This window comes from Catharus ustulatus, chromosome 4, assembly GCF_009819885.2.
Source record: "Catharus ustulatus isolate bCatUst1 chromosome 4, bCatUst1.pri.v2, whole genome shotgun sequence".
NCBI classification, from domain to species: Eukaryota; Metazoa; Chordata; class Aves; order Passeriformes; family Turdidae; genus Catharus; species Catharus ustulatus.
The window spans coordinates 65,874,782-66,001,663 of NC_046224.1; the positions used below are offsets into that span (position 1 = coordinate 65,874,782).

Consider the following 126,882-nt stretch of genomic DNA (forward strand, 5'->3'; position numbering starts at 1 on the left):
AAGAAATCGATGCGTAAATCCTGCCTGAAAATTATACAAATTTTTTTTAATAGTATTGACTTTTTCTTTGGAACTACATCCAGGCACTTGATTTTTTTTTTTTTTTAGCCATTTTTTTAAGATCTATACATTGCTGGTACTGGTTAAGACAACCCTGGGTTTTTGCTCAGTTTTGGGTACATAATATAAGAGGAATACAAAGTGGATGGACTGACATCAAAATATTGTTAAAACTACAGTGATCTTTTTGAGAACTGGATCAAAATTTTTTAGACAAGGACAGGGGCTAAACCACATTACATTCTCACCCCTGCTCTATCCCTACAAAATAAAAGGAGTCTGTAGCAGAGTGGACCAGAGCAAATGATTCCACCTCCCAGTATCTTTCAAGATAATTAAATTAGTTCTTTTTGTGCTTTACAAAAGGAGCCCCTGCAGACCTTTTCATGGAAAGTAGAGCCCTAACATTTTTCCTTTAAAACATCCAGATATTCAAAGGAGTTGCATTTAAATCTCTCTTTAGTCAGAAGTCTGCTTAAGATATCTGAAGCCTTCTCACCAAACCCCAGGATATATATATGGGTACATATATATACACACATATATATGTATACAGAAATCAAATAGAGCTATTAAAGAAAATGCAAAAACAGTCTACTTTTAATTCTTAATTTCAGCTGCTTAGCCCACCAGACTTCTAGATCTTGAGGTTCTCAGGGAAGAGGCTAAAAGCTAGAGGAGTAAGGCTTAATTTGACAATCACCAAAAACAAAACTTGTAATTGGGATTCCATGGAATTCTAAGCCTTTCACCTCAAAAAGAAAGAAGTAGGACCAGAAAGGCTACAGGGAAGAGCAAAGAGCAACAGAGATAATAACCACAGCTGCTGGATGGCTTTCCTCAAAAGCAGTAAATAAAGAGGGAGTCCTGTCTGGAAAAGCCTCAAGGGCTTTGTATTGACAGATGGAGGAAAAGCCCTACTGCACGATGGGAAGTTCAATTACCCACCTGACTGGACATTAGAGGAGGATATTTTATGAAGTATCCAATCAGATATGCAGTACCTCGTGGTTGTGACACACTTAAAATACTCTCTAAGCACACGAAATGTCACGGTCAGCTGGGACTAGTGTTCAACTGGAGGAACTTCTGGGCAAGGCAGCTTGGTTCTTTTGAGTCTCCAATTCTCTTCACCAGAATTTTTGAAGTATGTTAAGAATATTTTACCTTAGTATCTGAGAGACAGCAAAGAATTGGTCCTTGCTGACAAACAGCAGCAACTTGACATAAAGTGGTTGATCAATTTGAGGGGGTAAGGAGGAAATCTGCAGCAGAAATCACAAATTAAGGCTTTTGTCCCAAGTCCCACCTTCTTCTTGAAGTTATTCCTCATGTTGCATATGTTTTCTGTGGTCATTAGGAAAACAGCATATGCTACCTAGAGGCTGAGATCTCACTGTTGTTGAACAGGTTCAAGCAAAATGTCCCAGCCAGCTAATAGATCCTGGTGTGCCTGATGCATCAACTCCACAAAACCTCTCAACAGAATTTGGCAAAATTGCACCAGATGGGAATATCTCCATTAATTCATCCTCACCAATACCACTGCAGTTCTCTCTGCCAGCTGACCTTTGCATTTAGGAGTGTATTGTCTGCCAGATACCCAGATCAAACCATAGAAGATGTGCAACACTTCTGCTAAAATGCCATGAAGGGATGAACTGGAAAAGCACATCAGTGTAACAGATATTTAGAAGCCAAAAAGTAACAGCCACACCAGGCTGTTCCAGCTGAGCATGCCATTGTGGGCTGGAAATCTGGGTAGAAGAGGATTTGAAGTGAGATACCAAGAGAATTTTCTGCATTGGATGTGCTTCTCTTGTCCTTCCCTGTGATATTCAAGCATCTCCTGTCAAAGCCATACAGAAGGAGTTCTAAGGCCCTGGTACTGACAATATTTTGCCTTTTCACGGTGTATTTTCATACAATGAAAGAATATCAGTGTAACAAGGTTAAAGGTTTAGGAAGAAGAGGCACACAGCTAAACAAAAATCCCTGGAATCGGTGGTGCAACTAAGGAAGTACTCCTTTCCTGAAGGAAAAACTGCAAGGCATCACTTTCAAGTTGCACTTCACCAGCTCAAAGTGTAACGTACCTTCAAGGACTTGGATGTTTGACCAGGTTTCCCACATTCCAAGGCAATTTTGCCTCCACAAGGAAGCACCCACAGATTGATCCTGCACAGAAGTTTCCACCCACGGAGCACTCTCCTGGCAGATGTCACAGACAGGGAGTTCTCATTTTCTGAGCCCTCACTGACATCTGACCCTCCTTGCCACAGGAAGTAATCTAGAGAGTGACCTTGATGAAGATGGTATATTTAAGAAAAAAAAAAGAAATATTAACATATTAACTGAGAAGAATGAGGAACTCTTATTTAATCACTATGTAGGAATATGCATTTAGAGAAATCAATGTGTGAGAGAGTCAAGGAAAGTTATGGCATAATCTGAGGATTTCTGGCGTAAACATAACCACTGGGATATTATCCTTGAATGGCTTCAGTAATTTATATCTGCCCACATCTGAGTAAACTGGAAGTTAAATGGTCTCTAACTCATCTTGAAACACAGAGTTTTGAAAACCAACCATCATGCTAAGGAAAGGGAACATTTGTCTTCCCCTCTTACCTCACCAGAGACCACCTTTGCCATGGATAATCCTTCCAATAAAATAAAAACAGAAATGTTTGCTTTTTTGTACCTACCAGGCTGAAGAACCCTGCTCCAACAGTCCCTGCAGTGGCCAGGACCATCTGGCCCTTTATCCTCATTGTTTTTAAAGGGGGCTGAAGTGGGGAGGTTTAAAATGTAAAGAGGAACAGGAAATTGCCTTGATTGTTTGGACATATTGGGTTAGAGAGTGAGAAACAGAGAAGAAAAAGAAGCCCCCAAAATACTCTTTTCATTTCTTAAAATGGCAATATTTATTTTTTAAGATAAATAATTTCAAATAATGACTAACATAATAGTTTACTTTGAAAAACTTCATTAAAATTAAAGGAAACAATGAGCCTGTCCCTTCTGATCATGCTCATTAAGACTCTGCAGCTATGAAAAAAGGCATGGGCTACTATAAAATCATTATTTGTTTCCATCCACTTGCACAAACATTATAAATATGACTTTCCTTATAAAAATCACATAAGATGCTTGTGGCACATTTTGTAAAATGCAACTAGAAAAAGACAAGATACTGTTAATAAATAATACATTCAATAACAAAGCAAATTTTGCTATTGAGAGACATCTAGACATTTTGGGGTACAGTCACCATGAAACAACCAGAAAAAGGGACATTCTTCAGAAAAGCACTGCACAGTACTTGAAAAATGAACAAATTCTACTGACATAATCATAGAAAATACATTATTGCAGGGCAAAGAAAGAGATTCCCTTTGTCCTTGTAATAGTGTTGGCTGACAGCAAACATTTGCTACATTGGAGAGTGAATTAGATCGAAGCCCTAATCACAAGACTCAGAACAATACCACACTTTGGGATGCTTAACACACTCCACATAAGTACCTTTGCCCCTGAGTGTGCCAAAAAAACAATTATTTGAGATGTTCACTCAAGTGCTCCTGTCATTTGGGCACAGTATCCAGCCTGTAAAACTTACACACATTAGAAATGAGACAATAAATATTACATGCTGGGCACTGGAGGTAAAACAAATTCATGGAATTATACAATCTCAGAGGCATAGTCATTTGCTTATCTACTTTTAAATCACCTCATGACATCGAACTACCACATTACCATCACATTTTTTTTCAGTAAACAGGGCAAGAGAAGAAGGAATGCAAATAAAAGTACTAGAATTTAACAACTAACACTGACATCCGGCATCACATGGCTCCTTTGGGAATATTGTGTGAGAGAGCAAAAACGGCAACTGTGTCCAGTCCCTAAAGAGCCTTCTGATAACACCAGGGAGTTGGGATAACCCCAGTTACATTCTCTGGTCCCCTGGCTGGGCAGATATTCACCATGGCTGCAACTCGAACAATTATTGGTGCCCTGGGAAATCACTGACTTCTTGTAAATACCCAGTGAGGTAAATGCAAAATTAACGATTTTGAAAAACCTTTGCCCAGCCCATTCCTGCTCTGTGCCTACAAGAAATGGGAGGGAATTCACAGTTTCAATTTGCACTTTAGCTTCTAGCCATAGCAGCAAAATGTAACAAACCACAGTCACTTGTCTCCTGGCACAGGCACAGATTATTGGACGCAGGATGTGGGCAGGAAACACATGGCATGGCATCACCAGTGAGCCTGACTGATCTCCCAGCCGGTGCAGCCCTGTGAGCCCATGCCTGGGAATAAATCAGATATGCTGGAAATACAAACAGATTGTCCCTTACAGCACTGGAAAGAAGCAGATTTGACTTTAGGAACACAGCAGTTTGTTTATTACTAGCCTAATCGTAAGGGCCATGTTACGAAATCCAAGTCTGAGAAGGAAAAATAGTCAAAAGGGGATGTGGTTCACTGCAAAACCTGCTAGAAGTATCTTTTTTCTATTTCTCTTCCCTTCTCTTTTCAGTATTTTTACACTACACAGCTCATACTAATAATCCCTCTCAGGGACACAACATTCAAATAAAAACACATGCATGTTTTTACATTCATCATCATCCACATGCTACATTTCACAGTTCATTAGCAGAATAATGCACTGCTCTCGAAAAACATCACAGCAAGGCACCTTTCATTTCCTTGGTGTCTTTGTTTGCTTGCTTTTCTCTGGAGCTTTCAGAAATGGCCAGATGAAAACAGCATTAACGCAGGTTAAAGCAAAGTGTCTGGTATGTGTAAGAAACAGAAAAGTTTAGAAGTCCTTGTAACTTCCATGAGCCATAAAAGTAAAATAAAAAATTATATTGATGATTTGGGGTTAGGGTTAGGGGTTAGGATTAGCTTTAAGTTCCATTTTGCAGAAGGTCCAGAGATTCATCATGTTAGTCAGACCAACAGGACTGGACACACCTGCCCATCTGTTCCAGTCTGGAGACTGGGTCTATGTCAGGTGGTGGGACAGTTACCCTTGCAAATAAAGTGGAGACAACCATTCAAAGCCTGACTACTCTCTCTCAGGCCAGGGTTGCTGGCAGGGAAACCTGAATTCACTGCTCCAAATTTAAGAGACCTCTCTCCTGAAACAACTGGAAACAGAGATTGATAGAAATCAGTATTATGGGATTTAAATGGTTCTTTCGTGCCTGTTATCTGCACAGTTGGTAACTGTGGTGCAGGTTTGGTCCCAAAATTTGCACGTGGTTTTAGTCCAAAATGTATCCAAAAGCTCTTCATAAGAACAACTTGTGAAAATAAGGTCTGGTAAGTTTTGCTAGATAAAGATTGGGCCTGTGCCGTGGGGCTGTAATTCCAAACTTAGCATTTGATCACAGTAAGGATTATTGAACATACTGAAAAGCAAATTTCTGATGCAATTTCGGCCTTACAAGAAGAAGTCCATAATTTGTCTGGTACAGTTTTACAAAACAGAATGACTCTCAATTTCCTACTAGCTGCAAAATCATTAACACTACTTGTTGTTCGTATGTAGATGAGAGTGAAAGAATTATTAAGGATTTGGTTGAAACTTGAAAGTAAACTCAAATTCTACATCAGGTAGCCTTCAAAAGACCCATTGAACTTTGAATATATCTTTGACACTCTCACCTCATGGTCACAGAACTGGATCTTGACAAAAGGAACTGTTAATATTACTCACATCTGTAGTTGTTCTTTAAATAATAGTTGGCTGTAGGATACAGTGGTGTGGTTAAATATGGAGTAGAGACTAGACAAGGTAGAGTCTTGTTAGTTTCTAAAAATGGGGCGAAATTATGCCAAATTGATTTTTGCCTTTTTCCTTTCATATACATTCTCTGTATTCTTCACACATATTTGTAGTTCTGTAGCCTATTATTGTACTCTAGCTAGTTTCTCCAGTACTTGTCCCTGCCCTGACAGGCAGAAAGACAAAACACATTCCTATCCTATCTCAGCTCTGTCTAGGAACCAAGGTTGAGATCAGTTCTTCGAGATGTGCTTTCATAAACAAAGTTTGGTTTCCATCTAAGGGGTGGGGGGTGGCAGGATTCAAAGAAGGTTGAACTAGGGGAAATTGCCTCACCACTTATGCCTCTAATTGGTGATTTTTGTCGATAATGCTAATTTGCTAAACTTATAAAACTGTATTCACCCCCTGTGGGGGCGAGCATTTTGTGGATTATTTTCCATGTCTGCCCCTGGAGGCCTCCAATAAAGATCAGCCTTTATATTACCTCCTATACTAACATTATCTCAAAAGGGTGTTGTCTTCTTTCTAGGTTCTTTAGTCCTCAGCATCACCACGGCAGTTACAGGCCCTTATTAAGGAGAAATTGTTTTTAACTGAATTAGTTGAGATTTCATCACTGAAAACATAAGTACTGATATGAAATGAAAATACTGTGCACAACACAGAAAAAAAGCGTAAGACCAACTTTTTAAAGAAAACCAGCATTTGAGATTGGAATAATACCTTAGATATAAATAGTCATTAAAAAAACAAGAGAGAAGAAAGAAGGATTTCTTCCTTGCAAACACTATCAGAAAAGAATTCCAGTTTAGAAGTGGAAGCTTTGAAGAAGTATGGACTTGAATACAAAGCTAGAAGTGCAGAATAAACTGGAAACCAGGGAAAATTCACATATCTTTTAACATGGAGTTTTTTTTAACATGCTTTTTTTAGTTATTAGTGCATTTTAGGAGAAAAAAAAAATAGGAGATATTTTTCACATGTGAAATGTTTGCAATTTTTTGCCTCTAAATGATTTGAAAGCAATTCTTCAAGATACTAACCAGCATCTGAGCTATAAACTTCAGGCTGTTTTGTTTATATTTATATAACTGTGTGCCTATTTATCACTTAGGGAGTGTCCAGAGACTTACTTACAGAGACTCTTACCCAGAAAAGGGTAAGAGCTCTGATTGACTTTTTGTTCAATTTTCAATGAAAAGTGACATGCATGAACAAGAAAAAAAATCTCCTGTTTCTGCCTTTAAATGGAACAATTATTGGAAGTGCTTATGGAGTGGGAGTTTCAAGAGCACTGAAAGCTGACCTAATCCAATATTACCTCAATGGGGATTTCATTATTGATAGAAATAAACCCAGAGTGGTTTTTGCACTCTGTAGCATCAGGGAGTCACCTTCCAGTGACCTCCTCCTGTATGCAAGTCTCATACTCAGATAAGATGGCTTTTGGATACTCAGATAAAATGATTTTTATGTGTATGTTCTGTAACAGGACAAACCACATAGTGACCAAATTATAATACACTAAAGGACATGATTTCCAGGCATTTCCATGCTCCTTTTAGTTTTCAGTAGAAAGTCCAGTCCTTTAAAACCAGTCAACACATGGCTGATCTGTACAATCAGTCCTTGAATGGTCCTTACAGAACGAAGACACATCACTCAGTGGGAGACGCCAAGCAGGCAGAGCTGTGGCTAAAATATATATTTTTTTTTTTTTTTTCTGTCAGTGCAGCACACTCTGTATTATCTGCCCAAACTCTAAATCCTGCCTGAAAATTATATAGATTTTTTTTTTAATGGTATTGACTTTTTCTTTCTACAGCTCAAGAGGCAGCAGTCAACTCACATGCTCAAAGGAGACCCGCCAGACACTCCAAACCAGCATTTTCCTGAAAACTGGGCATCTTCTGGCAGCTTTACTCTGCATATGATGGATACCCAAAAAGAAACTTGCATTCCTGAAAAAGGAGTGTTTATTTTCAGCCCATGGAGGGTTTATAAAAAAAATTTCAAGCATTTCCTATAAAAATACATGCATAGAAGAAAAAAAAATGTTGTGATTATGGCAATTTTGCAGAAGACAAAAATCTTTGTTGGAGATATCTGAGTAGAAACTCGAATTAGTGTCTCAGATTATGCATTTACTTTCAGTGAAGAACTTTCATTTACTATCAAGATAATCATGCAATAACAAAGCTTCCTGAAGAAGGAAGACTCCTTAAGCTGTTGACAAGAATTCAGCTTGAAATGTAATGCAATTCTGTAATTGTTTCCTTCCAATGAACAGAAAATTACACAACTCATCTCTGCTATGGGTCCCATCTGACTGAAACAATTAATTGAATATACAATTAGAAATCAGAAGGAACTATTCAAATGTACTCCAGTGTTTTGTTGAACACTATCTTATTCGTAAACGTAGAGAACAATTACTAATGGCACTGCTTTCTTAAACTCACTCTGGATTCCCCCACAGGAGTTAAATCCAGGATAAAGTGAGGGAAAAAGAAAGATTTTACTCGGAAGGTGAGGATATCAAATAACAGGAAATTCCACATGGTCGGAGTGCTAAAGGTTTTCTGGCCTTAGAGGGTCCCAGACAGGATAAATATTCAGCTCAGCAGAAAGCTGACCCCCTCCACAACAGAGGGAGTACACAGTCAATAATTTAAGATGCAGCTTTAATAGGCCTGTCAGAGACTTGCCAGGGATTTCAAGTGCTGCTAAAAGCAGGTTGGTCTCCAAAGGGATGAACTACTACCACTATTACCAGTAAGCCCAGCACTCCTGACTGTGAAGCAGGACAGGGCTTGCTATGCCATGGGTAATTATCTGGGATCACGAGCTGGTCATGAAGCTGCATCCCCTGGTCCTGAGCCCAGTCAGGGTGGCATTGGTGGGCACTGGGCAAAGCCACAGCAGTGGCCACAAGAAACAATCAGCCTTTTCCAACAGGGAAAAAGTTCCAGCTCCTGCTCTGTCCTGCACAGCTCGGTCTCACAGCCACAGCTGGAGTATTTTCCCAGTCCTGCAGAGAACTCAGAATGGCCAGAAGAAACCTGGATCCGGCAGTGCCTCTCTCCTGGATGCACCAAACCCAGCACTTTCAATTAGCATCACTTTTTTTTCCCCCAGCACAACACTCAAAAGCAGAGTGAAATTCATTCTAAAGCATATGCATTAAAATGAAGAGGTTGAATACACCAGGGTTCAGCTTGCTGCAATAAAAACTGATGAAAATTAATAATCAAGGAGGAATGAGTAGCTGTTTAAGTTCTCACTGCTGCCAAAAAAATATCAGCCAGGGAGGAGAGGTTATGGCTCCTGTTGGTTCTTTGCATTCCACTTATGGAAACAAGTTTGTTAATATTTAACAAAAATAAATCTAAGTCTTTTACTAATTGTTCTGTTCAGAAACTACAAAAACCTCAAACATATGATAGATTCCAAGAGATGAAAGATGGGAATTCAAATAAACAGATATTATTTTACAACAACCATCTTGAAAAAACACAATCTTCTTTTATCTTCTTTCTCTTCTCCAGTAAGGGAATTACCAACATCTGGCTGAAGCTGTATTTTTTATTTGGAGCTCTTTTCAACTCTTGGTGGATATGTCAACAGTTTAAAAGAAAAGCTTGTTCAAACAACAAAACATATTAGCTGCCTTACGGCTGGATTTTTTAAAATCCCACTTCTATTCACAAAGGGAATGATCATCTCTAAGAACACAGAAGAGAGATCCTTTAGGATGATGGTTTGGGGCAGAAATAGAAGTCCACATTAAGAGGAGGTCACTGCACACTAGGACAGCTACAGTGCCCAGAATACCCCTCAAACAATCACAGAGATGGGGAATAGGCATTTCTGGACAAAGCCTAATGAATTTTGCTTACTTGGAAGAATCAGCTAATGGAAACCCCACCATACGAGCTTTTGAAGGAGGCCATGATTCAAGATGGCAGCTCTTTAGTCCATTTTCTATCTGTGTTTTAATGGGAGTGGCAGGAAAGCACAGCTTGTCCTTCCTATAACCTGGACTTCTTCCAATACTTACTAATCTATTAAGCTGAAGAAGAGTCAGGGAGGCAGCAAATGGTGAGATTGCTGTCACCTCCTTCATTTTCCTCCCTTCTAGATCAAGAGTTCCCTTACATCTTAATTACAGGCAAGGGTGAGCCGAATATTAAGTTAGCATTCATGAAGCTGTTCCCAGAAATTTTCTGTAACTACCACATTTCAGGACACTGAGTTTCAAAAAGCAGATGCTTTGCTTAGTTTCAGCTCTCACAGAGGTGCTAACTCAGCTGCCCAGATAACAAAATGAATTTTGAGGAAAATAAGAAAAAGATGAAAGTAGTCAAGTAAAAAAAAACAGCCATTCTTTCCATATTCTGTAAAACTTCAGCTGTAACAGAGGCTTAGACCTTTGACTTTAGTAGCTGCCTCACACCAAACTTGCTATCTTCATTCCAGCAAAAACATAAAAATACAACATTCATGAGCAAGAGTTCTTAGCACTGTAACAAAGTCTGTGCCAAAATTAGAGATGTTCTTACTCTCATGAGCACGCCTCCCACTCCCTTCTCTAGGACTTTGCTTTGCTGGTTTCTCTTTTGCTTGTCTGATCTAGAAAAAGCTCCGAGAGGCTTCCTAATCAACAAGCAGAAAGAGTTTTACATAGTTTCATCACAAGTTCAAAAATGGGTCTTGATATCCTCAAGGACATATATAGCCCCAAAAAGATTGTATCAAGAGGGATTTCAGTGCATACCTTTCTTGTAAAGGTATTTATTTTATTCTCCTTACAAACATGGAACAATGATTCCTATCCAGGCAGAGCAACATTCCAGCACTTCTGTCTCTTGTCAGCTCTATGATAAAATTAATAACTATGAATATTAACAAATTATTTGGCCAGTATGAACCAGTTTTTATTGAAGATGAACTGCAGTCACTTTAAACCAGGAAGATTTGTGCAGCTTTAGCTACACTATCAGGGAAATTCAGGACTGGCAGAGGAAACAGAGGTGCTGCAGGAGGGAATTTCACTAACAAATATTAAGATTTCAGAAGACTTCACTAAAAATATAGCAACACAAGCAATGACCTCCCTCCTGAATATGGATAAATTCTTAGGCACTTCCACGTAATGGTGTATTTCATATCAGTGAACCTACACATGGACTGCCTTCCTCCGAAACATCCAAAAGGCAAGCTCCACACTCCACGTGCATGGAGAGCCTTCACTCCAAAATTTATGTCAGGTAACAGCCACTCTTGCAGCTGCTTGATTTTGTCTTTTTGGCTGCTCTTGCCACTAAGGACTTGCAGAGCTCTCCCACATCCCTTTTGACCTGCTGGGCAAAAGGCTGATTACTGGCCAGTGTTTCCAAGGACAACTCAGCTAAAACAGATTTTGCCTCTCAAAAGAGGCATTTATTTTTGTTTCTCTCCTTTTCTCAACTGCCAGTTTTCTGGAAGTTATAGAAAATTGTTTATCCTTGAAGCCATTACTTTCTCATCAAATGTGGTTGGCTTTGTACTGTGTGTGCCAGTTATACTCACTAAATGTAAATGTGAACAGAGCCAGAATTATCAATTTCTCCAATATCAGCCACACATCACACACAGCCTGGGTCTCTCCTGCCCCCCTAATTCCTTGGAAGCTATCTCCTAGCAAACATCAGGACTGCAGACACCAGAAGGGACTCGCAAAGGTCTCAGGTTCAGTCCTACAGATGTCGGGAATACAACACCTCCAGATATCCGGGCACTGGTTCAACATAAACAAGCCAGACCTCATGAAACTCTGGACAGAGTTTTTCTACAAAAAACACTTGTACTTTTAATCCAATTATTTTCCCAATATGTGGCACAAATAATTACCAAGGGGTTGGAGAGCTGTAAGAGTGGTTCAGAAGTGAATTCCTAAGTACTGCTAAAAATACCAAAAGATGACCAACAAAGAGGCAGCTTCCCCCTACTTTCCTTGTTCCCTCCTGCTCTCAAGGAAATGCTGGCATCCTGCTGAAGTGCCATTTATAGCACATCATATTCCAACTGTTGTTTTCACAGATCTATAAAGCACTAAAAAACGCAAACTCGATGCCCCCAATAAAAAGCATACAGGCACCTCTTTGTCTCTAAGAAAGGCAGTTCAGTCAAATTCTGCCATAACAAGTAACAAGGAAAATATTTTACTTTCAAATCGTCCTCACCGAGTCCCCACATTACACATAATGCACTAATGAAACTGAATGAATTATCAAGTGATGTTCCACCAGCGTGCTCTCTGTACTTTTAATGAAAACATGGAAAAGATAACATGGGCTATGAGGTACATTCAGATTCTATCACAACAGTAACTAGAAGACTCCAAAATCTCCACATTACCCTTTAGCATTGCCCTGTAATCCTATGAAACAGTACCCACTTTATGTTTGGAATATCCATAATCCAAAATAAAATTTTTATTATGAAACATAGGTTTAAAAAGAAAAACATGACTATTTTCCCCCAGTTTCCTACACAGAGAGTTGAACAGTAGCTCAACATATTTAAAGAAGAGCCATGGATTTAGCTTTTTTTAAAAATTATTTTTATCTATAGAATTTGCAGCTGGTAGTCTACAAGGAGAGGCCTTATCAACACTTGAGAAGACACATCCCCCAAAATACTAGAACTTTGGAGCTAGAACAGCACAGGAAGTTGTTGTGAAAAGTTGATGACAGTTTTGTTGTTCCAACACCTTGACTAGATATTCAGTAATAAGGTAATAAGAAAGAGAACACTGATCTGGATTTTTCAAGTTAATGGTTGGTAACATCTTGCAGCTTAAATTGCACCGCAGACTGAGGTGGGATTCTTCTCTTGTCCTCCAGTGCTAAACCAAAGCAAACAAACAAAACAATTTCTCATTTCCATGGTGAGAAGACCATCTGTTCCCCAAGTAATAACCCAAAATAAAACAGTCCTTCAGGCACTGTGCACACTCACAGAATTTACCACTGCCAGCAGGGCAGCCTTACATCAGGCATGCCTTCCTCTTTTTTCCTTTTTCTTGCTGCCTGTGCAGATTTTTGGTGCTCCCAAAGGCTGTTTTATTTCCCAGACTCTCTTTAAGCAGAGACAATCTCGTGTAAGAAGTACAAGTCTTTAAGGCTAATGTTACAATCCAAGCAGAAGAGCGAGTCACACACAGAGAAACGATTTTTGAAGCTTTGACTAATTTTAAATGACACTTACATTCATTTCTGCAATTTTCCTGCTATAAGCACATGAAGAACCTCATTCTGCATTCCACTGAACCCCTCAAATACCCTCAACAGTCCACGAACATCTGGAGTCCAAATGAATACAGAATTAATCCCTAAGGCTGGACAGTAAAACAGATCAGGAACCATCCCTGCTATGAAGGTCACTGTGGAAATCTTGCAGCGGGTCACTGAAATCAGGCTGCACTTCACTGCTGGTTTTGTAACATGTTTTCTTTTCAGACCAATTTGCCTTAACCAGCTCTTGCCCACAGTACAGCACTGGCATAGCTATAAGTACAGTGACCTGAACTACCCTGATAAAACCTGTCCATCCCTAGTAGCAAGGTATTCCTATGACATTCTAACCAGATTCTTAGCACCTTCACTATCCAAGAGTCTTCAGAGGAGCTGATGGTACTCAGCTCCTTGGGCTTTTAAGCCCTTCCTTTTCCTCCTGGGGAGGGAGGGCCGGGGAAGGGCGGGGGATCAAAATAAAAAGGAATAAAAGGAAAAGAAATAAAGAGTCAATGACACACATATGCTGTCCTACACACACCCACACACCCAAACAGAGGAAAAAAGCAAGGAAAAAGGAAAGTTCTACAGGGTGCTGATCTGGAATGAAATGGAATTTGGAACAGATAGTCATATTTGGCACTGTCATCAAAAGCTTATGAGTGGCCTGGTGACTCTCTGAGCCTTAATGCCCTTTTTACACTTGTCACTTAAAAACGTCCCTGGAAAGTTTAGCTGTGCTGCTTCTGACATTGTTTTCCCACTGCTGCTGAATGGACTTGATGGAGAGACACATTTCATCCCCTCCCAGTTCCATAAAGCACTAAATAATAAGGACATATTCCATTTGGCCTTCAAGCAGCATTCTTATGGTCCATGCAGATCGCTTTAAGAACAACCAACATAAAACAGAACTCTCTGTTGGAGAGCATGGAAATTAAAAACTATCGGATCGCCCAAACTGACTCCTATGATCCTCAGGCTGAAGGCTGGATAAGAGGGTCCTCACACGGTTCTAGCTGCATTCTCAGTACACCACTTTTATGAAGAAACCAAAGCTGTAGAAATTCCTCTGGCATGGCATGGAATCCGGAGTCAGGCAGGACATTGTCATAGTAGTGATGGCTGATAAACTTCCCGTGCAGGTCCACCGAGAACGGCCAGAAGCCGTAAATTGTCACTTCCTCACACAAACCAAGGGCAGCACTGACCAGGAAAAGCCCCGTGGAAAGGCGTTTGGCATGAATACCTTTGCTCTTCCAGAACTTGCCAATGTCCCGCAGGAAGTTTGGGTTGGCAAAAAGGACGGCCTGCTTGGCCCCAAAATCCTCCAGGGTGTAGTAGACGCGGAGGGAGGGTCCCGTCCCTGTTTTCATGGAGAAGGCTGGCATGTAGATGTAGCTGTGGTTATAGACCTTCACGCTGTCCACAAAGGCTTTTCGGGACCACAGCAAATTCTGGAACCTGGAAAATCACAAGGGAAAATGAGTTGGTCACACATAGGTTTTCCCAGATGTTCCATAATCCGCCTAAGGGCTGCTCTTCATATGCACATTTACAATTCCCTGTACACCTTTTCCAAGCCCAGAGAAAGTCCAGACAAACTTCTGGCTGTCTGACACTGCTTCTCTTTTGAAAACAGACACCTGAATAGACAATTGAAAACTATCTGGTACCCTGCTAACTCCAAAACCTTTCTGATTCCATCTTTTTAAGAAAACCCAAATGAATACTGACAACATTCGGTAAGACTCAATCCTTTTTAGCAATATTTTTCATCTGTCTGAAAACCCACTTAGATTTTTCAGGTATGGGAATCTATAAAATAAATTTTCAAATCTGTGTTGTTCTTGTTTCTTAAAGGCAGACTAAAATAAAAACCCAAGTTAGATTAGGAGGGCAAGGTATATGTACAGAATATTTCTTTGATATGAAAACAGCACATGACAATTTATTTAATTGCCAACAGCTATTTGCTGATGGCGGTTCTATTCCTGATGTTTGACTGACAAACTACACAACCAGTATCACAAACTACAAACTTTCCTTGCCTATGTTTCCTCCCCACCTTTATCACTTGACAATATCCAAAGCCTTCAGAATGTGAAGCTTACTAGACTAAAAACCACTTTTGTACAAGCCTCAACACAGTCATTTCATTGCAGTTACGCTGCTCCCGTGTGTGATCCCAATTTTTAACTCAGCTCCCAAATGCCTGTGTTGCTGCCTCCTCTCCCTGTTTCCTCAAGCCAAGGCAGATGTGTCATCACTAATTCCCTAACATCAGAAGAGTCAGAACAAGAAGTTAAGTCAGCAGCACTGGATTTTTTTCCTTTCTGTTGTGCAGGCAAAAATAGATATAATAATACTTTTTTAAATGGTTATAAAGAGATTAATTTTATGTATAAACCTCTTGGAAACTATAACAAGAATGACACAAACAGGTTTAAATAGAATGCCAGATGAGCTCAAGAAGAATTAGACTAAATTTCAGCTGAAATTCTTGGAAACAAAAAAACCCAAACAGCTTCAACAGCATTGAAATGTCTCATAATATATTCCAGATCTTTCTGTAGTCTTTGTTTTAGCAAAAACACCCCTTGAAATATTCTTGATAAATTGAAAGGTTTTTGTCGTTATTTTTAATATTAAATATTTTGTCTCTGGATTTGCTACAAGGCTCTTGCAAAACATCCTCCACGTGGTATTAGAATGAAGTTGGTTTGAAATCTGAAGTCTGTCTGGGTCTTCACTGCTTCTCTGCTCTGTAGTCTGTTCCTACTGCATGGTGCTATTTGCTAATGGAGACACAGTCACTGGCTTTCAAGCAAGACATCAATTCAACCCCATCCTACAAAACAAAACCCAGTAATTTCATAACTTATTGTATTTGGTACTCTTTTCTAGAACCAGCCAAGACACAGTTTAGTGTAGAAGGTCAGCCAAGACCAAGGTGCCTTGGAAGAAATTAATTGTCTGCCTCTTCACATGGCCTCTCCCTCCATCACTGCCACACCTATGACTATTCCTCAAAATAAGCATTACCAATCTCCCTTTCCAAGGAGTTGCAGGACAACCTACAGATTACTGGGTCCATGAGTTGGCTTCATCCTACCAAGCCTATTTTGTTTCCATCAGGACACTGTCACTGAGGGGAAAAAAACAAATTAAAAAAAGAAACTTCAAGGTTAAGACTTTCATTATTCACCTAAGTGCTCAGACCCCCAGAACCCAAATATTATTCCAATATCCCTAATCACTTCTGAAAGGTCCTAAGGCCACCAGCAGGGTTTCAGTCCCCATTCAGTCACTGGACATTGCAGACTTAAAATTCCTTCCACAGTAAAAGGGTGTTGAGCGAACAGCTTGATGTTGTGGAGTCTTTGCACCTTGGCTGAAGAGAGACCTGAGGCACATTCACTGTCATTCCTGAAGCACCATGTCCTTTCCCACTTAGAACTAGTCCGCAAAATTTACTTCAGGGGGCAAATAGTTGTGGTTATTCTAAACCTGCATTTTCCAGCAAATTTATCATTCTTAGAAAAGCCCCACGCAGCTCAGGGTGACCACATTAAAATTCCTCAGCCTCAAAGGGCCAGAGATTGTGTCTGAATATTAATTTGCTATCAATGCCACAACATTTGCAATTCTTCTGAATAAATCTCCCCAAGTGCCTTAAAGTAACAAGAAGTGAACTGCAGTGCCATGAGACCAGCGCATGGGAGGGACTCCATGCAGAAGGGACAGCTGCATTTGTCACCCTGCTGCAAACTGTCCTTAAGGAACACCATCACCTCCTGGAAACCCATACCTCATTCCAATGACCTGGATGGCAGTACTGGTAGGTGTCCTGCCCAGTTCAGCAGATAGACATTATACATGTGTCCAGGAGCCCATGGAGAAACATAAAATATGCTGAATTATGGCTGGGCTGGTGGTCTAACAGCCAAAAAGCTGCTACCCACCTTGAGCACCTCAAGAAGGGACATATTAGAAAAATAAATGAAAATTTTCTGTTCCCTATTTCTAAAAATGGGAGTGCTCTCCAGCATTGTGACACTTCACAGGCTGGATAGAAGCTGAGAAACCCAGAGACAAATGTTGTGCATAAGCAAGTTTCTGGAGATGGTGCTGGAAGCTCAAGTGTGTTTTCCTTTAACTCCCAATCCAGACAGGGAGCCCTGCAGGCTTTGAAGGTACCATACCACACCCATCTCAGTAGGCAGCAAGAAGGCTACCTCATGCTTGACAGAGAGACCAGGAAGGCTTTTCACTTGAGGCTTTGTAGTGCCCACAGGAGCACGACAGTGTTTGTCTCCTGCATGTCCTGGCATAGACACCACCAGCCGGGTGCAGCCCTTGCATCCACACAGGCACAAATGCCTTCCTTCGTGCCAATCCTCGCCCAGAATGAGGAGCTGCTGGCTCCTGATTAGTGCTGGCCTCTACTGAGCATTCTACTGCCCAGAAGCTGTGCAGCTCCACCACACCCACACAGCTTCCAAAGAGTTGCATCAAATGATCTAATGCTTTGCACACAAGTGCATCTCAGGCAATGTTATCTCCCCAGGGCAGCCTGGAGCAAGAAACAGTTGAATTGCTTTCAGGGTCCTCCCACGACCTTCTCTAGTCAAGCTCACACAAACCTGTGGTGAGTTGCTAGCGTTTGGATAAAACTGGAGCTGGAACCTTCCAAGTCCTGAGCAGCACCTGGAGACTCCACAATTTGCAATTAAGTGTTTCAGCAGCTCCACAGTCCAGAGAGGCACGAGTGACTATGAATCCTGGTGAAAACAGATCCACACAGCAAGTCCAGCCCAGACACTCCTATTTCCACTGCACTCATCAGTGGACAGTAAACAACTCCAATCATCAGCACCACATATTTCTGTCAGGTTCCTATGAAAGATCAACTTAAAACCAGCAACTTTTCAGCAGCATGTGGAGGCAGAGCTGCACAGATATCAGAGAAATCATTTCCTTGCTATCAGCTGGAGAATTCACTCAAATGCTCTGCTCTGCTTTTCCAGAGAGAAATATTAATCCAAGAGAAAACTGCCATGGCCCATTGTCTTAACAGAACAATCAAAGACTAAAGAGCATTAAGTGTTTTGAGTTCTGTTTTTAATCTGTTTTGAATGTTCTTATTGATGTTCTTTACCAGATATCCAGGGACAGGGCTGCTCTCTGGTACTGAGAGACAGTTTTCAGTAACCACAAGGAATTTGCTGCAGTGACATTGAGCTAACCCTCTTGTGGATAATTATGGAAGCATTCCCTTGCATCTTGGTTTCTTTTTGATCTCCCCAGAGAGTTGCTATCTCATGCCTGTGACGATATCCCAGGCACTGACTCTGTTGGCATCTGCAAAGTCACAAATTCAGCCTTCTGGATTAACTGGGAGTTGACTTATCAGAGGGGAAAAAAAAAATTATGTAATGAGGGGAAACAGCTCAGATGCCAAAGAAATAGTGTATTATTTTAAAATTGCGACATAGAGCTCAAGGGAATAGAGCAGAAGGCATAAAGACTTATGTTTGTCATATCCCTATGACAAACAATAACCTCACAAAAACTATTTAGATAATTTGATGGCAGCATTAACCAAGAATGATTTAACAATTTGTTGCAGCTGTTGGACTCTGCTTACGGCTGGGATCACAAGAAGTCAGCTTGCAAACACACATCTGAGCCTCCTCTGCTGTGACAGAGGGGTTGTACTGCACTCATTTCTCAGAGTGCTTTTCAAGCAACAATGCCCCCCTTAATGCCCTGTGCTCTCACTCATATCTAGCTCTTCTTGATGATGTGCCCATCTGGGGCTTGTGCAGAAAATCTTACTGACACACAGACTGTATCTCAATTAACAAATTGTTCCCATGTGCTCATTCCAAATGTGGGCACTTCTAGCATGCTTTAGGTGCAAGGTAGACTTTCTGCTTGTCCACACAGAGAGTGAGAATTGAGCAATTAAAGCACTATAAATGGACCCCCTTTCTTATTTTATCCCAGCTTTTGCAACTACACAAGCCAGTGCTGACTCACCTGAAGGACAGCAACCTGAGTTAAGAGTCAATTATAATCCCATTAAAGTCAATGGCAAAACCAGTTCTGATCCCCAGTGTTCTGTCATCACCCTCATTTCAAACACCTTCAGCAGGAGATATTCTTTCCTGTTCTCAATGTGGGTCCCTCCACAGGCACCATGGTCACCCAGCTGAGAATTTCCAGTATGAGTGGGGTAATGCTATTCCGATATTTTCCTTCCCCTTTGCCCTTCTTCCCTGCTGGTTCTTTGTGGATCAGATGCTCGCTCCTCTCAGGGGGTGACTGACTCCCAAACTCACCCCAGCTCATCCCTTCTGTGCATCCTGCAGCCTGCTGAGACCCCACACTGCTTCCTCTTTCTGATGAACAGGGGCTTCCAACCTCAAAGGGCCTGTTCTTCTCTGTCCTCTCTGATACCAATAATCAAAGACAAATTTGCCTCATTCTCCTTTTCATAAACCTTTTGAATGGTGTTTTCCAATGCAGGGATTCTGGGTACTTCCACCATCATCTTTAAATACCCAAAAGCAGGGAAAAAACACTCCTTGCAGTGACTTTCTGCAAGGAAAGTTTCTTACTGACGCACTGTCCTTCGTACATGACCTTCAGAATAATTTGATGCATTCAGAAAGTCCAGTGAGACATGGCAGAGGTATGTTTTAATCCCCATGAAGAAGTAGGCTCATTTTCTGCCCGAATTAAACATTAATTACAGCTTTTTTAAAACCTCCACCCATTACTGCTCTGTGGCCCTGGAAATACTATATATAGTGCCAAGGGAAAGCTGACTTTTTCAATGGAACACAGAGCTGTCCTCTACAGCAAAACAGTGAAACATAAAAATCAGTATTCACTGGTATTTTGGGACTGTGTGTGATCCTTATTCCACAAACTCAAAATAAAATGTGCTTTTAATAGCCACTCTTTCCAAAGCCAGCAGAGGTAAACATCAATCCTTTCTGTTACCTGAGAGCTTAGACCTTAGCTTCCACAAGATGAGCTGCTTAGTCTGACTCCTTGAAAATCGTGGCTGCTGTAGTCACACACAAGTTGGAAATAATAAAGAAGGACAGGCAGAACAACATGTTTGGAAATTACAGTAATTTCATGATTATAAGGCATACTTCTGGGTTGGGACCAAAATTTCAGTCAAAATGGTGTGGCTTATAATCGTGAAATTACTGTACTTGTATTGTTAAAATTGCTGCCTGGTATTTCTATGTCTTCTGAATACTTTGAAACTCTTACAGCTGGAAGTCAGGAAGACAGGCAAGTAGGTAAAGCAATGAAATCAGCTAGGAAAAACCACAAACAACACAGAACTAAGTCCAGTATCTTTGGCACAGAATTTCAGAAAGAGCTGAGAAGAAACATAACCAGATCACATACTTCCTTGGGTTTTAGTGGAAAAAGAATCACAACAAAGCCCAGACAGCTTTTAGGAGACTAATTTAGGATTAAGACAGTGTCCCTAAGACTGTCTGTTGTGTCTTTGGGACAGCAACAAAACAGGAACAGAACAGAGAATCATCTCCTGGATCTTTCCCTCAAATACATTCCAGACACAGGTCCCTGCGGATCACTGCCCACAAGAGCACTGCAGAAACATAAGGCTAATAACATTACACCCTCCAGATTGCCCTGGCTTCCTGTGCTTTGTAATCCAAACAAAATCTACCAAATAAAATAAAATCTACCAAACTATGGCAGTTATGAAAGACCTATTCATAACTGAGAACATTTTAGCTGTCTTTGAGTTCTCTCTTTAATGTCATGACATCCTTTACACATTAAAAATTTGCAAATATCAGTGAAGGTGACATTCAAATACATCCTCTCATCAGAGTCTTGGAGCTCTCTCCAAAAAAAAACTGGAAAGAGAGAGGAAAATAGCAATGTTTGAATGTGTATGCTTTCTAAAGGTGCTCTCTGCTACAGAAATTATAGACTGAAGGAAATTATTTAAAACAGTAAATGCTTCTTTTATGCATTATTATTAGGGATTATGGCAAGAACTGTAACTAGGATGGACTCCCTTTGAGTATATAAGCATCCCTTTTTAAACTTTAATACATGAATCACTGGTGCTCTCTCAGACCATGCCACAGTTGTAGGACAAATCCCTCTTAAACACTGTCAACTAGAAGCTTGGTAAGAAAATCAGAAATTCAGAGCCATAGGAATATGTGGTGAATCTAAAATTCTTTAAATGGGGTAAAATAAATTCACACAACTCTAAAATACATAAAAGAAGATCTCTGTATTTTTTCTGTTAGCTGCTCCCACTGACCAACCTCACCTGCACTCCCAAGGGGACAAGCATTGCAGCTGAGCAATGAACTAGTGGCCACCTGAGTATAAACAGAGGAGGTGACAAATTGCTCTGGAGCCAGACATGAGGCTGAAATTATAGAAAATAGAGAGAAACAAACAGCCATTCCACAGACAAGGAAGCCCCCTTCAGTCCTTGGCACACAAAAGATCAGGTCATTAGTAAAATTCCTGGAAATAAACCAGGAGGATTCAAACCAGTCCAGACTTTCTATCCATCTAATATCAATTTACAGCAATCTTGGTACTGTTCAGCCATGCCTGGAAGCATTAGATGCTCCTCAAGGCTTCCAGCAGGGTCCAAGATGTGTTGATTGCTGCACATTGGGTCTTTGAAAGAGCCTTCCTTCCCTTCTGCAACCCACACACAGAATAAAAGGAAGACTAAGGAAGACTAAAAACAAAACCAGCATATTTTCAACTGTACATCCCAGTATTTTCAGCTCAGATCTCTTTATAATCGTGTAGTTTGTCAATGCAGTAAACCCAGTGAATCTTACTTCCAAATATTTGCCTAATCTGTTATCCTCTGCATCCTCCTAACCAATTATTTTACCAGTACTTTCCCTCTTACTTCATGATTGTCTCGATCACTTCATCCAAAGCCTTTTAAAAATTCAAATATACTCTATCGACTGGGTATCCACATGCACCTATTCGAAGAACCCCCAAAGTTTTTACAAGAGCACATACATTTATCCAGGTGTTCACTAATATTATCTTCTACTACAGTCTCCAGCAAATCAGCTGGAAGAGATGTCAGCCTTACAGATACACTTGAGCTATTTTTAATTTGGACTGCTTTTAAACACTGATCCCATTTCTAACACCTTCCAGTCTTCAAGTACCAAGGCAGTTTTCAGTGAGGAAGTACATACACGACTCTTTTTTTATGGGTGAGCCCAGTTCTGCCTAAAAATGCACATCCATCCTGTATCTGTACCATAACTTCACTTAAAATTATCTCAGTCTCAGCCTATGAGCCTCCCCATGGGCACAGGGGATGATCTGAGTGTCTTCCACATTGCACAAAGATGCCAATCATTCATACAGCCTCCTTTTTATACCTGTTTTTTATAGCTGGCCATAAACTAACCATAAACACACAGCAGGTGGATGTGGGTGTTTGCTTCTTTTTGGCTTATGTGGTTCCTGGAAAGAGGTTGTAGCACAAGGCTTTAATCCCTCTGATTAGCTGGTCTTGAAAACTTTTTCTACTTGCCACATAGATAAAATATTTAATCAGCCAGAGTTTAATATAGATTCAATTTCCTTTGGAAACAGCTCTAGCTTTTGGTAGGGTGTTTCTCTGTTTCCCTTAATCTCCTTTTTCTCTGTCCTTTAGTGATGTCAACTTCCTGTTACCTTTTCCTAAGGTTTGACAGATGCTCCTGGAACTTTGTCCAGTATGATACCCTCAGGAGAGTCCATTATTTCGGGTAGATCATCCAGATGAATTTTCTAAGATGTTTCTTGAGAATGCCACCTAAATTTCTTTTGAACACAATCAAACTGCCAAGGTTTTTCCTTAACTCTTAGTACAGCCTGTACTCAACTTAAAATTCTATGGCTACGACAATCTTGACCAAAATAACGAAATAGAATGAGAGTACAGATAGCTGAAATATGTTGGAGCTTTTTTTAAAATATCTTCAACTATTTTGGTATCTGTGCAAGTTCTAATTCCTACACCTTTTTACCCTTCATTAACTTCATTTAAAGAAGACACAGTGTAAAAGAAGTAAAAATCAATTTTTTTTTCTAAGGTAGAAAAAAAGAAAGAATTTGCTAGGATAGAATGATACTTTTGAAAGTCATTGAGTACTTTAGAGTACTCTATGCATTGCCTGAAGAAAGTGGAGCAGAACGTTCAATTCCCAATTTCTCTTATTTTCCAAATGCCAGTGAAGGTTCAGTGGCATTCAGAGATATTTATGTTATTTAGGAGCAACTTGATAATTGTGGTTGTTTCCCTTATCACACATGTAAACATGCTATGGCTCTTTTTTTATATAATATGCCATAACTCAGATGTGGCCCCACCTTCTCACAATCTGAAATACGATGCAAAAATACCTTTTTCCCTTTTGCTCTCTACCTCAGGAAATGGTCAATCCCAATGAATTTTCAGAACTGGATGGAGCTTGACTCCAGAAGACAGCACTGGCACTTCTTTCAGATTCAGTAGGACAAAAACAAGCTCATTTTCTTTAATATTCAGGGCATTTAATCCTGAATTGCAGTAGAAATTCTATCAAAGGACTTCTGACAATCACATTAATACTAAATAAGTTCCACATGTTTAGGTGATTACAATAAACACCAAAGATACCATCACAGATTAAGCCACTATTTTAAAGTATTATTTACTAATCAAACATGAACAAAAGCTACAGTTAGTGCCTTGGCTCCCTGAAGCAGCAGTAACATATTACCCAAAAAAAAATCCAGGGACGAGGGAGCTCTGGTCTGAGGTCAGACAAGTCCGACACAGGAAAAGAGAACATCTTTAAGGATACCAGTCAGAGAAGGCCAAAGTATTTTTCAACAAGTGTTTTTCAAACAATTCCAAGCTGTAGGTTTGAAAGTAGCTATAAATGTCAGCAGCTCCAAAGAACCTGAGGCTGGCCTTAAATCACTGGAACAACCACAGCCATAAACTCCCCCTTGAGGAATCAGTCACACTCCCAGAAGACTTACAGATACTGGAATGATCATTCAGGGATGATGTCTGACCAACCTTTATATCCCCAGCAGCTCAGCACACATATTCCTAAAGCAGCAATTCAAACAGCACAAGTGGTGAAATCCAGCTCCATATTTTCATAAACTAGAGCCAGAATAATTTGTGATGTGCAACAATGGGAAGTTCTTGCTGGGATTTTTATCTAAAGGCTTTACCCAGATAAGAACTTGGAAAACAAATATAGTTTTTAACAAGCAACATATCTCTATCTGAATTTGTCTCAGGGACAAATTTCCCTTCCTTAATCTGCTACTCCAGCAAGTCACTGATTTACCAAAATATGAGTATTGGTCTAATACCGATACTCAACTGTGACGGACAAAAGACTCTCTAACAATTTAAAGTTAGAAAGGGTATGTTTATTCAGCGCTGGGCAGCAGCGTGGGGTAGCCCCCTAATACACACTGCGAAATTACAGGTGGTCACAGAGTCTATTTATTGACAAAAGGTTTAAATAAATACATATTCATAATACCAGCCCCTCCCATCCCTACTTCCTATGGTAATTAGCTTGAATGGCTATTAAGCAGCGTGGTTGGCTTCTTGAATTAAGTCTGGGGTCGTTTTTGTGGGGATGGGTCTTAGAAGGAGGAAGTAAGGCGAGTCTTCCTCGCCCTGACCTTTTCTATAAATGACAATACAAATGGTTTTTGGGGCAACTCCAGTTTTGCAAAGAATGAGTTCCTGGTTGCAATTGTTTGTGTTCTTTGGACCTAACTACTAGTTTCATCCTTTCCCATTGCAAGCACAGCTAAGCAAACATAAATTGACAGGCAATCAATTATTTAAGTTTCAGGTAACTATCTTAAGTTCAATTTCTTTTAACTAAAATCCTAATTTCTTTAAGATCAGTGCTTCATCACAGCACCCACTGCAGTTCTGCTTCACCAAACTAGGCAGTAACCTTACACACTCCAGTAAATCCAGTACTTTGCTTGGAATACCAAGTCCTCTTTAGACTGGTTGTACTTGTTCTAAAAACCAAATCATTTTTTTCTACTTTCTCCCCACATCTGCATTTTTATGTTGAAAATGGCCAACCTAAAAGTGCTAAGAAGTCCTGCCAAATATGAAAAATCTTCGAATATACTTTGACATGGAATAAAAATACAATCATAAAGATCCAGTCTGAAGTCTTTAAATTGACATAATTCCTCTGGTATCAGTGGATTTACACCAGCTTTCATCAACTTAGGATATAGCTCAGTCTTGATGATATCATAGGCCAGACATTTGAAGTTTCAGGGACCACCAGCACACTGTGAACATACAAGTAAAGACAATGACATCATCTGGAAGCACAAGGCTGTGGAGATGATTCATTCAGCATAATCATTTGCATTCCTGAACCAAGTTTAATGTAGCAGGAAAAATGAGGGATGGCAGGAACTATGCTGGAGTATGAAGTGAGAAAAATAAACAGAGCACTAGTGCTCTGGCATAAACAGTCCTGTGTGCTGTGTTCCAGAAGCCATTCCCAGTTCCATTTCCAGCTTAATAGACCTAGGAGTGTGTAGTGAAAAGCAAAACAATTTGCACCAGAGCATGCTAGTGTGCCTAGGGAATTTCCTCTCCTAAAGCCAGTCTGCAAAAGCACTTCAGCCAATACACACCATCTCCTTCCTGCCCTGTTTTTCCCAGTGCCAGCTCTGCATTCCTAAGAGCTGGAGCACCAGGTATGCGTGGGGCAGAGGATAACCTAGTTCAGCTGCATAAACCAGCCTCCCCTGGGCAAGCCCAGCAGTTGGATCTTTTACAGTACAATTTAACTCCAATTGTTTGGGAACAGCTCGTTTGCATGTAGCAACACTTCCAGATTTCCCCAACAGTCAGGGAACAAAGGATCACCTGGGTTTAGGGTTTCTGCTAGGGCTGGGTCAGGGACAGATATTCTGGCAGAGCTGAGATGCCACAGGGGAACACAAGGAGGAACAGAGAAGAGGCAAAAAGCTCTGGAAATCCTGCAGTGTCAGCACTGTAAGAGATGCTGACTTCAAAAAGCTCTTTATAAGCTTCCAGCAGCCCTGAAACATTTCGCAATGTCTTATAACTACCAAAAAGTCTGGGATAAAAAAATCAAATGCTAGACTGGCAGATGATGGAAAAACTAAAAATAAAATGAGCGGAAGAAATCAGGGATAACACCAGTGTCTTCTTGCCTCTAAACTCTGATGATACTTGCTATATAAAAAGCTCACAGATGATCTTAAGCAGTTGTCTGTGGCTATATTGCAAAATCTATGAGTAGATTCACAATTCACACTCTTGAAAAGGGAAAGACTTCTTGCTCAGCCCAGATGCAGAGAGCATTTTTTTTTTCAGTCAGATGCACAGACACACTGAGTGTATCCACACCATCTTCACTCCAAACTTTGTTCTAAAAATTCTTCCTGAGAGAGCAGCAAGAACTTGTGCAAGTTCCCATTTTCAGGACAATGGTTTTGTACAGCCTTCCTGTATAACAGGACACAGTGCTATGATACTGCTGAGAAACTGATTGTCCCCTTTCCATTCAAAAGGATCTCAAAGCCAGCAGAAGAGCTGGATTCCCAATTGCTCCAGATACTGCCTGCAGGAAAAAAGTCAGGGTGAGGCCATCCCAGGCTGGGGACAGGGCAGAACAGGGCTGTACCTAGCTGTCAGCTCAGGGAGAGAGGACCCAAGGAAGGACAGTAACTCAGTGCCTCCCTTTGAAGGACCACAGCAATATATTCCTCATGCTCACAGGAGGGCATGGAGTATTGCATAATACTCTTTACAGCACAGTCTGTGCACTGTCCACAGTTTTTTGCTTTATTTTTACATTTATGCTGACTACAGTGCTATAGGCTTTCACATGCTTTCAACTTCCATATGCGTACAAGTTCCACTGAAAATAGCCTGCTTGTCATCCTCCTGAATTCTATTTCCTTTGGGAAAACTCCTGCAAGATTCAAGTAGCCACCTTCTGAATTACTCTGCTGAATTGGGGAAAAAAGCCCTCAACTTTTTTCTGCAACATTCTGACACTTGAGAGCATGTTATATTTTTGGATATAATTAGTAGCCCATTCCCTCCACACAAAAATCTCATTAAAAAACTTCATTGCCATGTTTGAAAAACAATGATGATAAAGAAAAAAATTCTAGGATCACAATATTCAAATCCACATTTTAAAAAGTTATGTTACCAGTTCAGCATTTCTAAATATGCAGCAATATTTTAAATAAAGCTCCCAATTAGCTTAAAAATCTATTTGTAATAAAGAGCTCCCTGTTTACATTTCTTTGATATTATCCCTTAGCATTCACAGCTAAGCCATAACTTTGCAAGAAACCCAGTATGTAAGAATAGTTCATTACAACCATAATGAAAGAAGTTACTTCCTCATTTTCCTTTCTCAAATCCTCTTATTTCAGTGCCATAAAAATTTTAAGCATCTACACTGCTCTTTGCACGTTTGTTGAAAGATTAGTGGAGTGCACATTAGCTAAAAAATACATGAAAGCTGAAGAGAGAATTTGGCTAAGGGTTTTTCACCTAGGAGAATTCTCCATGTCACCTGCATATCAGGAATTGGCTATGGAAGTAAGTATCTCCAATCAATTTTTCCACTTTCATCTATTCTCAAAGTTCCTTGAAACTGTTATAATTCTTTAATTGCTACTAAAACAAGATGCAGAGATTCACGTCCTACTTTTTATTCATTCTGGGGCAGCTGAGCCATATTGTTCTCTGCCCTGTTGAATTGTACATCCTGACAGCTTGGCTTGCCCCATCCTGCTTTGTCTTTCAGCAGTACCATTTGGTTCTCTTTCAGCACAGCAGCTTTTGGCAGGTTTCTGTTTCCTCTTCCAGCAAACCAGCTATTGTGGAAAAAGGATGAAACCAAGATGAAGAATTCCAATGGGTAGGCTTTAACCTACCAAATTGCTCCTCATACCTTGAAAACCTTTTCAAGATATGTCCTTTCACCATTTACTCTTTCAAATCAGGAACTGGAAAAGCTTCATTGCCAGAAGCAAAGCCCCCCCACAGGGAAAAAAAAAAGGTGATAGAAAGTAGAAATTGAGTATTAAGGTGGCATATTTATCATTTAATTAACTAATTCTGTAGAAGTTCTTGCCTGTAGTATATTCCAGACCTGATGGCAGAAAACTGCCATGAAAAACTGATAAAACAAGCTTCCTCATAAAGAGAGTGGCTGAACTTAATAGGAAAGCAGTCTGTGCCACTTCCTATGATACCCAAATAAACCAGCCAGAACTAATTTCAGTTATTTAACTTTTCACCAAAAACTTCATCCCAGAGAGGGCTCTTATCATGTTCTCCAATAAAAAAAAAAACTTGTTGACCTGGGATCTGACTGACACACTTATTTTTGTGTTCATACTTGGACCTTTTTTTATTTACTTCTGGACTTTCATGGTTATCACCATGGTTATCCACTGTTCTCACCATTGCAGACCATTTAGAAAAAGTAATATTTGCAATTAAAAAAATACTAACCTGAGAAGAACCTCTAAACTGCTTTTGAAAATACAAAAACTGTAAATTTTATTTTTCAATTAATAAATTATTCTTCTGAGTAATGTACCTCAGAACTCAAAACACCTTTAAAAGTGAATTTTACTGTAGTAATACTGTGGCTGGGGCAAATAACACCCACATCTGTGATGATCAGTGTATAAACAGGGAATGTTAATGAGCAAACAGTCCTGATAACCCTTGAACTGCTGAAGCCAGATGGAAGCCCTGTGCTGACTCTGACAGAGCACACACAGCCAGATACATCCTCCCAAGTATGTTGTATCTTCAATGAGACCGAGTGAAAAAACAGTGCATAAACTCCAGATCTCATCAGCTCAACTGGAGATCCAAAAAAGTGCTAATGAGAGTAAGGGAAAACAGCCAGAAGCAGTCATTAAAATGCAAGTAGAAATAAACAGCTCGGAGATGGTGAAACATGCAAAATGCCAATGTAGTCTAGAAACAGATGCCATCAAAGAAAAGTGACTTCTTTCAAATAAGAAGGTCTGATCCCATTCTGACAGAACCCCAATAGAAAGTCCTGTTGACTTTAGCCTACAGAGGAACACATAGCACAAATCAAATAAGATAAGAATTTTATGGAAGGGAAGCTGTTATTTGATGACAGATGACCTACAATCCAGCTGCATCATTATCTTAGCAAGAAACTCACTGGAATTAAGTTATCTAAATCTAACAAAGATTAATTCAGTACTGCCCTGATGTAGATCCCGGATGCGTTTCTGAGATGATATATATCACCTCAGCCTGAGGGATTGCCTTTATCCTTGTAAATTCAAGGGATGACAGATGGGTCTATTAGGCACCAGCAGTGCACCCTGAACCTGTTTTGACAAGTAATCTGCCTGCAAGCAAGGAATAATCCCTTTTCTAATGCCAGGATCTTAGATTGAATGTGCTGCTTAGACAACAAAATCATTGATAACAAAGACGTCTGCTTTGTTTCTGCAAGTGCAAACACTGACCACATCCAAATCCCTGTGCTGTGTCTGAAGTGCTAAGACTGCACCCCCTGTAGAAAGATGGTGATCACTGGATATGGTTACACACCCGATTTGGGACTAGGGAAGAGTGTGTGGCACGGGAAAAATGGCTGGAATTTGCTGCTCGGGCAATGCTGCTGATGTCACGTCTGACTCCAGCGGAGTCACTCCAGGACTTTCCTCAGTTAGGTCTTAATTACCCCACCAGCAGCATTTTGAAACATGAAGTGTCAGGGGAAGGAGTAAAGGAAAGGAAGAGGGAGTTTTTTCAAGCCTTTTGGAGTCAACAACACTCCATCAGCCTCAGCTAAACCCTGTGCAAGAAACGAACCACAATCCCTCAAGAATGACCACTCAAAAAACTTCCTTGGCCTTTAAATGCTGAGGCCTGTAAATAAATAATGAAAGGACATGTGTGGAGATATCTTATCGTGCAGGAAGAAACTGGAATGATGAAAACAATTTCCCCACAGTTCAGGGAAAACACTGCAGCTGCAGTTGTGGATAAAAACAAAGCCTCATCAGCATAGCCTAAAAGTCTGCTTGTACAACACAAGTGCAGGTAGCCAAAGATCAGGTATAAGAGTGTCTGACCATTTTTTTATTCTCCAAGGCAATGTTTTGCCTAGAAATGGCCCAGCCTTTTGCCTTTTCATAGTTAACGCTTGTCTTGAGCTGTTTAACTTCCTTCACTCTGAAACAAAAAAGAAAATGGCACTGTGCAAAATCATCTTTACCTTGGAGTACTTTGAGAAGGTTAGGAAATGAGGTGGCTGCATGGACTTAAATCAGTCAGCAAATGCTAACTATTCACTCTGTTTATCATGCCTTCGTTGCAAAGCTGGGATTGCAAGATAATAAGACAAGTAAAAGGTAGAGACAAAAACAATGCAAAGGCTATATAGGTTGTCCAGGAACAGGCTAAGATTAAAGTCATGCTTTGAGAGGTGCAGCCTAAAAACAGAGGGAGAAAATTCCCAATAAAACATTTAAAGATAATTATGTGGAAAGAAATATTTAAAGCTAGTGATGTGCAAACCACAAGGGAGTCACAGATTGAGTTCATTTTATGAGAGGGTGAGAAAGACAAAGATGACCTAAAGTGGCACAGTCAGCCATTTTATGTAGAAGTATATAAATCTTTAATAATTCAAGAACCAATAGATATTATAATATGCATTACTATAAATATATTATTATAATAATATAAATATAATATAACAGCAAAATTATATTGTATTATATAATTTAATTACTATTATAATTATATAAATATAATATTACCATGATTATTATAAATAATATAATATTATTCATAAATATAACCTTTCAAAAATCTCTCCATTGCCTTCCCCAGGCTATGATGCCTGCCCAAAGGAACATTGTTTTCATGCTTTGCTAACATCTGTTAACAAAATCTTTTCTCTCTCTTCTTAGTGAACATTAATCTAGACCCCAGAGATCACCACTGTCCCTGCCAGCCACCTGCTGACCCAGCATGGCACAGTCAGCTCCATCATCCACCTGCCTCCTATTTCCAGGATCCCAGGGCCACTCAGCTGAGAGTTTCATTAAGAAAAAGATAAACCTTGCACCATGTCTGGCAGAGCCAATCCCTGATGGCTCTGAAGATGGACATGCTGCTGGCCAAGGCTGGGCCAATTAGAGATGATGGTAACGCCTCTGTGATAACAGATTTTAAATGAAAATCAAAACAAAGATAGTGGGGCAGTTTTAACTCCAGATAGAGCAGAGGAGGAGGTGAGAACATGTGAGGGAAACAACATGGGGACACCAAGGTCAGTGCAGAGGAGGGGCAGGAGGTGCTTCAGGGGCCAGAGCCAAGATTCCTCTGCAGAATCCACCCACAGCCCATGGGGATCCATGGGGATGCAGAGATCCACCCACAGCCCCTGGGATCCATGGGGATGTAGAGATCCACCCACAGCCCATGGGGATCCATGGGGATGCAGAGATCCATCCACAGCCCCTGGGGATGCAGAGATCCACCCACAGCCCATGGGGATCCATGGGGATGCAGAGATCCACCCACAGCCCATGGGGATCCATGGGGATGCAGAGATCCACCCACAGCCCATGGGGATCCATGGGAATGCAGAGATCCACCCACAGCCCATGGGGATCCATGGGGATGCAGAGATCCACCCACAGCCCATGGGGATCCATGGGGATGCAGAGATCCACCCACAGCCCATGGGATCCATGGGGATGCAGAGATCCACCCACAGCCTGTGGAGGAGGTGCCCACACTGGAGTGGGTGGATGCCTGGAGGAGGCTGTGATCCAGTGGGAGACCCAGCAGAGAGAGGGGCTCTGCTTCCAGGCTGGAGCAGCCTGTCCTTGGAGTTGTGCACCCCATGGGAAGAGACACCCACCCTGCAGCAGTTTTGGGAGGATGCTGCTGGAGAAGTTCACAGAGAACTGTCTCCTGTGGGAAGGGACTCCACAGTCTCACAGGGGAAGGACTCCTCTCCCTGAGCAGTGCAAGAAAATCTCGGTGATGAACTGACCAAAACCCCCACACCCTGTCCCCTGTGCTGTCACTGGGAAGGAGGGAGGGGCTGAGGGAAGAAAAGGCATTTTAAGGGCTTATTTTATTTCTCATTATCCTCCTCAGATTTCGTTAGTAATAAACTCACTTTGTATCTCTAAGCAAAGCCTGTTTTTCTCCCGGTCCTTATCTCAACTCATGAACCGTTCCTTAAATTTTTCTCTACTCTGCCCAGCTGTGGCAGGGCAGGGTGAGGGAATAGCTTTTGTGAGTGCCTGGTGTTTTGTAACCACGACACAAGTACCTATTCTGGACAGCATTTCTCCATATATCCTTCCCTCTTAATCTCTATTGCCTTTCCTCCTCACTTCGCAACAGTCACATGAATTCTCAGAAGTCACCACAAGACCATTTTCCAAGACTTCCTTTTTTATTTTTTGACATCCTCCACAGCAGAGTAATGCACAGGTGGCTTTTACCACAAAACTAATGCACAGAAACATGCACAGTGTTTGCATGGAGTGATTTTGCTGCCCGGCTGGAAGCAAGACCCCAGTGAACAACAAGGACCTACCTTATTCCATGTGAAGCCAAGAGCATTTCTTCCTTTGCTTCCAGGAAGCAATGCCTGACAGGAATAAAACCTACTGTTGTAACTGAGTCCAAACTCAGTGAGGAAATCTTTAATCATCTTTGGGACTTCAAACCACAGCTTACACTCTCAGATCTCTTGAGCACTCATTTATTGAGCTTCTTTCATTTAATTTGTACCGAGACAAAGAAATGAGTGCAGAACAGCATGTAAAGGCCAAGCAGTTCTAAGGCTTTTCACCTTCATCATTGAAATGTCACATAAAATATTTCTTTCCTGGAGGTAGATCTACACCAGAAGCAAGGCAGACACACCATCTCTTTCTTTGTGACTCTGCTAAATGTGCCAGACCTTTTTCTCTGACCTGGGACTGGGGGAAGAAAGGACTGCTTGTAACAGAGGAGAAAATAAACAAGGACCTTGAGCCCTGTTTCAGTCCTGGAGTACACTGAATCATGTGTTTCTCCCAGCTTATCAGGGCAATAAAATATTACATGTCCTTTTTTTTGTGAATGAGAGAACATTTTTGGTTATCTGGAGAGAAAGCTCTTGATATTGAAAACAGCTTTTTCTGACCCATTTTTAGCTGGCATGGTTGTTGTGTAATTCAGGGATCAATTTCCCCATTTTGCTGATTTTAAAAAAGCTTTACTGTAAGCTCTCCCCCTCATTCCATGCCAGGGAACTCTTAGAACAATCATACAAGCTTTTGCAGTGCTGAGGCAAACAGGCTGACCTTACTGAAAAACTTATCCTCTCTGTGAGGCATTCAAAATTATGGACTATAATGTTCTCTCCAGATATCACAGTTTGGCCTAATTCATCTTCACTCACCGAACAACTTCTATCATTCTCTGAAAAACCTGAAATTCCCTGCACCTGTGGGGTTTTTTCCCACAAATCATGGCTGATTTCTCACTTTTAAGTGTACTTCAGGGGTGATTCTTTTTAAAATCCAGCAGTTGTGACATTAAGAGACACTGATGCTGGCAGATGTGACAGACTCACAGCGCCACAAGAACAACCCTCCCAGGTTTGATGGGTGACTGCAAGGACATGAAGAAAGGATGTCTCTCTTAAAGGGGTTACAATTCACAGTGGGAAGCTAAACAGAAGCAGTTGGAAGGATTTTCAGAATTGCTAGAGGCTCTGACTCACATTCATTGTAAGATGATTTAAAATATAATGTAATGTGTTCTCCCAAGTGTTTGTTCTCACCTCCTGCGAGGGGTTACTAACTCCAAGGAAAATCAGGAAAATGAAACTTGTGAAGGCTGGCTCCAATCAAAGCTCTGCAACTTTGCTAAAGCCACACTTGGAGATTAATTGAGCTATGGAACATGCACCAAACTTCACAAACTCCATCTGAAATCAGTAGCAAGCAGCTAGGAATGACACACTTAAATCCATGTACAGCATTGGGTAAATAAATACACATATAAGTCATAAGGCCCTAGTGTGTCTATAAAAAGGGGCCAGAAATTCAAAGTTTACCTGAAGAATAATCATTCTAAGAGATTTCACCAACTGAAAAAATAGTGCTAGTGCAAACTAGTGCAAAAATACATTTTCTTAGAAAATGATTAATCGACCCTAAAATGATTATCTTTTAATCAGAATTTTTTTAAACATCCAAAGTTAAAGTTGTAAAACTTTACTCATTAGCTCAATTTTAAATTGTTAGAATGGTAAATAACCCGAAAAAGTATTTTCTTATTTCAGAGCAGAACTGAAATAACCAGCTGGTGGAGATTAGGGTCTCCTAATGTCCTGCAGGGAGGATATAAATTCCTGTTTCACTTCTGCTGGAACAGGGTGAAAGAGTAGGTAGGCACTGCTGCCGCACATGAGCCCTCTGTCTGTCCAGCTCAGCTACCAACCCTTGGGCTTCACATATTTGCTCTGTCTGAGCCTACAATTGCCAGGTGCTACTTTCAGTTCTCAGTGCTCCGCTAAAAGATTTGTACTTTTTCCCTCACATTGTGACCAGGTAAAACTGTTATCACTAGAAGTGAAGCTGTGAAGCTGCACCCATGCTGCACATTTACATCCAAGCAAAGGTAAAGGAGCTTTTCCTCATACTCAAACTACTCCAAGTGTCCCCTGTCAAAAGCAAAATGAAGCATTAGGAAATTAAAAATGGAATAATAAGAGTCCATTTTTTTATAGCATGCTGCTGCTGCTACACACATTACTGGCTGATTCCTAGAGAAAGGAATGCTGGTGTTTTGGTGGCCAAAAGCACATTGCTGGTTTACAGGTAGTCATCATAAAGTCAGGTTGCAAACTACAAGGCAGCCTACTCTGCTATCCACCATAAAAATAATCACACTCTAAAGAAATCATGTGAATTTAAAGGCATAGGCATTGGAAAATATATAGCAATTGAGAGTGAGAGGCTTTTGGAAACACTAAGGTTTCTTTCAGTGTTAATCACTGTCACAAGGGCTGTCTTAGTCATGAACTACAGAATGACTAAATTGAATTAAGACAAGAAATTACCGTTTTAGCTAATAACCGGTAGCTTCTGGTTCCTAATAAGCTGAGTTTTCCTACAAAACAAACCCAAATTCAGCTTTTAATTACATAATTGCAAATCCAGAGTAACTGATCTGGGAGACAGAACACTGCAATGAGAATAAAAGGCTATTAAGAGATTGATTCAGAGTTTTCTGCTTGCTGACCTTAAGTGATGGGAATTAGGCAATATTTTTCATGGGGCCTTCCATTCCAAATGTTGAGATGCATATATAGTTAGCAAAGATGCTTTCTGAAGTGCAATACAGTAGGTGCAAACATTGTTCACCAGGGAAAGTAGCTTCTCCTGTCTTTGAGAGACTGGAAAGGATTGGTTTTGGAGGAGGGCTAAGACAGTTCAAACTACTTCTTTTAATACATTTGGCCAAAAGCACAATTAATGCTGGAGTATAGGTTTTTTTGTAACAAAATTTTTCCCAAGATCTAGGAAAAGATACTTATTTCTCTGAAAAATACTCAGGAATTATTGACCTGTGTTTTTATGAAGTACAGGCTTGTTTATGTAATAGGTTTCTGTAATAATTTGTATTTGGCTGTGTTTGACTGTGGACAGCTGGAAAGTTGACACAAGTACAAATAATTTAAATGTTAAAGGAAATGGGGAATCTGTCTCTAATTAAGGGTTATGCTATGAAGTGGGCTTATGAATTGCTAATTTAAATAACCAGCCCTAGTTCTGCGCTACCTCTGTCACAAATGAAGGATATAGTAAAAAATACCAGCACCTCACATGTGACCTAAATCTGGTCCTCCAGAAGTGCTGCACACACCTCAGTCTTGTGGAAAGGCAAAGGCAGCTCCCAACACTAACACTCACTGGTTCAAACCAAAGCCTATCTTTTATAGGGCACTCTGCCCAATTCAGATGTCATTAAGTTCTGCTGCAGAAGCACAAAGGCACAAACATAAGCTTTGGCATTTGAGAGAAAGAGAGCAATTGCAGGAACTGTAGCTGTTCAGATGGTGAGAATTAGTGTTGCTCCCTTGGCCTCCCTAGAATTATATGGATATAATGCACCAGCTGAGGATGTTATCTATTATCTGTAACTCCAGCTGTGCATGCATGGCTAATCCAGACAGATCTCTAAGTCAAGGTTTATATGACATGAAGCATGCTGCTTGACATAATATAATTTATCAAGAAGAGACTCATAGATAATTTCTGCATCAACTCACAACTCAGCGCTAAGTGAATATGAGTGAGCAAATAAACCAGGATCAGAGTTATTAGGAGGGCTACTAAATGATCCAAAGCCCACTGAGTGGTCCATGAGCACATCAAATAGTCATTGAAATTATTTAAGTGTTGAAATGACCCGTGCTGTGCAATTTGAAAGCAGTTTCTTACGAGCACCGAACACTCCATATTCAAGCTGTTCTCATTCAAAGTCCACAGCTGCTACAAGATGAGATAGTTGATGAATTCCTACCTTATAAACAATTTACTCTTAAAATTCTTTATTCAGCCACCCTTTTTTTCCCCCCTCTCCTTAACTTGCCCTAGAATTCAGGGCAAATTTACAGCAAATATTTTAAAAAGAATTCTCATCTCTTGTGAGCAAGTGTACAGAGGGAGGGAAAAAATCTAGGTTTGAACCAATTTTTCTCACCAAATGAAACGACATGCACGGAAAACCAGTGACAACATATGCCTGGCTCTATTAGTGAGCCACCCTTCTGAAAGCTGTCCCTTTGTCATGTCCTAGGATGTTCTCTTTCTTGAGGCTGCTGCTGTCAGAGCTGCCTGAACAGTTTGCATTCACTGATCACATTCTATGCATGCAACCCCTGTGTCACTTTGCATGGCAAACTGCACTAAAAGAAATGGCGAAGTACCTTATGAGTAATTCACAGACAAGTCCTACAGCCAAGGGGCTGCAGAAGGATGTTCATGGCTGGTCTGTGTGCAGTAGAGGGAACATGTGCCTTCTTAAGGGCACACATTACCCCCATATCAGTCCCATGCATTATCCTAGCCAACTATCCAGCAGCACTGACATAGTTTGGCTTCCCTCCACGCATATCTGGTGTTACATCTTCAGTGAGAGAAGGGGAAAACACAGTACAAGAAAGAGGAGAAGCAGATCTAGGGTTTAAATCTTTGTTGTCTGCCAATACCCTCATTCCCCATCCCTAAGCTCTTCCTGCACCTTGTCTATGCCTGCCTGTCCACCCCATTCCTTCCTGGTTTCAGCAGCAGCAAATTTCACTCTGTTGGGTGGGGAAGGAGTCACTTGGCTACTCAGACTTTGCTGATGGACCAGCTATCCCCCATCTCCTCCACTGGAAGTGAGACTGGAAAGAAGGTTTCCAAAGCTGGATTCAGCCCCCATGCACACCCTCAGTTAGACAATGTTACTTTACACTGAAAGCCAGAATAAACGGTTGAATAAAGCATAAACCAGAAAATGGAAATTAGAATACCTAATATTAGGAACTTCATCGTGTTTACAAAAGCAAAACCAGTCTCACTTCAGTTCAAAGCAGATGTTATGTTATTTGAGTTCTGATAAAGGTCTTCAGATACTCCACACCTACTCTAAAAACCAATCCCCTTCTTTGCCAGTAACATTACAGCCAATTTCTCAAACAAATGTCTAAAGCAAAAGATCTTTCCTGACACCTGAGAGTTATCACACAACATAGACCTTGCTTCTCAGTTTCTACCCTGACCACTGGAATGTTGCTGCCACTATGAGCACTGAGTGTCCTCCAGGGAATGAGAAGCCCCTATGAATAGTGCAAGACAAGTAAAATTAATATGGAAAATTCTGATTCAGGACTTCAGCTCTCATACCTCTGTTAACTAAATATTTCCAGCAGAGCCTCAGTAGAGCCACCTGAAGAAAATAAAACACAATTTGGAAGCTTGTCAAGCATGAATTCCCTTCATGTGAAGAAGGTATCAGTCCCGTAAAAGGCAGTTCACTCTATAGGACAAAATTTTCCTTTGCAACTGCTCAGCACACACAGGGGATAAAAAATTCATTGATATCCAACACCCACTTTATTCCAAGTAAATAATTTAAAATAATTAATCACCACCACTATTAATTTATGATTTTTTTTCAATTGGGATTCCAGGACAGTTGCTAATGGTGGTTATTTAAGGATTCATGTCACAGAGACGTATTTTCATGCAAGGTTGCAAAGGGCAAAATGAGAAGAAGGGCAAACAGTACTGCGGAACTCAGCTGACCCAGCAACGTCTGGGAACACTGCCAAAAATAAAAGGAGGATGTTGAAGGTCCTTCTCTGAAGTGGCTCCTCAGTGATTGTGGAAAACTAACAGAAAGAGACACATCCCTGATGGACATCATTGGCTCCAAGCTAAGTAGGATGCCTTAAGGCCCTGCCAGTCCATGCCAGAGGAAAATTTCTTGGACAGTAAGTTTGTCACCTGACGTGCACTTCTGCATCTGAAGAAGAAGCATCAGAGATGAGAGCCGAACACTGCAATAACCTGACAGTGTGTGAACAGCAATTAGCAACTCTGTGGACAGAAACAGATTTTCTGGCAGGTCTCATTAATGTCTTTATGCAGATTTAATACTCATGAAATAAGCGGTGTGAGTGGCCAAGAACATTAAGTCTTCTTCACAGAAGATACATCAGCAAACACCTGTGATCAAAGTCTGGGCAAAGAACCAGGGATATGTTTGTCTGGGCTTCACTGACTCACTGCTGAACTGTGATGGCTCCCTTGTGTTTCTGTTATCCTGTCTGAAAATGAGGGACAGGGGTTTTTGTCCACCTTCCTAAATGCATATCTACACAAGTCTGTAAACAGCAGCTTGACTTAAAACTTACCAAAAAATGCACCTTCTAAAGTGGAAGGGAGATAAAATATTTTAAATCACTCTCCACAAACCGTTTTGTTCCTGCTCTCCGCTACAGAACCAGCAGTCAGGAGCTGTTCCCAAAGGCAAACTCAAATCTCACTGCTTGCTGTCAAACATGTCTTCATCCCAAAAGCCACACAGTTTTTCTGAAGATTCCTTCCTGCCTGACACAGAAGGATGAGATCAGTCGTCATTCCCTGGGAAGCTGACTGGGACAAGATTGAAATGGACTACAGCCAGGAGACAACCTGTGAAGGAACTGTATTTCTGAACTGCTTCTCATTTTCCTTAGTGGTATCCAGGCCCCTTCTTGCCAATACGAGCACCTGGATTTATTGCTGTTCTACCTCCACACACTTGTTGGCCCATGCCATGCGTTGGATCCCACAGGTTGATGACCTCATAACAGAACACAACTAGGACTCCTGGGATGTCCATATGTTTGGCACATCCAACTGGGCCACTCCAAAGTAAACCAACCTTACCTAATCCTTTTGGGGTTGATGGGAAGAGCCTGAGCAGATGAGAAGCTGCCCATCTCCTGGAATGAACCATTTAGAGAAAAATGAGCCTTGCTGGCTAACACAGCTGTGCTTTACATCCATGAAAGCACTTGGATTTATACATGCAGCATGATCATATTCTGGTCAGCACAGAAGCTCCACCTTTGACTCAGATTTACAAGACTTTCCCCTGGCTATTCATCCTTCCTATCTTCCACAAATAACAGGAAGGTACAACAAACCTGGCGCTGATGCCAGGACTTCGCCATATTTCACTGGCAACCTCTGATATATATCTGAATAATCTGAGTAATTCCACGATTTTAAGCCGCACCTGATTATAAGGCGCACTTTCGGTTCAACTCTTATTGTTTTCTTCCCATTGCTACTGCTCAACAAGCCCACTGTTAGGATACACGTCTGGCTACTTCTTGGATTACCTTATTCCCCAAACATTAGTTTGGCATAGCCATAATGGAAAGTAGGACAGATTGGACAGAAATATCTGCAAAGCAACTCTTTATCAGATCAACTGCAAGTTTAATTAATCTAATGAATCTAAGAATCACACCCTTTTACCTCGTAGGGTGTAAGTAGATCTTTTCAGTTTCTGAGCTGACTTTCATAAAACGAAAATATAACTAAGTATTATTTCATCATTTTATCTGATTACTCTATTTTGTCTTTTATTATTTTTGAAAGTCTTTACTATTGTCATTGGGAATGAGTAGTGCCATGAGTATGTCTACAGACCAGATTTCAAGTTTTTTCTAAAAATCTCTAAAGGAATACATAGGCCGTCAGGACTAGGTGGCCTTGCTTGAGCAGAGGCTGATCTCCAGGGGTCCCTCACAATTTATGCCGTTCCATGATTTTGTGAATTCTCCTCAAGCTTAGCTTTAAAAAATATTTCAACCCAAACCTGCCAAGGTGGCAGCTGCTTCCATTGTGCATTTGCAGCACTGCCAAGACTTGGGTAAGTCATCTCAGCATCACAAATCTCCAGAGAGCAAGAAGAATTTTACAAATTACATGCTTAGATGTGGGGATTTAAAAGTCTACCTACAGTGTTTAGCAGTCTCTGCCTGGAATGGGGTTGGAAAAGGTAACATTAAATTACTCCCTCCTAGCTGGATAGTAAATATAACCATCTGGTGTAAGTCTACACTTCTGATTTACAGTACTTCATTACTGGATAGTACAAGAGAGCAGAGACTAAAATTGGTAAGAGATCAGAGGAAGGAAATCTTGATTGAAGTTTTAAAAGAGCCACAATCTATTAAACCACAGGATGAACTTCTGCCATGGAAACAGTGACAGGCTCAGCTCTCTATTCTACACTGAACCTCATATCAGTGTTAATCAATGTCAACCTGCTGCGTGAAACAGGTAGAGCATTGAAAAATTCAGCTACGAGTTTCTGAGTACAAATTCACGACTGCAACTAATTAGAAATGCTGCTCTGGGCATAAACCCAGGCAGAAACACTCTTGTTTGCAAGTAAGGTCTGCCAATAGTAGCAGAAGCAATAATTATCACACAAGAATCAACACCCTCCCACAATATAACTGAATAAATTAATTAGAAATGTAATAATACATGTACTTTTAAAGAATCATAGAATGGTTTGGTTGGAAGGGACCTTAAAGATCACTTGTTTCCAACCCCACCGCAATGGCAGGGACACATTCCACTAGACCAGGTTGTCATTTTACACGTTTGCTATCCTTGTAGAAAAAGCAAAAAAGGTAGGAAAGTCACAGTGGAACATTCTAGTCTGAAAAATTAATTTCTTTTTCCTTCTAAATACAAAGAATCCATACCCACCCCAGACAAGCCAGTTATAGGGACTGGCACAAATGAAGTTAAAAACAATAATAAGATTTCCTGTACATAAATTTCACAAAGTAGCTAAAATTTCTTATTTTAAGACACTTGAGAAATTTCTTGTATATTGTTTCAAAACACATATGAAATAGACCCTTAATTTTACTGTGGAATTCGAATTAAAGAATCAGAACCTTAAGGGTCTGGTTTTAGCACCTGTCCTGCCTTAGTGAGAAGTGCACAAGTGATCCAAATGCATAGACAGCTGCCAAAACCAGCAGTGCCAAATCTAACAGCTGTATGGTCACATACTCAAGGGAGAGTGTTAAAATTACTCTGTTGGAGATCTTTTATAGTCCCACTTTACAGCTCCATCTTTTACTATCTGTTAATACGGTTCAACATTACAAGCTGTCTACACACTCTGATCTAGCTTTGTATTCTAATTTTTCTAAATTTTAATTTATGGAAACCTGAGCTTATTTTATGATTATTGCCCAGACAGTCAGGTTTTAATTAACACAAGTAAATGCACTGAAAACTTTCAGTCTCAAAAGGGATGACAAAAAACTGACAGGAGGTAAAATTCAAATCAACACAACATCCCTTGATACGTCCTGTGTACTGGTGTAATTCATGAGAAGTCTTTGTGGTTCCTCATAGTCAGAAAACAAAACCAGAAATTGAAATAACTGTCTTCCTTGTTTACAAATAATCACAACAGTCTCTCACATCCCATCCTAAAATGCAGGCATCTCTGCTGTGTGTTTTCTGCATTTATATTTGGGAGAATTGGAGCACATCAGGAGCATCACAGATAGTAGGACTTCTTTCTTCACTAAACTGTCTCCCCTGACATCACCATCCACCTCTTGAGGTCCTCTTGCCCTCTTGCAGAGGAATTCCTGCTATTAAACTCTCTGGTGGAAGATGCAGATGAACTGATGCCCCTTTAGGCCATACATTACAGGTTTATTTGAATCCCTGTACACCACAAAATCCCATCTGAAACCCAAGGAAACCATTAGAGGAACACCCTGCAATCACAACTCACTGTCTTGGCTGCTCACAGACCATCTTCAGAAATTCAACTAAGTCAGAAGAGAAAAACAACAATTTTGGGAAAAAACCTCCAAAATTTATATTTTTCTCCCTGTTGTATCATTTTGAGATGCTGGCTTTTATAAATATTCTACCCATTTTGCATTTACACAGCTACCTTATTGTTCATTCTGTCAGCCTGCATACAAGTGAAACAGATGCATCTATACAATAAAATCAGAACTCCAGAGACCTCTTAATGAACAGTAATGAGCCTGTAGGCAGAGCTGCTCAACACTTTCTTCTCCCACTTGCCCGCCTCCAAGTTTAAAAACACATTCTAGAATGGTCAGAACTAAGCTGTTCACAAGGATTCTTACAGAACATAAATCAGGATCAGCAACTCACAACTTTCTGAGACAGACTTGGAAATCTGTCTTTCATATCTTGCACACCTTGGCTTTGAAAATAGATTTTAATCCCTGACAATACTTCTCCCTCAATAATGATGCCATTTAACTTCTTTGTTACCTCCCAGGAAGCACCTTCTGAGTATGGAGATATTTCTTCAATGTTTAACCATTTCCACTCTCTTTCTGTAGACTGAACTAAGTCAGAATAATTGATTTCTTCTGCCCTTAATTTCTTCCACCCCCTACCCTGACAGAATCATGGAATCATTAAGGTTTGAAAAGACCTCTCAGATAATCAAGTCCAGCCATCAATGACCACCATTTTCACCATTAAACCATGTCCTCAAGTTTACCGTTTACCATTTTCACACTTTTTTGAACACTTTCAGGGATGGTAACTGCCCATGGCAATCTGCTCCAATGTTTTAAAACCCTTTCAGTGAAAAAAAAAAATCTTTCCTAGTATCTAACCTAAGCTTCTCCTAAGGCACTACTTTGCTTCTTTTGCCATCTCCTAAGAACATTTGGAAAAAAGTCCCAAAAATTCTTCCTTGGTGGTTCTGATACTGTATTGGCTGTTTATTTATCAACTCCTGAAAAAACATTTCTCAAGATCCATCCACCTTCTGGTTTACCTAAAAATCTTTTATGTTTGTGAAGCACTACAGTGTTCTACAGAGGAAGATTATTTCCCTAAAGGGATTATGCCCCTGAAGGATTCCACTCAAGCGTTTCTCTCTCCATTTATCCTTTCCTTCAGTATCTATTCCAAGTGCTACTGATTCAACCTTTTCAGGTGGTTATCTCATTCTCAGCAATCCCCAGCTGTTTAATGAGAAAACCCTAATTAATCCCCCTGCCTCTGACGTGTGCTTTAACCTAAAGCTTTTGGCCTGCTATCCATAAGGATCATTTCTGCACTCTGTGTCCATCTCCTGAATTTCAAAGTTTTATTTCAAGTTTATAGGATCACATGGCTGCAGATGCTACAAACTGTGAAAGTTACTTAGGGGCAGGAACAAAAGAAAAAGTGGAAATGTCACAATCTGGCAGGCTACAGAGAAGTAGCTGTTTTCTCTGTGGTCATTATCTGCCATCATTCAGATTGCAGAATGCCTTGAATCTTCATTTGAAAGAAAAAAAGCAAAAAAAAAAGAAAGAAAAAAGAGTATATACACATTTCTTTTCCAATCAGTATCTGAAACTATCCAAGAGATGCAATACTGGTAAAAAAACAATTAAAAATCGAGGTTAACATTAAAGACTGTAAAGAAAGACCGGCTACCTAAACACAGATTAATTAAACTTAATTAAATACACTTAATTAAATATACTTAATTAAATATAAGGCACTTAATTAACTATTCCACATATTGGTAGTAGGATTTAGAAGTTCTCCTATCAAGTCCTACTGGAGGAATATGAAGACGAAAAAACCTCACCTTAGTTAAAATCATTGTTTCCTCAAGGACATATACAGCTTTCCCATTTCACAGACCTAATAATGGAAAATCAGACAGCTGGCTGTCTCCCTGTTTGGTAGTACTGGCAGAGTCTTGGATACAGTGGTCTGAAGAAGACACCAGGAGGTGGGAGAGGGGGGAGGAATGAAAGGGAACAGTCTTCCTGCCATAGCTTGCCAAGGAAGTGAAAACGTGTGAGGCAATGTGCTAATGAATATCCCCACAGATGAACAAGCACTGGTGATTTCAGTAAGGCAAAGATTTTGCAATTAAAATGTCATTCACAATGGAGATAATGATGATTATCATCAAAATCCCAGACAAGAAACTTACAGATGGGTGTGTAAAGTAATGCATCCTATTCCTCTCCAATCCGACAATAAACACACAATAGAATTGAAATTCGAGGGTATTTCAATCAGAGATCCAAATGGATTATTTTAATCCTGGTATCTTCTATCTCTACTTTATGACAACTACGATTAAAACATTTATTTTTAATAAAAAGCATCAAACCACGATTTCATGAGATCTCATTTATAATTTTCCCATTTCATCCCCACATCAATTTGCCCTTTAAATTACTGTAAGATGGAGATTCCTGCAGGTTCTCTGGGAAGTTCTTCCTAACATCTAATAATTGCTTTGCTGATGAGGTATCATCCCTAAGCATATCCTCAGAAAACTCTTACTGTTCTCAGTCCTTCCTTCTCCCTTCTTTCCTCCTACCATATTAAATAACTTTTCCTCCAAGTTCACATTTCCCTAACCCAAAATTTTACCCTATTGTTTTTCACCTCAGCAACAGCACCTGACCATTCTTTTTGGAGCCAGTGGTGCATTTTGAGACACCTCTAAACCCAACAGTCCTGTCCTTGAGGCTGAGAGCTCCTAGATCTCCTCCTTCCTGCTCACTGCTGTATCTTGTGCTTAAGAGAACGTGGATAAGAGAGTAAAAGCCACTTATTTAAATGGGGTCAAAGCATGGCTATAATAACAACAAACTGTATCAATCACAGCAGGACTTCTTTTCCAACTCCATGTATTTCTGTTCATCGGGTAAGAAAACGCAAAAGCAAACCAGAAATTCTGGAATTTTTCTTTCCTGGCTCTGTCTTTGGCCTGGTGGTTGCACTGGGCCAGTCCCCCCCATCCCCACAGTTTTGCTTACTTCTCTGTTCAAACAAGGACAAAAGCAGATGTTCCACACAAAGAGAAAGTAAGGCATCATTTATAAATGTAAAACTTTTTAAAGAAACTTTGTATTAGAGGAAGGAAAAAAAATATTACCAATAAATGGGGCTTCAAGCAACCTCCATATACAGAAGAGTTTATCAGAGGCTTGCCTCTTAAGAAGTACTTCCCAGAAACTTTATCCCTTTGTTGTTGGCACAGATGTTCAGAGACTCTTGTAGAAGAACATAAGATGTGAATTAAAAGAATTATTCTTATCACTTTATACTTCTTATCAATGAAATAATCTGAGATATATTTAGATACTCAGAATGAAAATAGAACCTCTACATTAAGTATTTAAAATCTGGTGACTAGTTGACTTTGCAGGGAAAGATCTTCCCATCATTTGACTTGTACAGAAAGGACAAGAATTGTTTTCTTTCAAGAACGTATTTTATTGGTAGTTTCTACTTTTCTTTTTCTGATCTTTCACAATTACCAAATAATAATGCAACTACCTAAGAACAGAATATGTAGTTTTTACATGGAGACACACTGAAGATGAATTCTCAACATTTTCAGGCGTGTAAGCAACAGGCGTAATATTGTACATTTGTTTAATGAAAGATGAAGGAAGCTTTTATCAAATTAAATTATTGCTTCAATTCCATCTTTTTATTCCTAATAGTCCAAGTCAGCTGGATTCAGAAATGTCTTCAGGACTGAATCCGGGAAAGATTATTAGTTGCCTCTAAAATGTAGGGGACACTGGAAATAAAATCTAAGCCCACTCAAAATTCATGGGAACCTAATAAACAGCAGTGATATTTAACTGGCATTTCCAAGCTGAGAGGCAGAATCATTGCATTTGTTAATCTTTAGTCTCATTCCTTCATCATGATTTAGTGCAAGACACTGGATGCAGCAAAAACTTGTCAAATATCACAGAAATCAAAAAGGTGAATTAATTTACTGACAGGAAAATATTTCCATTCAGTGACAAAATTCATACTTCCACACAGGCCATAAACACACAGCTCATGGATAAAATACTCACCAAAAAACATCAGCTGGACTAAAACTCCCTCAATGTTGGGAAACATCTATTTGGAGTATTACATCTATGTTATTGATGATAAAAGTGTGCATAGGTTAGGCAGCTAAGCAGACATGGCACTAGAAAGGAATACAGCATCTGTTTGCAGATTTAATTAGAAGTTTAGACAAATTATTGCTGCCTAAACTATAAGTCTATATAAACTAATGTCTATATGGCATTTGCAGGAGTTATTGAGGATGATAAGAAATTCATAAAATTTGCTTCTCTGAAATAGCCCAAATGCAGCGACTTCAGAAAGAGATAATAATCCACATCCACAAACTCTCTGTATTTCTTAGTTAAAAATCTTCTACTCTTGGTCAAAAATCATCACTGCCTCTTAAGCATTTTTATGTTCACTGACTCATCCCTCTCCATAGCTGTAGACAAGAGTTCAGAATATGAATACAACCTCTGTAAGTGAGATAACCTTGTTGATTTTTCCCAGAGTCTTAAGAATGGCTCTTTCCTGTGAGGGACTTAGAGCAGCTACTCTTGGAAAGAAAATAAGACCCAGAACAAATATAAAATAATCTTCTGCCTACCAAGTGGTTCCCTGAAGATGAAGCCAAGCTGAGTAGAATGGAAGGGGAATGAACTGGAAACATCAAAGATGTGGGACTGCAGTCCCACAACAATACTCAGGGTGGGAAAGGTCACCTTGTCCCCAGGAGCAGCTTTACACAAAATTTCAATCCCAGCTTCAACCTTAACACAGGCTTTGACAGAAAAGTTAAGTTTTGAATGAAAAGTGGTAAAAGGAGTTTCACACAGATTCACAGACATCTGCGAAAAATTTTAGACATGAAAAGAAACTGGGACAGTCAACACACATCCTCTTAGACTGGAAAATTTCTGCCACAGAACATCTATTGTCAGTTGTCCTCTATTATAGTAACTGAAGTTAGGGTAGGACATTCCCAAAACCCAAATGAGTGGGACATTCAAAGGATAGGACATTCAAACCTAAATGAGAATGGAACAAAATATTTCTCAAGTGACAGCTGTACTACCTGCACAGTCACATCTCCTGCTGAAAACAGAGTAGGAACTTGATCTAAGTTTTGCAAAAAGCAATGTTTAGAAGTTATTTTTAAAGTCACAGTACTCCTAGATTAAAATTGTGACTCTTCCATGCTAAGGTGGCTAAGTCAATAGGGAAATGGTGGTATCTCTGCAATAGCTACTGCCAATGATTTGATTTTCTAAAGGCACTGATTCTGGTTTTACAACCACACAGAAAATTGCTTTCACATCCCTGAAAACATTGCCCTACTCAACATGTGTCACCACAAATTATCTGGTAAGGGCAAATCTTTTAGAAACCATGAATGGTGTTGCAGAACCATTTCACTAAACCTGCCATAAGACACTTGAGAGATAATTGAGATGTCAAGTCTCATCAATATCAACATACTTCAAATAAGGACAAGAGGAGAAGAATGACATTGAATAATTCCATTATGTGATGCTAGCTAACTCACAGCTTAGAAACAGATACATCAGTCACAAATCTGAATGTGTTTGAATTTCATGAAAGTCTGGATGTATAAGCAGCCTTAATTCCTGCAAAAGCTTCTTTCCATATGAGTGATTACAGAGTTGAAGTATTTTTTTTCTATTTTAGCTTCCAAGATATAACCTTTTTCCCCCCTATCTAACTTACCACACAGGAGATAAAATAATGATTTTGGGCAGCACACAGGAAACATCAGTCAATTATTTTAAAAAATTTAAAAATTAAAACATTTCTTCCTGACCAGGTAGAGGAAGCAAAGCCTCAAAGGAGGCTTCTTCCAATTTTCAGTGCTATGAATTTATTCCCTGTGTCATTCTCAGTTTCTGGTTGTGTATTTCCCCCTAATCAATACACATGCACATACATTGCACTATAGTCTCTCATCCAAGGTCTTGCATCACAGTTACTGTTCACTCACTTTGAAAGCTGACATTAATCACAATCCTGCATCCTTCCTCTCTTTTTTCCCATTTCCCACCCTTCCTCCACTCCTCCTTGTGATATCCACCCCTCACAAAGTAGCACATTGCTCTCTCCATCCGCTTCTTCAACCATCTCCTCACTCCATCCTTCCTCTCTTGCTGGAGAGCTCCATGCTCTCTCCAGTGTGGGTCCGGAGTCTCCTCAAAGCATCACTAAAACTTTTTTCCTTTTTTGTTCAAAAATAGTAAGTACAGTCAGCTTTCTACTCCAGACCTTGATGGAGGTGAGGGTGCAAAATAAATATACCTGAGTTAAATAACCCTGTGTCTTAAAAACTGTCAAACCCTCTGTAAGATTGTGTTTCACACTGCTCCTCTTCATTTCATCCCAAATGCCATGGCCAAACTGATCCTTCATGATGGGATGTTGTGGCCGTTTCATTCCACTTCCTAAATCAATTTGCCATCTACATACCACAGGAATTTCAGATTCCTCCCTTCAGATCTGCTGCCCTAACTCCCTGGTTTTGCCTGGCACCTGGTGCCATCCCGTGCCAATTCTGCTTGGTTTGCTTTGATCTCACCCCACAAGTATTTCTGTGCCTTCTCCTACTCAGCACTCTCTGCCAGCAATCAGCTCTTGTACCTCATTATTACTGCATTTCCCTCTTGCTCACCCTCTCTGTTCTACTCTCTCAAAGACTGTCATCTCTTCCGCACACAAAACTAGAGAACCCTTCAATTCCTGAAAGAGAGGAAAAATGTTACATTTAAATGCCATCAAACATCCATTTCCAAGCCAGTGCCTTTCTTTTTAAAACACCTGGCTTTAATTTCCCGGCTTTGCTTCCTTTCACAATCCTTCACCTCACAGTACCCACATTATATATTTCTTTAGGCCTAATAATTTCCTGCTCATCCCCTTGGTTCACATCTTCTCTCTTGTGCTTTTCAGTGAACAGGGCAGGTTACTACCAGATTTTGTTCTGCCTGTGAACAACCTACCTCAGTTCAGATGACAAAAAAAAACCCATGGCAATTAAAATTCAGGAAGACAAAATCAGAGATAGCACTGACATTTTTCCCCCACTCCCTCTTCCCCAGTATTATTAGTGACTGACATTTGGAAAATTTCAGCCAACCCTAATAAACAACCCAAATTTGTCCCAGTTTCCTAAGAAAGTACAGCTTGTATGATCACACCCTGCCAAGAAATTCCATCCTAACCCCTTTCATGCCCTCTAAATCAGTATCAAACAAATAATGCAAAGGCAGTGAGGATTCAGAGGTTATCTCTGCTGAAGCAAAGAGAAACCCAAATTTGCATCCTCATTAAGCAGGGCATGCAGCAGCCAGCTGGCCTGACCAGTTTGGGGCACCCATCAATATGCACTTCCCTTAGCTTCCCTGCTTATATTGAAAGGATCAGAGGTTTAGCCTTTAATTATTTCACCTAACACCAAACCATTGCCTATTTCAGCTTATCCAGGATGAGATTATTAAGAATACGACTCTGATGTACTGATTTCTGTAACACAGACGAAGAATTTTTCTTTTTGTCTACCCCCAGCAAGAAAAGGAAAAATCTGCTCCTACCTTTTCTGAATTATACTGGGATTTGCAGTCACCAGTTGGGTTTTGGATCCAACGTCCTTGCTGTATTCACTGGAGAGAGGAGGAAGGTTGCACCTGCACACAAAGACAGTCAAGATTTCAATGACATTCAGGACTGATAGGTTTCAGAAAATGTAAAAATCCTGTATTATTGGACCAGGCTACAATTGTTCCCTATTGTACCACACCTATAAGCATTTTTGTACCAGATTGTGGGGAAATAGAGAAATAAAACCTTTTGCAGAGATGAGATCTGTGTAGCTGCTAAGCAAAACCAAAGGCTGACTTGACATTTTTGACAGGCTGAAAGGCTGTGGAAGAGGCTGTTACTATCTATAGAAGAGCTTTTTGTTTTAAATTCAAACTCTAAAAGTCCTGGTTTTCACTCTGTTTTGTTTTGTTTACCAGTATCAGGCTCCATATTGATACCACTCTGTGGTATTACAGGCATTATAATTGGCATTTTAAATATGTGAGGTACCATCATCTTATAGAATTTACTGAGAAAACACAGAGAAAAATATTAGGTGGCTTTTAAAATATGTGTCTCTCAGTTCTGCTCACAATCTTGTTCTGGTGGGCAGGGTGATAATAAAATAAAGCCAAAGCAATTGAGCAATTGCCAAAGTAATTCCCAAATTTACTTTGAGAAGCAGAGAATCAAGACTCGAAAAAACCCCAGAATTAGAGGGAAACATCCACACAGTGAACAGTGCTAAAAGCTCCCTTGTAAACACCTAGGATAAGGAGGAAGGTGCAGAAGATAAAGACACTTTCAAACAGTATCCAAGCCTATGCACTGCCCCAAAGTTAGTCAGGAGAAATCTACTCAATACATAAAAATTACACTAAAAACTGTTTTCCAAGCATTTTTCATTCAAATTTCTCCTTTAAAACAAAAACACAAACAGTATTTGGGATGCTTAAAAGGCAAAAATGAACCCATGATTCTCAAAGACAGCAGAATTTGGAATTTTTTTCAGAGAAAGGCTTTTAAGTGTTCATGTTGTTGGGGTTTGGGGTTTTCTTTCTGCAGTTTTTGTTAACTCATCTGAAAAAACAACAAAGTAAACCAAAAGCGACCAAAAAACAACAACAACAAAACCACAAAAAAACCCCAACCCAACCAAAACTACAGTGGTGCTGTGTCAGCCTCTATCTGCATATAAATACCAGCTCTGAAAACCTTAAATTCTCGTCATCACGAAATGCCAAGGAAAAGGACAGCAATATCCTACCTACATGGAATATAGATGAATTAAATCACATTCACTGAGAAATACAAAATTTCCGGGAACATTTTCTCCTTTTCATGACTGTATTTGTTAAGATGTGTACAATGTATTGAGATTTCAGTCAGGAAACAGCTTCTAGTTCACTCTACCACTAATTAAGAGAAGTTAGACAATTTCAAAAGAAGACAGAAAAAATAATAAAAAAGAGGAGAGGAGAGGAGAGGAGAGGAGAGGAGAGGAGAGGAGAGGAGAGGAGAGGAGAGGAGAGGAGAGGAGAGGAGAGGAGAGGAGAGGAGAGGAGAGGAGAGGAGAGGAGAGGAGAGGAGAGGAGGAGAGGAGAGGAGAGGAGAGGAGAGGAGAGGAGAGGAGAGGAGAGGAGAGGAGAGGAGAGGAGAGGAGAGGAGAGGAGAGGAGAGGAGAGGAGAGGAGAGGAGAGGAGAGGAGAGGAGAGGAGAGGAGAGGAGAGGAGAGGAGAGGAGAGGAGAGGAGAGGAGAGGAGAGGAGAGGAGAGGAGAGGAGAGGAGAGGAGAGGAGAGGAGAGGAGAGGAGAGGAGAGGAGAGGAGAGGAGAGGAGAGGAGAGGAGAGGAGAGGAGAGGAGAGGAGAGGAGAGGAGAGGAGAGGAGAGGAGAGGAGAGGAGAGGAGAGGAGAGGAGAGGAGAGGAGAGGAGAGGAGAGGAGAGGAGAGGAGAGGAGAGGAGAGGAGAGGAGAGGAGAGGAGAGGAGAGGAGAGGAGAGGAGAGGAGAGGAGAGGAGAGGAGAGGAGAGGAGAGGAGAGGAGAGGAGAGGAGAGGAGAGGAGAGGAGAGGAGAGGAGAGGAGAGGAGAGGAGAGGCATAGGGAAATTTTAATTCTCAGACATAACAAATGATAAAATGATAAAACAAGAAAGAGCTCCTTAAAATAAAGTAAAATAAAATTAAAGTCAAACAAATATTTATGAAGGAAGATTTATAGTTGTTTTGCCTGAGGGTAGAGAGGTGGCATAAATTCCTCTGACAGATCACAATTTAATGCTCCCTGCTTTGAATAAACAAAAGCTCAGAAGGCACACTTTCAAGAAAACATTTCTGGTTAAAGCTGATTTAAAAGCATTATGAAGGACTAAGACCTCACCCTAGCTCTTATCATCTCAGCATCTAAATAATGATAATTCTTTCATAAGTCAGTCTCAGATGCACAATTTAAATACATCTAATTCCTTTCATAAGTAAGTCTGATTCCCACTTTATTGTGCAGGAAACATTAAGGAATGGCCAGAGTATCCACAGGAAACCGCAGGAAATCTGTTGCTTGACCTTCCCAATTATTTTCTTGGATAGGTCAGCAGAGTGCTGAGTGTTCTGCAGGTCAGAAACATGCCGAAGCACAAGACTCATGCTAAGAAACTTTATTGTTAATTCTCTTACTGTTATATCTGGTACTGATAAGTTAAGTACATGAAAAATAGAGATAAAAACAGACTACTACCCAACACTTCTCTCTTAAAATAAGCATTAGCAGGTAGAGGAGGGAAATATTATTTTTCCTTAGAAATAAGAATTACAAACTTTAAAATCAGAAGAAGAGCCCATTATAACCACAATACCTAAATATGTAGACCATTTACACCTTTCTCATTGCATATGCAGCTTGCTGTGCCTTAGGGGCTGAAAACTGCTGCTCCGTTCAGCTCTGTGTTGGAATAACTGGGTTTGTAGAAGATGCTCAGCCACCAGATCAGTTTAAATTCATTAAGTAACCTCAGAATTTAAAACAAATGACTGCAGCCATCTTCTCTCATATGACAAAGTTCATGGAAATATGCATAAGCAAAATTAAAACTCATGTGAAGGGAATTAACAAACCAGGGCAAAACCTTGCAGGACACTTCACACTGCAGGAATACTGTGAAGATATTACAAAAATTTCTTTTCAAAAAATGAAAAGTGTTATGGAATTCACCATTGTGCTCTTTCTCTCTCAGCTCTCAGATTAAAGAAATGAAATATATAAAACAACTAAATTTTCCATTTAAATTATTTCATATCACTAATACAACAGAGCCTGCAGACAAAGACTGGGATTTTTGCAGGATTCTCCCTATCACTTATTTCTAAATCAAAAGAAGCTCTGTACATATAAAGGTTGGTTTATTATGTTCAAGCTAAAATAGCTACTGTTTTATTGGGAGGCTTTTTGTTGTTTTTGTTTGTTTTTGCTGTTTTTGCTGGTTTTGTTTTTTTGGGTTTTTTTTTTTTAAACTTCTGTTGTTTCTGTAACAGGTTTGGTTCTACAGCATTCTAATTTTCTAGAAAATACAACCACAGCATACACCCTACAGTTTCTTGTATTTAGTCTGTGGAACACCTAAGAAGTTTTGCAATAATGGCAATCAGGGTGCCGCTCTCTCTCCCTGTGCTTTACATCTTCTCTTCTGTAAATGTTCTAAGTATATGTTTGCCTTTAATTTGTTCTATTTCTTTGTGTTAACAGGCATTTATTAATGAAGGCATTTTTGGTCATTGAGATGCAAAGCAGAAATTATAGTAATGGTTTAGTGCTAATTTGTATGGTTTTATGATAAGCCATCAGGATCTAATAAGGAGATTTGTTATAGTGGGTGCTCATTATGCATCCATCAGAAACCCAAAGAAACTCTATTTCTCATCTGTTTTGGAACATTCCTCCAGTTTCTCCCTGACAACGTTTCTCTTGTTCATGTTTATCAGGGATGAACTAATATCCGTCTTTCTTCCTTAAGGATCCCAGACCTAGAAAGTGCCAAATTTAATCACAAAAGTGCTAGCTGGTTCAACATCCTTCCTGACAGGTTCTTATAAATTAAGGAAGGCTGGAGGGAAAGGAAATGTGAAGAATCACAAAAACCTCTCATCAAGGGAATAGTTTGGCCTTTCCTCAGTCAGCCAGCCACAGTTCAGTCTTGAGGGAAGAAAGACAAAGGAAGATTTTTGCTTTTACCAACTCAAGCCTTGCCCCGTAAATCAGCCCCTGAGTTCCACAGGTTGCATTCATGGCAATTTAGTTTCAGAGGACAGAGCACAGAGCAGGATGAAGCACCTTGGCTGTCCCTGCACAAATGATGAGAAAAGCTGCTCCTCAGTACCTCCCTGAGACACTGCATAAGCTGTCACAACTTTGCTGACCAGCAGATTGTCCCCACACCCCATATCCCTTTGCTGAACCAAGCCAAAACTCCTTTTTTGCCTCTTCTCGCACTTTGACCCAAATTGCTTGTGTAAAGCATCCTGCAAAGGTAGGGCAACAAAGCAAATTATCATTGATTAATCCCAACTGAACAGCTTTGAAAAGTCTGAGGCTTAGCAGCTGGAATGGGGGACAATGTGTCATTAAGGTTTCTGTCTTACCGCATGACAAAATCTGCTTGATCTATTTGTTTGCCGCAGCCACTCTTTTTCAGGATCCCACCGTTTCCCACCACGGAACATTTCTTCAGTGGCAGCTGGAAGGGAGTAGCCTAGCAACACAAAACAAGACCAGTTTTACAGAGAACACAAATATCTTTGTAGTAGCCACTCCTGGAGAGCCCAGGGAGTTGTTAAGGCTCAAAGCGACAGAAAGAAAAAGGAGAATTAAGAGTGAAGGAAAACAAAAAGTACAGAAAATAGCTGGTAAGTACATGTAGAACCAGTCTGATCCCCACTCCCCAAACCAGGATGCAATAAACATGATACAGAAGATGGTTTTCTGCAAAACCAAAACTGCCTGAAGTCCTGACACAGACATTGACCAACGTCAGGTAGTTCACAGCCTTCCAGGCAAGCTGCAAGGACACAGGGGGAAAAAGATAACCAGGAAAACAGGAGGGGAAAAAAACCTATGAGAGTGATCCTCCTCAGCTGATATACAAAGACACTTCTGAGGAAGAAAGGAAGGAAGGAACAGAGATTGCTGTAAATGACAGAAGTATACTGGGAATCTGGAGTCACCCTGGCTCTCTCCATGGTTGTGTTGCTGGGACAGGTCAGACCAAAGCCTTAGGCAAAGATATTTGGAGCTTAACAGCAGCTCCTTAAACAGCCAGCTGCCCAGATACATTACAAATTAGTACTAGTATGAATTAAAATCAGAGTGGGACCATTTTAGCTGAGGAGCTCTTGTAGTTGCTTAACAGAGCATGAAAGTGCAAAGTCAAATGATCATGGGATCCAGTGCACCAAACCCAGTAATATATTAGATCTGTATAGTCCTCATTCCAGAGGAGATCTCAAAACTCTGGATGGGACACGTTCCTGCCAGCCCCAAGCCTTTTGTGATCTTAGGGCAGTCATATAAGCAGCACACAGCACTTCAGAGCAGCCTAGAATATGAAAAAAAAAAGGTGGTAAAGAGACATGTGAATTTAAAGTAGTGTGATTTAATTACAGAATGTGATTTGTCTACAATACAAGAGTTTATATTCTTCTCAAGAAAAAAAAGAAAAATAATAATTGCAGAGATTTTTATTTATCAAACTTGCCAAAGCCTGACTTTGCAGCAGAGACAGGAGTTACTGCACAGGTCTCAGAGAATACTGATGCCCAGGAGGGAGGATGCAGGGTCACAGAACAATTCTCTCTGGGTGGCCTCACTTGCACGTACAGAGCAACATCTGACATGGCATCATACATTCACCAGGCATTGCAATACAGGACATGGTCCAGAAAACAGACCCAATATTACAGCATAGACTCTGCATTTTTTAGAACTTATTCCTGCTGTCTTATTTTCTCTTCTTCCTAGATTTACTTGTTTTCCCTACCTTTCTCTGCAAACTAGACTCTGTTCAGCTTCTATAAAGTCACAACCTGTTTTTTAATGAAAGAACCAACTCTGGATTAAGATATACATAAGCAGAAAAGTAAATTTTAGTTTCCTGAGACCCAGCAATGGTTAGAAATGTACTGATAGCACAGAAGAGCAGTACTGAATATGCAGCTGAATTCTTGTCTTGCATCTGCCTTCTAAAGAGTATTTTTAAATTAAAGTTTTTGAACCAGGAGAATATCTTGAGATTCAAAGGACATCTCATCTCTGAGGTGACCCTGATCAGATGAGAACTCACATTCTCTGCAAAGGGGTGGGAAGCAGAGGAAATGGAGACTAGATATGTCCCATACATAACAGTACCCTTCTTGAAGGTGCATCAGAGTTCCTTCCAAGACAGCTGGTTATACAAAGGCAGCAGACATTAACTCTTGCTTTTAAGAGTAGTGGGCACTGTTACATAAATTCTGTGCCTTTAGACCCTCCAAATAGACATTTAGCAGTTACTAAATGCTTCCAAATTCCGTGAGTTGCAAACAGCCTTTAATATTGCTAGAAATTGCTTCAAGGGAGGCTTATTTCCTGTTCTGCTCAGAGGTGATAATACCAGTTCTCGTTTGCATGCATACTGTGGTTTCCAAAAGATAATGAAGTTTTGAGACTCTTGTCCTTCTGTTATCCCAAACACAGGCTTGCTACCTGATCTGTACAGAAAATTCCCACACCAAGATGAGGTAGTTCTATGTTTTTAGTTTGTGCAAAGTAGGCAGCATGGTGGGAACCCACAATTTGTATAACTATACACAATTTCTACATTTTAACAATGGCATCAACATATATTGGTTCAATTACAAAATTACAATCATTTTTCATTACTTGAACCCTTATTTGCTTCCTGTTTCTCTTGCTTATCATTCTAATTCTTCTTCCCCCCATTTACTGCTTAGTCCTCTTGATTAAGCTGGTGTCTTAGCCCTGTTCACTCCTGGTGGCTCTTGTCCAAACAGCCTATTCATTTCAGAATAGCATGCCCTTTCCCTCAAAACAAAGGATTAGTCAAGCCTATAAATTTCCACAAGTTTCACAATGCAACTACTTAATCATACCTGCCAAGCTATAGCTGCTGATTAACAACAAAATAATTCCCAAGTTGGGATCACACAAGTTGGGACTAGGTATCACTTCAGGGAGTCTAAGAAGCAAAAGAACAAGATCAGGGCTGACAAGGTGATATGAAGAAGCCAAAGGAAAGTAGAAGAGGCAGATTATATCATCATGGTGGTCATCCCTCTGACTGATCTGTGAAGATCCACTTCCACACAGGAGGAAAACCAGGCTGAACACAGTTATTTGCCTCCCCTAGGAAAGTACTGAAGATTCAGGACGTGGCACAGACATCAGAGTCTACACACCATCCTTTAGCTTAAAATGTTCAATGGCCTATTTTCCATAAGAGAATACTTTCAAACTTTCTACATACATTAATCAAAAGACATAATTCCAGTGCCCCCCCAGAGTAGAGGGTTGCAAAGTCCAAAGGATTAACTGTCTCTGCTGCTTGGTGGTATTTCTGGTGCTTTGAGCTTATTGAAGAGCAATTACTTAGGATGACCTGGGAGAAAACTGCATTTGTTATCTTGCACGTGGCTTTTTTTCAGACATTACAGATCCGTGTTATTGCTGAGATTGCAGGGACATTCCAGGAACTCTTTGTCCAAGCAAACACAAAACTGTCAGGTCACACAAAACTTACACGAGTCCTAGACTCAAGTGTTGCCCATAAGCAACTATGAAATACATGCCTTTTTTTCTCTCTCTCTCTGCAAAACCTTCTAATGCTTCCTTCTTTGCTTTCCACATCACAACACTTTTCTAGGCAATTTTTCAGTTCATAATTGACAGTGTGAAGGGACCCAGCTGTCATTTATGCTAAATGATCACAAAAAGCTCAGCTGCTTTTCTCCTTAGAATTCTAAGCCAGCCTAACAAACGCTGGCTTTAGGCAGCATAGTTGTAACAAAAATATTTCCACTAGTATTAACTTCCTGAAACTCTGTAATTTTCATTGTTAACACATACATTATTTTCTTCATTCATGAAATTTTTATGAACGGCCAGAGTCTTGTGGGTGGACTGGAAAAAAACAGCCTCAGTTTATTTACTCTGATAGAGAAAATGTACCAGGAAAACACCAACTTATCCCCATTTTTATGCAATAATTACCACAGAATTGACAAATACTTTTAAATAGTGACATCTTACATATTGGAAATAAGTGGGATGAATTCCCTTGTAAACACAAGTCATGTAATTTATTAAATGAATTGTGTAAGGTATTTTTTTAAAAGGTATCTCCCAACGAAACCAAAGATAGGAAGGCCCCATTGTCTCATTTCCCCCTTTTTAAACAATTAAACTCTACTGGCAATCAGTGATGGTGCTCTAGTTCATATTCATGTAAACAAGAGAAGAACCTGCATAACCCCCTGCAAATTCAATGACAAATAAGCACAGGGAGTAATAGATTAAAGACTACCAATTGAATATAGGACTAATTTAAAAAGCATTTCTCAAGCAGTTCATGGATTAGTTTCATCATTCATCTAAGTAGAAATAAATCATTGTCATTAGTTGAAAGAACATTACACATACTAACAAAAAATAATTTTAGATAATGCTACTTTAAATCACTTTGATTTCATTGTTAGGGTTGTTAATGCACTAATTTTTTGCCCACTCACTGCCAAAGACTTTAATCAGAAACCAAGTTCTTACTGGAAAAACTACAGTATTCAGCCTTTGATTTAATGCCAAAGATACAAAAATCATTGAAAATACTGAGAACATAAATTAGAGTAATCTATCTTTTAAATAAGCATTTTGAATCTGAAAGAGATGCTGTGATTTTGCTGTCCCTTTTGAGAAGGCAGCATCCTGATGAGAAGGGTGAAATTCTACTGAATTTCTCGGAGGAGCCAGCAAAACCCTGAGAGTTCACGGTGGCTTTTCACACTGGCAGATGCTGCAGGGTGGCACAAGTTCCCTCTTCATTGTTTACAAATCATGTTCGGTCTGATGAGCCCCTTTGTTCTGCCTACAGAGCTGTCAAGACATGACAGCTGGAGGACAAAAACCCATCAGTGTCAAGGAAGTCGTATTCCCAACAGGGTAAAGGGAAGGGGCACTGTGATTTTTTCCATTTAATTCACTCCTCTCCAGCCAGTTACCAATTACATCCCAACCAGGTGCAGGAGCAAGGAATGACCCAGTGACAGCAAGGTAACAGACACAGAACCACAGAATGGTTTGGGCTGGGAGAGACCTTAGAGATCATCCAAAACCTCTGGGCAGGAACACCTTCCACTAGACCAGGTTGTTCAGAGCCCCATCCAAACCTTCCTGGCCTTGAACACTGCCAGGGATGGGACACCCAGGGATGGGACACTCACAACTCCTCTGGGCAACCTGTTCCATTGCCTCACCACCCTCACAGAAATAAATCTTAAATTCCACATATTTAGTCTAAACTTACTCTGTCCCACTGGAAGAGGTGGGTCTCTGATTAAAATGTGATTATTACAAGAAGAAATGGCAGTGACTATGAAAGTAGATTAGAAAGAGATCCCACACTGGACCTCAAACTACCTTCTTCAGTTTATTCTCGCACTACCAGCTAGTACGTGTTGAAACCTGAAGCTCACTGTTTGTTCCAGGTGGGAAAAGCCCCTCTGTAGGTCCACATGTCTCAGCCATGACAGCAGTGTTTTTATTCAGCCCTGAAATGGAATTCAGCATTCAAGCTTATGCAAACTTTATGCTCTTCACAAATATGTACTTTAGGCAATATTGTTTTTCGTGAGATTAGAACCTCAGGAGCTATTTATGCAGGGGCACAGGGATACAAAGACCACTTGGAAGACTGAATGCATTGCTGTGCTGCTGCAGGAAAAGCTCTGCTATCCAAAAGGATGCATGAGCTGCAGAGCAGCCACACATTAATGAGAGGACACTTTGCAATATTTTTCACATAAACCACAGAGTAGCAGTGACTAAGGTGGCAGCCATTTTTAGCTGCAGCTGTACTTTAAGTTGGAACTTCAAAATGGTGTGACTTTAACAGTTTTTCACCCAGCATGATGTCACTGCAAAGTAGCACTTGCTGGGAATTAAAATAAAATTTCAGATTGCTGATGTGGTATTTAATTCAATAGGGTCTGCCTCCATACAGCTAAGGACAGCACAGTGTGGGGATTATGGAAAAAATAAACAAAAAATCTTGTCTTTGTAGTTTGGAACAGACTACTGACTGTATATTATAAACAGTATTTTAAACAATAAGTGCTCTGGGTATTCTCTCTGACAAGACAAAAATTATAAATAAGTGAGAAATTCCAAAGATCTGCAAGATTTCTGGATCCAAACTTCACAACCTACAATGCATTAGGACCCGAAATTTTGAATTAAAACCTATAAAACAAAAATACCATTTGGTGATATTGTGGGGGTGGAGAGGGTGTCTCATTCTGGGATATGTTACAGTTTCCAACATTTCCACAATTGGGAAGCCTCAGGAAAAACTTATGTTGTCTCCTAAATAGCTGCATTTAAATGTTCTGTGGAATCACCCAGTCTCATGTAAATGGTAGAAAATGGAAAAATAGCGTACAAATTCCTTGAGCACCAGCATGACCAGAATCCATAAACAACTGCCTCTGCTGACTTCTCTTATCATTTTCTCTTGAGTGACTCCTTTGATTTCTTCTTTTTAAATCCTGTGATAAGGCTAAACATCAAGCTATAGGACAAAGCACTAAGCTCTTCCAACATGCACAGGAACACTCAGCAAATCCTTCCTTTTCCCAGATCTCCTCACTACACCAGATGCCATGAGGTCCAGAGGACACCACCATCCTCTGTGTGGGATTGCCAGCCCTGCTCTGTTTTACCAGCATCTTTGGAGGCACAGACACAACAGCCTCCCTCTCTCATTTCAGCTGACTCAGGTTAAATGTGGGCACTGTCCAGTATTCACACAACCTCCCAGATCATGAGCACTAGGTGGAAAAAAGACATATAGGAACAGCAAGTATTCCAGCACTTATTTCTCTGTTTCTTAATCTGCTCCAAGTCTGAGCAGAAGAGAAGAAGCTGTGTATCAAACACTGGGGTTGCCTTAATAAAATGGTCTGAGCTTAAGCCAAAAAAGTTCACCAGAACCTTTTCAAGTTTTTCATGAAAACAAGAATGAACACAAATCATCACTTTTGGGCAGAAAAGTACTTTTTTAATGTCATGGAAATCTATTAAACAACACAAACAGTTATATTATGACAGTTTAACGAGTTTTTCTGCAGGTCTGGGAAAATGCAGTATAAACCTCAAGGCAGTTCATTTCCTACCTTGTGGTGCACAATATCCTGACTGAGGAAGTTACTCTCCATAGGCACACACTGACTGTCATGCACATGCCTTATTTACTTTGTTAAAGTAAATAACTGATAAATTGCAGACAGAGAAACGAAGACAAAAACAAATAATATGACTGCCAAGTCACAAGGTCATCCAACTCTGTACTTTCTCCCTCCCTGATTTCAAGACGCACAGTTTGAGTAGCAAGCAGAAACCGAAAGAGAATAGGGAAAATTGCAGGGTATCTGCTTACTTATGTCTGGTGTAGGAATAAGTAAAGAATGTTGAATTGTTCTCTTGTGGTAGTGTGGGACAGCACAGTCAGCAAGGAGGATATCTGGGAGTTTTGCAAGACCAACTATTGCTCAGTAAATGGTGTTGTTTGCTTTTCCCAGTTTTACAAAGGATTTATCAACAATTTCATGTTCTTTAAAATCTTATTGGCAAAACCCAGTATATGCAATAAATAAGGCTAGTTTCAGCTCATAAAAAATAAAAAGGGTTTCCAATCCTACTTGTAGAAAGGACAATAACACTTACAGAAACGAATGGATCTCTGAATTCCTGATCCTGACACATTGATATGAATAAACAGGTACAGCAAAGGTAATTATCAACTTATATAGGCATCAAAATATGGATTTAGTTATCATGGGAGGTATCAACACACAAAGTAGCAACACACTTCCATTTTGACAGTACCTCAGACAATGGACCTCTACAAGGAAAGGATCCTCTCATCAACAAGTGATCTTTGCCTTTCTGTTACCTCTGAATAGTTCAGATGAATCACTAACATCTTTTGAGATTCACTGGTTAAAAAGACATCAAAGACAAGTAGCAAGGATTGAGCTGTCCCAGAAATTTGCAATTAGAGTTTGAGCAGAGTTTAAACACTGAGATTGGTTTCTCAGCAGCATGGAAAGACTGCTTATGTTTATACTTACACACTTCCATTTTTTCCTCCTCTATTAATGAAAAAAATTAAGCCTCATGAGAAAGTTTCTCCTTATAGATGAGGCAAAACATAACTTTTAAGACATATTTCAGGCTTTGAAAACTGCAAATTTTAGTCTATCCTCCAAGCAGAAAACTATATAGCGCATCTAGCTCATGTAACTATCAAGACATGAAAAGCTGACACATGAGACTTGAAAAGCAAGTAACAGCACGCAGAAAATAACACAAAGAATTTCAAGGACTGCACATTAAGCAATGGTACAGGTCTACATTCAGAACACTTTCTTCTGGGACAGTCTTTCTGCAAAGAAGCAGAGCCAAGGTTAAAAGCCCTTGCTGTAAAGTCAGACCGGAGGTAAGCATCATCAAAGGATTTACATATAATGAGAGTGTTTAATGAATGTGTTTATAAAGCCATGTTTACCAAATAAGGAAGTAATTAGAGGGAAGTGCAGTGCCACGTAATGTCATGTCTCAAGGTTATGAAAACAGAAGTTTAGAAGGCCAAGGAGGTAAAGGAGAATAACTACTGCAATTACAGAACCAATGAAGTTTCCATTAGCTATGTATTTTTTCTGGTAATGAAAACAGAATGTCTTAAAACCTATTCTCACTTAGAGACATGAGAATAATTAATGAATAACTTATCATGACTTGAATACACAACAGTCACTTCTACATCAATAATAAATCACTTAGAAACATAAGATTAAAAAGGGGGAAAGTGCCATTTCATTATATAAAGGTATAACTTTCCTAAAAAGTAATCAGAAAATATAATTTGTTGCAAGTTTACATGAAGCCTTGTCCAGAGAAGAGCAACAGAGCTGGAAAAGGGTCTGGAGCAAAAGTCCTGTGAGGAACAGATGTGGGAGCTGGGGGTGTTTAGCTTGGAGAAAAGGAGGCTCAGGGGGAGACCTTACCATTCTCTACAAGTACCTGAAAACAGGATGCAGCCAGGGCTCTTCTCCCAGGTAATAAGCAACAAGACAAGAGGAAGTGGCCTCAAATTGTGCCAGGGAAGGTTCAAGTTAGACATCAGGATGAATTTATTCACTAAAGGGTTTGTCAGGCACTAGAATGGGCTGCCCAGGCAAGTGGTGGAATCACCATCCTTAGAAGTGTTCAAGAAACACTTGGATGTGGCACTCAGTACTCTTGTCTAGTTGACAAGGTAGAAATCATTGAAAGATTGGAATCAATGCTCCTGGAGGTCTTTTCCAACATGAATGGTTCTGTGATTCTATGAAAGTGCTTTTGGGGCTCACTCTTCTACTGAGAGTGCAGCCAAAGAGGGGGGCCAGACCTCAGGGACCCAACCCAACCTGAGACCAGGATAGCACAGTCATGCATTAGAGTCTGAAAACTAATTTCACACAAAGGCCTTTTCCTACTGACTCAGTGCTTCCCTTGCTTTTAGCACCATAGAATTCACATAATCCAGTCCACCTCTGGCTCCAGCCAGGGCCAGCTGGCCACTCACCATGTCCTGTTTCTTACATGCCAGGACCCTGGACAGCTCTGGAATCTACTAGGGCCCCAGGTTTCCACCCCCCGCCCCCAGCCTTTGCCAGGTGTAATTACATTCCCTGAGGAAAGAGGCTGAAACAAATGATGTGCCACCCTCTGTTCGAGGTTGCAATTTGGAGAAGACAATTGCAAGTTTCAATAAACTACAATTCTCTTCTGGCAGCTGAACAAACAACCATGGAAATGAAGTTTCAGAAAGAATTTCTCCATGGAGAGGTGGTTAAGCATTGGAATGGACTGCCCAGGGAGGTGGTGGAGTCACCATCCTGGAGGTGTTCAAGAAAGGACATTGCACTCAGTGCTATGCTTTAACTGACAAGGTGGTGATTGGCCAAAAACTGGACTTGACGACCTTGAAAGGCTTTTCCAACCTTAATGATTCTATGGCTCTGTGAAATAACAGTAGCTACTAGGACATCATATTATTTTTTATTTTTAAGATATTGTCAGATCCAGCAAGTAAATTTTGAGTTTCCTATCAAGCTAAAACCTATTTTATTTTTCACTTAAAGCAATGCCCAAACCTAATGCAAATCCAGAGCAAACCAGTGAACATTCAGAGCAGCAGGAAGTTGTTAACACAATGGGAATGCACTGGATTGAATATTCCCTGAGTAATAAGCAGTAGACAATGGCAAGCTACTTGTGTCTAGAGCCTTTCTCTCCACTTTGTTTTTGGGGCCTATTTCAGCCCCAGTTCAATGGCTAGGCTGAGGAAGGACAGTTTCCTATCAGCAAACATTTGAGCCTTGTGACCTGGAAGAGGATGGGGCAAAAGAGCAAACAACTTGGAGTGTCCCAGCAGATAATATCTGGGTCCCCAGCAGGGATGAGAGGTCATTAATTAGGCTCATGCTCAACCCACTCTCAGTACTTGCTAACACATAACAGTAACACTCAAACATGATGACTGCAGTTTCCATGCAACATTTCTAAAGCCACATCCTTGGGCCAGACTTCTTTCTCTGGCTGAGAAAATTACTCCATTCTGTCTGTTATACTCACTTTGCTGCTTTAGTTTTCATCCTTTTACCAAGACATGTCACACAAAAATTGTCGTGATCTTTCACCTTTTGAAAACTGAATTGTCTGATTTGGATAGTCCCAAAATTAAGCTTCTACATTTTCCTTTATCTTTCTTGATTCACATGACGAATCTCATGGAAGACAGCACAGGTTGGCTGTTGGCTTTTGATAAGAGATATATAAAATCATGGAATGGCCTAGGCTGGAAGAGACATTAAAAGTCATCTTGTTTCAACACCTTTCATTAGACCAGGTTGCTCCAAGCCCCAATCAACCTGGCTTTGAACACTTCCAGGGATAGAGCATCCACAGCATCTCTGGGCAACCTGTGCCAGTGCCTTTCCACCCTCACAGAGAAGACTTTCTTCATAATGTCCAATGTAAACCTACTCTCTGTTAGTTTGAAGCCATTCCCTCCTGTCCTGTCACTACATATAACTGTGCCCTCTAGTTTCATCTTCCCACAGTATCTCTTCTGTTTTTTAGAGCTCTCTAAGGCAATTAAAGAGAGATACTCAAGTGTTGTTGCTCTCCACAAGTCTAGATAGCCTTTAAAGGGTGGACAAAAATGATTGTAAAATGACTTTTTGAATGTTGTACAATGTTCTTTCTCAATTGTGTCTAGCCAAAAAAAGTCACACTTAGAGAAAATGTTTTTCCCCATGGCATATAATCTGTTATGATATGACCTGCAATTAGAAAGCCAGATTAGGTTCTTTTCTCTCTTTTGTATCACTAGTAAAGATTCTAGACAAGTGGACCTCCTAGACTTTCAACTTTTGTCTTGGTCCTCTGACAATGCCATTCATGACACCTGGAAACAGTTGATATTAGACCGTCCCACCGCTAACAACCAAGTTAGCAACAATAACATGCCCTTTTTTTTCCCAGTAAATAAGATTTTAGTAACTCTAGAATAAGCAGATTAAACAGAATCCTTTTAACAGCATCCCTCTTGTAGTCTTACTCACATTTTCATACCTTTCAACATAGATCTGTGCTCTTTTCTCCACAAACAAATACGTCTCTGTCTTGGACTGCCTGAGCCTACATATCCTTTTCCTTTTCGTTTAGCTTCTCCTTTTTTCAGGAAAGCAATGGCACATTTGAGTGTTTCATTTCAGAGTTAAATCCCAAAGAGAAACCTTGCCAGAACTAAGGAGTTTCATTGAGCTTTTGTATGAAAATCTTGGAGACCTGTGAAGTTTGTAATCCTTCATAAATCAAATCAAGATTCAGCTGAAAAGTTTATAGATATTAATAAATTAATGGCCTGCATTTTTCATTCATGAAATAGTTTGGAGGGAAAGCTTCCACTTAAGCAGTGAGAATTTTCACCAGCGTTTCATTAAACCTGAAGAGGACACTTTTAGATACAACTGACTGGTAGACTCTGCACTCCAAATATTCCAGTGAAGAGGAGGTTGTTTTACAACACATTGCTAAAGATAAATTAGCAATGATTCCACATCAGAATTCAAATTGGGCAAGTCTTTCACAGTGAGTTTGGCAAGTGGTGGGTCACAGGCTACACTATTTTGTTTAAATCACTTCTCCCACTCCTACTTAAAATTCAGACATCCAAATTCAATGCATCATAGAAATGCAAGAGCTCCACTGAACTTGCAGTAATTCATATATAATAGGATTCCACACAGAGCTCGTTCCACTACAGAACAAGCACAAACCCCACATGTTTCAGAGCAGGAACTCTGCTCTGTCAGGTCAGCCAGGGGTAGGGACTAAACATTCTCTCAGGTCTCTCAAGCCTCAGACACTATGAATGCCACTCATCCCAGGGAGTGGTCCAGGGAATAGCTGCACACAGTTTCATATATTGGGTGAGTAAAAGGTGAAAAAATCCCCTTTCCGAGAGCACTGTATAGGAGGATGCAAGATCTCAGGCAGCCAGCACTCTGCACTTCTCCCTTTCTCCCAGCTGCCACACACAACAACGTATTCCAAAAATGAAGGCACGCAAACATGTCTGTCTGCCTGTGACAGAACAGGTTGCTAGGTAGAACAGACCTACAAGGCAAAAGCTCACACCAGAGTCAGATAAACCCCCCGCCCCCATAATTGTTAACATGAAGTATGTGTTCATGAAGAAATATCAAGCCCTAACATGATGAGTTTTCCACAGATACTTCTTTGGTAGACATGATACTTCCAGTTGCTTCCAAAGTGCTGAATGATGTAATCGTATATTGTTATGCATCACACACGTACATCTCCAAAGAGAGATTACAGCAACAAAAATGCAATTAGAGACCATAACATCTGGGAATAAGCAATAAACAAAGAAAATAAACTCCATACATGAATGAAAAAATACCACCATGATTTTGTAATGAATATGTGAAAAGAGCAAGTGCTCAGTGCTGACCCAGCAGATGAGGTAATAGCCTGCAGAGCTGATTATAAAATCCTGAATTCATTTTCTCTAAACATTGTTGTAATTTACATCCATTTTCACAACCACAGTGGTGCCTTAAAGAATCTAAAGCACAAGAGTAAAGCTCAGTCATTCAATTAACAGCCCAAGCAGCTGTGAGGATAGAAATTATTTTCTCCATAAAAATCTGTAATTTCTACAGTGAATTTTAAATTTGAGATATTCTATGTATGAATTTTAGTGGGTGATTTAGGCTAGCATTTCTCAGCATTCTGATTGCAACCTGGATGCGTGGTATGTTTAATTTCTGTTTTGATTGTTCATGCATTTCCAGGATTTGGCTTGGGGTCTGATCTCCCAGTAGTTTTTCTATGGCACTCTAATCACAGAAGTCCAAACCCAGAGAACCTACAGGCTGCAACACAGCCTGTACTGAACCTGCTTTATTTTCTGTTCCTTCCTTCAAATAAAAGTTCTCTCCTCCATCCATATAAAACTACTGCAAGACCCAAAAGAGTGGGAAAAATATCAAAATACAGAGTAATTTGCTCTTAACACACCAGCAAAGTAAAAAATAATTTTCACTCAGCTCATCATTTTTGCAGAGACAGCTTTTTTATTCCTCGAATAAGTAGCTAGACATCCACTGAAGGCAAAACATAAAGACATGGTAATCAAAAGACAAATTTTAAAGTGAAATCTGTGGTTTTTAAATTTACTCTTTCTGACAGGAATTTGGAGCGCACTGTCAGTAAGTGGTAGTTAGGCGTATGTTAATGAAAGGAAAAAGACTCTGAAAGCATAATTTCAGAGAAAATGCTTTTTGAAAGACCATGAATTCTGATGGAAAAACTACTCATCAAAGCCAAATGCGTACTTTTCACATTTTTGCAAGTTGTACTGTATTTAGCTTCTTTGAAAGTAGAACAGCATATTGACATATTTGCCATAAGACGGAAGAAACTTCTTAAATTTACAGGGGAAAGGGTTGTGAAGTGACTAACTTGGATCGCTGCCAAATGAGGAATCCTGCACAACTTATGTTATCTGTATTGACTCAAGTTTTAAGGAGATTTCAAAAATCACACCTGACCTGCTAATGAGATATTTAACAAAGTGATTTTATATGCTTTCCAAAACCCCGATCTGTAGAGCATGAAAATAAAATCAAATTAACGGGAAAATTCCACAGACATCATGACAACATGCTAATTGAGAATGGAACCAGGGTAATTTTGTGATCTGAAAAGATTAAAACAGCAGACAGAAACAAATTGAGAGAGCAAAGGAAAAACACAATCACAGAATAATTTAGGATGGAAAAGACCTCCAAGGTCATCCAGTGCAACCTTTGAGCCATCACCAGCTCGCCAACTAACCCAGGGCACTGAGTGCCACATCCAGTTGCTTCTTGAACACCTCCAGGTTTGTTTCTTGAACACCTCCAGAAGTAGTGACTCCACCATGCTCTTTACCATCTGAGGTCCTCTTTCACCACTAAATTTTACTGGATAAGATTAGAAGCAACTGTGGCTTAGATCAGGCAAATCCAGAATGCACCAAAACTTCGTACAGGCATTTAAAACCTCAAAGAATTGTTCACTTTTCCTTCAGATGTGGCAAACCAAACATAAAATGTGTATCCTATAACTTAATTCCACTAGAGTTCTGCTCTAGGTTACAGATTCACAGCCTGGATGAAGCAACAGCCCACAGTGGGGTCATCTGGTCCCACCTCCCAGCTCAAGCAGGACTATCCCAGAGCATATAGATTGTGTCCCAATGGTTCTGGGATATCACCACTGAGGGAGACTCCACACCCTCTCTGGACAATCCTGGTCACTGCACAGGGAAGAAGTTCTTCCTCATATTCAGGCAGAACTTCCTGGGCATCATTTTCTGCCCATTCCTCTTCCCATTGCTGCTCTGAACCCTCTCTGCTGACAGGGAGAGACAGGGATGAGGGCCCCTGTTAATGTCTCCTCTCAAGGCTGAACAGCCCCTGCTCCCTCAGCCTTTCCTCATCAGAGAGATGCTCCAGGCCCTAAATCATCTTTGCTGCACTCCAGCAGCTCCATGTCTCTTCTGTCTAGAGGAGCCCAGAACTGATGCAGCACTCCAGGTAATCCTCACCAGGGCTGAGCAGAGGGGCAGCATCACCTCCCTGACCTGTTGGCACTTCTCTTCCCAACGCACCCCAGCACACCACTGGTTTTCTTGTCCTCCAGGGCACTGCTGCCTCATGCACAGCCTGTTGTCCACCAGGACCCCTTGGTCCTTCTCTGCAAAGCTGCTTTCCAGCAGGTCAGCCCTCAGCTTGTGCTGGGCTTGCTTCTCCTTAGGTGCACGACCCAGCATTGCCTTTGTTGAATTTTAGACAGTTCTTCTCTGCCCTTGCTTCCAGTCTATTGAGGTCCTTCTGAAGAGCTTGGGATCAACCACTCAGGCCAGCTTTGTGTCACCAGTGAACTTGCCAAGTAAGCAAACTCAGATTCTGCTAATCCCTCAGGTTACTGCTTGCTGCCCCAACTACAGAAGAGAAGTGAAACCTGTCTTGCGGGATCTGCAGAGAACGAGTGCTCTTTAAGAGCCAAGCATACCTTGTTTTATAAAAAAAAATGCTTCCTCCCCTGACAAGGTTTGTTTTATCTGTGTTCTTATGCCTTCAAAGCCACAACAAAGCTATCAGAATAACATGAGAACGTTATTACACAGTGTTACTACAGGGAGAAGAAAGCCATCTAACCAACAAAAGAATAGGCAGCAGCAAAACAACTACAGCTCCTACCTGACACCAATGATGAGCAAATCATTTTACAGTCCACGAAAATGTGTTCTTTTCTAGAACACTTTGAATTTCACTCCAGGTGTGCAGATTACTCCAGGATTGAACTAATGGAGTAGTACTTCCATGGAAGGGGGCTGTCTCATCTTTATGCAGGATAAAGCAGAGATGCCAGAAGCATTACACTGTAGGAAAAAGGTGCAAAATGGATTCGTGCTTCTTGCCTGCATCCCTGCAATGACTCTGCCTCTGAGGTCTGTGCTAAGCTGCATGGACTCCATACAGCATGACAGCAGCCCAAAAAGCATTAGTGGGGAGTCAAATGATCCCCTAACTGGGATTAAAAGGCCAGTTAGAAGGAGATACTAATAAAGACTAAGGAATAACAGCAGTAGGTGGGGAGACCTGGTGGCTACCTAGGAGCGAATGCAGAGACAAAAAGGCAGTGAGAAAAGTAGGATAAAGAACTGAAACAGCAGACCAGGAATCTGTCACCATTTTCCGTCAGAGAAGAGGACACTGACCTAAAGGGACACTGTGGGTAGCAGATGTCTTTGACAAAAGTCAGCACAAAAGTATACTGGAATGAGAGAGTTTTGAAAACTCTCGCCGTCTTACCTGTAACAGAATTAACCACAAATACACCTTTAGTAGAATGTACATGCTAGTTCACCTTACTTCTACGTTACCAAAATACCTGTCACTATCAACAAAAGGTGTAGTTACTGTTGTTTTACAATTTTTCCCTCTCTCAGACAGACACCAGCTCAAAGTTCAGCTCAGGCATGGAAAGATCCTGTCCTGATTGACAGGCCAGAGTTTTGCCCTTACAGATTTAAAGACAAAGTGTCTGTTACGAGAACTTCTGAAATTAACACTTCTGTGAGGTCTCTCAGCAAATCATTGATTTTGATCTGTCTTGCACATTGTCATCTCCATGGAGAAGTAAGGGTAGCAGAGTCATGGAGAGCATTAGCCCTCAACAAATGTATGTCAACACACCAATTAAGCTGGTGACACTATTTAGGAGGAGGGCAACTTACAGCCCAACCTGCTTTTCTGGAGATGCTCTGAAGGAATGAAAATGTAGTTCATCAGTGGGAAGATAAAACTAAGTGGGATATAAAGAAGCAACTCTGCTGAATAAAAAAAGGTAGCATTTTTGCAAGTTGTAAATATCTGTGCATTGTGTGACTTGACAGAGCTGTTACACCAGATCCCCTTCACTGCAGCTCCCATCAGAACCAATCCAGAGTGGGTACCACCAGCCATCACATTAAGGTCCCTGCCAGGTCAAGTTGGCCTTTCAGGTCACCTTACCCTGGGCAAATATTACGCTCAGCTGGAGATGGCAGAGAGAATCAAGTGCAGTGATCCATAAAGCAGAGAGCCAGCAGTACTCACAGGAAGGGAAAAAAAAGAGAAAATATAGCAGGGACATAGTCATTAGCATGCATTTTACAAACCAAATGAGCGTGAAAATCAAGTTTACATGGTTAGCAAGTGTAATATTGCATGGGGGTAACCGATATATCAAACCTCGGGCTAAAATCTTATATTTAAAAGAATAAAACCAGGTCTTATATCTTGCATAGCTAATGACTGTGAATGAGGAGTTCCTTGCAGGATCAAAATGCTAATAATGAAGAAGAATCTAATTTACATTGGAGTAGAACCATGCTGAACGCTTTCTAACTTTGCCTCTACATTTTTTATCTCTGTTGAACAAAGTCGCTTTGAAAGCAAATACAGCAAGTTTCTGGTCTACTTGGAAACATTATTTATTGTGTAGGCTTCATGTAACAGCAGTTTTCAGAAAAGTATTCAGCCTTACATGGGTTCAGTGGGAGCAGATATCAAACTTCAGAGAGAAACCAACATTGTTAATTATCATTATATAGGTTTTCTCTACAATTTCCTCATCTCTCAGATGGTCTATTCTCAAACAGATATTCAATATGAAATTTGCAAAACATAGGGACTACCTTGGCACCATGACAACAATCTGGAGCAAGTGCATACCTGAACAGGGCAGTATCTGATCATATCTCAGCAAAATGTTGCAGAAAATAACATAGAATCAGAGAATAGTTTGGGTTGGAAAGGATCTTAAAGATTATTGTTCCAACCCCACTGCCATGGGCAGGGACACCATCCACTTGACCAGGTTGCTCAGAGCCCCATCCTTAAATAGTTCCAGGGATGCGATATGTAGAACTTCTCTGTTTCAGTACCTCACCACCCTCATGGTAAAGAATTCTTTTCTAAAATTCAAACTAAACCTACTGTCAGTGTGAAGTCATTGCCCCTTGCTCCGTCATTCCAGGCCCTTGTAAAGTCTCTCTCCATCCTTCCTGTGGACTCCCTTTAGGCACTGGAAGGCCACAATGGGGTAACCCCAAAGCCTTCTCTTCTCCAGGCTGAGCAGTCCCACTTCTCCCAGCCTTTCCTCACAGCAGAGCTGCTCCAACCCTGTAATCAACTTTGGTGTTTCTCCTCTGGACTCACTGCAAGAGATCCATGTCCTTGCCATGAAGGAATCCTCCTTCAGTTAGACTAGACAAAGAGAACTCATTCACTACATCAAAACAATGGCTGATAAAGGCTGAGAAACTTGGGAAAAGAAAAAAAGTTGTTAACCAAGAAGCCCCAACACCAAAATTATGAATCCTAAGCAGAACTTCACTCAGCTAAAGGGTACTGTTGGCTAAATCCTGACTGTGCTGAAGTCAGCTGAAATACTGTTATTTTAAAGTAACCAAGCTTCACTTCACCTCTTTTACCACATACTCATTTCACCACCGCAGTTTTTTTTCTGTATTCATACACTGGTCTGAGTATCACAGGGGCTCTCTAGGTCTTTTTTTTTTCCCCCTTTGTGTGAAGGAAAAGAAATAGTGGTCCAGCATCTCTATCTGTTTACTGTGTGCTAAAAAGGGGTCTTGCAATACTTCTTCACCACAAACTCTATCTGAAGAAACCCCCATTTCAATTTTTTCCAGAGGTCTCCAGGCATAGATTTACTTGTGCAATAACAGCATACACTGAATTTGAATGACCGTGAAGTGCCCAAGGGAATTGTTATAAAGAGCATCAGACTCACACAAGAATTATTTCTCTTTGGCTTTCGCATTTTGACTGGCATAATACTGGATCACAGAACAGATCTGTGCAGCCTTTGCATTTATTGTCTTCTTTCACCTAAACTCCTATTGAGTCCAGTCTCAACACTTAAATTTGCAGCATTGCTCCACAGTACCAGCTACACTGTGCATAGAATAATCAGCAACACTAAATACAAGCTTGTTGAAGCAGAAAGGCGACATTCAACTCTGCTTTGGAGTATTTGATATTGATAAGGATGAATCTGAGAATATATTTCTGAGGGCACATCACAGTTAATTGGAATATATTTTCCTTACAGACCATTAGAAAACCAAAAAATATTCAGAATTTAAAAAAAAAACCCAACTATTTGAGTAAAACACTTGTGGTTGTTCAGCCTAGAGAAAAAGAAAAGTCTCTCTGTGGAGAGACTTGATAGCAGTCATATGTGGAAAAGACAAGAAAAAAATAATCTCTTAACTTATAGCCAGAGGGAATTTCAAGTTGGATGTCAGGAAATATATTCTGTACATAAGGGCAGCAACTTACTAGACTGGACAGCCTCGTGGGTTGTGGAATTTCCATTAGGAAGCTGTAAAAATTATTAGAGACATAATTCTGAAAAACCTGAAAGATGGTAGACTTAGACTAATGTTAAAAAGAAATTCATTACTATGAGCATGTTGAGATGCCCCAAACTTGGAAGCGTTCAAGGCCAGGCTCGATGGGGTTCTGAACAACCAGGTCTGGTGGAAGGTGTCCCTGCCCATGGGGCATGAGATGATTATTAAGATCCCTTCCAAACCAAACCATTCTATGATCCTGGTAGAGCTGCCAGCCACAGGGCAGAGGCAAGAGGGGATCAGGGATTGGCTCTGCCAGACACGGTGGAAGCTCCCAGCAGCTTCTCACAGAAACACTTCTGTGGTCACCCTACTACCAAAAACCAGGCCAAGTAAAACTAACACACTCATGAAGGTGCAAGCCTGACTTTGTAGAACTGAATCATAAATAGTACTGTACTTCTGGATTACATGTGATTGAATGCATTTCTTCATGCATTCTTCATGAACAGTGTGAAAATGGGTGCTGATTTGGCTTTGGTATGACAGAAGCCCTTTTGTTCTTGTAGCTGGTACTTCTTGTGCAAGTCCAACAGGTAAGAGGATGGAGCTAACGACAATACCTGACAGGAGGCTTAGACAGGTGAGGGTTGGCCTCTTCTCCCAGGAGGCAACAAGCAACACACAAGAGGAAATAACCTCACCTTCACCACACTGACTTCTTCCTTTTGGCCACTCAGGAATCTCTCATTACCATGGGACTTAACAGGCTGCAAACACTTTGGTCACATCCCATAAAACAGTAAGTAAGGATCTGTTATATACATGAAAAATTGGTCTATCAGCCTTCCATAGCACATTTATCCCTATCTGACTAGCTCACTAAATGTCCCCATCAGCATAATGCAGCAGCACCCTTCTATTACAGCAGTATACCTATGCCTAAATTATTCTGTAAATCTAGAACTTGTCCTAAAACAAGCCTCCAGCCATGCCAAAGAATGAAGGCACTCCAAATCTGCATGACTTGGGAGGTCCAAAAAGCTATTTCAGGTTTCAGAGCTAATGTTAGGGATAGAATTTGGGTCATTTCCTCCAGAAAAAATGATCATCCAGATCCAGTGTCTTTCATCCAAACCTTCTGAAACTAGACATTAGTCTAGTATGTTTCACACTGAGGAAAGTACAGCCATTGGAGACTGCTTCCATGAGGTGATATTGAAACAGCTCTACTGCAGCCACCAAACTGGCAGGCAGAATCTCAAACCTCTGCCCCAACACCACTCACAGGATTTTATAACTAATTTTCAGCTTATAGACAAAGGGCTCACCAAGGAAAGTGTGCAGAATTGTGCAAGCTATAATGTACCCTATGGGAAAATATCCTCTGAATGCCTCCAGCAGTCTCCCTGGGACTGATAAACTGGCCTAAAGTCAGTGAGCTTAAGCCATGGTCTTGGACTCAAGTATTCTTCCTTCAAACCATCTGCAAAGCCAGATATGTTTTAATGAAAACTGCTCTTCTCCACAATGTACCCAGACTGGCACTGCCAGCTGCCCCCATTTCCGAATGCCTATCATTGGCAGAAATCTCTAGGTCACTCTTTAAAAAAGAAATTACAGAAGAAGAAGGAAAAAACAGAAGACACCATTTCTGCACTGAAAAGAACTATTTCTTTCAGCACCTGGGATTCACAGTTATATTTACACAAGTCAAAATTCACTAGGCCATTAAATGTCATATGTTGGCTCAATTTGTACCAGTACTTTCAGTTTCCTTTCCTTTGCCTGCCACTACAGACGAACCCTTGGGCCACCAACATACAAAGTTGCCTGAGGTTAGTAGTTACTGGTCAGTAGACAATCTACAGCACCAATGTAATTGCCAAATTTCTCCTTAAAGACTCCAAAAAAGTATAAACTTTGTAGATCAAGAAGGAGAAAGCAACCTGGATTCTTGGTCTGAGCAACCTGCACATCCTGGATTTATCCAGTGCATCCCAATGGAAGAAAACCAATGCTGTGTTATTTTCCCTATGTCCAAGATGTCAGTGCCTGCCACGTGGGAATCATTCAGGTGATAAAAGTAGCTCCAGGAGAGAACCAAAGCCCTTCCCCTCCATGTCATATCAGGTTATAAGGACTCTAAATCAATAAAGTCTGGCTACATTAAGTTTATTTCTGAACTGTAATGCAGCAGAGCTCTCACTACATGTACAGCTGAGCTTACACTGCCCCCTAAGCAAGGACACATGAAGGATGTCTTGAAAGTCACTATTTAATCTTCCTACAAGATTTGTAACTTTGCTACTCCTTCTTAATTGCTTCAGCAGTGGCATAACCTTCCCTGACTTTGTCCAAGTCTGCAGACTCCACTCCATCTGTGTTTAGGAATATGTGGGAGAAGAGGCGAGGGCTGAATCTCTGCTACACAATAAATACCTTCTGAACATAATCTGATATCCTGCTATGTTCCAGTAAAATTTACATGCGCCATATCAAGGAACCAAATAATAACAACACAGAAAAATAGAAGTATATAGCATTCCATAAATTCTGACTCAGTCTTCTGCCAGCTGGTAAGAGCCAGGTACAAAATGGACCCAAACCTAAGCCTCAAATATGCGAGTAGATGTATTAAGCCTGTTTTAAGAAGTATCTTACCAAAAAAGCCAACTACTTTCTGCAGAGAGAAAATTAATGTAATGTGCTGATCACTGAATAATTCAAATATATAGCAACATATACAGTAAAACATCTTTAAACTGAACAAGGCGAATTTTAATAACAAAATTAATAAATAAAATGAAAGGCCAACAGGTGGAAAGCCTAGAAAGGATAAAGTTTTCTCAAGAACCACAGGTTTCACTGTACCTGTAGGAGTCTTTGTACATAAACAAACAAACAAGTTCACTGCCAGAAAAACCTCTGCATGGAGGAACAATCTCCTTTTAGTATCTTACCAGTTACCAGTAATTTCACGAGTATAAACCGTCCCAGATTATAAACCACACTTTCGTTCCCAGTGAGGATCCACGTGCAACAAAGTAATGAATTAGTAACAATCGCACAATTGCGGGGTTTACTGGCAGGTGCTCAATTTGCAAATATTTTTCACGGATCGGGGTAGCCTTTAAACACAGCCTAAAAACTAAAAAAAATACAGAGAAAAATCAATCACTTTTATTAAACCTGCTGGCTCCGCTCTCGCCCAGGTGAGGGGAGGGTGCAGCCCAGGGAGGTGAGGGCAGCGGGGCCGGGCAGGCTGGGGACCTGCTGCCCCGGGCTGTCGGAGGCAGTGGGGGCCGCACGCGGGAAAGTTTCCTGGTGAGCGGCGGAGCTCCATTGAGCTGGGGGGTGGTCCTGGTGCCGGGCAGGCCCCACTGCTCACTGGCGTGGCCCTGGTGCCCTGCCCCGAGTGCTGCACGGCAGCGGGTGGGAGCGCGGAGCCCGGGCCCACTGGTGTCCGCGGCCGTGCCTTGTACGTGGGGTGAGCACGGCACTGTGGCGGGGGCTATGAGCCCGGGTGAGCCACAGAGGGCAGGGCCGCAGGGCCTCGGTGTGCCCACAGCACCACACAGCCCCAGGCACGGGTCAGGCAGAGACGCGGCGGGTAGTGCGAGGGATAGCGGGGTTGACGGGGCTCCACTGCTGCCTGGGCTCTGCGATTCTCGTGGCTTGCACATCCGGGTTGGTAAATTTCTGAACTTTGTCCATACATTGGCCGCTCCTGAGTATAAGCCGCACTTCCAGGTTGGGACCAAAATTTTAGTCTAAAGGGTACGGTTTATACTCATGAAATTACAATAAAACAAAGCTAATCTAACTGTGTTGCCTTTGGGCAGACTAGAACCCACCCTTATTTCTATTTTGACACCCCCAACCAGGAAGCTTATATGCCCTGAAGTCACTTATAGCCATCACAAGTTTGGTGCCCCTGTAGATTCTCATCTCTGCCCATTTCCTTTGATTATTCTTTTGCTTGCAACAATTCCTGCTTCTAAAGCAGCAAGTTTATATATCACCATAAAACAGATGAACATTGACAAAACAGCCCATAAAATTCCCAGGGCCTCTCTGTCCCTCTTTGCTTGCAATTCCCACTTCCTCTTTGAGTTCAGCCTTTTAGCTCTGTACTTCGCAATCCCACAGCACAACATTTCTAGTTGTGACCTATAGATAGAGTAAAGGTGGTACTTCAGGGAGAACATTTCAGTTGTGCAGCCAATTAATACAAACATGAGCTCTTATATTACCTAGGAAAGAGAGTGATGGATGCTCAGTCACTTTGGATTTGAAACACAAAGGCTGATTAAGGGCAGCAGATCCTCTGTCATCCCCTCTCTGCCTGCAGGCCAAACTGACACTTTTCAGGCAGATCCAGTCCTTCCCTTTCTATCTGTTAAATTTGGAAAGGTCAGCATCTCTTTATGTGTTTGCACCCTCGGAGACAAAGCCCATTTGGCATGTGCATTATTGCAGATAAAATCCACAAAAATCAGACTCCCCCAAGGCAGTCTAGCTGAGCTGCTTGGTTGGACACATTCAGCAAGCCCAGGTTGACCAAAGCCCACATCAACAGAGGACATAAATCTCCTTGGTCTCACTAAACTCCCTTCAACAAGGGTATGTTGCCCATCCTTAACAAACTAAACATGTTCCAGCTCAAATTGTTTAGCGTGAATTCGATTTTCATCATCAGGTATGCTTACATCTTGTCTTTACGGAGCCGTTTCAGAAACACTGTGGCTCTTGCCACAAAACGCCTAACAAACCATACAAGCTGTCCAATTACACAGTTCTTAATTAGTCAGGATGGAATCATAGTGAAGGTAGGGGTTTCTCTTAACTAAATATGAAACCACATTTTTGTTTTGATCACCCTAATGCCAATGGCTAGAGATTATCCACGAGTGAAGGTGATGCCTTAAGTTGTAGCTTTCATATTATCCAGATTCTGTACTGCATTAGTATATAACTCTAAACTTCATATAGACTGTTAGCAAGTTCTCCTCACAGTTTAGTCAGACAAAACAATCATTTGGCAGCCTGAAAACCAAGGACACCATTGCAGCTTCAGGCCAAAAAAGTGCGAACAACAGCAAATTGAGGAGAGCAAACTGAGAGGATGGACTTCATAACCTGAGGCTGTAATTGGATAATTAACCCCAAAATGTAAACGACCCAAAACTTATAAAAGTGTGAAAACTCATGACCCATCATCCATCTTGGGTGTAGCCTCAGCCAGGCTCTTGTACTGCCCAAGGTGTATCCTTTGAAGGCCTTTTTAATAACTACCAACTTTATTCCTTTAACACTGTCGAGCCTCTATTCCAGGTAGCCTCTCAAGGCATCAAAGAGAAGACTCATGCTCCAAAAGAGCACAATTTATCAGGTCTCTACAGACAGTATTTCATCTTGCAATTTATGAAAAGCACCGTATAACACAATTACTTGAATGATAAAATTACTTCCTTTACACAACTTTTATTTCATATTTAAATACCTCTTTAACTCTTTGTATACAATGTTTTTCACACTTCCAATAACTAATGTTTATCATAATATATGGATATGTCAATAATGTTTATGTCAATATATGTAACTCAAATCAAGAACAGAGTCTGTATATTAAAGTAGGCACAGGGAGCAGGAAAAAAATGATGGAAGGAAAAAAAAAGGACCAAAGGGGAAAGCACCAAGAAATTTCCCCAAATCCTAACTAAATACAACTCAAAGGCAGACAAGGAAGTATTATTTAGACAGTAGAATTAATAGAAAAAGAAATAAAAGGTGCTAAATAGAATGTCTGTAGACCTAAAATTTACATCCATATCCAAGATATCTAGGAAAAAAATACCATAAATGACAGCCAATATTCCACTGTATTTCTCCAAGCAGTTATTAATTACAGAGCATTACTGTGAACAGAGTACTCTGCTAGGAAAAAATTGCCAGAACACATCCAAAATCAACAGCAAGGGCAGTAATTCGTGCCTCCTGGTACCACTGCAGCCCATCCATCAGATCCTAACCCACATTGCTTCAGGCAGTTTCCCATTTTTCACACAATTTTTGGATGAACTGGGTCTAAAATCAGTCCTACACAACAGACCATTGGCCCTAAGGAAGGTAACATTGTCCTATTAAAGGGGTTTGCTTTCTTTACACAGCTCTAACTTCACATTCCACCCTCAATCTGCAGCTGGCTCCCATCTAACCTTTCCCAGAACGCGCTGCTCCCACACGTCACCTTTTGCTACAACCAAAGTGCCATTTCCTTCCTCAGGAGGTTTTTCCTGTTACTCTCAGCATGAAATTAGGGGAAAAGCTTGCAGACTCTACACCAAACTCCCAACCTCATTTTTTTTTTCTGGAAATAATTACAAATTATTCTACTTGCTAAAGGCTATAACTCTAAGAGCAGGGAATTTACTTTGAAACAGCACCAGTAGGATGACACAAAATCTCTGGCTAAATGAAAGATGATGTGAGAATCCAAGAAATACCAAATAAGCTCCCAAAATTTAACAGGTACCCTGAACAGCACAGCACAATCACCAAATAATTCACTGTTACCCAATACAACACTCAGAAAATCCAGAAAATGTCAGAGAATGTCTCCATTTGACATTTACAATTAGAGAAACTTTTCCCCTGCCTTTATATTAATGGTGGGAATTTAAATAAACATTCATATTATATATGTGATTTGGAAAATATAATCTTTCTCCTGATCTCAAAGTATCCAGAAATAGATGCCATACTTCCCAATTTCTTTTTTGTGGTTGGCAGCTATTTCCTTTGGATTTCTCAAACACCATTTAATTTGTGATGACTTCATGAGAAGCTCAGTCCAAGTAGCCACTCTTGTAACTGACAGCTTCTGCAAGTGAAACTTTACAAGGGATTTGAGCAGTTGAGGAATTGTATTTTAGTAATTTTACCAGTCATTTACTGATACTAAAAGTGTCTAACTGCTTTGAGTTAAATACAATGAAACCAGAATTTTTTTCAATTAATACTTTTATTTTGCCAGACTGAAAAGTTGAAGTTTAGCATTTTAAATGTCTTTTGAAATGTATTCACTCCTCTACCGTCCAAAATAATGGCAGAATGAAAAGTTACATTGATTTAACTGGGGTTTTTAAGCTCTTGGAGGATGGAGAAAGGTGACCTCAGAAATTTACTGCAGTTCGTCCTTGCTATAGACTTTCGTCAACAAGCACCGAAAACCAGATATTTACATTACAAACTAACTATTGGGGTAAGCAGTATTTTCTCTAATGCTAAAGATAGTCTGAAATTTGTTTTTGAAACTCTAAGGAGGAAAAAGATAGCAAGGAGTGAAAAATTATTTCAAAAAATCTTTTGAAACTGGGGTTTGATACATTCTCTACATCCAGAGCAGGTGAGTGTCAGTTCACGTTTCTCCCATGTGGTTTTGAGTTACATCCTAGCTACTCATGTGGTTACATCCTGCTTACTCAGAGCAGCTAAAAATGACTGCAGGGATATATGGGAGCCTGATTTCTCCCATCCCAGTCAGGCGGTGCAGGGTGGGAAATGCCAGTCATGCCTTATGTCCTGCCTCAGTGCAACGCTGCAAGACCAGAGCTGATGGCTGAACTTCCAGACTCTGGGAAGAGTGTGTCTGTCCTGGACACTCACCAACACACAGTTCTGTGCTTTTTTTGACAGAGGTCCATGATGGTGACAAGACACATTTACAAGTTGCCCAGGACCTTTAATGGCCAGTCTGACTCCTCCTGACTGCTGAGTATTGACTGGGCTCTCCGCAGAAGGGAAAGATAGTGCAGTCAGTGCAATATCTCATTTCTGCTTCCAAAAATTTTAGTTCTCAAAATCAAGGGGTAAAATGACACAGAGGGATAGACTAAGAGGAGCTGCTTCCAGCATCTGGAATTACTGGTATGTGCAAAACTCTGCAAACATCAAATTTTGTCCTCATAAACTGAAATGGAGCACTGAATTACTATTTCCACATAAAAGCTTTTCTCTTTTGCAAATTTTTCCCTTGGTGGGTCAAAAACTTGAAAAAATAAAAGGAGTAAGATAATCACTCAAAGTATGAAGAAAAAAGAGGAAACAGAGCTGGTAAAAAAAAAACCCCAACAGCAAAAGTATTACATTAAAAGAAAGATTAAAATGACATGTCATAACACCACAAAAACCTTTTAACCTTTTCACTTCAAAGAAAAATTGAAAAACTAATGAACTGATACTAAAGTTATATTTTCATGAAATAGTATTTTTAGTGGAAAAGCACTCTGTCAGAAAATGTTGACCCAGCTGTAAGAATTTTATCTATAGACAGCTCAGAAGAAAAAGTATTCTGTTTTGTATTGCTCACATTCAGAAATAAGTGACTTTTCACATGTTCATTTTGGACACGTTTATTTTTGTATAACATGAAATACAACAAGTTCCCTATTTAGTTTTGAGTTACATTAACCTATAAGTTAGTCACTGGTTCAGGACTGAGAAATCTTCTGCAATCACCAAATTGCTCAAGCCCAGCAATGTGGATGGAGCCATTTTCATTAATTTCAGAGGAAATATTTTTTTTAATTGTATCAACACAGCTGTGGCCCTTTACATTGCTGTTACATCCCCTTGGCATTTCAGAGTATTAACCATAATTTGTGAAATGTTTTAAGCTTTGGGATACTTTTTAAAGGAATATTAATCTTCAGGAAAATTACTTGCAAGCAAGCCAATAGCAGACATTATTCTTCAAAGTAGGAGCCTGAAAAATTTAGGCAAGTACTTCCCTTCAAACAAAGAGAGAAGTAGAAAAATGCATTTAAAATTTTACTGCAAATAAATCCTCCTTAGCTTTTAAGCCTTCCAAGGCTTTGTTTGATAAAGACCTACAAAATTCCTCTGAGCACAATGTATAGGAAAGAAGGAGCAGTAGTGAGTAGCGCTTGTCAGAAACAAACTGCCCATCACCTCATTAAAGGGATAGCAGTCCAGGGTTGGAACATGATGAAAATTCCCCTTTTCCACCACCAACTCTCCAGCAGCATCTACCCATTCTCTTTGCAGCCTGTCTGACAAACCTAAGAAAGATGAAGTCACAGCTGCTTAGCTCATGTTGTCCCCCAGAAGCTTCTTTCTTCTGGACTACCCAGATCTTTACTCTTGATCTGGTCAACTGATAAACTTTAAGGACAGGTGTTAGGATACTGGGAACCAGTGGAGTTGCAAAAACCACTATTTCTCTCTAACCTCTACAAAGGAGTCCATCCAGCAAGCTGCTCTGTGCTCTGAAAGGAGGTAAAACACCACTGTGGCCAAGCAGAGTGCTAGGTTTTAATCCAAAAAAAGCCCCAAACCTGAAATCCCAAATCCATCACAAAACAGTGACCTTCCTCTGCCAGCCCTGGTGGGGCTTTTCTGAAACCTTGGAAAAGACACACACACTTGGATCTTCTGCTGCCAGTATCTTTGTGGTACAAAGTTCACAGCTATACTAAGGATGCTACTTTTCTCCAATCAGTAGCAACAAATCACACTAATCATCATAAACAAAACTTACAGCCACTTCTCTGCAACACATCATGAGCTTTCTATCAGTCTCCAGAAGTTCAATCCAGCTGGGGAGCCCCTTTCCAGTTGTACTGCAGGAAAAATCCCCTTGCCAGGCAGGTTTCACCATCTACTTGTTTGCTGGGCTTGCTGGGACACAAAAGCTAGGAGCAGGCTGAGGGAGGCAGAGGTCCATCATCCAGATCATGGCAACAAGAACAAGTCCTGGCATCCTGAACAAGACCCAGTTGTAATACAGCTCCTCTGGATCATGTCAACACAGACAGCAACTGTTCCCATTTCCTCTGCCCCACAGTGCAGCTTCCCCTCACTCCTCCTCCATTAAAAGAAACTCACTCAAAGTAGTAACTCTGGGGTTTTTTTTGGATCTAAAAACTACTTCAAAAAAAAAAAAAAAAACACAACTTCATCCTGAAAATAAAACATCAAAGAAGTTAACAAGTAAGAACTCTGCTATGCAGTTAACTGAAACAGCAACAAATGAGAAGCCCTGTGTGTGAATGACTCAACACCGGGAGGCTGAGTAAATCCCTATACCTTGAATTTGGCAGATTAAAGTAGCAGGTAAATCAATTAATACAGCCAGAAGTTTGGCTTTCTTTAAGTGGGTAGCCATATAAAATACTTATATTCAAACTCACTATTTAGTACCAGTTCCTGTATTAATTAAAAATAAAAGCAGCAGCCTAGATCAGTATTACAAATTGCCCGCTCTCAAAACCCCTGCACTTAATCAAGCACCTTGATAGGTATTAATAATCAGTCACTTCCCACATTCAAAAACACAGCAAGAATCAATGAAGTCAAGCTGCTGGCTTCTCTGATTGGTCTTATGTTTTTTGCCATCAATGAACTTCCTTAACTTGGAAGTAACTTGGGACACCTTCACACAAAGCACTGTCCCATCTTGGCTACAGATCTGAACTGAAGTAATTGTAGGTGAGGGATCAGGCTCACAATGACTGTGATCGCTGACTAAAATGTAGAAATCACCCTCTTAAAATAGCCAGAACCAAATATTTTAAAAATCAAGACGAGTGACCCAATTTCATCCCTTGGGTAATTCCCTAAAAGCAGTCAGGAAAGTATTAACATTCATACAACCACAAAATTTTCAGAACGTGGAAGTGAAAAAGCAGTTTTGTTTTTTAGTATTGAGAAATGAAGATGCAATTTCTTGATTGCCCTTCAACCTATTTATACTCATTTGTATCATGTTATCATTTAGTATTTTAATACTTAAAATGAAAATAAAACATGGTTACTAACCTGTGGGAAGAGAGAGTAAGTTGCATTGTCAATTGTGACAGAATATAAAAATTCCCCGTCAAACCAGAGGTTCTTTCCCATAGGGGAATTCATCTTTGTCATAGCAAAGAGCTGCCCAGGGTCACAGCATTCTTCCAGCAGCTTCCTAAAGAAGGGAACAAAAGAGTAAGTGGTATTAATTGGATCCTTTGTTAGTCATCACTCCTCACATCTGTGTTCCTGCTACTCTCAGATAGGTGCTCCAAAACCACACTTCCCAGCCAGCAGATGAATCATATGACTCTTTTTTACATACAGAAGAGACAGAAAGCCTGCTTTTATTTAAGAAAATCTTAGAAATAGACAGGAAAAAATATAGATCTAAATTTTCATTCAGACTAACACAAGAATGAAACCAAGATTGAGCGAAAGAAACTGCATCCTATACAGCCCATTTTAATGGATAAAAATTGGTCTCCAACACATACAGAAATCAGGTAAGTTCCTTTGAAAATTTGATCTAAGGTACATAAATATGCAGAACCAAACATTACTTATGATGAGTAGACCTCCTAAAATCCCACAGTTACATGCTTACGTATGGAAATTTTGGCACCTCTCTTCAGTTACTGAATGTCCTTGTGCTACATTCCTAGCAGCATTAGAGCCTACTTTGTAACTGAAGGGCAGCTTGAGTCATCCCAGTATGATGGATATATATAGAAAGAGTGACTAGACTTGTTAGTGTCCCTGCTGAAACTCCATATCCTCTTACTCCTTCGTTTCCCAAAAATACTACTCAGCCTGAGTAGAAATTGGAGAGTTGGTGAGGTGGTTGAAGGTCATCCTGAAAATTCTGTATCACATAAAACTCAGCAATTAATATCCTAAAACACAGAATGATGAAAAGCTCTAAAGGTCCAGAATATCCTATCTTCCCAAAGCCTACACAACACTAGGAAGGGTAACACAGATCTATGTAAAACACACGTTGCAGAATTCCACCATTACAGTATAATATTGTATTATCATATACATTCCTCATATATTTGAAAGGTAATCCCAAAGAGAGTGGAACCATTTCCAGAGGCTGCATAGTAGTTGTAAGCTGAAAATCATCAATTATTCATGACTACTAAAATGCTGCTATAGCTGTTCTCCTCTACAAAAGAAGAGGTTGCATTCATAACCATAAAGCTACTCAAAGAAATTTGAATTGCAGTATTTTTTTTAATTTTACTGATACTTTTCATTTCTAAAAATTGATATTTGAAAAAACATGTTATTTTTCCTATCAAGAACTGATTTTGCCGTAAATTCATAACTCTCTGCAAATGTGTATTATTTTTCAGACACACCTCAACTGAAGCAGCAGTAAGCTCCCAGCAACAGCTTCCCTTAGAATGTGGTCGAGTCTACAAGGTTGGAGATCTTCAAGACACAACAGGACAAGCTACTGCATGTTCTCATGTCCCCCACAAAATATTGGAATAGGTGATCATCTGAGGCCCCTTCCCACCTTGGCAGGTCTGTAATTCTGGAACAGGCTGTTGCAGAGCTGGTTTATCTCCCTCTGAGCAGGACACAGCAATATGTCGGCCAGAGCAGCCATTTCCATTCCAAGAACACCAATTACTTTATCTACAACCATCAAGGAAAGGCTTCACATCACCCTCCTGCTGATGCCCAAATAAAGCCTTCATCACAGAATTGTGAAAAACAGATTACAGGAAATTTGAAATCTCTCATTGAATAACCTTTGTGAAACAGTGTAAAAAGGCATGGAATACTGCTCCAAATACAATATTTGACAGTGGAGATTTTTCTGGCTGTCCGCAAACCAGTTTGCAGATTTTGGAAAATTATTTCTCTCTCAAGTGGAAAGAAAATAATTCCACATATTTTTCTATTCCCACAGCAACTCTTTCAAAAAACGTTAAGTTCATCCAAGATCAGTTGGAGTCATTTGTTAAAAAACTGTAGAACAAAATTAAAATTTTCCAGAGAAATTCTGCAATTCACACCTCCTCTGGAAGTCTGGTCTGAGCAAAAAGCATAAAGAAACCCCAAATATCATAGAGGAAAATTATATAGGGAGTGTTTTATACAAATGAGTCTTTTCTTAGCCTGGGCAGAATGAAGAGCTAAGGAACAGCTCTTCATACAACTCCTGCCCTATTCATTAGATGAGATATATATCCCTACTCCTTCCTATCTCCTAAAACTTCTTTCAGTTCCCACTGAATCCTTCATTAATAAAACTATTACAAAAAGCAGCAGGGGTCTCCTGGAAGGGCCACAAGTAGGGAGGCCACTCGTTCAAGTATGAAGCTGTGTGTATGATCACAAAAATCTTGTGCACTTGTGTGTGATCTCTGTCAGAAAAGAATAATTACTAAAAGTCCCTCTTTCTGCTACAAATCCCAAAGTTACCAAGCAATAAAATTTCACAGGAAAATCTTCATTTAAAAGCAGAATGAATTCAAATACAAACCTATAGTAGGACATTTTGCAGGTTCAGGGGGACTGAACTGTTTGCCGAGTTTGATTCAAATGTACATAGAAGCGTAGAAGTTGCAACAGAATTTGCAGAACTGCAGCAGCTTTTAGCCAGGAATCTCAGTTCACTGCAAGCATTCCTTCACTTGCAGGACATAAACAATATGCTTTTGATTCAAACTTCTCTCCAGAGACAATCTGTATGTGAAAGGACTTAATATTGGGACTGAAAAGACCCTCAGATCTAAGAGCACTTAGGGGACAAATCCCTATTTGTGAGAGGCAGGAGAAATGTTCCTTGGAGAATCTCACTTAAAACCCCTCAGATTTCAGTTGTAATTGTGCACCAGGCAGATCATTAAGCAAAAGGCAGCCTCAGCACCGAGGTCGTAAGCTGAATTCATCCACAAAACTTTTATGAAACTCCAAAACTACTTATTCTTCACCTTAAGTTAACACACTTTGCAGTCTGATTTCAATTTGTAGAAATACTTAACTGCACCCTGGTTTGACTCAAGTGCCAGTCAATAATGACACATAAGCTATTTTGAGCATCCCAAATGCAGCCAATTTAACACCTAAAAGAAAAAGTGGACAATTCTACAGCACGGGCTTTCAGCCAGGACATCACAGTTCTTTAGCAGTCTTTTCTCTGTAAGTGGGGGGGTGGGTCCTGCCGCCCCAGTACAGCCCAGTTTCTCTAGCTGCCTTGGGATGCTGTCCTTCATGGACAATGTAAGCACCACCAGCACCACCATCAAGGCAGGGGAAGCAAAATTCTTCCTCTCAGCTTTTTTCTTTTAAATCCATACAAGCCAGGTATACTGCACTGATGTGAAAAAGATCAGATTCATGGAGAGCCATTTGTCAAATAGCAGCAAGAGGAAGGCATCTTCACAAAGTTTCTACAGGGAAAGTGATGCCTGTAAGTGTTCAAAAAACAAGGGTGATCCAGAGCACATGGATAGGGAAAGGACAGAAAAGACTACAGCTTGATGCTGCTCCTGCAGGTCCCAGCAAATGCCAACAGTCCCCTCACTGAACAAGGCCACTTATTCAATCGTTGGGCAGAAATGTTAACATGAGACTTATTATTTCATTACAGTATGACTTTAATGGAGCATTAAAATAATGACTGAGGCTCACATCCAAGTTTGAGATAAAAATAATTTATGAAGTGAATTGCTTTAGTCAGACTCTGCTCAGCTGCCTGGATTTAGGTGGCATCACACTAACCTTAATCTAATGACTGCAAAACGGAGCCAGGATCTGACAGCACAGCCTGACACAAACCTTTCCTTTACATGGCAGCTCCCATTCGCCTCAGCTTCCCCTGTTGTGCTTTGGGATCGAATGAATCTGAAGGCTGGGAAAAATGTGCTGTATCTGGCTTTGGAGTTTCAGTTGGTGTCAAGACAAAACCATTAGGCCTTCATTCACAACCAGGGTTTTGTGGAGCTGCTGGAATCCAGAGCACAGGTGGTCACTTGGGGAGATTTGCACAGATCCATTTCACTGCAATTTATTAATTGCTTCCATCTACATTCCCCCAGCAGAGGCAGGAAGAGCTATAAAGAGCCTTGTGGAGTCTTAACTAAACCAGCACCTATTTCCCGGCATGCACATCCCTTTCTGGAAAAACTTCAGGGATTAATATCAATAGTGTCTCTGAAACACATCTGGCTTGACCACCTCATACAGTCTCAAAATCTAATAATGAAATTCTCCTCATTATGTCTTTCGTGTAATGTTTCCATAACAATAACGCATCCATATGTTTTTGCAAGAAGTTTTGGTGGCAGGGGAAAAACCAAAATCACTGCTTAATATATTGTCTTTAGTAACCCTCTTCAGAGTCTGATTTTTTGGCACTTCAGGTTGTTGGCCGATTTTTAAATTACAGTAATTTCACGATTATAAGCTGCACCTGATTATAAGCCACACGTTACAATACAGAGTGTGATAAAAGGTATCTCTTCTATCACCATCTGTTGAGGGTGGGGGCAGTGATCCTTATCTCAACGGCAGATATTCTGCTAATGGGCCATCCATTGAAACCAGGCAGGGCATTGTTCTTTATCTTTTCATAACCCATCCTTCCTCCAGCCAGTCATTTTCTGCTCATGGCCATTGAGTCCCACTGTGGGACTGATAAAATTACTGCATCCCATTGGGAGTTGCTCCAGCCAGAGGGAAGAGCCCAACATTTCTTACCAAGATAAAAACAGAGGTTTTGGGACACTGAGGGAGCCCCTTTCTCCACTGGACTCCAGAGGAAAACCGGATTTCTCCACATCACCACTGGACCTCCGGAGGGAAACTGCACCTTGTACAGGAGCACTGCTCCAACTGAATCACATCTGTCACTGCAGGAGGATGCAGCCACCATTTAATGGGACTGCTGCCAACACCCTGCCTGACAGGGTGTCAGGTTGTACTCTGACTTTGTCAGGGTTTGGAGTTTGTTTCTTTGTAGTACTGTATTTCTATTTTAATTTCCCTAGAAAAGAACTGTTATTCTTAATTCCCATATCTTTGCCTGAAAGCCCCTTGATTTCAAAATCATAATAATTTGGAGGGAGGGGGTTTACCTTCTCCATTTCAAAGAGAAGTTCCTGCCTTTCTCAGCAGACACCTGTCCTCAAAACTAAAACAGCAACTTTTTGTTCTTTGTCCATATATAAGCCACACCTGATTATAAGCCGCACTTCGGGTTCAGACCTAAATTTTAGTCAAAATGGTGCGGTTTATAATCATGAAATTACTGTAGCTTTCATCCCTCCTTTAGGAGATCCTTAAAGGAGGCTGCTGAAATTTCAACCTCCCCTGAGAAGAGCAAAAAGGTTGGAGTTTCCTGAATTTCTTGCTATGGACCAAGCTTTTTACTCTTTCCATAATTCCTGTGACTATTGTCTCTTTTTCAAGATCCACCCCTAAATATTTCATTCTAAATAAAGCCTAGGGTAGCTACCTCCTGCTAACTACAGGGACAAACTGACTTCTCATTACTCAAGTATCCCATGCCATCCAAGAACAGAAAAAATCTAGGTTCATATCCCATCTCCCACAGTAGGCAGCAGCCAATGCCTGCAGCTGTAAGACAGTCCTCTCAAACACTACATAATGGTTCTACTTGTGGTCATTTTTTGCTCCAAGCTGGCACTCTCAGAATTTTATGGGCCTACAGAATGCTACAAAGCTATTTCAAAACGGTAAAATCACTGGTTCTACTACTGTTGGTGAGCTTGGATCTGCAGTTGGCATTTGACTTCTGAATATTACGTGAAAACATTGTTTGGTTTGGTCACACACATTGAATTTTTCTTTCCCAAAATTCTCTTCTCCTAAAAAGCTCAATCTAATACTTGTAACTGGAGATTAGCTTGAAGAATTCACTGAGACTTTGAGGTGTTCATGGTATTTAAAGCACTTTACGACTCCAGGCATACCACCAAAATCAAGGTTAAATTGAAAATTATCCTCAGCAAAATTGGGAATATGATCTTAAAACCTCCCTCCTAAGAAAGATCACCTGGACAAGTACCAAATGAATAAAAGAATGACCAGTGCCAATGCTCTTGATATCCACAAAAGCATACCAAATTGGAATTTTGGGACAACAGTCATAGTTGAAGCTCTAGCTAAAATTAAGACCTTTGCCAAATACAATATCTAAATCCAGAAAATGCTGCTGTACGCAGGTTCCCTTCTGAAAATACCCAGTTACCCAAGCTTGAAGAATAGGTCTAAATGCAATGAAAAAGAAATATGATGAGAGTGGATACCACAGAGCAGGACAGAGATAATCTGATTTACTCTGCAGCTGAGGTCTCTGCATTATGGTAAGATTTTATGAAGACCAAAGTCATGACCATTTTCCTCCTCACGTTTTTTATTATATTGTTTCTCGTTGTGAAACTTTCAGTCTATTTCAATGCCACCTGCAGCAATTTCTGGTGTCTGGACTTCACAAGGATCATGCGATATTTCCCCAACTTCCCCAAGAGAAGGAAGTTACCAGGACAATAAAAAGCTCACAGACAGTAAATCATGCCTGGCACAGCATCCTGCACAGAAGAAAAGAGATTGCATTGCACAGACCACAGAATAAGAACAATTTATGAAAACCGTCTTCGTTAGCTCAGCAACACAGCTGCTATGACTTTTTAAAGTAAGAAATTAAACTATAAATTAATTATAATTTGCTACAAATTGCCAAATTAATAGTTGAGGAGGAAACTATAAAATCAAGAACTTGCACCTTTTCTGCTTCATCAGTATCTTCTTAGAATTTTATTTCAGGTTTTTTTTAGGTCCTCAGAAGGGAAGCAAAGTATTTTATTTAACCCGAGAATCTGGTTTTCATTACCTACTTTGATTTATCCAGAGAATATTTGGGTTTTCGTTATCTATTTTAAAATCACTGATCTGGTACCACCTACGCAGTAGTTCCCAGTTCTGTTTCTCGGATTGCAAAAGAAATATAAAACTGCTTTTTCATCCTGTGGGATGACAAGATTACCCTATCCTTGCTGCCTTGGCCTTGATCAAACAAACCCTGCTGCATTCTAGAAGGCAAAATCTGAGCTGTCAGTCATCCTAATCTCTGACTGATTTTAACTTTTTTTTCTTATACAACTAATACATTTCTCTTCCAGACACATTCAAAGTGTCAGAGAAAATGTGGGGTTTGATTTTGATTGTACATTTAGTCACATTTAGATGGGAGAAGTACAGATGAGGCTAAAATTTGCCAGGAACTATTGTTTTGATTGAACAATATTTGTGAACTAGAAGAAACTAGGATATAAAGGTGAGAGAATTGGGACTTTTCAGCCTGGAGAAGAGAAGTTTTGGGATAACCTAATTATGGCCGTCTAGTGCCTGAAGAGAGATGGGGATGATGAAGATAGACTATTTCCAAGGGCCTGGAGTGAGAGGACAAGGGGGAATGGCTTCAAATTGACGGGTTTAGATTGGATATCAGGAAGAAATTGTTCCCTGTGAGGGTGGTGAGGCCCTGACACAGTTGCCCAGAGAAGCTGTGGCTACCCCATCCCTGGCAGTGTCCAAGGCCAGGTTGGATGGGGCTCTGAGCAACCGGGGGCAGTGGAAGGTACCCCTGCCCATGACAGGGAAGTAGAATGAGATGATCTTTAAGATTTGCTCCAATCCAAGCCATTCCATGATTCTGTAACTGAGTGAATACAAGTCTACCAGATCACCTGACAAGCTTTTAGTCTATTTTTCCTCCTGCCAATTTTTTTACTTAAATATGAAGCTGTTTTCATCTGAAAAGCTACTGTAACACAGAATTGTTCACTCCCTTTCAGAGAAACACATTTTGATTCATGCAAACTTGTCTCAAATTCCTATACTCAAACCCTGCTTGCAAGCTTTGAAATACAAATTATAAGGTATGAATTATAGAGCATGAATTCTAGAACTTGGTCAGATGAAATTTTTCTAAAACTCTCATATCAGATGTATAAAAGGGCTGTATTATAAGGAAACCACCACAAACTGACTAGCAGTAGCAAAGATATCCAAATTATTCATGCGGTAAAATCTACCAGAATGCAGGATGTCTCTGAGTCATCTCTATTTTCCCAACCACATCCAGGAGAGACAGCAGCAGTGACTTGAAATCCCACCTGAGAACAGCCACATTGCCTGGAGAAGTGAGGAACCTGAACATAAGCCCAAATGATGGTTTCTGGGTGGCAGACAGAAACCTCACACAATGCTGAAATCCAGCCTTTGCTTTGGTAATGCTGCCACCACCACCATTCCCTAAATACAACAGTGTCAGAGAAGACACTGGGTTCATCTCATTTACAGTGCTTGAAATGCAAACTGAGATCACTTCAAGCCTTCCTCATGGAGAGCACACACATTTTAGGGTGGGCATCATCTCAGACTTAACACCTACCTCCTCTCTAATGACCATAAAGGAACATGTACATTTGATAGCTTTATTCCAATCCATGAAGCTAGGTCTGCTGCTCCAGATCCTAGGAAGTCAATGGAGGCTTCTGCAGCAGAGCTGTGAGAAAGGGACTGCAACTCTTCTGCTCGTCTTCAGCACCCCTTGGAAGGATCCTGTTTGCCAGCAGCCCCGTCTGATGGGTTTTCATCTCTGCTCTCATCCCTCACAGTGTCAGGAAGATGAACTGGAACAGCTGTACTGACAGGTGATACTGTCACAGAGAATTCAGAGGCAAAGGGGAGCGGGGCAGGGGAGGAGATTAATTGCTATATGTGCTATCATTTTTTTTTTTCTTTTAAATCTTATGAACCTGGCAGGAAGAGAGCAGTTTTCACAGACATGAGGTGAAATTAATGAATGGCTGTCTTGCAAAACAGCAGAACCATCAACTGAGACATGAAGTTACACTACCTGAGCTGCTGCTGCTGCAGGAGGCAATAGTTATTCTCACCACTTCCCTCCTATCTTCCAGTGAAATTGTTGCCTGCTTTGTGCCACCACACACACACAGAGAAATATTTGGCCTCAACAAGGGCACAGGGTGGTTGTTTTCTTCCAGGAGAAGGCGATTCACTACAAATTACACTAATTTCACAACTATAAGGTGCACCCCTTTAACTAACATTTTGATTGAAACCCGGAAGTGTGCCTTATAGTTCCGTGTGCCTTATATATGGACAAAGTTCGGAAACTTGCCAACACCCGGAAGTGCGCCTTATACTCGTGAAATTACTGTAATTGAGCAGCTTCAATCGTACATTTAAGCTTGCACTATCTAAAGTGTTGATCCCACCTGGATCTAAGCAGTCAATTATCACACCTCAGTGACTTCTCCACCTGCTTCTTCAACCCAGATAAAAGCCCTGTAAGGCTCCTTGCAAAAGTATCCCTATCCAAAATAGTCCATAGAGTGCTTTCCACTAATCTGATCAATTCACTCATGCCTCTTGATAGAAGGAGAACTAAACAGAAAGAAAAAAAAATTCCTTCATTACACAGATTTCCTAAGAGTTGAAACAACAGAAATAAAGAGGAAAGAAATACTCTTGCACTTGTCACTCAAAGTGGTTTTTAGTGCAAAAACTGTAGGTGACCCAGCAGCCATGGCCTATACACGTGACAGAGGCAAGAATATGTAAAAGTATCACAGGAAAAGGCATGAAAAAACAATATCTTTGTTTTATTATCAAGGCATATGAAAGTGCACATCTGGATAAAAGTTTTAACCCATCAAAGGTGGATGAATAAATCTGAAGTAATAGACTGAAGGGAAACCCCATTTAGAAGAGAAACTTGCTCCTCTCATTTCTCAGAAACTGCCTCCCACATCTCCTAACCATCAATTGCTTAGGAGGTAGAATGAGTTTTGCCTGGTTGGGAAGCATCCATCTGATGCCTGCCAGCCAGCAGGATGAGCTGATTAGCCAAATAGGAAGCCAAACAAAATAGGAAACCTTGGGCTTGACCGCTCTCTTTTCTCCAGTTTTTCATTAAAGTGGTAGGAGCTCACTACCTGTGAGCCTTCTATTATTCCATTTAATTTGGATGAAATGTGCCAGTGAGAGAAATTTCTTAAAGTGAGTGGATTATGATTGGAGATTCCAGTTACATCACATTTCCAGCAGACTGAAAAGGGGAAAAAAAATACACCATAAATGCCAAATAATGCCTTGCTTTAACTTCCTTAAAATGGACACTGACAAAACTGTGTGCTCTTTGTTGCTTCTGTACACCCAGAATTACACAGCAGTTAAGCTGTAAGAGTCTGATTTTGGATGAAAGCCAGGATTTACTGCATCACCGAGCACTGACAGTGGACTTCACTTACAAGCCTAGCTGCTGCAGCCGCCACCATCACTACTGTAAACAGCTGACCATCAGTTGGCTGAGGATCCAGAAATATTTTTGAACTGAGTTCAGTGGTCCTTCTGTGTGCTGATAGATGGCTTCTAACAGATAAACAAGAATGGTAAAATTATCACAGATTTAAACAGAGCCATTTATCTGAAACACACCTTGAACTTGCAATTCCTCTATTTGCAGGCAAAAGCTTAATTTTTGAAATGTTGCTAATGTGTTTTAAACCTTGCCCAAATGCTAGGTGCTATAAAATCAGCTTTACTGATGCAAATACTTTGCTAAAGGCACTAAGATTAAAATAAAGGAAAGACATATCCGTATTGGAACCTCTTTTTGTTAGAAATTCCAATTCCTAGTCTTTTTAAGTCTCTTTTGGTGAAGCTACAGAAAAAAAGTTAAATGGTAGTCATCTTGCACTCATATTGAGCTCCATCATAGTGTAATTATTTTGCCTCTTTATAGACTTACTGAAATAAGATCACACCAGCTCTGGGTTGAAATGAGTCTGTTCTTACAGGGAAGATCAAATGAGATGCTCTCACAAATCTGCTTCAGACAGCAGTCCCAAGAACAAGAGGCCATATACCCTGTTTGTCTTCACACCTTTATCTCCTGTAGGCCCAGTGAAACTCAAAAATCAAGTTTATTGATGATCATCAGGGACTCTGTTATGATGAAACAAAAGCAGAAGCAAATGCTGAATCTCAGAATTTCTTTTTGCTACTCTCTTACTTCCATTCCCAGTGGCCAAGTGACTGTTGTGGTGATCAGTTGTAACAACTGTACCAATTGATTTGAGATGGTCAAAGCTCCATTTTTCAGGAGCAAAATCACTCAGGAAAGTGATTTTTTTTTTTGTCTTTCTAAACATATCTCAGCAATAAACACTGCTAGCACTGCACTAGGAAGGACAAAATGCTGATGCAGAAGTAGTATTTTGCCATTTGGTCTCAACAATGCTGCCAACTTACTAACAACTCTGTAAAACACCTCTTGTGATTACTTAAAACATTCTCAAAGCTGCCCTCTCTGCCTAACGCTCACTATGGCAAAGAAACCTCAGGAGTCTCTAACAGGAGGTGGGGAACAGCCTAGGAGATATTTCCTGAATTTCCTCCCACATCATCTCCTTTCTCAGTCACTCCTCTCCTTCACTGGCAACCTAACCCAAGCCAAGTCTCTCTGGACAGAGTCACAACACTAATCCATTGCTCACCACAAACATCCACTTGGATTGCAGGGTGTACAAAACACTGGGAATTCCCTGGGTCAGACTTAAGCAGAGGGAATCTAAGCACTTCTTGCTTCATCTAAACATGTAATCTGCATTTCTATTATTTAACAGCTGCTTCCAAGGGACATGCAGAGGCTCGTCATCTGAGCTATTCCAGACCCTGGAAAGAGCTGGCAGAACTTCCCCCAACCCACAAGAAAGAATTTTCCAGTGTAATCAATAAATCTGGCTTTCGCTACAAATATTCACATGGCGCTGAAAACAGTTTCCAAAACTCACTTCCAAAGCTTTCAGAAGTTCACAGGCACCACTACAGCTTGTCAGGGCTCTGAAACAGTCCTTATAGATTATATAACTCAAACAGCTCCTGCCACCAAGGCCATCACACATATTTACAACTTTCATCCCATTGCACGCTGTTTTGCCATTATCATTTAGGAAATTATATTTGGCAGCACTCCCTACAAACAGGGAGTTTTGCAACACGTCACAATGTTTAGTCTTTCTGGGGTGGGGAGATTTCCTGAGCAGGCACAGAAGAAGCAGAAGTGGAAAACAGAGAGCTGGCAGTGAAAAAGAGGTGAGCACAAGACAGGAAGCATGTTTGAGTCTATCCTAATCTAAGCAGTTTGCTGTGTTATGCTCTGTGCTGCTGAGAATAAACCAGGAATGCACAAACTCCATTACCCAGAGCAATCAAACAGCTTCCAAAGGGATAAACGTGATTTATGTACTAAGCTCTTATAGGCCTGAAGTCCTGGCAGAAAATGCAATTTAAACAACTTCTCCCTCTGCTCGATCTGGTGGCCTTTAACAAGCTGACACTCCATGTGAGATTAGAAGCCCTAAAAACCTGTCAAACACAAACCACAGAGATTATTACATGCTATGGCTCCTACCCATCTTGCCAAGACGATTTTTTTTCCATCCACGTCTCCTGCCTCTGCCATATGTCAGACCTGCTCCCAGCTTTACAATCCCATCTCCCCTGCACAGCCATGGGTGGGTGGGTGGGTCTGGGAAACCCTGGGCTTCCAAGTGCTGCAGAACAGCTACAGGAAATGTTCCTGGCACAATCAAGTCTGGAGTTTTAGTTTCCCCTCCTCTTTCTGGCTGAGCTTCCCATCCTTTATAGACTCCTTTATTCTGAGAGAACTCCGTTACAAGGTCCATTATAGTAAAGGTAGTAAACAGGAGAGCTGTTGCTGTTTTGGGAGCTGCCTAGCATACTACAACAAAGCAAAACACACCACTTTGAAACCCTGCAAGAGTTATATATACTGCAACACTATGAAATCCTAAATAAAAGCCAAGCCTGAAGAGTTTGACATATACAGCCACACATATCAAGGGAAACTATTTTGGGTTGAAGTACTGTCAGATTTCTAAGTTTAATTAGCTGCTATGCTCCAGTTTTCACAGACTACCCATAATCCAAAGAAATCTAAATATTAAAAATACTTGAGCTGGGTTCTGAAAAGATCTGAGGGAGGAACTCATAAACCAGCTCTTTCAAACAAGACAAGACATAAAACTCACAGACATGTAGTCTCTCAGGCTCATGTATCTGACCTGAGTTTACTTTTAGCCAGGAATCAACGTCCTCAGTTCCCAAAGAATGAGCCATAGTGCTGAGAATAGAAACCTCCTTTAAAAGAGTCAAGGAAATCCCTGGATCACAAACTCTGGATCCATTAAGAGACTTGTATCTATCTCCCTGACACCCATAGGAAGGGCAACACATGCAAGCAACCTGGGAGATTTCTGGAGTGTGTCAGGGTAATTTTTGATAGAGATACTGATGGATCAGCTTACAGTTGGATCTGCTATTCACTAACAAGAAAGCCCTGATTGGGGATATATAATCAATAAAACCTCTGGCCCACGAAACAATGCATTCAGGATCCTGAGGAGAGTGAGGAAGGAAGGTGGCAGATTCTCTAATTTATTGATTGATCCTGAACTCCTAATCCTTTGGGAACATTGTGGAGACTACATGTTGGAAACAAGAATCCCACAGTCCCTGGCCCCAAGCACCCAGGGCATTTTCTCTTTCTGACCCCTTCTTGGGGCAGCACTGCACTTACTCCACAACGAACTAACTGAACCTGTGGTTTTCCTTGCTGCTACTCAGTAGAAATAAAAAATGCGCCCTATCAGGAAAATAAATGTCATTATCTTGACCTACACGAGAAGACTCCCACGTTCATACCCACAGGATGTATACTACACAAAAGTTAACCCAACATACTTTTTTCTTTGAGCCTCGGCTTCCAGGCCTGATAGAGCTGATTTGAGAGCATCCATCGGCTGGGCAGTCTGACTGCCACCTTTTTAGGTCTCAAATTCATCTTGAAAATTCATCTTGAGGCTCAAGAATGCATGACAAGTTACATAGTTCTACTGAATCATGGCCAGTTGGTCTATGCTACTCATTTCAAGAAACTTAAGCAGTGAATTATTTAGGAAAATAAAAAGTATCAGTTCAGAAGCAACAACTGAACAATTTTAGAGGGCAATAATTCAGTTTCCACAAGAATTAAACTGTTTACTACAGGGTTGAAGATGAGCTATTTAGTTTTTAACAGCATGGTGACATTTTGTCTTCTAGTGCAATGTCACAATCTAAAAATCAACCAGATAAAAAAGCAAATTAGTACAAAAAGGGTGTATGAGCCAAGGAGGAAACACATTTTTTTAAATTGATTAAACAGCAATCTAAGAGCAAGACAAATATGTTTAACAACTAACCATTCCAAGAACACCTGCACTTCCTTAATTAAACATGATGAAGGTTAAGATGGAATTGACTGTTTATGTAAGCACTAAGAACATGAAAGATTGTTGTAAGTAACAACAGTAATTTGGAATGAGGTATTAAACTAAGTTACCAAAGGCTAAATTAAGTCTCAAAATGCTAAGACCCTGAGACATTGATTTATTTGGGAGATCAGACTACTACTACATTTATTGCATGACTTTCTCTGCAGCATTTGGTGCCAGGCCTTGAGCAGAGATAGGAAACTAAACTAATAGGACCTGATGCAGCAATTAGTCCTGATAAAGACTTTTCTGTGGTTCTGCAATAAAAGCCCATTATCAGTTGATTTTTGCGCACACCTCTCACAAATCTCCTGGAGATCCCCACAGGATTCCTACAACCACTGGGAAGTAGGCATATTTGGGGCAGAAGCTACATGATGAAAATCCTGCAGAAGAGAGACAACACCCAAGACCCAGAATTTCACTGCTTTGCACCCTGCCTCCCACACAGAAAGATCACTCTGGAGAAGATGTTGGCATTTTGACACCCAGAAGCATAGAAGCTCCATGTCTGCCCTCACAAATCCCTCACCTTCCCAGAGCTACTCCAAAGCTTGGAACCAAAACTGGCTAAGTACATGTGGAGTTTTGAAGTAGCTAAATATCCCCAAAACAGTGAAACTTGGAGTTCTTTCTAAATACACATTATGGATGCATCCATTTAATGCCAACAATGTGTATGATCCTACTAAACATAGAGTAAGCAGTCATCTCATCAGAAATGCTATGGATGGCATCCAGACAGCACAAAGCATGCCTTTGTTTTAGAGTCTCACCCCAAAAACCATAGTAACAAACCCTAGTTTGAGATATGAGAAGTCAAAGCCTGCTGCAATTCATGATCCCTCAGCCTGAGCTGCTGGTGCCCCAAAGGGCAATCTAACCCTCAGCAAACATAAAGTTCACTAGGTGTCCCGCCTGTGGACTGTCTATTTGGCAAAATACAATCAGAAAATGAAAAAAAATAGAGCAACAAATGTTGTTTTCCTGTCTTTTTGCTAACCATATGGACATTTTCCCTACCACAGCTCTTAAGTAGGACAGGTACCAGAGATAGCTGCAGTGAGTGGGCTGTGCTCCACATATTTCATCACTCCACTTCCAAATCTCACTACTTCAACAGTCATCTCTAGAGCAAAATGATTCTCCTATCTTGTAGCATGAAAATGCCCTCTCCTATTATGGTTTCATAGCCTCTCTTATACCTCAGGCCATTGAAACTGGACCCTCAATTTACTCAAGTGATCTGCTTCCATCCGGTACTTGAGCTTCTTCACTGAAATTAGATTTTACCTCACACTGTTTTAATTAATTGTTACTTCCTTGGGTTATCTTGCTTAACCAACTGAGCGGCCCTTAAACTGTCCACTTCACTGAATATTTTACCCTTAATTGATTGCTTTTCTGATTTAGCCACATACTTGTTCTCAAATTTCCTAACCATGGTCTTTCTCTGCTATTCTGCTTCACATGAGTGTTTCTTTATTTTATTCTCTGCTTTTTATATTTCTTCTTCTTCAGTGCCCCTGCTGCTACAAACTCTTTGTCTCTATTGTGTTAAGCCCCAGCAATCTTCCACCTCCCTCCCACCCTCCCAAGGCTTCTCCATCTCACCACCTTCCCACCTGCCCTCCAAGAGCATTTTCTTTCCTTCTGGAGCACTCCATTCCACAATCCTTTTCTTTCAGCTGGCAAGAGGGTTCTGACGCTTTTCCCAAGAGAGTTTTCCAACTTAGTTTTTATGTAAGAATATGAATATATGAAGGAAGGCACCCTGCTCCTGAGAGCAGCCAGCAACCAGGACAAGACCAAATGCTGTCAGAGCTGTGCCCCCTGCCCCAACACCTGCTACCTCTCACTCCACAGTCCTATCACCAGGGACAAAAGAAGTGGAGGGATCTGGGACACAACCACAGCCTAATTTGCACCACTATTTATAGAAGATACTACCCTAAAGTGGGAAGAGTAGCTGGTGACAGCTGAGGTAGTTCTGGAAATCATCCAAAGCATTAAGGCAATCCTTTTCCAAAACACCAGGGCACAAGTTATTCTGGAGCTGGCATGCCTATGATGTCACCTGTAAATTCCCAAGGGACAGCAGGCACAGCCATCACCTCCAGGCAGGGAGGGATGCAAGGGCAGGACCAGAGAAAGGAGGGAAGAAATCCCAAGGGTGCCTCCCCACTCCTTTTTTCAGAGGAGGTGCATCAGCTTGCTCAGGGAAAGCATAAGCCCAGAGGACCCAGAGTAGTTTTCACTGTGAATTAACTTTCTGAAGGTTTATGGTCTTTTACAGTATCAACATTTAAAAGCGACTGCTAAAAAGAGCAAGCAAAAATCCTAAACAACCTTCAAGAAATTTATCCAAGATATCTACGCAGTATGAGGATAAAAGTAAAAATTCACTAAATAAATCATTCAACCTACTTAGTCCGGCAACAAATCATCTAAAGACAGGAATATTGCCTGAAAGTTGGTTTAAAATACTTTTAAAATCATGTTTTATGTGCTCAATCACTTGTCCAGTGTGTTTTGGGAGATCTTTCTCTGCAATACATTCAGCCCATTCACTTTAGACCCAAAAAGGTGATGAAATTACGATGCCTGGCCATTTCTTCCTTAAACTTGTTTAAAGTCAATCCGTTCTGAGCAGTTATCCAGGTTTTTGAGAAATACCTCTACACTGGCAGTAATTTATGAGTGGAAATAGCTTACTTCTCAGGACTTTGGGATCTCTTTTTAATTTCTCTAAGGCAAAACAAATTATTGATCTTGAATGGAAAGGAATAAGAGTGTCACCAGACAGACTGCAGAGCCACATGAGACACTACGCGAAACCAAATGATTAAGCTAAAAATTCTTTGGGAAAGGGCTGATTAAGCTCTAAAAGCACTGAGCAAGCTCATATTCATCTAGGTTGATCCCTCATTTCAAGTGACAGCACACTGCACATGTTCTCCTGGTTATGCCACAGAGAGGAGAGCCCACACTCCAGCTGGAACCCCAGCAGCCCATTTCCCTTCACACCAGCAGAGGGAACTGTGCTTTTCTCCATGATGCAGATCTGATGCTCTGCTCATCTGTAGCAGATGAGAAAACAGATCTTGTACTAAATTTGTAAAACCACCTCAACATTTTCCCGCAGGTTAAGTGGGCAAAAACAGCAAACTCAACTCTCTTCAACCTTCAGTAGCAATGGCCTATTAGACAAGCAAACCACAAACCAGTTTGTTCTGGTTTTTTGAATGAGAGAAAGCATCAAAGACCCAAGGCAAAAATAAACATGTTCTCAGATGTTGGACCCATTAGCATTTACTGATCTACACTAAATAGGTGTTTTCCACTTGTTCTGTTATCTAAACACATCTATCAGAATTATTTCTCTGTTGATAGGCTAACTTCTTTGTTGTTCTTACCATTTGTGGATCAGGAAGTTTGAACAGCACACTGCCATTCCCTTCTGGATATAGTTAAAGGCAATGGCTTAAACAGGATAGAAAGAATAAATATCTCGTGTGCATTTTTACTGCTTCATCCTGCTTGGCCTGCATTAACCTGTAGATGTTCAGCATTTGTCCATAAGGCTCAGCAAGTGTGCTTGTGCTAGATGTTTGCTGGTTGCCAAGACAAAATGTTCAATAATATGACCTATGAAGGAATGCCTGGATTGGTTTTGTTTCTCCTATTCCTTTCACTGTTGCAGTTTCCTTAATTTAAAAATACATCTAATTATAGGCTGATATGTAATTCTCACTATAGCAATCTCTAGCACTTAAAAACTGTGAGTCAGGCCCCAAAATGATGATGAAGCACAGAAACTAGGCATCTCAATTACACCCCCCCACACTGGATTTTTACTTGCCTTTTGGGGGCCAAGTCAGTATTCACATTTACAAGCACTTCCCTGTAGTTATGAGGACTGAAACACTCTTTCATAGCTATCCCATAAAATCAAGACTCTCACAAATTCACTTGACTGCAGGAGCTGGCACAGCTATTAGAAGGGTGGGCATTCTCCAAGTCATATTAAGTGCCCCTAGCCTCAAAATATGTAGGTCAGCATCCTCTTCTGCTTTCCTCTGAGAGAGGAGTAAACATCACCAAGTCAGGTGGAATTTTGCAGGGGGATATCCCCTGGCTGCTGAGCCTCAGAGCTTCAGAGCCTGAAAACTGAAAACAAAGACTCCTGCTCCTTGGCAAGAAGTGTCCTCCTCATTAAGTTAAGACCATCACAGTGATAAATCTTTAACTCCTCTCCACGTAACTGAGGAACACTGTTAGCTGTATAAACTTTCTGAGAACTTACAAGTGAGCTATCTGCTTTACAGACTTAAGTAGACAGACCAAAGTTTCTCAACCCATTTCTTAATTATATCACAAAAATTACAGAGGTCTAAAAGTGCATAAAAATTAAATACAGCATGCATTTATCTCAAATTTATTTTTCAAATCAATCTTTAAGCAAGCTGTAGACAGAGTGCTCACTTCATCATTCCCATTCTCATCTGATCCAACAGCATTCCTCTGCTCCTGCCTCACAAATTTTGCATCTCCTTTCTATCCCATCTATCTCACAGATGAAGCAGGAGAGAATCTGAATTTCACTAGTAGCTGAAAATCATTCTTTATACTGTAAGTAACTGTGAGTTACTACTCAGGAACAGGGATTCATATCCCTAGTGAATGCTCCAAATGGAATAAAGAGCTCTTCTATTCTCTTTGAAATAGATAAATGTTTCAATGGAAATCACATAAAGATGATAACAACTAAAACAAATGCACTGCACACTTCACAAGGAGTAAGCTGGTACCCCAGGTTCTAGCAGCAGGAAGAGCTGGTACCCACCAAACCTTCAACACAAGTATTGGATCACTCCTCCAGGGAACATTCCCACAGCCTGTCACTTGCCCAGGTATTCTTTCACATTAAAAACTGCGCTAAAAGATGGAAAAGTCATCCCATTAATCAAAATTCCTAATCTGCATAGCCAGGATCTCACTACACGCTTTCTTGACAGGAAAATCCTTCAGAGCACAGAATGTCTCTCTCCAAGCTTCTGGTGCTGCAGTAATTTCTGGACAGTGGCAGCTACTGACAGAATTCTCAACCAATGCCAGGGATGACCTAGACCTGAAGTTCAGTTACAAGAGATAAACCTGTCATGTACATGGTTTCCATAATTCCGTTTATAACTCTGCTTCCTTTGCTGTATAGAAGTACATGGGTAACCAAAATCCAGTGGGAGGACTGAAGCCCAGATGAGTAACTTCATAGTCTTCATCCCATTTGCCATTAGGCCTGAATCTTACTGACTCACTGAGAAATGCAGGCATCAATCAGAGAGCTTTGGGTTCAGCATCAGCTGTTCACTGCACATTTCCAGCTTTTTGGACTGGTTTCCTCAACTCTTTTGGCATTTCTAAGCACTACCTACAGCAGTAGATCCCTCATCAACCTGCCCTGGGGTAACACCACACCACAGGACCAACAGCATCAGCAGAACAAGGGAACCTCCAAACACTGTGACAGACGAAATGGAATCCCAGAACTGACATTTGGCCAAGATGTACCACACAGGAAAATACAAAAATCATTTCACTGGGAAAAAAAAACATGTTTTGTTTGTCTTCCATCTCTGACAGGAAATACAAAGCTATTATTTCTCAATTACAGCAACAGCCATTCCTGGCATTCTAGAAATATGCAGAGCAAGTTTTTCCCACAAGAAATCAAGGAAAATAACTGATGATCTGTTTTCCCAGCACCATTTAAAATAAAGGATAGCTCTACAGCAACTTTTAATTTAAAGCTTCTGGTGCTTCTTCAGAGCAGAGGCAATCTGATAAGTAGAGCCTTTATCTTTCTAATACATGAGGGCAAAGTCTGCAATTTACCTGGAAAGCATGAGAGCCAACAACTGGAACATCAAGGATGCAAAGCAGATGCCCCGATCATCAGTGGGAGTTGCATGACTCTGGAGAAGGGTACTGTTAGTTCACATAAGGAAGGAGATAAAGAAGTAAATAATTTCACAGTTCTTTTTATCACAGCTGTGAATGTTAATTGGATAATTATAAAAGGAGCCACTCCTATAGTCTGGGGCTCCCCTTGAAGCTGAGGAGGTTCTCAAGCAGCTGAAGATGGGAATAGGCTGAAGAAGAGGTGGAGGAGAAAAAAGAAGGAAGTAATATAAACACAATGGTTGTTCAGGAAATGTTCAGGATGCTCTCAGCAATCACAAAAGAGATAAATCCCAGCAGCTTTAAAAGCCTCGCTGTAGCCACATCTCCATTTGAAAAGAGTATCTCTAAACCAAGAAATTAAGGAGGGCATTTCTCAGTAAATGGAACAGAAATCAAAATAAAAGTGTGTTGATTTAATGCAATAACAACAAAAGCCCCACACCATTCTGCTAGCCATAAAATATTTTATAACAATCTAATTTCACAACCTTCACCTTTATCCTAAATGGGGCAGTGGGAAAGTGACCTCCAAAATCCCAGTGAAAGCCAGGATTTAGTTCTCCACAATATAATTCACTTTGTTAAAGATTTCAAATACCACTAAGGTCAAGGCAACAGGCACAGCTTCTTCATGAAGCTCAGAGCTTCTGTAGCAAATACTTTACAGGAAAAAAAATGCTTTGCTAGGGTCCAGGAACTTGCCAGCACCTTGTCCCACCCCATCTGCTGTTTATCTAATCAGATTAAATTCCAAGACCTGGGAGAAGAATCTCTGATCTTGTGTATGCAAAAATTGTGACGTGACAGAACCTGAATCTACACTGAGGTTTACAAACACTACTTAGCTTGGATTAATGTGTTTCAGTCTGAATTCAACTGTATGCAGCTACATTAAAATGATTTAGCATTAGGAGAAATTTCCTTGCATTTAGAGAACCCCATGCAGCATACAGAAAAAGATTAATGTATATCCAGGGATTTAAAATTTAAGTATTTTTTGGTGCTCAGAAAACTGGAACAACAGAAGACTGCAGTCCAAACAGCTTCCTCATTTCAGTGCGGTTCATCACACTGGGGAAAGACAAATTCTAAAGGGTGAAAGACAATTCATTTTCCATGCATTTAGATACTAGGAACTAGCCTCAAAAATAGGAATTTTCATATATGTCATTGAACATATGTCAAATGGGAACAACACTCTTGGTTGCTCTGAAGATGAAAATTACAACTAGAGGAATAAACCACTCATTGCTACATTGTATGGATGATTCAGTGCCCATTCCATCCACTATACAGCAAAGAAAAGGAAAACATAAATGGGAAAATACACACATTCAGCAGTGTCTGGGTACGTACATAAAAGACTTTTGGGGCCCCAGCTGGGTAACTTAAATTCCAGCAAAGTCTCTGTTCCTCCTGCTTCCCAGTGCCTCTGGCCGTGGGCCTTTGGCTGCTCCCTGCTAACAGGAAAAGAATCTCAGGGAGCTGGCTACATCCTCCCATATATACTGGGGCTTTTACAAGTCCAAAGGGAAGCAGCAATCCAACACTTTCCAAGACACCAGGGATCTCAACAGTCTGTTTCAGTAGGATTGCTAATCAAAGTCTGTAAGAAAATGCTACTTAGCGTCAAGGAAGGAAGAGAGGAACTCAGGAATTTAAATCAATTCCTATCTTGCCATACAGCTCTCATCTGCAAAGACACTGAGTTAACTCAGGTAACTATTTCTCTTTGTTTTCATGTCATTCAAGTATCCAACTTGAAGATATGGAGCCAAGCCTCTCTACAGCTTGCTTTCTTCATCACGGCCTCCAAATACTGACATGCAGTAAGAACATTTCTTTCCTCTCACCTTTAACCTGCTTTTCAAAATTATACCTCTTCACCAAAATTTCTCATCTCAGCTGGAAACCACAAGTTACAAATACTCCATTTATCACCAATGAAGCAAATACTGCAGCAACAACAACAAAATCAGGTAAAATGTTAATAAAAACACAGCCAGGCAATGGCAACACCTACTCAGGACAGAAAAGTGAATTGGATTTAGATCAACTTGTGGGCATATCCATTAGTTTTGGGTCAGGCTTCTCAGTCCATAGAGGCAGAACTAACCTAATGCAGCATCTCCCAGGTCTACTCCTAACTCCATCCTTCATATGCATCTAGTGAAAGCAGGAATAGTTCTGTATCTGATGAAGCTGTTTAAGAAGGGTCAAACTCTTATCTGAAGTCAACCTGAGCAATGCAAAGTTTAATCTCAGATTTGCCTTGAAATAGCCCAATGAGGACCCCAACACTCATGTAATTTGCAGTGCTGACATAAAAAGATAAGGGAAAACAAAGCCATTCAAACTAAGGAAAACCTTGCTGACTCGGCAACAGCATCTGTCATACCCAGCTGGAGAAATGACCTGGAATTCTAGTTCTGTGTTAACACAATCCAGAATGAATAGTGATGTGCACAGGGGGATGGATGTTCCTCATGTCATTGCACTCCAGGTACAGACAGGAACAGCCAGCAGAGAGCAGCTGACAAGAGGAAGTTACAGCGGGGAAAGCCCCTCTGGCACACTGGGAACAGAACAGAATTTTTGCAAGGCATGCAAAGGTAACAGTAGGAGAGGCTCCACAGTCTATTCACATTTATACTGCAAACACCAGAGCATAGATATTCTGTCCAATTCAGCCACTGACTGTGTTGTGTAATTTCAGGGCAGTAGCTTCTCTGCTCTGTCCATGGAAAATGGACAAGAGGACAAATCTGGTGGAAAGGAATGGAGAAGCCACCAGAAAAGGTGAGCATAGACAGCTTGGCCATGTCAGAGAAACATCACTGGAGAGCAGAGACAAGTTGTAGCAGATGCTCTGGACTGGAGTCAGGTCATAAACAGTGAGTTTGCAGGGGACATCTGCCACCAAGTCACCTCCAGAATAATCCCTAGTACCTTACAGAATCACACAAAACTGAAGCAGCAGAAGCAAGAACACAAGCTAAATCTCAAAGGAAGCCTTTCTGCTGTCTTTGCAGGGACTGTCCCATCTCTTCCTGAAGAACCCTTAAGACACTACCTTCATCCAACCTATTCAGTGGGACTCCTGACAGCCCAAAACCCACTGCCCCTCACAAGCATATTCACTCCCTAGAGAAGGTCCACCCTCTACAAACAAATGAAAGAAGTGTCATATAAATAGTGCTTGAGATTTATGGTTGTATGGAGCTTGTAAGGCAGATAAAAAGATCCAGTTCTGCCTTTAATGAGTTGCAGTATTTTAAACAACCCCATCCTAAAGGTATTACCGTATGTACAGTAATTTCACAACTATAAGGCACACCGGATTATAAGGTGCACCTCCGGGAGTCGGCAAATCTCCGAACTTTGTCCATATATAAGGTGCACTGGAGGATAAGGCACGCTTTTTTTGCGGCAAGGATCCGCGTGCAACAAAGTAATGAAATAGAAGCAATCACGCCAACCATGCTGTCTTGGGTTACAATACAGGATGTGATCAAAGTATCACTATCTGTTGTGACCACATGTGGCAGTGATCCTTATCTCCGTGGGAGATACTCTGCTAATGGTCCATCCATTGAAACCAGGCAGGGCATTGTTCTTTATCTTTTCACAACCCATCCTTCCTCCAGCCAGTCATTTTCTGCTAATGGCCATTGAGTCCCACTGTAGGACTGATAAAATTACTGCATCCCATTGGAAGTTGCTCCAGCCAGGGGGGAGAGCCCAGCCTTTCCTACCTAGAACTGAAAAAAACTGAAATTCTGGGACTCCAAGTCACCCTCTTTTCCCTACACTCCAGAGGAAAATCGGACTTTTTCTCCACATCATCGCTGGACCTCCGGAGGGAGGCTGCACCCTTCCACAGGAGCACTGCTCCAACTGAGCCACATCTGTCGCTGCAAGAGGATGCAGCCACCATTTAATGGGAATTAGGAATAGCAGTTCTTTTCTAGGGAAATTAAAATAGAAATACAGTACTACAAAGAAACAAACTGCAAACCCTGACAAAGTCAGAGTACAACCTGACACCCCGTCAGGCAGGGTGTTGGTAGCAGTTTGATTAAATAGTGCCTGCAGTCTTCTTGCAGTGATAGATGTGGTTTAGTTGAAGCAGTGGTCTTGTAGAAGGTGCAGTTTCCATCCAGAGGTCTAGTAGTGATGTGGAGAAATCTCATTTTTTTCTAGAGTCCAGTAGAGAAAGGGCTACTCGGTGTCCTAGAATTTCAGTTTTTATCTAGGTAAGAAAGGCTTGGTTCTCCCCCCTGGCTGGAGCAACTTCCAATGGGATGCAGTAATTTTATCAGTCACACAGTGGGACTCAATGGCCATTAGCAGAAAATGACTGGCTGGAGGAAGGATGGGTTGTGAAAAGATAAAGAACAATGCCCTGCCTGGTTTCAATGGATGGCTCATTAGCAGAGTATTTCCCAAATAAATCAATATCACTGCCCCACCTGGTCACAACAGATGGTGATAGAATAGATACTTTGATTACATCCTGTATTGTAACCCTTTGTCAGTGTTTGGGGTTTTTTTCGGCTGCAGTTTGGCTCCCAGCTCATGCTTCCGGGTTGGCAAATTTCCAAACTTTGTCCATATGTAAGGCGCACCAGACTATAAAGCGCACTGCTGGGTTTGGACCAAAATTTTGGTCAAAAGGGTGTGCCTTATAGTCATGAAATTACTGTAATTTACCTTAGCAAACAGCAGACAAGTAAAAACACTTTTGCCTAAATAATCTCAGAAGTACTAGGCCCTAAAAAACCCCCTAAGCAATCTGTAAAAGCATTTAGGGCTCAATATCATTAACCACCTCAGAGGATGACAAACCATTATATTGTGGGCAGATTAGACACATTAGCTCTTAGTGGCTCTAATGATGGTCTTACTCCTGTTTTGACCACTTTGCAGTTCGAAATTGAGTGATTTTGCCATCTGACAGAATATTCAGCATTTGTCAGACAGGAAATACTTTCATAATATGACTACCCTGAACTTCTAATGTCTTGAAATTTAAAGGCATCCATGGCTAATTATACAGGTGTTTATATTTGAAAACCAGTTCTGGAAATTCATTCAAACACAAAACCACCATTGAATCATTCCACGAGAACCAGGCCAATCTGGGTCCAAGCACAAGCAAGAGTTTACAGATCAGATCTTTCCATAAGGCTTCTGCCTGTACAGAGAAGAAGGAAGCAACAGTGAAGACTGAAGAGCTACCAGTACTTGGTTGCCAGGGTTCAACTCAAACTACCCCAAATTACTCAGATGGTTTTGCTGAACTTGCTAAGTCACTTAGTGAAGTTGTCCTTGATCCAGGTACAGAAGGCAAAGGAGGAATAGTGTTTCTGAGGTTTGAAAAGTATGATTTCATCAGATTAATTAACCAACATCTACTTCAGCAATAGGAGTCTGGTGAGTTTATATGAGGAGAAAGTTCCAAATCTATCAGGTGTTTGCTCTGTGTAGCAAGAACCTGTCTATGCGATACCACAAATGGCACTGTGTTACACAAAGCAATACTAGGAATATTTGCGCATGGATTTTTAGCCCAAATTAACTCCAATTTATTCTTCAAACTGTGTAAAACCAAAATTGTTTGTTAACCCGAACGTGGCAGAAGGGCCAGGGAGAACAGCAATTAACACTATACTTAAATAATATTCTACTAATAATGCATTAAAGCACATTCAGTATTAGACTATTATGGAACTTTATGGACTATGGACTATTATATGAACTTTAAAGTTCAAATGCAGGTTTTCTGTGAACCTCTATCCCTCCTTTCCCATTCAAACAGAGACTGACATTCTCTGGAATTTTCCAGCGGAAAGTTAAATTTGGAGTATTTACAGCTGGCTTGCTTAGGGACAGCAGGACCAGGGCAGAGTTTCTGTTAACCTCAAATATACAGCAGCTTCCCTGACATGGGCTTTGACTTCAAAAATCTTCTGTCATGAAGAGAAGCAAATTTAAGCAACAAAGATAGAGTTCTACTTCACAACTCTTGGAATAATACAGTTTACTATAATCACTACACATCTCCAGCATGCAACTTCTCTGAAAAGCTACTTTTAAAGCAGATTGATTCAAAGTTCATTGTATTTAGTGCTGCACAAACTCATCAAGAGTCTCAGACAAGAAACAACAGCTCCTTTTATTGCATGAGAGACTCTCTTCAATAGCATCTCTGAGATAATCACTATGCTTGGAGCATAGAAAAACACATGGACAAGTGGAATAGCTGATAAGCCACACAGCGTTTTTGTTACTAAACCATGTGGTGGAAAACGTCTAAAGCTATTTTGTAAACTGAAACTGCAGCAGCACTACAAATCTTGAAACAGCATTTGGTTTACTAACATGACAACAATAGACCAAACTCTTTCCTACATAACCTATGGGGTAATTTTTAAAAAACCTCATCTACCCCCAAGAATGGGGGTCTTTGGTGCACAGGATCAAGATTAATTAATATTCAAGAAGATCAACATAGCTTCTACTGTGAGTTAAGTGCTTTAGGAGGGGGATCCTGCATCTACCTTATTGCTAGTTCGGTATTAAATGGAGGGCTTCTTCCAGGCCTGTCTAATGAAACAGTATTAACACATACCTGCTTATCACCTATCACTGCTCAGATTTCCTGCAGGCTTTGGGGGCTAACAACAAATGTGCCTTCCAAGAACTGTAAAGTTTGTTATCCCAGCAGACAACCTATATAAGCAACCATATCAGCTCCAGTTCATGACAAAGGTGAATATATTCACAAAATACTGAAGAACTTAAAATAAAACTGTATGCCACTAAAATCAAACAAAAATCTTTTCAAAAGGGAAAATAAGTCCCTTGAATTTTGGCTCTGATTCATTTTACTAAAGAGGATTTTTCTGGAGGCAATTTGATTACCACTCACTCTTATCTTTAATTTACTGCTTGGAGGACAAAGAGAAAAAAAAAAAACAACTTCCCTCCGGGAAAGGGAGGGAAATCTGTCTCTCTTCCAATTGCCTGTATTTCACCCAAACATGTGAGAAATTTTTGAGGGGATGCAAATTTCCACTGCACACGCTTTTAAAGCAGAGTGATTCAAAAAATCCTCCCCACCGCGGGGACCCGCTCGGTTTTCCACCGCTCCCAGCTGTGGCAGCTTGGTTGCAACATTCGTCCTCTCCCGTGCAGCTGGGCAAGGTGAAATGGGCCCCAAGGAATATCGCCATTTCCCAGCCACGTCAAAAGCAAAGAGGAGAAAAAAGGTGCCTTTTCACGTGGCTTCTATAATAAACCATATATAGTCAAGGAGCAGCGCGGAGCTTCCCAAGCGCTGCTCCGGGCGGGCATGCTGACACGAACGCACATCCATGCAAACCTTGCCTTGCGCATCTCGGGGAGCTCCACAAGCTGGGCTTTCTCCTGGCAGAAGCTGGCAGTCCCCAGCACTGGGGGAAGCCGGGCTGGCAGCCTGGGCTTTGTTAGCAGCCACAGGGGCTGCCACTGCCTCTGATATCCGGGAAGTGAGAAGCATCCCATTGTGCAGGCAGCCGCCGCAATCTCCGGGAACCTCAGTCCTCTTGCGAAGGTATCCCTGCGAGGAACAGCCTCCATCCCCCGCGCCAAGCCCCTTCTCCTCCCCGCAGCGAACGGAGCCACCCCGAAAAAAGTTTTGCTTGGGCAGAAAGGGCCCTGCCTGCCTGCCTGCCGCCCGCTGTGAAAAAACAAAGGCTCGGGAAAGAAAGAATAAAGTTTGGGGTTCGGTGGGGTAGGGAGGGCGCCCGGGTGGGTTCTGGGCCGCGGATTCGCCCCGCTGTCCGTCCCCGCTGCCCTTGGGCCGCGCACGGCGGTACCTGAACAGGGCGACCGCAGTCTGGTTCCTCCTCCACGCCTTGCCCTGCTGCAGCAGCACGCCCTGCACGATTTCCTTCTCGTCGGGCAGCCGGTACACCGGGAACACGTAGAGCCAGCAGAGGACGAAGACGCCCAGGGCGCTGGCGCCCACGGGCAGGCGGGTACGCGGCCACTTCCACGCCAGCCCCGCCATCCTCCTCCTGCTCCCGCAGCGCCGCCGCGGCACCGAGCCGCGCTCCGACATCAGGCCAGCGCCATGCGGCGCAGCTCGGCTCGGCTCGGCTCGGCCCGGCTCAGCTCAGCCCCGCCGCCGCCATCACCGCCGGGGGAAGCGGGGCTGCTGCTGCCGCTGCGCCGCGGCTCGCTCCTCTCTCGGCAGCGGCTACCGCCCTTGCTCACAGTCATTTGGTCCCTCGCGTTCCCCGCCAGATGATGCTCCGCCGCTCCCCGCCCTCCCTCCGCCTCCTGCCGAGCCCCTCGCTCGCAGCCTCGCTGGAGACCGACCCGGTAAATTTCCACAGCGCCCCGGCCGCGGGGTGCTCCGGCCTCACCGCCCGGCCCGCAGCCGCCGGGGGAGGGAGAGAGCGCAGACCCAGCTGCTGCGGGGCTCGGCTCCGTGCCACGCCCGCTCCCGCCTCACCGCGGCACCGAGCGGAGCGCGGCGCCGGAGGGAGAGAGGGAGGGAGGTCCCGCTCCGGATGTCGCCGCCGGCACCCACCGACCCACCCTCCCTTTCTTTCTCCTTCCCTCCCTTCGCCTGGCTCTCTTCCCCGGCAGAGGCCGCACCAGTCTCCAACGCGTCGTGGCGGGCACCGACCCCTGCCCGATGGTGTCAGCGTCGCCGACCCGCTCCGTCCCGTCCCGCTCCCCTCGGGCTGTCCCGAACGCTCCGCATCTGCCCCGGCTCAAACCGAGAGCACCCGAGCCGGGTTCACCCCGCCCGCCCAGTCAAAGTGTATCCCGCACAAAGTACCTCCTGCAAAAAAGTGCACAGAAGAATCTGCGGGTTAAGATATTCTTGGGAGGATATAGCAAACCGGGGGTACGGCGAGCCCAAAAGCAGAGCAGCACCGATTCCAAAGCAGCAGCTCTTGCAAGGAGCAGCTGAGGGCACTTGCTCTCTTCACCCTGGGGGAGATGGTGGGGACACCTCGCAGCTCTTCTGCAGCTTCCTTGTGAGGGGAAGCAGAGGGGAAAACACTGATCTCATCTCTGTGGTGATCCCCGAAAAGACCTGGGGGAATGACATGAAGCTGTGTCAGGAGGGGCTTGGGTTGGAGGTTGAAGGTTCTTCACCCAGATGATGGGCACTGTAACAGGCTCCCCAGGGAAGTGCTTATGGTATTGTGAAAAACACGTTTCACTGTCCTGGTAAAATTTAAAAGCTTTAATAAAAGGACAATAGGAGACACACCTAAATCAAAAGGTTGAAACAGCCAGGAACTTGGCAAGCTTCGGAAATGCCCCTTTAAATACACTTTACAATACATCAACCTGTTGCATATTCATAGTCTTTCTCGTATAGCAAAAAACTTTCTGGGAACTATTTAGCATGACCACTCCTTGGGTCCACCTTTTTAGAGCATGCATGTTTCTTTGCTTGTGGTTTTAATCCTCTTCTTATCACCTTTTAATTAGGGTGGTCCCGGCCCTTTGCTGCCGGTGAGTGTTGATAATTGTTGTGCCAGCTGCAGGGTCCCCATCACACGTTCACGGGCTGTTATCTCAAATAGGCAGGGAGTTTAAGCATACAGTCCCTTAAAACTTATGTCTAACTTTTGCTATTAGAAGAAAAGAAAAGAACCTATATTCATACAGAAAAGCTATTTTAACATTATACATATAGCATTTATCCCAATAGTTGTGAAAAGCCAACAATATGTCATGCACTTACAACATTATCAACCCTGACAAAGTCCAAGAAACATTTGGACAACACCCTCAGGCACACAGTGAATTCTTGGGGTTGTCCTGTGCAGGAGCAGGAGTTGGATTTTGATAATCCTTTTGTGTTTCTTCCAGTTCAGGATGTTATATGATTTTCTGTGCCCAGTAGTGTGGTTGGGTCTTTGAAGAGAACACAGTGCGGGTTATACTCCAGGTTGGAGTGTGGGTGGTTGATGGTGCTCCAGCCTTCTGGGGTTGTTGTTGCAGTGCTCAGGGTGAGGGAGAGTAGGTAGAGAAGCCACCCACAAACAAGGAGCAGCAGCACGAACCTTGCACACCTATGTCAGTGCCCAGCTCAGGCTTCCCATTGGGAATTCATCTGCACATCGGGATGAGGGTGCCACATGCACCTCACAGCCTTCAATCCTCCTAAATCACCAGTGTCATCATTTCATGCCAACAGATGAAAGCAGCAGAAAGCACCTCTCTGTGATAATCAGGTAGGCTGAAACATGGGACACACGTTCAGCTCCTCTCAGTATCTCAGCGGCAGATCCTAGTTTCAGAGCCCAGTCCCTAGTCCCTGGCAGATTCAGCCAGGCTGGTACCGCCCATTTGTGCTCACTATCTCCAGACACACTTTTCAGACCAACTGAGAAACACTGCAGGCTACCACATAACCTTACAAAGAGTTTTGTATGAGTTAATAGCCGGCTGCTTTCCAGACTTTCAGCCCCTGTCTATTCTGGGGCAACTTTCAGGGTAATTGCTACTTTGAGTCGTAATTAAGGGTATTAAGGGGTAATTGGGTGAAGGAAAAAAGAAACTTCAAGAAGAAAGTTTGATACAGTTAGTTTAGTATCTTCTGGCCCTAAGGCAGCAACAAATTAACCATAAATACTAGCCGGGTGTTTCAACAGTGTTTCCAGCTAGAGATCCCAAGATACTTAGTTCTCAGTGAAAAAAACAAACCTGGAAATCTCAATGCACTTTCGTTGCTCGAGAGAAGGGATAACATTCTCATTCACAGCGTTTTGTTATGTAGAAATATACGCTGAGAAACAGAACATTTACTTCATGATGTGTAATGAACATAAACATGTAATTGCATAAGAAATACAATATTTTCATCCATATTTCATATGCTAGAGCTCTCTGGAGTGTTATAGGTGTTTCCTCTGGACAAAAATGGGAAAAGAAATTGAGCAAGACATTTTGGTTAACCTCTAGGAACAACAATACTTTTGTTTTGGTGAGGAAACTACTTACCAACAGCAGAATAAACCAGAATCTGTTCAGTCACATCTATTAACAAAAAGAACCATTCACTGTCTGGATACTAATTCAAAGCATAATTAGCTAGAGCCATTAAAAGTGGCTGAGAAGAGAGACAAAGTGGAGCCTCTGTATTGCTTTGGAAACGAGCAAGTGGAAAAGAACAAGAGAGAGTAGGAGTTACTTATTCTTTCAATACACAAACTGCTTGCAATGAATGAAGTTAAAGTACACACAACATACACAAGATTTTGGGATATCTTTTATTTGTGACCCTAAGCATTTGCTCCTTTGTTTTCTAAATCTATTTCAGCAGGAAGCCCTCAGGCTGCTCACTGATTTCATAGCAGACCATGGTCTGTCTGGCACCAGGGCAGTAACTCCACCACTGCATCCTGCCTGCTGTCCTCAAGGAGCCACATGGATCAAGCCAGACATGAGGCAGAGCTTGTTATGTTGCCACTGGCTTGTCACAGGGAACTGAAAATGCCTGGCCTTGCTCTGCTCTTGAACAGGTGGGAATTACAGGCACACCAGGACAAGATCAAAGCCCAGTCTGTTACTCTGAAGTCAAATCTGTTTCCATGCAATGTTATCAGTTGCTGTCCTTTTCCTCTGTCAGTGAGCCCTGAAGAGCAGCACACCACTCCTTTGTTCAGGGAATAACAGCTGCAGGTGGAGAGTAAACAGGAGGTAAGTATACACTGCCAGAAATCAATCTTGCTTACAAGCCTGAAGTACTTCAGTGACACTTTGCAATTGTTGAGAAGATGTAGAGATGTCATGATCAACAATCTATATCTTTAAATCGAAGCAGAAAATTGATATCCAAGCATGATTTTACTCTGTTGTTTTAGTGAGAATTAGTGGTGAGTTTAACCTTACCTCCATTACTTGGTTCCAAGTAAGATCCTAGCCAGAAGGGCCAGGTATCCTGGGCGGGGTCTGTCCACTACAGAAAAAAAAAATAAAATAGGTCCTGAGAGATGCTTTTTAAAAGCAGCACAGATAAAAGCAAGGAATGACAGCATAGAATAAAATGCCTTTTAAACTTTCAGGTGAAACAGTGTGACTATTCACGGACCGGAAGGAAAACGCCGTGCTGTGATTTTCCCGGCTTCTCTCCAAAACGCACCAGAAGGATCCCCTACATTCCCTGTTGCATTCCTCCGCTGCCCCTGCGGGTGGAGCTGACACTCTGCTCAGCCAACACCTTTCCCCAGCAACAGAATCCAGGTTTTCTTCTTTCCCTTGCTCCCAGCCCAAAACACTCGCGAAGATTAGAACTACACCCTTTAAAATATCCAGCTTTTGCCTGCTTTCATTTGAAGCATCGTGTACTCCTACAGGCATCCCCTTGTACTTCGTCTTTGCACACTTTTAGCTCTCTCACTTCCAAAATAACACGGAATTTCCCTCCACTTCAGTATCCCACACACTTTCTGTTCTGCAGAATTTAGCAGAGGAGTTGCACTGGAATCAGTTTTCAGGCTACGGCATCCTTTTAGTTGATGAAAATGCTACCGTGCCATATTCCTGGCAAATCCATTATCTTACCAATGCATTCCGTTACCACCTGACCAAAATTCCTTGCTCTACTCTGTGCCCTCTGTTCTGCAAGTACTTCATGTTACTTTCCAAGGGAAAATGAAGCTGAAACAAAAAAAGCATTCTGTGTGGAAGCCTAGCTCTTATTCCCCACTGCCATAAGTAATCAGAGCTCCTTTGGTACTTGTTTTTTGGTTGGTTTTTGTTTGTTTGGTTGGTTGGTTTGGTTTGGGGTTTTTGGGGTTTTTTTGGGGTTTTTTTGACTCAATGTGCAATACAAAAATATTCAGAAATCATCACCTGTCTGAGCTATAATTGTAGGTCAGCTTTTGTGTGGTGTCACCTGTGAATAGGCTGATTTCTCTTAATTCCTTCTGTTCACACAGATCTAAAAACTGGCATCTGAATCTCACTCTGTAAGAACAGCACAAACACTGTAAACTGTATGAATGGATGCACAGTCGCCCTGTTGGCAAATTCCCATTATAGTATACCTCTCCCAATCAGAACTTACTCTGCAGCTCTGCTGACACCACTCACAAATGTATATTCTCAATGACAAAGCATTTTAAACCCCTAATTTGACAGACAGTTTTATATAATCCTATTAAAGGGGAGAATTGTAACTACAATATCAAATTAATTCCTGCAAAGTCATGGTGTCAAAAAACTAACCAGTTTCTACCTGGCTTGTACCAATTATCCTCTGAAAAAATATTTCCAATTTTGCCACGTTTTTCCCCCTCAGCTGTCACGCTGTAACAGTATCATTACTGTGACAACATCTACAGTCATCCTTCCAGCTGCAGAGAGGAGTTAGAATGCACAAGAATGAAGCATAAAATGGGGGGAAATGATTTACTGGTGAAAGACAGAGCTCATTCTCTAAAACAGAGAACCTCTTTCATGAGCAGTGTTTAAAGGGCTTTCAAAACATCTTTTTTTGCAAACAGTGATGTTGGCTGGTAAAAAGGTGGAAGAAGAATGAGTGAAAACATGCAAGAGTAAGTGACAAGGAATGTACCAAGGCATTAGCCACAGGCACTTCACTTTTTGGTTTTGCATGGAAAGGTTTTCGCTTAAAATGGAGAAACAGGCAATTTTTGTCAACCTTACCATCACTGCTGTACATTATTACAGTATCTCTAGGGAAGCCATCAAAACCAAACTTCTGTTCTACAGCACTGGCTTCAAGATGGCTGTTTAGCGTGTTTTAATGCATGTAAAGATGGCCATGTAAGACATGAATGGGCAGGAGCACCAGTAAGGTGAAGATAAGTACAGTGAAATTCTAGGTGAAATTCCTACCTGTGCAGCTCTATGAATTTGTCCTCATTGTTAACAGGAGTGAGCTGTGCTGAATATAATGGGTTTGCTCATAAAAACAGCTACTCAGAAGGGTAAGGAACTTGCTGGATTAGTATCAATTAGGTTCTGCTCAGCCTAGAGAAGAGAAGGTTGCATAAAGACCTCATGGCAGCCTTCCTGTGTCTGAAAAGGACTAAAAGGAAGCTGAAGAAGGACTCTTCAACAAGAAGTGGTGGGAAGAGGGGGAATGGGTTCAGACTGAAAGAGAAGGGAAATTAAGTTAGATTTACAGAAGAAATTCTTTATTCTGAGGGTGGTGAGGCCCTGGCACAGGTTGCCCAGAGAAGCTGTGGCTGCTCCATCCCCGAAGTTCAAGGTCAGTGGAAGGTGTCCCTGTCCATGGCAAGGTGTTGGAACTGGATATCTTTTAGGCTCTTCCAACCCAAACCGTTCTATGACTTTATGTATTAGAACTGACATGCCAAAGATATTGTGGTGAGAAGGTCCTATTGTACAGTGCACAATTTATGAAGGAAATAAAATGCATACAAAAGGCACAACAGTACATGCACACCCACATGCACAGAGACAACAAGCACATCTCTGAAGCAAACAGGCTCTTCCCTTTTAAGTTCAGTTCCTTTTCCTTGGGGACTCAAACAGATTCTGATCTCTGTCTGACATTTGCTGAAGTTTCAATTTGAGCAGTTGCTATCAGGAAACCATCATACATAATTCAGTTTTGGTCAGGAATCCTAGAAGGTTGTGTCTGATATGGAGAGGCCCATAATAAATTTGGTCTCACCATAAGAAATCCCTCTAGACCAGGATGAAGTAGATAGAAGAAAAGTAGAAGAGAGGTAAAAGCTTGTTAATGTTGTTGTATATCTTTTTCTTCTTTTCACAAATGATCTTTAGTTCTGACTAGGGAGAAACTTGAATTTGTGTGAGGCATCAGGAGACTTCTCTGCTGCTGAGAATTAACAGCAGATCTAGATTACGTGATTTTTTTCAGCTGTCCACCCTGGAAAAGGTGAAAGAGAAATGGATGGAGCAAAAAAAGAGGATGTAGGAGTGTGTAAAGACAACCTTTCACCAAGGGTGGCTGAAATGCTCAAAGCCTGGACAGACAAGCGTCTAAAGAGAAGTCTCACAAACACTCTGGTTGTCAGTGGCCTCCTCTGGCAAACACTCGGACCCTGAGCATAAGCTGTTACTCATTGGCAAAACCAGATCCAGCATCCACAGTGAAAATGGAAAGCTGACTTAAAATCGAGTAAAAAGCCAAGGCTTCAGTGATGAGAAATGAAACAGCCTAGCCAGACAGAGAATTCAGGCACAGAACTAGTGCAGAGTGCTGAGTTCTGTGCAGAGCTTGGGTTGATTGTTCCATACATCAAAGGCAAAATTTACCATACAGTCTTTCCAAATATATTCATTGACATACAGTTGTGTGCACCAGCAATATGCATATGGTGACACTGGAATAATGAAACCATAACCAGGATCTCCTTGCATTTTTAAGTAGGCCTCAGAAATTATTTAAATTTTTTCTGGAAAAAAAAGTTGTTATTACCCTTATCTCCATTTAACAGAGAAATTAGAGACTTGAAAATATTTGACTGATGACTGAGGTAGACTAGTAATAGAGACTTCTTCAAGCCTTGTGCAGTGCTGTGTGACACACATTACAGAGAAATTCAGCTGTGATTCAAACTGTTGAATGCACCAACAGCTGATATTAGTGAAGTGCTTCAAGATTGTAATGATTTTTTTTTTACCTCCAAAATTAAGTATCATTTCATTGGGACCCTGACAGAAAATTTAAAGTTTGGTTAATGGGCAAACAACAGTGAAAATTTCTTCTGTCTCTTCACAAATATAATTAAGACAAAAGAAAGGTTCAGTACAGAAATTGTCCACCAAAGGACAGAGATGAAATCGAAAACAGCTGGAGTGTTATTTTTCATGCTGAGTGACAATACAAATTGCTAGTGAAGGAAGAGGAAAAGATCCTGTGACTGATGTGGTTTCCATGAGAGAGAAGCCTCCCACAGGGATTTGCAGTTATTGCACAAAGACAACATCAACACCATGACTGAAAACTCAAGAAGTGCAGGACCAGGGACCAACATGCACATTCCTCTGCTGTACTTCAGCCGTACTTTGCATCCCAGACCACAATAGCTCTTTCACAGCTGTCAAATAATGTGATCCTACCATTAGACATTAGGCACACAGACATCTTTAGTTCTGGAGCTTTGTCATTTTTATTTTTCTCAAGTTACTTATTCAAATGTGAATCTCTTTGAAAAGATTTGAGGGGCTGTGCTTTCACTCTGTTATGAGATTAGTCCTATAAACCATTTGAAAGGCAGGGAAATAAGTTTTCTGTCTTGAGAAGAGACCCAGGAGATGGATGGTTTTGTCTTACAAAATGTCACACTGTGATGCCTGTCATGTAAGAAGGGAAGATTCACAAGCCATTAATTCAGCCAGCTGGTGGGAGAGAGTCTAATAGATAGAATAAACTGGTTGGGAAGACAAATACCAACAAAGCCCTTTTATTTGGAGACTCAACATACTTTTCAAACTGCCTATTCACTTTGTGGGAAATATGACATCATAAGTTTATTATATTTTAACATTGTTGCACAAATAATATTTTTTGAGAGGGTAACAAAAAATTGCCAGTGTATCAGAAACTGAACAAGGAACAAAATCTCTGATGTGCAAATAATCAGTCACCTGATTATTACAGGTGTAATTCTACCATCATTAACACGATTTCTGCTGAACTGGAAGGGCCAAAATATAGGTTGCTGTGTATAATATACAGTCTGAATTGAGATAACACATTATTGAGCGCCATTCAAAAATCAGTTATTGAAATAAAGTCCTTACTTGCATAGTATGATAACTTTTGCAGACTTGGAGATTCAGACAGACATGACATTCCTGAAAAAATGTTTGGAAAAACACAGTGCCATGCAGCTTTGAAACAGCTTTGAAATATAGGCCATTTAACCAAACTACGTGAAACCACCAAGCTCCTTCATGTCAGGACATGAGGAAGCTGTAAATTGTGATAAAAGCTATTATTTTAGTCACTGCAATCACAAATTGAGAGAAAAAGAAAGACACAGATATCTCTTTCTAGAGTAGTCTTCAGAGAGGGAAATGGAAATGAAAACATCATTTGTGAATCCTCAAACTGAAGCTACCTGGACTCTGCAGAGTATAAAAGAGAATGAGCCTGTCTCTCCAAGTGAACAGAGAGCCCATGATTTGCAAGATAGAGGGTGGGTTTCTCTAAGCTGACCCTGTGTTCTCCAGATGCTTGACTTCAACTTCTAGATTTGAGCTGGTTTTAGATTTGGCTTCTGTTTGTAGGTCTTGAGTGTAAACAGGAGGTCTCACACGTTCTGCAGAGATGGGTGGTGTGGTGCCTGAGTGTGATTTCAGCCTACATCATCACCTACTTTCTCTTCCCAAACAAGAAGGGAAAGTCTGCCAGAGATGTTTTCATTGCAACATGACGGGCTGCTGGCGTGCTCTCCCCATTCCAGGGGTCATGATTTATAGCAACTGGTGCCAGAAATGGGTGGAATGTGCCCCTGGAAAGGCTGAAGGCAAGCTCAATTTCTACATCCAAAGCAATGGAAGGGTGTGAGAGAGGCTTGCTCAGAGTCAGATTTATTTTATAGTCCCAGGTGCCACAACTTTGTGACAGGAACCCATAACTGGCTCCACCAGGAGCAGAGGAAGCATTTCCAGAGGGTGATACTACCAAGCACGAATGCGGATATCAACTTCCCTCCCTTGGAAGTGAGGGAGAGTGTAGGGAGGTATTTTAGTAGGAAAATGTGCTCACATGTCTGGGATTTGTGGCAAACTTGAAAGTGTCTCTTCAGCAGCAAAAAGAAAACACAACTCGGCTCTGCCCACATGTAGTTGCACACTGTGCATCAAGCTGTCAAAATACTTCCCACAGCTGAGACCTGGAGGACAGGCAAACACTGTTGCTGCTGAGACCTATTACTGGAACAAATATTGTGCTGTGTTTTGCATTTACAATAATTAAAAACATCAAACATCTTGCAAACTTCTTGCATTTCTTTTCCTTCCACAGATTTTTGCAACGGTGAATGTTGAATAAGCAGATAAATCCTCAGATGGAAATTTGGGAGCTTTGTTGGCATCTGTAGTTTTACAAGGATAAGTTTGATAATGGAGGCTGAAGGGGAAATTAATGGGGAAGGACACCTGGGTAAATCTGCAAGCGATGCTTTTCATCAGCACAGAACTGCTGTAACAAAGGATGTTCTGTCGTTGGGGTCAGAAGCTTTATGACTGCTAGGTTTGGAGATGGGTAAGGGCTACAGTCAGGCAAATTTCAGCCTTAGGATTTAGCTATAGCCTTTGCTATTCTGCCTTGGGTGCCATCTAGATTAACTGAAAAACTGTGGTTTTTCCTGCATGATACAGATTGCAGCAGCAGATTCCCTTGGGTTTTCAGTCAGTGTGTGTCCAAACAGTGTCTCCACATTTTTGGGTGATGAGTTCAAAATATTCTCATGCCTAATTCCAGTGAATCATTTTGTGATTATTCAACAAGAAATGTCCTCAGCTGTCAGATTTCCAGAGGGGTTAAATACTCTCAAATGATTCAGTAGCTCTAAAATACTGTTATAAAACCACAGGAAGTTCATATCAAAACCAGAGAAATTCAGCAAGACATTTCTGAGCTAACTACCCATCATCCCTTCTAACAAAGAAAGGATCTTTTAGACCAACTTTTACCAAGTGTATTACCTAATTTCATGGGGAACTGAAATATTTGTCACAATGTGGAAGCAAATGGGGACCTTTCAGAGTTTCAGTTGATTTTCAGTGTCTGTTAATATTTTCTTTCCCCTGATTGTTAACTCAGAAACGTGAGTAATGTACAGCAGTGTTCTAACCAATTCACTTACCTCCATTCTCCCATAGGATAGGAATTAACCCAAGCATAAGTTTAAATATTTCAAAAATAACATAATTACCATGATATCAGTGACTTGCTGTTTTATTGGTTTCTGTGTTACCTCTGTGTCAGACCAGAGTTTGATTTCCAACGTCTTCAGTTCTGTATGTAATTGTATTTTCCAATGTCTTCAATTCTGTTTTCAGGAGCAGCAGGTTTTGTCTTTGTTTCTCCGCAAACCATCCGGTTGTGCCTCTCAACTTTTTGCTGGGTCACCTCCAAGCATTAATTAGAATTTTTCAACAGTTAAAACCCCATTAAATCAGATGCACATGTTTGCATCTTTAGGTAGGAATTTCCACAGCACAAATAGGTTTGCACTGCTCATTTATATTTGTGATTGTGTACATCCAGAAATAGAACAAATGTATTTGATAGAATCACAGAATGGCTTGGGCTGGAAGAGACCTTTAACATGATCCAGTTCCACCTCCCTGCCATGGGCAGTGACATTTCCCACCAGATCAGGTTGCTGAGTGCTCCATTCAACCTGGCCTTGAACTTCCAGGGATGGGACAGCCACAGCTTCTCTGGGCAACCTGTGCCAGCACCTTACAACCCTTAGAGGGGAGAATTTCTTCTTGATACCCAATCTAAACCTTCTCTCTGTCAGTTTGAATCCATTCCCCCTTGTCCTGTCACTCCAGACCCTCGTCAATAGTGCCTCTCTTGTGGGTTCCCTTCAGGTAGGTACTGGAAGGCCCCAGTTAGGTCATCCCAAAGCCACCTCTTCTCCAGGCTGAGCAATCCCGTTTCTCACAGCAGCGCTGTGCCATCTCTCTGATCACCTTGGTGTCCCTCCTCTGCACTCAGGCTAGGTCCATGTCCTTCCTGTGCTGGATGCAGCACTGCAGGTGAGGTTTTACCAGAGGAGACCAGAGGGGCAGAATCCCCTCACTTGATAAATTGGAAAGCTAAGGATGAAAAGAGATTTTGTGAATATTTAACTGCCTCGTCCATCTAAGATTAAGAGTTAATTTTCAGAAGTTTCCTTAATCCCACAAATGAAAATTTTCCAGTCTGTTCTAGGCATTTGAAGATGTACAGCTCAGATGACACTACTCAGAAGTTGTATCCAGAATGTGGGTGTTTCCCCTCTTCATTCCATCCATACATACTTATATTCTTCGCATGGCTGCATTTTTTTCCCACCAATTCTTTCCATTAATTCTGGCTCCAGGTGCCTTCAGTCCCCTCATTTTAGCAACTGAAGAATTTTTTTGGATGTGACACCAGAGAACAGTCAAAAAAAATTTGAATTCCCTGTCATTAAGGTAGTCAGGGCTAATATAATATGAGATTTTCTTACTGGAAAAATAAGCATAGCTGGTAAATTCCATAGAAGTAAAATTTGTATTTCTTTTGATTTCTTGTCATCTCCATATATCATGTTTTCCTTTTCTCTTGCTGCTTCACTTCCACCTGTTCTCATAATCTGGAAATCACTTTAGTCTGAGATATTTCCTGTTCAATAACTGCATTTCATTGGCTGCCAATTCAGTTTTCTGGTTCTGCACTTCCATTTGTATTTAGGAAACATAATGAAAATTAATATCATAATTATACCATTCAAACAAATCATATGAATGAAATATGTGTCTAGCCAGCCAAAAATATCTGTGGTTGTCATTTGAGTGTATATTATTTTTCCTTCTCCAGTAGCATCATAAGACAGTGTCATGGTTTAACCCTAGCCAGCAGCTGAGTACCACAGAGCCACTCACTCCATGCCCCATCCCACTGATAACTCTATCCCAGATGAAACCTGGGCAGACAGTGGAAAATACTGCTTCCTGTGTTATTCCATGGCCAAGTACTCCATAAAGGAAGAACAACAACCAAATTCTTTTCCCATTGTCCTGGCTTAAATTTGAGTCAAATTTGGGAGAAAACTCTGAATCGGGTCCCTCTAGGAAACAGATTCAAGAAGTCCCTTACACAACTGGTTTGGGGAAATATTTTCCTTGGAGAGAAGTGGGAAAAAATCCTGTTTATTTAACAGGCAAAGTACAGCAATTTCACAATTATAAGCTGCACCTGATTATAAGCCCCACATTACAATACAGAGTGTGATAAAAGGTATCTATTCTATCACCATCTGTTGAGGGTGGGGGCAGTGATCCTTATCTCCATGGGAGATATTCTGCTAATGGGCCATCCATTGAAACCAGGCAGGGCATTGTTCTTTATCTTTTCACAACCCATCCTTCCTCCAGCCAGTCATTTTCTGCTAATGGCCATTGAGTCCCACTGTGGGACTGATAAAATTACTGCATCCCATTGGAAGTTGCTCCAGCCAGGGGGAAGAGCCCAACATTTCTTACCAAGATAAAAACAGAGGTTTTGGGACACTAAGGGAGCCCCTTTCTCCACTGGACTCCAGAGGAAAACCGGATTTCTCCACATCACCACTGGACCTCCGGAGGGAAACTGCACCTTGTACAGGAGCACTGCTCCAACTGAATCACATCTGTCACTGCAGGAGGATGCAGCCACCATGGAATGGGACTGCTGCCAACACCCTGCCTGACAGGGTGTCAGGTTGTACGCTGACTTTGTCAGGGCTTGGAGTTTGTTTCTTTGTAGTACTGTATTTCTATTTTAATGTTATTCCTAATTCCCATATCTTTGCCTGAAAGCCCCTTGATTTCAAAATCATA

The 126,882-nt window shown here is 41.0% G+C and overlaps 1 protein-coding gene across 1 annotated transcript; it reads right to left on the minus strand.

The window, feature by feature from the left end:
• Positions 1 to 13,534: 13,534 nt before the first annotated feature.
• On the minus strand, positions 13,535 to 113,469 carry LOC116995409 (alpha-N-acetylneuraminide alpha-2,8-sialyltransferase-like). Its single transcript, XM_033058116.1, has 5 exons — positions 113,178 to 113,469; positions 84,968 to 85,112; positions 54,951 to 55,060; positions 50,333 to 50,425; positions 13,535 to 14,615 (listed from the first exon to the last, which is right to left on the minus strand). Exons 1-5 carry the CDS (start codon positions 113,420 to 113,422, stop codon positions 14,129 to 14,131), a joined length of 1,080 nt encoding a protein of 359 aa, XP_032914007.1. The 5' UTR covers positions 113,423 to 113,469; the 3' UTR covers positions 13,535 to 14,128.
• Between the last annotated feature and the right edge of the window lie 13,413 nt (positions 113,470 to 126,882).

Bases quoted from the DNA above. Each gene is read 5' to 3' on its own strand.
- LOC116995409 (XM_033058116.1), bottom strand. From the start codon at position 113,422: ATGTCGGAGCGCGGCTCGGTGCCGCGGCGGCGCTGCGGGAGCAGGAGG. The intron at 85,113-113,177 runs GTACCGCCGTGC...TCCCTTCTTTAG, and splicing joins ACTGCGGTCGCCCTGTTCAG to GAAGCTGCTGGAAGAATGCT. The intron at 55,061-84,967 runs GTTAGTAACCAT...TTGTGTTGCTAG, and splicing joins CTTACTCTCTCTTCCCACAG to GCTACTCCCTTCCAGCTGCC.